The sequence below is a fragment of the Trichomycterus rosablanca genome, chromosome 21, assembly GCF_030014385.1.
Source record: "Trichomycterus rosablanca isolate fTriRos1 chromosome 21, fTriRos1.hap1, whole genome shotgun sequence".
NCBI classification, from domain to species: Eukaryota; Metazoa; Chordata; class Actinopteri; order Siluriformes; family Trichomycteridae; genus Trichomycterus; species Trichomycterus rosablanca.
Genome location: NC_086008.1, coordinates 4148813 through 4270708, shown reverse-complemented (window position 1 = coordinate 4270708; position 121896 = coordinate 4148813). Strand labels below are relative to the sequence as shown.

Genomic DNA, 121896 nt, shown 5'->3' with positions numbered 1-121896 from the left:
GATTCTTTAATTTTTTTAAAGTTTTTGATCATTTAAACATTGTAGATTCTATTTTGAGGATTTTCTTTCAATTAAGGAGGTAATTATGTAACTTATGATTAAGAATGTTCATTTCCTGATTACAAAGATTTTTCATGTTTATGAAATTTAAAGTCAAAATGTTAAAATGTGATTAAGTGTTGTAAGCAGCTCGGAACTACTTTGTTGAACTCCTGTACTCAGCCGAGTTTATTTCGCTGGCGGACCAAAGTTTGTTTTGCTTCTTCACAGCGGTAACAGCGGTGTCGTTAGCATAGCATAGCATAGCATAGCATAATGCTAAATGAATGAAATGGAGGTAAATGAAATAAAGAAATGAAAGCGAATCATCTGAAGGGAAAATGGAGGTGAAGGAGCTGTCGGCGTTTAGAAAACAGTGGAAGCAGGAATTAGAGAGACGGAGCGACAGAGAACAGAACAGCGGGGCGGCATCAGCGGCTCCCAGCGGCTCCACACGGACTGAAGATGAGACTGAACACAGAACCACAGACGGAGGATCTGATGAAGTTCAGGGTCAGAAGATCAGAGCCGGTCAGCCGCAGTATGTGTCCATAGCAGAGGGGCTGCTGGACGGCAGGAGTAGTCCACTGCTGGCTCGGATGGAGGAGGAGAGGAGGAGGAGGAAGAGGAGATATGGAGCAGATGATCAGCACAATCAGACTCGGTTCAGATCCAACCCCAAAGCCACTCTTATAGATCAGTTCATCCACGATCTGGTACGAATATGACAATTATATTAGATTTTCAGGATATAAAGTATATGGACACCCCTTCCAGTTAGTGCAAAGTGGAACAATAACAGTCTTGCAGCAACCAACAGGGTCCTGAACACTATAACAACCACCTAGATCACCATAGAAACCAAGATCAACCATATAGAATACTAGAGTGACCACTGAGCAACACCTTAAAACCACCTTAATACTATAGCAGAGGATCACCAGAAATCTCATATCAACCACCTAGCAATACTCTAACAACCACCAGAAATACCATAGCAAACAACCATTAACCACCTAGCAATACCCTAACAACCACCTAAAATACCATAGCGAACAACATAAAACAGCATAGCAACCACCTTGGGCACCATAGAACCCACGAGCAACCATATAGAATACTAGATTGACCACTGATCAACACCTTAAAACCACCTTAATACTAAAGCGGAGGATAAGCAACACTCTAGCAATCACCAGGACTTAATCATCTTACAATACCCCAGTAACCACCTGTAATACCATAGCAAACAACCATCAACCACCTAGCAATACCATAACAACCACATGAAATACCACAGCGAACAGCAAACACTAGCAACTACCTAGAACATCATAGCATTCACCTTGGGCACCATAGCAAACAGCAAACAACTATCAACCACCTAGCAATACCCTAACCACCTAAAATACCATAGCGAACAACATGAAACAGCATAGCAACCACATTGGGCACCATAGAAACCATGAGCAGCCATATAGAATACAATAGTGACCACTGAGCAACACCCAAAAAACTCCTTAATACTAAAGCGGAGGATAAGCAACACTCTAGCAATCACCAGGAATCTCGTATCAACCACCTCGCAATACCCTAACAACCACCTGAAATACCATAGCGAACAATATGAAACAGCATAGCAACCACCTTGGGCACCATAGAAACCACGAGCAACCATATAGAATACTAGAGTGACCACTGATCAACACCTTAAAACCACCTTAATACTATAGCGGAGGACAAACAACACTCTAGCAATCACCAGGAATCTCATATCAACCACCTCGCAATACCCTAACAACCACATGAAATACCATAGCAAACAACTATCAACCACCTAGCAATACCCTAACAACAAAATGAAAATGAGTGTTTTAAACTGATTTCTCTGATATTTCTTGTTCTTTTCTGGTTCAGAATGAGATTAACGACATTCCCTTCTTTGATGTGGAGTTGCCCTATGAACTGGCACTAAAGATTTTCCAGTTCTTAAGCAAAGTCGATCTGGGACGATGTGCTCAAGTAAGTTGGGATCAGCTGACATTGCCCATTTTTACATCTCATGGTACAAAGGATAAGGATTCATTGTTTAGATAAGTAAAAGATAATCACAAATACTGTATTTTATTTTATATTTTTTAATATCCTCACATCCACTCGAAAACACGACCATATCACCCCGGTTTTGGAGCAATTGCATTGGCTCCCTGTGCATAAACGCCTCCAATTTAAAATACTACTCCTTACTTTTAAAGCCCTTCATGGACTTGCCCCGGTCTACCTCTCCCATCTGCTGACACCTTACATACCCAGTCGCTCACTCAGGTCCTCCGATGCTGGCCTGCTGGCCACACCTAGATTTAGGCTGTCAACCTTGGGTGGCAGATCATTTAGTGTGGCTGCCCCCACTCTGTGGAACGCTCTCCCTTCTTCTCTTCGCTCTGTCTCTTCACTTCCACAATTTAAATCTCTGTTAAAAACCCATCTCTTCAATTAACTATGCTTTCTTTTTGTACCTCACTGAACTGTTTATTGTTTGATGTAAAGCGACCTTGGGTATCTTGAAAGGCGCTATATAAATTGAAAGTATTATTATTATTATTATAAAGAGAAATAATAAAAGGAAACTTTGTCAGAATTCGTCTTCAATTTCATTTTGTTTAAAAAACCAGGAAAAAATTGTATCGTGAACCCAGTATCGTGAATCGTACCACATCGTGGGTAGAGTGTATCGTTACATCCCTAATTGGGACACCGCTTCTGATTATTGAATTCATGTATTTCAGCCACAGAAATCGCTAACAGGTGTAATGAATCAGTTATATAAAGGAAATCATGTGCTTCCAACATTGCAGCAGTTTAGGGAAGGCCCTTTTCTGTTCCAGCATGACTGTGCTCCTGTGTACAAAGCAAGCTCTATAAAGAAATGAAGAGAATCTCAGTTTCAAGAAATTCCAGTGTCCAGCACAGAGACTGACCTTGACCTCAGCCCCACTCAACAGCTTTCGAATGAACTGGAACATCAGTTGAGGCTTATTTACCAAATTCAGTGCCCAGCCATTCAAATGTCATCCTTTAACTGAATTGGGCACAAATTCCCACAGTCATATTTCTAAAATGACTAAATTCCGACTCACATATGGAGACACTGCATGTCCCAGTCGTATGTACTACTCTCGAGAGGCACGGTGGCTCGGTGGGTAGCACTGTTGCCTCACAGCAAGAAGGTCCTGGGTTCGATCCCCAGGTGGAGCGGTCCGGGTCCTTTCTGTGTGGAGTTTGCATGTTCTCCCCGTGTTCGCGTGGGTTTCCTCTGGGAGCTCCGGTTTCCTCCCACAGTCCAAAGACGTGCAAGTGAGGTGAACTGGAGACACTAAATTGTCTAAGACTGTGTTCGATATATCCTTGTGAACTGATGAATGATTCTCTCTGTATGTGCTAGGTGAGTCAGGCGTGGAGAGTGTTAGCAGAGGACGAGGTGCTGTGGTACAGGTTGTGCTTGGAGGAGGGGTACTGCAGTGGGGCAAGTGTCTCTGACTCCCCCTGCTGGAAGAGCACGCTGAGAGACTGCTGTAACAATGAGAAAAATGTCAAGTACAACTGGAAGGTACGTAAAATATTGCTGTGAGGTACTGAACAAAACCTTTACAAAAGTGTTGGGACAGTATGTGAAATAATAATAGTAGCAGAATTATTTCTTCCAACCTTTATTAAATTACAGAACACAGATGGGATGTTTTTACTTTACGTAGGTTTAATTGCATACAGGGCAGCACAGCGGCTCGGTGGGTAACACTGTTACCTAACAGCAAGAAGGTCCTGGGTTTGATTCCCAGGTGGGGCGGTCCGGGTCCTTTCTGTGTGGAGTTTGCATGTTCTCCCCGTGTCTGTGTGGGTTTCCTCAGAGAGCTCCAGGACCTCCTTGCTGTGAGGCGACAGTGCTACCCACCGAGCCACCGTGCCGCCTGTGAACTGATGAATCTTGTATAATGAGTAACTATTTATAAATCTGGACCTTCGTGGCCGCTCAGGTGGCGCAGCGGTAAAGTACGCTTCTGCACCAGAGTTGGGGTCCTAAATGCATCGCATCGAATCTCGACTCTACCTTTCCGACTGGACTGGGCGGCAGCATGAACAACGATTGGCTGTTGTTCAGGGTTAGAGGGCAAGAAAGTCGGATCATAGGTCCTCATAACTGGTGCGACTGCGGCCCCTGCTGGCTGACTGATGGCGCCTGCACAGGGCTGAGGAATAACGCTGATGGGGGTGTGGCCCACCGTACACAGCGTCCATTAGTGTACGAACTCGACTCGTGCAGGTGAAAAATGCAGTCTGTACTGACTGTACGTACCGGAGGGGGGGGGCGCAAGTCCTCAATCAGCGGTGAAGGATCGAACCAGTATAGAAGACGCAATCAGGGTAATTGGACACGACTAAAATAGGGAAGAAATGTGGGGGGAAATAGATAATTAAAAAAAAAAAAAAAAAATCTGGACGTTCGTTTTGTGTCCTGCAGAATCGAGTTGGGTCTATCAGCAACTTGCAGTATGAAATAGGAAAAGTCTTATGTGATGCCAGCTCGTGTGATGGACTCGTCATTGCTGGGTAAGCGGTAAATGTACAATAAACACAGGGATGGACAAAATATTGGAAAAAAGTAATCATATATTACTTTGGAATCATTTTCTATCTGTTGTTTCTTTAAAAAGAAAATGTCCGTTTTTAAAGCCTCTTGACCGAGGCTTGTCTTGCATTTGCCCAAAAACACCTACATGACCCCCAAGTGCTTTTTGGATAATGTTCTGTCGGCTTTTAACAGTAAAACGTTTTGGAAAACATGGGTATTAATACATTGTCTCTTTGAAAGCAATTCAGTTTCTGTGAGTACCACATGTGCAGCAAAGAGAGAATGTGATAGTCTCAGCCCTACTCGACCAGCATGGAACAAAGGCACTAACAGCAAGGTTCCAGTGGGGGGGATTTGGCTTCTTCTTCTTGGATTCTAGATTGGGATAAAAGCAGTAGTTGATATAAATAAATGAAGTGCTTCCAAATTGTGGCAGAACTTTGGGGAACTTTGGGGCCCTTTCTTGTTTGAGCATGATTATGCCCAGTGCACATTGTTTAACATGTTTGGTGTGAAAACAGTCCAGTAATCTGGACAGATGCCTGACCTCAGTCCCACTGAACCCATTTGGTATAAACTGGGATGTAAAATTTTTACTGAATGATCACAAATCCCCACAGACACACTGCAAACCTTTGGTGAAAGCCTCCCCGAAGTGAAGTACGGCTCCATATGAATGCGGACGGTTTTAAAATAGGACGTGTGTTTGATCTCCACAGGTACACCTCAGGTGATGTGAGGCTCTGGAACACTCTGGACTGGGATTCTGGGGCTTTAAATCTGCAGCCACCTCACGGCGTCAGATCCGAGACGCCGCCACCTCACGTCGGCCTGGTCCGGGTCGCCGGCTCCGTGGCCTGTGCGGCGTATGAAAATGGTACGAGGTCTGAAATTTGAATGCTTTGATTGAAATGAAATGGAAAAAATCTCAGTTCTGTTCTTTCAATTTGCGCATCATCAGGGTGTGTGTCTGTCTGGAGCACCGAGTCCGTTCTTGAGCCCGTCCATCACTATCGGCACCTTCAGCAGGTGCGTTCCCTCGACCTGAGAGCCGATGGTCCAGTTCTGACCTCTGCGTCCGGATTAGAGGTGCGCATCGAGGCCCCTGATGACCGGGGCTACTGGAGGACAACGTGCCTTAAGAATCTGGCTAAACCTGTAAGTGTTTATGAAGTGTTTCGATCCCAATTGAAATAACACGAGAAGTCCGTTCTGGCCTCTTCATTCCTTCAAAGTGATCATGCTTAATTGCAGTCGCTGAAGAAGGTCCTGGGTTCGATTCCCAGGTGGAATGGTCCAGGTCCTGTCTGTGTGGAGTTTGCATGTTCTCCCCGTGTCTGTCTGGGTTTCCTCCCACAGTACAAAGACGAGCAGGGGAGGTGAATTGGAAACCGAACCGTCACCTTATGCAGAGCAGAAATTTGAATGGTGAATGAAGAGTGGTGTTCACAGTCAAGCAAGCTTTGTATTGTCACTGGAACAAGTAAGAAGCCGCCTGCTCCTGCTTTGTCCTGTGTCTGTGTAGTCATCAGCACACCTCAGAGAGCCTTGAAGCTCTTCAAGTCCTTTTTTCCACCTGACAGCCTCTATACACATGGTGATATAAAGCTTGCTTGACTGTAAACAATTTCTAATTCATGACACAATGGCTCTTAGTTGGACTTGGACTATTCCTAATCTGGAAATTTCTTCTTAGCACCAGAAGGCACTTTTTTCTTTTTTCATGAGACTACTGTTCCACAGTGGTCATTTTTAATGGGTTCGGTGAAACTAACCCTATTTATATGGGCAGAGAGAAGTCATTAGCTGTGTCAGTCGTTAACAGGGAATAAGGAGGCCATATGACAACATTGTTAAACTTTTTACACCCGGAACCCACACTAGACATAATTAATTGAGTTGCATGTTTGCCAGTGCTGAGATCTCAAGGTCTTGAGTTCGAATCTCAGCTGGCCGGGCGCCTACACAGACACATGATTGGCTGTGTGTCTGTAGGAGAAGGGACCATCGCTAAAACAGGGTTCTTTATTGTTGGAGCAATTTTGACCTCTGCTGGCCGGACGAGGTGCCTGCTTGGGGGCAGGGGGGTCACAAATAGCAGTGCATGGCTCTTCGTGAACAATACTGCACTCTGTAAGACCCCGCCGCTAACAGGTGAAAAGAAGTGGTATGGGGTGGGGGTGGCAATGATCGGGGAAAGATGAACTCCAACTGGGCATGACTAGATGCCAACTGGGCATGACTGGGCATGACTAGATCAATTATTTTGATGTGCTAGAAACTGGACACACTATGATGTTTGCGTTTCAGGTGGACGGTGTGTTAATAGTGCCAGGGAAGCGGGAGACCACGTTGGTCGCAGCGTGGGCGGCTGAGAGTGTTTATCTGTTGGATCCGACTAGGACAGAAGAGGAAGAAGAGCAGGAGGACCGAGGTGCCAGGTTACTTCACTCTGTATATGGTCACCCGGTCACCTGCATGGACGTGACAACGTGTCGGGCTGCTGTTGGGGTAAAGAGCTGCGGCTGGGGCATGAACGACGGGGGGAATAAGGTTGGCACACACACACACACACACACACACACACTCACACTCACTGAGTCCTTGTAGATTCTGTAGTATCTGGCCACAAGTATGTGGACACCACTGGTAAATATTTAATTCAGATTTAAATGCCGGTCTGTCTGTATAACTCACGTTGTTGGAACCCTGTTAGTTGCCCTGTTTTGCTTTTAAACCTCACATTTCCCAGAGCTAACTGTCAGATCTCCCTCTGCTAACTGCTAATTAATCTAATCGAACTCACCTGTGCAGCTGGTTCTTGTGTGTCCTCTTTTTTTTTTTTTTACTATATTCACTATATGGCCACTGGACACTTATCCCAGAACCACAGGCATTAATACAGAGTCCCTACATTTCCTTTCTGTTCTTTTTTTGCAGTTCTAACAACCTCCATTTCAGGCACAGGATTTTGAAGTGCATCTGTGGGAATTTGTACCCAGGCAGTTGGTGTACCCCTGGTGTTCGACAACATTCTGATTCATCCCAAAGGTGTTCAGTAGGGTTGAGTAGGTAGTCGGGGTGTACTTGCTTTGCACAAAACTTGCAGTCAATTCATCTGTGGTCTCATGGGTGAAGTCGTCAGTGTGTTATTGGGTACATTTTGGTTAGGTTTACTCCATTTGTGAATAATGGCTCTCACTGTGCTTTGCTGGAGTCCCAGAGCTTTAGCGATGGCTTCCTAACCTTCTTCAGCCTGAAATTTAGTGGCTTTATTTGCCATCTGTATTCGAATCACTTTAGAACGTGGCATCATGATCTTCTAGCCTGCTTCATCACCACACCGGTTCTATTTTAGTCGGCCTGGGTGTTGATTTAATTGTTAAGGGAGCAATTTACTTTTTTACACAGGGCCAGAAAGGGATGATTTCGGAAGTGGTTTGATGTTCTACTTGAGTCCCAGAGCTTTAGCAATGGCTTTGTTACCCTTTTCAGTCTGGTAGATTTTAGTGACTTTATTTGGCATCTGTATTCAAATCTCATGTGCTCATGTGCTGCTTTTTGAGACCTTCTAACCTGCCTCATCGCCAAACCGGTTCTATTTTAATGCCGTTTAGATTCAACACAGTTGCCTGGGTGTTGATTTAATTGTTATAGGGGACAATTTTACTTTTGTACACAGGGCCAGGAAGGGCTGAACAACATTTTTCCTTCCATAAATAAAATCAGCATTAAAAAAAAAAAAGAAAGCATGTTGGGTTTGCTTGGGTCTTTAATTTTGGAAGTGGTTTGATGTTCTACTTGAGTCCCAGAGCTTTAGCAATGGCTTTGTTACCCTTATCAGTCTGGTAGATTTCAGTAACTTTATTTGAATCTCATGTGCTTATGTGCTGCTTTTTGAGACCTTCTACTCTGCTTCATCACCAGATCGGTTCTATTTTAGTGGCGTTTAGATTCAACATGTCTACCTGGGTGTTGATTTAATTGCAGGGGGCAATTTTACTTTTTTACATAGGGGCAGGAACGGCAGAACATCATTTTCCTTCCATAAATGAAATAATTGTTTAAAAAATGTTTACCTGGATTTTTTACATTGTTTGATGATCTGGTCTACAAATCAAATATCCGCTCAGTTCTCCTATACGCCTCGGAAACCTGGAGAATCAACAAGAAGATAGAGAGCCGGCTCAGAGGCTTTGAAGGGCGATGCCTCCGTAGAATCCTTAGAATCCACTGGGAACAGCATATCACCAACAAGGAAATAAGCAGACGCACAGGCATCAACAACATTGTAGACGAGGTGAAGCAGAGACGTTGGAGATGGCTGGGCCACGTCCTACGGATGAGCAAGACCAGACATCCACATGCTGCACTTAGATGGGCACCACCAGGGAAGAGGAAGAGAGGCAGGCCATTGGGCACATGGTGGAGAACGGTGGAGAAGGAGATGGCAGCGGAAGGCAAGAACTGGGATGAGATACACTGGCTTGCCCATGACCACGACGGCTGGAGAAAATGTGTTGGCACCATGTGCCCCAGGATGCAGAATTAACTAACTAACTTAACTTGATGATCTAAAGTATAGAAAATATGCAAATAATAATAAAAGAAGGAAATTGGGAAGGGGGCAAAAACTTATTCACAGCCCTGCGTTTAAAATACCGTGATGTTTACCGTACTGTATTTAGATTGAGTTGAAAGTTTCTCAGTGATTTGGTTAAAAACCCGCTTCCAAACACACATGCAACATGCAATAATGCCCATTTGCAATTCCATGGTGCATGGCATCGTCTATTTCGCCAAATCATGTTTAACACTTTTCCTGCCTGCGTGTCTGCGCGCCTGCCGGAAGCAGCAGGAAGGAAGGAGGAGTGCCAGCACACGTACTGGTAATCTGAGGTGTTTCTGTGTTTCTTAATGAGCTGGCATGTGCCCGATTAAAACCTGTTAACAAAAGGAAGGAGGCATTCAGGGTTCACTGCCCCGGTGCCAACAGGAGTCGACGTTGGATGCAACGCTCCTCGGCATACAGCGTTTCTCAGTCTCAGTACTCATACAAAGCAGTAATACTAATACTAGCAAAATCTGTATTGCTTAATTGACCTGCAGCCTCTCAGTGTGATACACTATGGCCAAAAGTATGTGGACACGTCTATACAGTTATTCATGTCGTGTCCTCTAACATTGTCATTGTTCTTGTATTCGTATCCCCTGAATGCTCGACGATAATTGAATAATTGAGTCTGCCCGTAGCTCAACCATTTATCCAGCCAGTATTGTTCATCACCTTCCATCCACCAGTTGACCTATATAGTCGTCCATCCATTCACTCACTTTACCCTGAAAACCCATCCATCCACCTAGTGACCTGATACCTAATCCGTCAACCTAGATGTTCAATTCACTAGCTCACCCATCTATCCATCCATCAATCCATCCACCCATCTATCCATCCACCCATTCATCAAACCACCCATCTATCCATCCACCCATCTATCCATTCACCCATTCATCAAACCACCCATCTATCCATCCACCCATCTATCCATTCACCCATTACTCAAACCACCCATCTATCCATTCTTCAAACCACCCATCTATCCATCCACCCATTCATCAAACCACCCATCTATCCATCCACCCATCTATCCATCCACCCATCTATCCATTCACCCATTCATCAAACCACCCATCTATCCATCCACCCATTCATCAAACCACCCATCTATCCATCCACCCATTCATCAAACCACCCATCTATCCATCCACCCATTCATCAAACCACCCATCTATCCATCCACCCATTCATCAAACCACCCATCTATCCATCCACCCATCTATCCATTCACCCATTCATCAAACCACCCATCTATCCATCCACCCATCTATCCATCCACCCATCTATCCATCCACCCATCTATCCATCCACCCATCTATCCATTCACCCATTCATCAAACCACCCATCTATCCATCCACCCATCTATCCATCCACCCATCTATCCATTCACCCATTACTCAAACCACCCATCTATCCATTCTTCAAACCACCCATCTATCCATCCACCCATTCATCAAACCACCCATCTATCCATCCACCCATCTATCCATCCACCCATCTATCCATTCACCCATCTATCCATTCACCCATTCATCAAACCACCCATCTATCCATCCACCCATCTATCCATCCACCCATTACTCAAACCACCCATCTATCCATTCTTCAAACCACCCATCTATCCATCCACCCATTCATCAAACCACCCATCTATCCATCCACCCATCTATCCATCCACCCATCTATCCATTCACCCATCTATCCATCCACCCATCTATCCATCCACCCATCTATCCATTCACCCATTCATCAAACCACCCATCTATCCATCCACCCATTCATCAAACCACCCATCTATCCATCCACCCATCTATCCATTCACCCATTCATCAAACCACCCATCTATCCATCCACCCATCTATCCATCCACCCATCTATCCATCCACCCATTCATCCATCCACCCATTCATCAAACCACCCATCTATCCATCCACCCATCTATCCATCCACCCATCTATCCATTCACCCATTACTCAAACCACCCATCTATCCATCCACCCATTCATCAAACCCCCCATCTATCCAACTTCACAACTACAAATGGTGTCTACATACTTGTGGCCATACAGTGTACATATTCCGTCATAGCACGTCCATACAGTTATTCATGTCTTGTTCTCTAACATCGTCATTGTTCTTGTGTTCGTATCCCCTGAATGCTCGACGATAATTGAATAATTGAGTCTGCCCATAGCTCAACCATTTATCCAGACAAATTGCTTTTTCTGTTCTTCCAGCTCGTAAAAACACTTGTGCGGAACAAAGGAGGCGCGTTCTCTTTTCTTTTCTCAAATTTATTCGGCTGTAATTTTTTTATATAAAATCCTGTCTGCGCTTTTGGCTCGCTGGAGGGCAGCGCCCAATTAAGAGTGTCTGGCCGGTCCCGGAGCCACTGAACAGCTGGCACCTTCACAAAGCTTACATCATGCTGCCCGCTCCTCTTCCCTGGCTTTTGTTTTGTTTCTTTATCTGTTGGTTTAGGTTTTCGTGTCCAGTTTGGCTCTTCTGTTTCCTTTGTGACCTGTTTCGTTGGGAGACGCATCCAGTCATTTACTGATTATGAAGAAGCTTTGTCTGATTTAATTCCCTTGACTGAAAAAAACATTGGCTAATTATTTTTCAATTATGGTCAAAGTCAGTTCTCGTCAGGGTACCGTGCGACAGCGAATGTATGAAGCGATAGTATCCATCCATCCAATCGACTCGTCTGTTCAACAGTCAGTCCTCCTCTGTTTATCTGCCTATCGTCCATCCACCGTCCATCCACCAGCTCACCCTTACAGCATCAATCCAACCTGCTACCCACCCACCTATTTATCCTTTGTATTCATTGGACGAAGATGGTGACCACTGAGTAGTTTACAAGATAGCCAGAACTGATAAGGTGCTACTGAACCACATTAAGTCCAGCAAGTTATTATTACTTTGGGTGTGTGATATGGCTTCCACATAACAATATTAATGGCAGTGACTCAGAAGACCAATAATAGGCTGGATTGACATCATCACAACATGGATGGCTTCATCAGTGGCTATTCTGCTACGATATGAGATAGAGGGCATTGGAGAAAGCTGGCCCATCTGTGCAGCCAACCATCACAAAGCAATGCATCCATCCATCCATCCAATTCAAATCAATCCATTCTTTTCCTTCGGGATCAATAAAGTATCTATCTGTCTATCTATCTATCTATCTATCTATCTATCTATCTATCTATCTATCTATCTATCTATCTATCTATCTATCTATCTATCTATCTATCTATCTATCTATCTATCTATCTATCTATCTATCCAACGACTTTGTAACCCTCATTACCTATTCAAGCAACCGTCCGATTAACACATCCATCTACTAGTTTTTTTTTTTTTTCTTTATGCATTTTCTCCCCTTTCTCCCCCTCTTTTAGCGCATCCAATTGCCCGATTGCCTCATGCTTCCTCTCCACCAATGCCGATCCACGCTCTGATTAAGGAGAACGAAGCTATGCCCCCTCCGACATGTGGGCAGCATGCCGTATGCATCTTATCACCTACACCTTGACGAGTGCAGTGCAGCTCAGCGTTGTGTACGGAGAGTCACACTCCTGAGAGCACTCTTTTCTCATCTCTGTGCAGGCTCCATCAATCAGCCAGCAGAGGTCGTAATTGCACCAGCCATGAGAGAGAGACCCCATCCTGCTTAGTCCCGCCCATCTGAACAACAGGCCAATTGTTGTTCATGTGGCCGCTCAGCCTTAGGCGGCAGGCAGAGCTGAGATTCGATACGATGTATTCCAGATCCCAGCTCTGGTTCCAGCGTGTGTTTTTACCGCTGCGCCACCTGAGTGGCCTACCCGAATCGTGTCTTTAGCTGCTTTACACTTCGACATCTTGGACATTTTGACTAACCGATTGCTAACTGAATTGCCGAAGGAGTGCTAGGATGCCCCATAATGCAGATTAACCAGTAAACATGAGGCACTTGAACGCTGCACGAATGAAAAATGTTAAATCGCTAAACACAAACCTTAAAGTTTGAATTTCACAGCAAATGCTTATTACACGGGAAAAGGCTCGTTTTATGGTTTTCACGGCCATCAGAGCTTTTCTCTAATGACAAGTTTCTCTTATGTGCATCCTTCCGCTCAGGTTCGAGTGTACAGCCTGGAGACTGGCCAGTCTGAGCTGGTGTTGGGGAACTCTGCAGGAGACTTCACATGTATCAATCTGAGAGATTCCCCCCCACACCTGCTGGTGTGTGGGAACAAGGACAGACGGTAACACACACACACACACACACACACACACACACACACACACACACACACACACACACATAAACTGTAGCATCTTGTACTTGCTTTTTGTCATCTGTCTGGCAGTCTAAAATCCTTGGGCGCCTCGCCGGGGGCGAGTTTAATAACTCCGGACCTTTTCTCATTTACACCTGCAGCAGCTGTTAATTTTTTATTAAGATAATAAGCATATAACAGTATAACATGTTAGCTGTCAGTTTTTTTTTGTTTTTAACTGTCAAAAGACAATTTTTAAGGCGGCTGTTTGCAGAAGAAAACATCTAGAGGTGTGAAAATGTCACTTTCTTCTTTTCCGCTTGCCTTAGTTGTTGTGTACCTGTCACACTGAATAATTTCAGCTAGTTTAACAAAACAAATGATGTACAGGAAACTTTAGTAAGAACCACATGTTTTATAAAACGATTATATAATATAATATAAAAGTTATCCAACACCCATATCACCCCTATAAGAAAGTCTTTCTTTGTAGGGTTTAAATCAGAATGGCATAGTGGCTTGGTGGGTCGCCTCACAGAGAGAAGGTCCTGGGTTGATCCCCAGGTGGGGCGGTCCGGGTCCTTTCTGTGTGGAATTTGCATGTTCTCCCTGTGTCCACGTGGGTTTCCTCCCACAGTACAAAGACATGCAATTGTCCATGACTGTGTTCGATATAACCTTGTGAACTGATAAACCTTGTGTAATGAATAACTACCGTTTCTGTCATGAATGTAACCAACGAGTAAAACATGACGTTAAAAACCTAATAAACAAACAAACAAACTGTTTGTACAACAGGATCCCAAAAGGATGAAAACCTTGTTTTGCAAGTTAGACCAGCAATGATGTTTCTTTTGGTTTCAAGTGGTTTCAAAGTGGTGACTTGACTGGGTTTAATCTGGAGACCTTTAGCAAGGCCGGGCACTTCTGGGTACATTTAGCACTGTTCCATTTTCTCTGCATTTGAAGATAATGGCTTTTACTGAGATTTGGTGGAGTCGTAAATCCATAGAAATGGCTCTGCGACTCTATTTTAACAACCTTTTGAGCTCTTCGGAAAATTTATTGGATTATGTCATGAAGATTTATGGTAGCTGCTTGACTTTAATGGTAAGATTCAAGGTAACTTGGATTTATGATCTACAGGCCTGGCTGAAATGAAACCCGTCTTGCTAGTTACAGTTTGTTCACGTGGGTGGCTAAGTGGGTAGCACTGTCGCCTCACAGCGAGAAGGACCTGGGTTCGATCTCCAGGTGGGTGGTCCGGGTCCTTCTGTGTGGAGTTTGCATGTTCTCCCCATGTCTGTGTGGGTTTCCTCCGGGAGCTCCGGTTTCCTCCCACAGTCCAAAGACGTGCAATTGAGGTGAATTGGAGATACAAAATTGACCAGGACTGTGTTTGACGTTAAATTTGTGAACTGATAAATCTTGTGTAATGAGTAACTACTGGTCCTGTCATGAATGTAACCAAAGTGTAAAACATGACGTTAAAATCCTAATAAATTAATAAATATAGGGTTTAAATCAGGACACCAATGGTTTCATAGTTCTTTATTTTGCCGTGCGTACATAAACGTATATTATGTACACATATTTTGGATCATCATCCTGCTGCACTACTCAGTTACACCTCGCCTTCAGCCCATGGACAGAAAACCTTACCGTCCTCTACCATCTTTCTTCACAGACACTGTGTTTTTGCACAGATATAATAAGACCCTTGTGCTCATTTCATTTATATTACATAAACTGTGCAGCAGTAAAATGTGCTAGTCCACTAACTCTGATATCTGGGTTCGAATCTGAGCAGGTTTTGTCAGCTGGGTTGGTGACCAAAGCGCCGCAGTAGATTGGCACCCTGTTTTGGGTGTGTTCCTGCCGTGTGTTTAGTGTCAGGGAACCGGACCCTGACCTGGATAAAGCAGTGGTAAAAATGAAAATGTACCAACAGTTTGGGGAAGACGATGTCCTGCTCTAGCATGACTGAGCCCCTTTTGGAATTTAACAGGGTTGGTCTAGACTCTAGAGGAGCTCCAGTGTTCTGCACAACATATCTGGGCTGTAAAAGAAAAACATTTAAAAAGTATTTTTTCTGATTCTTCTATTGATGATAATGAAGCAGCGTACATCCTGTTTGTTCTTTATTTTTGGCCAGCCTTTGAAAAGCGTTCTATGAAAAGGATTTGAAAGCTTCAGCCACTTATCATTAAAGTGGTGGAGTGATAAAAAGAGAAAAAAAACTCTTCAGATGAAAGGATGCCGTTATTATCCGAGTCTCATCATCTGTGGGCTTAATTTGGTGGACAAAGGGACGTCTCTGGAGACGACAGGCAGTACGTCCGTCCTGCCTAAAAAATAACAAAAAAAACCTTTTAAACACATCTGGAAGCTTCCACACAGAGCAGGAGTTACTCTGCCAAATAAAGCTATTCAGTCGCATTCGAGCCTGGATGATGAGAATGCTTTGGCAAGTGCAGAAAAGCTTTGGCCTTTGTAGATCAAGTCCTGCTGTGTTTTCACTCCAGCCAAGGTTGAGGGGTTCACTTTTGCAGGGCCCAGCTGTGGCCCCCTTTTAATCACCCCGTCCTTGCAGAACTCTTGCTTTCCATCCATCTGCGATGGCGAGAGATAGAGGAAGAGGCCCTAGGTTTGAACCTACGAAGCAGCCAATCAAAACGCCCCGTCCGAGTGCCAGCTTGGCTGGGTCGGCCTGGCTCGGCTCAAACTCTCGGAGCGGAAATAACGGACCCGGGGTCTGGGTGGCCATTAGAGTGGACAAAATCCAGGCCCTAATGCATGCATTTATCCCCCTGTCTAATTAATTCCGGACCGAGAGGGGACTGTTGGCGGGTGCAGGACGAGGTTGTACCCCGCCGAAAATCTGACCGCGCTGATTTATCTGCTGCCAAATGTCTTGTTTGATTGTTCGATGTCCATGAGAAGATTTTCCACAATCGGTTCATTTTGCCTGTCACTTTTAAAGTCAGTCATGCCAACATATCTTTTTAATGCCAACATATCTTATTAAGCTGAAACTTTGGAAGTATATGACACCTCCCAGAAAAGCCTTTGGGCCATTCCACCGAACTGGTGCCATTTGCCTGTAGTAACATGATGAAATGAAAGTAAATTTTTTATCCTTGTTCAACACCGAATCTAGTAACACACATAACTACTCAGAATGTGTTTTGGTCAATCTCAAGGTTTCTAAGTGGAAGATGGTTGTATATGAGTAACAGGACTGAAAGTAACAGGACTGACTTTTTTAACCTAGAATTAGTAAATACATCAAATATAGCAGCATGGAGAACATGCTAAAAGCACGAGAACACCGGGCACAGTCTAGTGATCTATCACAAAATGTTATTTTTAAAATAAACAAATAACAACTAATAAAAATGAAGCTAACAGGAATGTATGTTGAGATGGGGGGGGGAGAGAACTTACTAAAGCTCTTCCTTCAGTAGATATAGATCATGAACATTTCTGTTCAAAATGTGACTTGATTGATAAAAATATTTCCACATTATTTAGAAGGATGAATATGTGACAGGACTGTAACAGGACTGAGTGAAAACCTGGGGACGTGACTAAAACGTGGATTTTGACCACATTACTATTAATTTATTATGGAAAATAAATATTAAAAACATAGATGGGATCTGGAGTCGCCAAATAATGCAGGAAGAAGGATTTCTGAAAGATTTTACTTGTTATATTTCATTGTAAAGTGTCGTGTTAGAGAGTTGGGACATGAAAAATACAATTATAGGAAGTTTTCATTAATGTTTTAAATTATATCAGTGCAATTAGATCAATGTGCAGGACACTTTGCTTAATTAAAAAATGTATTTTAAAGTTAATTTTCATCTACATTTATACATATAATGTCCTGGGGAAGGAAACTGCACAGATTTGGCGGAATGGCCCCTTTTATTTTCAACAGTTGTGTCACTCTGCATTAACACTGTTTGTAATGACTACATGTTATCTACACCGGTCATTAGCTACACTATATGGCCATATGCTTTCATCAACATGAGGAACTATGGTGAAAGGGCAGTACATTTAGTCATAGGCTAATTCCAGCAAAGAGCAAGACGGAGCGCTTCAGACCTTCTTTTGTGCCCACTGTCATCAGACTGCATAACAATAGCAGAATACACAGACTGTCCTTTCACTGACCAGCAGCCCAAACAATTCCCCCACAACATCTCAAACATCTTCCTACCCACCTTTTTATCTGCACTATTTACATATACATACTACACACATATACATATATGTACAGTGTATCACAAAAGTGAGTACACCCCTCACATTTCTGCAGATATTTAAGTATATCTTTTCATGGGACAACACTGACAAAATGACACTTTGACACAATGAAAAGTAGTCTGTGTGTAGCTTAAATAACAGTGTAAATTTATTCTTCCCTCAAAATAACTCAATATACAGCCATTAATGTCTAAACCACCGGCAACAAAAGTGAGTACACCCCTTAGTGAAAGTTCCTGAAGTGTCAATATTTTGTGTGGCCACCATTATTTCCCAGAACTGCCTTAACTCTCCTGGGCATGGAGTTTACCAGAGCTTCACAGGTTGCCACTGGAATGCTTTTCCACTCCTCCATGACGACATCACGGAGCTGGCGGATATTCGAGACTTTGCACTCCTCCACCTTCCGCTTGAGGATGCCCCAAAGATGTTCTATTGGGTTTAGGTCTGGAGACATGCTTGGCCAGTCCATCACCTTTACCCTCAGCCTCTTCAATAAAGCAGTGGTCGTCTTAGAGGTGTGTTTGGGGTCATTATCATGCTGGAACACTGCCCTGCGACCCAGTTTCCGGAGGGAGGGGATCATGCTCTGCTTCAGTATTTCACAGTACATATTGGAGTTCATGTGTCCCTCAATGAAATGTAACTCCCCAACACTTGCTGCACTCATGAAGCCCCAGACCATGGCATTCCCACCACCATGCTTGACTGTAGGCATGACACACTTATCTTTGTACTCCTCACCTGATTGCCGCCACACATGCTTGAGACCATCTGAACCAAACAAATTAATCTTGGTCTCATCAGACCATAGGACATGGTTCCAGTAATCCATGTCCTTTGTTGACATGTCTTCAGCAAACTGTTTGCGGGCTTTCTTGTGTAGAGACTTCAGAAGAGGCTTCCTTCTGGGGTGACAGCCATGCAGACCAATTTGATGTAGTGTGCGGCGTATGGTCTGAGCACTGACAGGCTGACCCCCCGCCTTTTCAATCTCTGCAGCAATGCTGACAGCACTCCTGCGCCTATCTTTCAAAGACAGCAGTTGGATGTGACGCTGAGCACGTGCACTCAGCTTCTTTGGACGACCAACGCGAGGTCTGTTCTGAGTGGACCCTGCTCTTTTAAAACGCTGGATGATCTTGGCCACTGTGCTGCAGCTCAGTTTCAGGGTGTTGGCAATCTTCTTGTAGCCTTGGCCATCTTCATGTAGCGCAACAATTCGTCTTTTAAGATCCTCAGAGAGTTCTTTGCCATGAGGTGCCATGTTGGAACTTTCAGTGACCAGTATGAGAGAGTGTGAGAGCTGTACTACTAAATTGAACACACCTGCTCCCTATGAACACCTGAGACCTAGTAACACTAACAAATCACATGACATTTTGGAGGGAAAATGACAAGCAGTGCTCAATTTGGACATTTAGGGGTGTAGTCTCTTAGGGGTGTACTCACTTTTGTTGCCGGTGGTTTAGACATTAATGGCTGTATATTGAGTTATTTTGAGGGAAGAATACATTTACACTGTTATATAAGCTGCACACAGACTACTTTTCATTGTGTCAAAGTGTCATTTTGTCAGTGTTGTCCCATGAAAAGATATACTTAAATATCTGCAGAAATGTGAGGGGTGTACTCACTTTTGGGATACACTGTATATACACCGATCAGCCATAACATTAAAACCACCTCCTTGTTTCTACACACATCCACTTACCATATAGAAGCACTTTGTAGTTCTACAATTACTGACTGTAGTCCATCTGTTTCTCTGCATGCTTTGTTACCCCCTTTCACCGTGTTCTTCAATGGTCAGGACCCCCACAGAGCAGGTATTATTTAGGTGGTGGATCATTCTCAGCACTGCAGTGACCCTGACATGGTGGTGGTGTGTTAGTGTGTGTTGTGCTGGTATGAGTGGATCAGACACAGCAGCGCTGCTGGAGTTTTTAAACACCTCACTGTCACTGCTGGACTGAGAATAGTCCACCGACTCAAACAGCAGCAATAGATGAGCGATCGTCTCTGACTTTACATCTACAAGGTGGACCAACTAGGTAGGGGTGTCTAATAGAGTGGACAGTGAGTGGACACGGTATTTAAAAACTCCAGCAGTGCTGCTGTGTCTGATCAACTCATACCAGCACAACACACACTAACACACCACCACCATGTCAGTGTCACTGCAGTGCTGAGAATGATCCACCACCTAAATAATACCTGCTCTGTGGTGGTCCTGTGGGGGTCCTGACCATTGAAGAACAGGGTGAAAGCAGGTTAAAAAGGTATGTAGAGAAACAGATGGACTACAGTCATCCTTGTAGTGCCTGTGTCATCACTTGTTCTCCAGTAATTAGAAAGTGTGTCCTTATACTTTGGGCCCTGCGCCAAGTTTGCCGGCGTACTTTTACTTTTTACTTTCAGCACTTACTTTGTTTCCGGCTTCCTGGCACAGGACCTGTTGGAAACCCGTATTTCTGATTGATCAAAAGGAGCGTGTTCCCAGACAGCCCACTGAAATCATCCTCCAGCACGTTCCAGCATGAGATTAATGATGGTTGAGAAATGCCAGGAATGGCATTCCACCCACTAACAAGACACGGAGCATCTTAACGGAATTAAACCCGACCACCGTTAGCCACGTCCGCGCGACGTCCTGCTCTAACGTGAGATCTGCTGCTGACTTGGAAAACATCCTCAGCCATTCATGAAAGAATCAGAACTCGAATTATGCATTTAGCCGTCTGGGCATGATTAGATTTGGGTGATTAGGACAGGGTCCACATGCAGTCATCTCTTGGCTGCTTTCGGTACCATTAAGCGACCGCGGCACAGATGGTTTGGAAATCCTTTGTGCTGCTTCCTGATCACTTATTATGTTTCAGAAATTACAGGCACACATTGATGCTTTGAAAATGACCAAAATTACAACATTCTTCTTCATGAGAGCTTAAAATTAATAAAGACTGGTACTCGGGCGGTGCAGCAATCTAACATCCCAACACTGAGAACCAAGTTTAAGTCACGAAAGGGCTACTGACCTGGCCAGGGATTTAACAGACAATAAATGTCTAATGGACGGATATGAAATAATTTTCCTGCTACTGCAGCAGCAACTTCTTGCGCTGGCATGAGTGGTAGAGGAATACAGAGAGAAAAGCATGATCCTCTGAATTTCAAAGCTCTGTCCAAATCCAGCGCTGGCTGGTGTAAAGAACGTGTGCTAGCCGACGACCCTCCTTACCAGCGAGTGTTATGCAACCACCATAGGTCACCAGAGCGGACAGGGGAATTAAATATATCTAAAATTGGACGATTCAAGCAGTGCAAAAGTAAATGAAGTGAGAAATGATTTAGTTGATCTTCATGACTTGTGTGTGTTTTTATGTTCATGCCAGGGTTCGAGTGTTTGACCTGCGCTCTGGCTCCTCTGTGGTCTCACTGTACGCCCATTACCTGGGGGTGACCACGGTGCAGGCGGACGAGTGGAAGATTGTGAGCGGTGGTGGTGAAGGATTAGTGTGTGTCTGGGAAATGAGAATGGGGACGAAACTCTGGGAGATGCACAACAGGTAGGAGGAGATGTTTTTCCTTAATGTTTCAAATCAGCTTGTGGTTACAGGAGAAGCACAATCATCTCCAGGTTCTTCAACTCCAGTGCTTTTGTTAGAACTCTGCTGTGTGTTTTGATCACTCTACAGGTCAATTTCTCCCATGATTCCTGTATATGAAGTGATTCGAGTGAGTTCAGGTGTTCCAGCCACAGTAATAAAATAAACTAAATGATGTGCTGTGTGTGTAGGCACCCTGTTCGTCATGTACGGTTTGACAGCAGCACCCTGGTGACGGCCAACATCCCTGATGAAAAGAACCCACGTGGAGCCTGCATCACTGATGATGATCTCACTGCTCACCGCAGGTAACCTGACACAGACACGGCACTATGCAGCACTGCATTATAAAGCCTTGCAGCATAAAGCACTGCATTATAAATCACTGCAATATACAGCACCGCACTATAAAGTACTGCACTATAAATCACTACATTATAGATCACTACACTCTAAAGCACCGCACTATAAATCACTGCATTACAAATCACTGCAATATACAGCACCACACTATAAAGTACTGCACTATAAAGTACTGCAATATAAATGACTACATTATAGATCAGTGCAGTATAACGCACTGCATTATAGATCACTGCATTATAGATCACTGCACTATAAAGCAATGCATTATAGATCACTGCATTATAGATCAGTGCATTTTAAGTCACTGCATTATAAAGCACTGCAACATAAAGAATGCACTATAAATCACTGCATTATAAAGCACTACATTATACTGTAGATCACTACATTATAGATCACTGCACTATAAAGCACTACATTATAGATCACTGCACTATAAAGCACTACATTATATATCACTGCACTATAAAGCACTACATTATAGATCACTGCACTATAAAGCACTGCATTATAGATCACTGCACTATAAAGCACTACATTATATATCACTGCACTATAAAGCACTACATTATAGATCACTGCACTATAAAGCACTACATTATATATCACTGCACTATAAAGCACTACATTATAGATCACTGCACTATAAAGCACTGCATTATAGATCACTGCACTATAAAGCACTACATTATAGATCACTGCACTATAAAGCACTACATTATAGATCACTGCACTATAAAGCACTACATTATAGATCACTGCACTATAAAGCACTACATTATAGATCACTGCACTATAAAGCACTACATTATAGATCACTGCACTATAAAGCAATGCATTATAGATCACTGCACTATAAAGCACTGCATTATAGATCACTGCACTATAAAGCACTACATTATAGATCACTGCACTATAAAGCACTACATTATAGATCACTGCACTATAAAGCACTACATTATAGATCACTGCACTATAAAGCACTACATTATAGATCACTGCACTATAAAGCAATGCATTATAGATCACTGCACTATAAAGCACTGCATTATAGATCACTGCACTATAAAGCACTACATTATAGATCACTGCACTATAAAGCACTACATTATAGATCACTGCACTATAAAGCACTACATTATAGATCACTGCACTATAAAGCAATGCATTATAGATCAGTGCATTATAGATCAGTGCATTTTAAATCACTGCAGTGTGATGCACTGCTCTATAGAGCACTGCACTATAACGCCTTGCACTATAAATCACTGCACTATAAATCACTGCAGTGTGATGCACTGCACTATAACGCACTGCACTATGAAGCACTGCACTATAAATCAGTGCACTATAAAGACGATATATCATGATAGATGTCCATATCATGATATCTAACTAGCTGATGTAGCTTTGTAAAGCTTGATATAAAAGCAGATGTGGTTCTTGCTGACCCTGACATGCTGTTTTCTGCACAGACACCGGGGGGCTATCTGCTACTACGATTTCTCCACGGGTTCCTCCACACAGGACCACGTGCTGCCCATCTGCAGGTCCGACTACACCGAGACCAGCGGCTATAACTACAACATCGGCCTGGCCATGCCTTACGACAAGCTCGCTGACCCTCAGAGCTCTGGCCTGTGAACCTAAATGCACCTGTAAATGGACACTGAGACCCGGTGGGGGTTTCTGATGTGTTTAGCAGCTACTTCTGTGTGAAGAGGACAAGTCATGCTTTACTATCATATAGTGTTAGAAAATAGTGCGTAAGGCCAGAGCTTTTAAAAATAAAAGAGACCTTATTTTCCATCAGACTGTTTGTACAAAACAACTGTAACCTGGACCAACAACATTACTGTTTGTATCAACACAGAGAAAAAGAGCCGGTTTGTTTAACCAGTAAATCCTGAACCTTTTTCTGTATGTTATGGACACGGTGATGTAATTGGTCCAGTTTTCTTTGGCTGATTCTGGCAAACAGATAAAAAAAAAAAAAAGAAAACATCGGAAGCCCCATTCACACCATATATAAATATCAGGTCAATATAGACACTTTTGAGATGAAAAACAATCAAACAATTTTTAAGGTTCTTTCGACTTCCTAACGCCGTTTTAGGTGAGAGAAATGGGCTTCCATAAAGAAGACATAAACCCTAAGCAGGATTTCAAACTGCTTTTAAGATTTATTTTATGCTAACTGGACTTTATAAGGTATTATAGACCTTTGTAGGATGAAAAGAACTGAATCTAACTACTGTATTATTTTATATATGTAATTATACTGTATATAGGTACAATCTTAAATTCTCAGTAGTTTGTTTATTACCTGCACTACATAAAATCTGTTATTTGGTAACAATGGTGATACCCAAAACACAGTTTTGTTGTACTTGTTGTCATTTTTTAGTTTTTAATGTGAATATACAGTATTTGGATCATTTAAACATAATTTTAATACAGTATTTTTGTACATCCTTGTTTCTGGTTTAGTCGCTTCTTTTAGATCTGTAGACAGTTTACACCGGCAGTCAGATGTGCACACAGCGCCCTTAACAAAAACAATTACTGAAGGTTTTAATATAGATGTTCTGTATTGTTCTGTTACTGTGACCCATGAACGTTCCCTTCAGTCCTGACCAGACTGGCAGTCCTTTGCCAGTCGCTGAAAATTATCATCATAAAATGATGCTACCACCAACATACTTTACTGTACACGGTCTCACCATGTGTGACCACACAAAGTCTTAAGTTTCAGATCAGGTCACAGTCGGCTGTGACTGAAGGAAGCTAGGTGGGCTGCTACTACTTTCTGGTTGAGATATTGACTTGGATGGTGGAGGAATACAAAGAGAGTAGCGTGGTCCTCCATATGTGCTGACGCTCTCTGTATGAATCTGCCGCTGGTTGGTGTATATATGCAGCCGGTGGCCAGTAAGGGGGTGCGCCGGAGATCAGGACAATCCAGAAATGTGGAACTGTGTCACTGGCTGAAATAGGGTTGAGAACCTCTCCCCTAATGTCTTAAATGCACTCACGAGTGATTTAAATGGTATCAGAAGGACAACAATGCAGCCGATTGTACTGAAGTCTGACAGCTTTGGACTGTTTGTAATAGCACTTCATGATTCATTACCTAGGGTGGGGAACGCAGCACAAACTCTGATAGCTTTGTTAGGAAACAATGCCACCTGACAGACTGGCAGTAATGCCACTAAACTTATTCTGTCCTTCAGAAGCGTACAGCTTTTTCCTATGTACTACTGATGTCTTACTAGGTTAGAAAGCATTCTTCAAAGACACCGTCCACAGTCAAGTCAAAAAAGAAGCAGCAAGAAAAGAAGCCACTCCAGCCTCTAAACCTGTGATAATGTAAAACTGGTTTGACTGTGGCCATTGTCAATAATGCATCGAATTCATGTTAGACCTGTTAGACCTGGTTTCTCGGGTTACATCTGATCACACAGACCATTTCCCCCTCAGCATAGGGCAGCTGTGTTTTCATCATGACCTGACATGGGCTTTTAACAGGTGCAGTCGGACAAGCCGGATTAACATGGGCACAGAGAAGTCACCAACTGTAGGTGATCATAATCACTAATGAGGAATTAAAACACTGTGCTGTGACCATCATATATCCATTATTCATCCAATTTACCGTTTGTTTTGACCCATTATGTTGATAGAACCCCCCACAAGGCACTTCTTTATCCCGGCATGGTGCCAGTGCTGGTGCCAGGATCCCGCCTGAACAGTCTGGTGGAAATGTTGGTACTGGTCTGGAACCAGAGACAGAAACCTTAGAAACTCTTGACAAAAAGAACATTCCAGAAGAAATACAGACATCATAAAAAGACCATGATATACATGTCACTTGGAGGTGTATGGAAACCACATTTGTGTGTGTGTGTGTGTGTGTGTGTGTATGTGTGTGTACGTGTGTGTACGCGTGTGTACGCGTGTGTACGTGTGTGTGTACGTGTACATACGTGTTCTTTTGGAAAAGGTGAGTCCTATTTCACCTCTATTTAAAGGCAACCAGAATAGTTCAAGTATTTGTTCTCTGTACACTTATTAACACCAGTGTAAACTGGTCTACACCTATCTGGTACGTCCATTCTTTTATTATTTTTAAGCTCCACGTATCATACAGATGAACTTTGTGGGTATACAATTACTGAATGTAGCCCATATATTTCTTTCTACATTTTCTCACTCCCCTAAGCCCTTACTGACCAGATCTTGGCATGCAGACACTACGATAAAATGATGATGTACTAGTAAGTAATGTGTTGTACTAGTATAAGTGTATCAGGTGCAGCAGTGTTGTTGGGGTTTTGAAATATGGGTTAAAACTACCAGCCTCTTTATTAGGAACACATGTACTGTACTGTTAGTGCTGGTTCTAGGTTAGAAACTAAAGCTGTTTTCTTTTCTCGTGTACGTGTGTTAATTTTTCTTTAGTCTTTTATCAGTGGACGCTTTATGATCACAGGCCTTTTATTTTTCATTCCCATCATTTCCACCCCAGCATGGACACAACTCTGCTGTACCTGCTACACTTGTCATTACTAAGATTTTTTGTCATTACTGAGATTTTTTGGACACTAGGGTTTTTTGAAATCCCAACAACACAGCTGTACCTGCTACACTTGTCATTACTGAGATTTTTTTGTTATTACTGAGATTTTTTGAAATCCCAACAACACTGCTGTACCTGCTACACTTGACATTACTGAGATTTTTTAAAATCCCAACAACACTGCTGTACCTGCTACACTTGTCATTACTAAGATGTTTTGGATACTGTGATTTTTTTGAAATCCCAATAACACTCCTGCACCTGCTACACTTGTCATTACTGAGATTTTTTTTTTTAAATCCCAACAACACTGCCGTACCTGCTACACTTGTCATTACTAAGATTTTTTGGACAGATTTTTTTTAAATCCCAACAACACTGCTGTACCTGCTACACTTGACATTACTGATATTTTTTTAAATCTCAACAACACTGCTGTACCTACTACACTTGTCATTACTGAGATTTATTGTCATTACTGAGATTTTGGAAATCCCAACAACACAGCTGTACCTGCTACACCTGTCATTACTGAGATTTTTTGGATACTGTGATTTTTTGAAATCCCAATAACACTCCAGCACCTGCTACACTTGTCATTACTGAGATTTTTTTTTTTAATCCCAACAACACTGCCGTACCTGCTACACTTGACATTACTGAGATTTTTTGAAATCCCAACAACACTGCTGTACCTGCTACACTTGACATTAATGAGATTTTTTGAAATCCCAACAACACTGCTGTACCTGCTACACTTGTCATTACTGAGATTTTTTTTTTTAATCCCAACAACACTGCTGTACCTGCTACACTTGTAGTTACTGAGGTTTCTTGTCATTACAAAGAGTTTTTTAAAATCCCAACAACACAGCTGTACCTGCTAGATTTGTCATTACTGAGATTTTTTAAAATCCTAACAACACTGCTGTACCTGCTACACTCGTCATTACCAGTTTAGTGTTGTTACAGTGCTGATAATGTTCCACCACCCAAACTTCACCTGGTTGGTGGGGGTCCTGTGGAGGTCCTTTTCCATTGATAAATAGAGCCCAGGGAGTGTCAAACTGTACAGAGCAACAGGTGAACTACAGTCAGTAATTGTCTACTCACGAAGTCCATCTGTGTGGTAGGTGTAGCTTATATAATAATCAATAATTGTACGTACTAGATAGGTGTACCTAATAATTGTTGTTATGGCACAGAGCGGTATATAGCCTAGGCATGTTACAGTACCGGTTCTGCTGCTTATCTGAGCTGCCAGCTCGTACAGCTGGCATCTAAAACAAGTTCAGATGTTTCGTTTATGTTGCAGCATGAACAGCAGCCTGAGGAGATCCTGGCAGAGCGAGAGGCCGGAGGTTCTAGGAGAGGAAGCGACGAGGCGTTTTGAGGAAGAGCCGAGACGGTGAGTGAAGTAAGCGGTTCCATCACGTGGTCGTACTTCACTTCGTACAGTTCATGGTCGCCGTGTCCACGTACAGAAAGCGAATGTGCATCTTCGACTCGATCTCCACACCCTTCAAAATCTGAGGAGGAGAGAAACCAGGAGTGCATGAACAACCGATCTACTGAGAACCTGAGTGTTTAAACACATGGGTTCGAATCTCAGCAGAGCCATGGGCCCGGACGGGTTCAGTGGCGTAACTACAGGGGGGGCAGGTGCACTGGGGCCCATGGCAGGGGGGGCCCCTCCACGACATGAACTCAACCACCCACCTCACTGCCCCTCCATTGGCTGCACGTATTATCTAGTATTATGGCAAGCCAAACAGGAAATATATAGCAAACACTGATATATATATATATTTGTTGAGGGGGGCCCCAAATTTTTTTTTTTTTTGCACTGGGTCCCATAAGCTCCTAGTTACGCCACTGGACGGGCGTCCACACAAGGATTAAATTGAGTCAAAATAGGGCCGCTCAGGTGGCGCAGCGGTAAAAAAACACATGCTGCAACCAGAGCTGGGATCTCGAATACATCGTATCGAATCTTAGCTCTGCCTGCCGGCTGAGGATGAGCAGCCACATGAACAACGATTGGGCGGTTGTTCAGATGGGTGGGACTAAGCCGGATGGGGTCTCTCTCTCTGTCAGACTGGTGCAATTACGACCTCTGCTGGCTGATTAGAGGTGCCTACACAGAGATGAGGAAAAAGTGCTCTCAGGGTGTGTCTCTCCGTACACAACGCTAGGTGGCACAACACTCATCGACGTGTGGGTGATAAGATGTATACGGCTTGTATACGACTCCGTGTCGGAGTGAGTGTGGGTTAGCTTCGATCTCCTCGGTCAGAGCAGGGATCGGCATAGGCGGAGAGGAAGCATGATGCAATTGGGTAATTGGACGCTCTAAAATGGGGGAGAAAAAGGGGAGAAAAAAATGCATAAAAAAAATTTAAAAATGAAATTTTAAGATACCTCACTAGTGAGGATATTAAGACATCTAGGATTTCGAACAGCCTCCTTCTCGGGAGTCTATGTAGAGAGCTCACTAGGTTTTCGAACACACCCAGGGTCTGTTCTTGCTGCCACTGTGATATGTGTTCTCTGGCATACTGGAATACTGGCAGGTGAAAAGAAGTGGCCAGCACGTGTCCTGATCAGATCAGAGATTGTGCAAGCGGCAGCGGATTCACAATCAGGAAGTGGATATGACTAGATAAAAAACTTTAAACACATTTTACGAACCTGCAGGAAGTGATCAAATGTGATTCCCGCGTAAATCTCATCAGGAGCCTAGAGAACATACAAAACATCCAAAAAAATTAATGTGCACACTTATCCTCCACCTCTACCTACACTGACATCCTTCCTAAATATTAACAGGTCACCTTTGTACCAACAGTTTGGTATTTATATCCTTATGCCTCTCTGTGCACAAAGCAAGTTCCATAATCACAAAGTCTGACCAGTTTACTGACCAGTTGAAGGATCACCAGTGGCCTGCACAGAGCCCTGACCTCAGCCCTACTGAGCATCACTGTAATGACCTGGAATGTCAATTGGGAGTCAGGCCAAATTCCCATAGACACACTTTTAGAAAATGGAGACTGTCATATGCACAAAGGGTGTGGCCACAGGCACAAAGGGTGTGGCCAACTCTGTATTAAAGCCTGTGATTTTAGATTGTGATGTATAATAAGCTAATGACCAGGTGTCCACATACTTTGTCACCTAGTGCACAAGGCTAATGATGTTACTTAAATCTGTTAAATCTTATATCTGTCCTACCAGAAATCTTTTTAACAATACATGTTCACAGACTCACCTCAAATCAAATCGAGTCCTGAACCCCTCTATATGCCTATCTACGCCCTTTTACTCGCCCCCTCTGACATGAGGACGGTCACAGAGAGGGTCTCACAGAGAGTAGTATCACGTACCGAGAGTCACACACTACCATCTGTGAATCAATCATCTCTCATGACACACATCTGTAGCAGGAACGAGGAACCGGTTTGACCATTCCTTCCTCAGATACAGCCAATTGTGCCTGTATGGGCACCCAGCTGGTCAATAGCACAGCTGTATGTATATTTTTGACCCAGCAGATGTTCAGTAAACCCACAACCAACGTTTTTAGATGTATTTTTAATCATTAAAATCCTATGACCCACACGTCCCTTACAAGTGTATGTAAACTATTGACCTCGACTATATAAAGAAGACGGTACTCTACCATTTCACCCATAGTCACGTTCGCCACTTCGAGCATGGCAGCGTCGGCAATGTCCTTCACAGTTTCCATCTCAATGCCAGGGGAGTTGGACAGCAACTCTTCAACCACCTGCAGAACATCGACACTGTGGTACACAAACAGCTGGAGTAATACAGTCAGGCCACTTTATTAGGAACACCTGTACACTAGCTCGTTCATCCACATAGCACATCAGCTCGTCATGTGGCAGCAGTGGAATGCAATAAATGACACAGACATGAGTGTTTTGACTGTGCCAAACACAAAATAGTGCAATAAATCAACCAGTGAGTGGCAATTCTGCAACCTGAATTGCATTGTTGTTGAGAGAAACAACAGACTGTGGGAAATAATCAGACTTTATAAGTGTGGTGAGCATAAAACCACCAGTATAAAAACAGTACGTGCAAAATGTTGAGGCAGATTAGCCAAACTACAGAAGACCACACTGGGCTCCACCCCGTCAGCCAAGAACAAAAACCTGAGACTTCAGTTGTACTGTTTGTGTATGAATGTCACAGCCTATCTGAGTACAGTTACTGACAATGTGCATCCCTTTATGGCCGCAAGCTTCTTCAAACTAGTTCAATAAACATAAAGTTCAGAAATGCATTGCCTCCCCAGTCTCCAGACCTGAATCCAATAGACCAGGGGTTTTCAACTTTTTTTCAAGCAACCCACATCTTGTCATTTTTACCACGGCCCAGGCAACAATGCAAAACAAACAATGCATCAAAACAAAACACAAAATGAAATAGAATTCATTAATAAAAATGCTGGCAATCTGGTCCCACTGTGGTTTACAAGATGTAACGTAAAGCCTCCAAAAGGGGATTATTATTTTTCTCTGTGATCCTTTTTTTGGCTTGTGACTCTTGGCCCAGGGTTTGAAAAACTCTGCAATAGAACACTTTTGTGATGTGGTAATTTAGAAAATTTGCAGCATGAATTAAGCGATGCAGTCATGTCAGCGTGGACCAACTTCTAAAAGGAATGTTTCCAACAGCTTGTTAAATTCATGCCGTGAAGAACTGAGCCGTGAAGAACTGAGCCGTGAAGATGTTCTGAAAGCAAATAGGTCCTGCTGAGTATTCCTCTGATGTCCCTAATAAAGTGGCCAGTGGGTGTTTGTTATACCCAGAAATGAGTCTACAGAATGGTCACGGTAATGCTTAAACTCTCCTTACCCGCTTGTATTCGTCCAGTGTGATGGTGCCATCGTTGTCTTTGTCATGCATGTTGAACAGAACTGAATGTGGGGAAGAAAAGGGTCAATGGGTCAAACGTGAAAAACTGCCCTGCATCTCAGGATATTTAATAAACTAATTAGTAAGGTAGGGAAATAATACATAACATGTGATCTCTATCTTTATGGATTTATGTAAAGAATGTAAAGAAATAGTTTGGGTCCAAAATGATGGACACTTGTTTAGTAGCTATTAAATGAAACTGTTCTCCCCTCAAACCAGACTAGAGACTCATTTTTCTTTATTGGGAGTCTTTATCATTTGTCCCTTGGCCATCCCCCCTTAGACACAGCCAATCATGTCTGTATGTAGTTGCCTGACTGGCTGACAGCACCACTGGAGATCCCTGCAAATCCTGGACCCCAGTGGTAATGGCTATCTGAACTTACCACTGCACCACCCAAGTGCCCTACACACTAATAAAAAATGGAATTAGAATTAACAGGCATTTTGCTTGTAGATACTCACATCGTAGTTTCTCCTTTCTGATCCTCTTTCGTTCCTCTTCGGGCAGGTTCTGTTTCAGTGGTCTGAAGTAGGACATCACGGTGAGGAACTCCTCGAAGTTGATCTCCTCCACAGTGCCCACTTCATTCCGACAAAAGTTCCTGCACCATAACAAGCAAAGATACGTAAACATACAGCATACGGCTACGTTCCTTCCTCACCGAATTAAAGGTGTAATCAGTCATCTCAGCAAACAGCAACTAGTTTTAAATTTCAGGGTAAACTATAACATACGCTAACACTGTTCAACCTGTTTTGTGTTCATTGTGTCTGAATTGTGTGTGTGTGTGTGTGGCTGCTCCCATATATAGGGCTGACCACAGTGGATCTGGACCTGACTCGGCACCATTTTACTCCAGATGCCCTTCCTGACGCAACCTTCTCACTTCTATTTGGGTTTTGGACCAGGACCAATAACACTGCTGAGATTCAAACCCTGGATTCCCAGATCTCTTTTTGGGGGTCTTTTTTGTTCTCCCTTTTTGGGGGTCTGGCTATCAAAAGTTCTTCTCAGCACAGAGTAACAGATGTAGTGACACAAATTTTCTATTTACAGACCTCTACTTACACTCAGTAATGTGCATGATGATCTTAGGCTTGTGTCTAAATTAAATTTTATGTACCTGTACGAATAGCTAGTAGTTCATAATAGTGTCAACATACATTTGGACACATAGCGTATTAGTCAATGTAGCTACCTTTTATCAAAGAAAGCACTGATAATCTGGCTTCGAATAGGGTTGGCTGCCAAATCACTGATGTTCTCCAGGTCTTCTTTCCTAAAATACAAATAAATGTGGTTACACCCTGTACAGTTTAAATTTCAACACTTCATAGAGAAGAGGTTGAGCGCAATACCAGCCAGATATTAGGCAAGTGTCGAGCTGGAGTGGAAACACATTGGGATTGAACCTTTATCAGTAGAAGCTGATTTATAGTAGATGTGATTAATAGTTTACAGTTTCTGTACCTTAAGGTGTCGTCATTGTGGGTCAGGATCTTAAATCGTTTGTGTATGTTTAGGATCTGCTCCTGTGAAACTGAAAGAGAAGAAAACGATAGTGAGAATTAAACACTACATTGTCAGTCAGTCACAAAACAGGAAAAAGCAACTTGCAATTGTGACAGAATACAAATTAAGTGTTCATTAGGGGCTCAACAGTGATAATATGGCAGTGGTGGGGTGTGAACTGTCAACCTTAACCGCTAAGCTACCACCACTTGCCCTAGAACTGCTTCTCAGGCGCTTGATGGATTCACGGATTCATAACCGAGCAGCTATGCTCAGTTGTAAGCTCACCATGCTCATGTCAGCAACTGTTCTGACAGTCTGACAGGTAAATCTGGGTTTGGTGGAAGCCAGGAGAATGGTGAGGAATAAGTTATGTTTTTGGATTAGGGGTTTTGTCATTCTGGATGTGACCGCTCCTGTCTGATAGGAAATGTTTCATCATTTTGATCAGTTAGAGGTACTTTGGATGAAAGGCTGGATGGGGAATCACAGTAACAGCTCCTGCTTAGTGGTTGAGGCTATAGCAAATAGTGTGGCCCCTAAATGTGTTAGGGCTCTTTGTGAGACCCCCTTAAGGATGTTGTGCATGTGGCAGGAGGGCAAGATAAACCCAAACTGGGATCTTGTGTAGTTCAGTTAAACTAAACTGGTTTGTTTGGAAGAAGTGCATCAGTAACGTCTTTCACTAATCCTTAGTCTAAATCCAGGCTTAAGCTGGGTTTGTAAATAAACCTCATCGAGACGTGAATCATGCTGTTCCGTGTTCAGGGAGCTCTGGTAATTGTTGCATTAGCCTCAGTGTTGCAACCTGAACTAACTGTTTTTCCTCCAAGTGTGTCATTTGTGAAACCACAGAGTTGATGTGGGTATATTTTAGCCACTGTGTTATGATCTGCTGTTTTTCGACTCTAGTCAGTGCTCACTCATGACGTAACAGCTTTCAGATATGGTAGTGTGTAAACATGGATCAAGTAGAGGCGTTAATTGCCAGGTAAACACCCAACATTTAGAGATAGTCAGAGTAAACACTACTACTGTGGTTTCCCAGCCAAGCAGTGAGTCTTTTCTTTTTGGAATTTGCATGTTCTCCCCGTTTCTGTATAGGTTTCCTCCAGGTGCTCCAGATTTCTCCCACAAGTCCAAAGACATGCAGTCAGATTTTAACGTCGTTTTACACTTTGGTTACATTCATGACAGGAATGGTAGCTACTCAATACACAAGGTTCATCAGTTCACAGGGTTATGGACAGAGTCATGGACAATTTAGTGTCTCCAATTCACCTCACTTGCGTGTCTTTGGATTGTGGGAGGAACCCAGAGTGCCCAGAGGAAACCCACGCAGACACGGGAGAACATGCGAACTCCACACAGAAAGGACCTGGACCGCCGATCGAATCCAGGACCTTCTTGCTGTGAGGCGACAGTGCTACCCACTTAGCCACCGTGCCGCCCTGTGTGTGTGTTTGACCTGTGATGGACTGGCAACCTGTATGTGATGTTTCCGCACTTTTGCACAAAGAATCAGACCCACTGTGACCATGACCAGGATAAAGCGGTGGTAAAACAGGCAACAAAGTAATGAATGAATGTTGGAATTTGAGTGGATTCAGACTAAAGTGATTTAAACATTTGTTATCATTTATTCATTCATTGTCTGTTTTACCACAGCTTTATCTTATTCAGGGTCGCGGTGGGTACAGTTCACCGGATGAAAAGTAGGAAACACCCACCAGTCCACTGCAGGCCATATTAGCAGGCTTTATTGGCCACGCATACACACACATTCATACCTGTAAACATGAGCATGTGCAATTCACATTATGGGTTAAAAGGTGCAGCGTTTTTTGTGCAATATAGAAACTATGGAACATGAAATACCAGTGGATTGTAATGTTGTGTGTCATCATATAAATTACATTATTATATTAAGTATAAATTATTATTATGTATAATTATATATTATATAATATATTATACTATGCATAATTATTATATGTAAAAATATTACTATTATTATTATTATTGTTAGTATGTGTTCTAATTATTCAGCCAAAGGGAAAAAATACATTTGCAGAGATAATCGAAATTCTAAGGAACTCGTGCATGTCCCAAAACTTTTTACTTTAACTGTAGATGTCACGTACCCACTTTTTGTGGTGAAAAGACACATTAAATACTTCCACTCAAGCACTACACAAAAACCCAAGGATGATTTTAAAGTTCACTAGGGTGGCACAGTGGCTGGCACTGTCACCTCACAGCAAGAAGGTCTTGGGTTCGATCCCCAGGTGGAGCGGTCCGGGTCCTTTCTGTGTGGAGTTTGCATGTTCTCCCCGTGTCAACGTGGGTTTCCTCCTGAAGCTCCAGTTTCCTCCCACAGTCCAAAGACGTGCAAGTGAGGTGAACTGGAGACACTAAATCGTCCATGACTGTGTTTGACACTAAACTTGAACTGATGAATCTTGTGTAATGAGTAACTACCTGATCTGTCATGAATGTAACCAAAGTGTGTAAAACATGACGTTAAAATCCTAATAAATAAATAAATAAATAAATAAATAAATAAAGTTCACTATAATTAAAGACGCACTGGTTAACAGGGTCACTGATGTTCTGTACGGACAGACTGAACTGGAACCAGCGCACAAACTCCACAACCCGAGGAGCTCAGAAAAAGAAAGAAAAAGAAAGAAAAGATAAACAGTGCAGGTTTACTTACAGCCTGTTTTATTTCCCAGATCTTCCACCTCCTGTTCCTTCAGTTCGGAGTGTGAGGAGCCCATGTTCACCCGCTGAGCAACAGCAGCACAGTGAGGAGAGCAGAGCAGGTACTACGGTAGACGCTCCTCTTCTAAAAACAAAGTGCGCTCATATGTAAGCTTTACGGTAAACGCGCTGACATGCGCACTGTACACAATGTGAACGCTCAGTGCATATTAGTAAACACTAAAGATTAACCTGTTAAAAGTACCTTAAACTGAAATTAACTTTACATTAATTCTCTCTTTTAACCTTTATAATCCTTAACATAATACTTAAGTTTATAAATATCTAATTATGTTTATAACAATAAACCTGACCATGACTTGTAGGTCATTTAATTTCAAAATCTTGACCGTTAACATAAATTTGTTCTTACTTTTGACTCTAGAACAGTCTCTAGTTTTTGTGGAAAGCTTTCCAAAAGGGTTTTAGAGCCTTTTCACGCTTTCATTTACATTTATGGTATTTACCAGACTTACCATGCAAGCAATTGAAGGTTAAGGGCTGCTCTCAGGGGCAGCACTTGGCCAACTTGGTGGTAGGGCTTGAACCAGCAACCTTGTGATCAGTTGTCAGGATTCAGGGTATAGTCAGTAGTCGTGATACAGCTCTGTGTTGGAATCCAACACTGGCAGGTGATAAAAAGTGGCCTCAGATTGGACAAGTCTCAAAGGCAGTGTGTGGTGTTTGTTTGTTTATTAGGATTTTAATGTCATGTTTTACACTTTGGTTACATTCATGACAGAAAGGGTAGTTACTTATTACACAAGATTCATCAGTTCACAAGGTTATATCGAACACAGTCATGGATAATTTAGTATCTTTAATTTACCTCACTTGCATGTCTTTGGACTGTGGGAGGAAACCGGAGCACCCGGAGTAAACCCATGCAGACACGGAGAGAACATGCAAACTCCACACAGAAAGGAGTGGTGTAGCCTAGTAGTTAAGGTACTGGTCTAGTAATCAAAAGGCTGCTGGTTCAAGCCACACCACTGCCAGGTTGCCACTGTTGGTGATCTAACTCTCCTTTATAAGATTGGTGGATTGTTCAAGCGACAGCGGATTCACAAACGGGAATTAAAAAAAGGGGAAATCCAGAAAATAAGAAATGATAATAATGTGCAGTTAATTAAGACACCAAACCAAGTGTTTCTCTTTTTATTGACATCCATATTGCAGTCTTGACACATCTTTTCATCCATATTATTTCTTCTTTCAAAAGCCCTTATTTATGAATCTTTAAATACTGTATATTAGAAAAAAAAAACATTTATCCTCTTGTTATAAGTGCTTGAACATTGGGAATTTGATGTGGTAATGTAGGCTGTCTAATATGTTAAGTGCAGACTATGAAGTGAGTGATAGGGCGCAGGTCGGCGGCAAGACTCAATCTCGGATCTCTGTGATGGTCTGCTGGCACTGTAGACTGCTGTGCCGCTTGAGCACGTCATCATTTTGTTCTATAGCTGATGCTATAAAGTTAACGTAGCTGATCAAAATACACTACATGGACTCGTCCCACTCCTCTGAAAGGCTTTCCACTAGATTTAGGTACTAACAATGGACAGTCAGGCTTGGTTTGTAGTTAGGATTCCAGTTCATCCCAAAGGTGGTGGATGGCTTTGAGGTCAGGACTTTGTTTTACAAATACGTTCTCTATAGTAGCACCATCATGGTGAAACAGGAAGTGATATTTCACAATCTGTTCCCATGAAGTTTTATAGAATGTCTTGTTATTGCTGTAACATTAGGATTTCTGTTCACTAGAACCAACAACAGACAACCCAAACCAACAACAGACAACCCAACCCAACCCATCACTGTCAGTCAGTTATAATGGACCAACCCCACACTAAAGTTCACTCATTCTACTGCCAGTGTTTGGACTCTATGGAGATCGCCGAGCTGTACGTTTCATTTTATGCACTGTTAGTAATGTGGTTAGCAATGGATTAATGGAAATAGTCAATTTTAGTATTTAGGATGTACTTGTTAGTCACAAAAGCTTGACTAGGCAAAACTAAACAGGCAAACAGACGAAGAAAATGTCCTGGCTGATCAACTACAACTGACTTAAGTGCTAAACTGTGTAATTCCTTTTATTGTTTTATTTTGTGTTGATATTGTATGTGAAAATATGTCAATTCATGATGAAGTTCAGTCTGGGAACACTGTTTGTACTCTGGTGATGCTTCATACACACATTTCCTCTCATTTCTGACATGAATCTGACATTAGAAACGGCACTGCGTCCAGGACCACGCGTGATATGAACTCACACCAGCATTTCTCGGTGTGAACTGTAGCTTATTTGAAGCATGTTAGGGTTAGTGGGATGGCCTTCATGGATTCGTGGAATTGAGTTCAGGCTTGGCGTTTGACCCTGCATCATCATTCCCTGAGTTGTCTGGGTTCGAGTGGTAAAGCTCCAGCACGATCCTCTCCGTCTCGGCCGCGTCCTCCAAGTATCGGGTCTGGAGATCTTCGTTGGCCAGGTAGTGCGTGTCGGTGAACTCGGTGAAGTAGCGACCCACCTCGGGGTGACCGATTTCTAACGGAGCAGGGTGAGGCTCCAGATTCTCTGCGGGGAGAAAAAAATATAATGATTATATTTATCAACTGCTTTATAATGGCAGGTCTGGGTCCACACTGGGCACCAGGCAGTAAAAACCCTGGACAATGCCAATTCATCCTGGGGCTTCGGCCCACCCAAGACATAGCCGATCATGTCTGTGTAGACGCCCGACCTGCTGATAGCACCACTGAGATTCAAGCCATTTTTATGATATTAAAATATTGAAAATGTATTGTCTGCTTAATTGTTCTTAAATGTTGGGGCACTGTACAATATGACTGACCCTGCACCCTGACCTCAGCTTTCAAACAAGCTGGGAAAAGATACAGTACTGTAGATGCACATTATTATTATTAGTATTTATGATTAACTACAGTTACAGTGACTTCTCTATGCCCATAAAACAGACTCTGACTGCTCTCATAACTTGCATGGCAGCCTTTAATCCCATACACAGTGTCAAGTGTCTTCCTAATTTATTTATTAGGATTTTAACGTCATGTTCTACACACTTTGGTTACAGACACAGGGAGAACATGCAAACTCCACACAGAAAGGACCCAGACCGGTCCACCTGGAATCGAACCCAGGACCTTCTTGCTGTGAGATGGCAGTTCTACCCGCTGAGCCACTGTGCCGCCTTTAAGTGTGTTCCTTAAGCTTCTAATTCATAGCAGACCTCTTTTTTGCTTTGAGCGTGACAGCTTGGGCCATCATTCTGTTCTTGGCAACAAACCACTGTTCCATGTAATTTGTGTGCAGGAACACAGTGAAGTGTTCCTTTTCCTGGAAAAAACTGTTCCAGTAAATGTAAACTTTGACTTGAGCTGGACGTTTATAAAAGCATTTGATGCCCTCATTGCCAAACCCAGAGCTGTTCTTACCCTGTGCAGCGTATCTGCAGGTGCCATCCTGAACCAGGACGTTGTAGAAGGGCTGATTGGCACCGTTGGTGAGCTGATGGACTCTCATGGTGTTGATCCACTCCTGGCTCATGGTGCACTGGGGGTCCCATCCGTAAATAACACAGTTATACCCTGACCTGCAGAGGGGGAGAGGAAATCCGGGAGGTAATGAACCTTACACAGATCAACATCTAATGAACTGCAACATGAAATTCATGTGGAGAATTCTGAAACGAAAAATGTGACAACAACCCCGTACTGTTGCACATCTTAAGACGTGTTTGCAGTAAGAACAGGACAAAGTAAAAGCTAAAACACTAAATCACTTGGTCTCCTCGGTGCCAAAACGTCTCTTAAGTGTGGTGAAAAGGAATAGCAACATTACAAAGTGGTAAATGCTTTAGTGTCCCAACTTTTTTGGGATGTGTTGCAGGCCTGAAATGCAGGAATGGATGTTTATTAATAAATGAAATGAAGTTGACCAGATAAAACATGAAATATCTCAGGTTCATCCTGTCTGCAATCAAATAAAAGTGACATTAGTGATCCAGCTGTAGTGATCCAGCTGTAGTGATAAATCACTATCTTCATCTCAGACACACAAATATAAACAGACCTCTTGTGTTTCATGACGAGTCCCACACTGAACTGCACTCGGCTGTGTTCCGGAGCGCTTCGTTTCTTCACTTCGGGTTCGACGGGGTGTCTCTTGTGTTGGATGTGTTCCAGAGTGTGCTGTACCAGGTACCCCACAGCACCGTGCTGAGATGGATCCAGCGCCTGGATGTGCTGCAAAATATCCAGCACCTGACGAAAGCAAAGTGTGTTCACATACAAATCAAATTTCGGGTAAAAAAGAAGAGTGTATGAGTTCATTGTCTTAAATCTTTATTTAACTGACAAACAGTAAAAAAATGACAATGTTTTCACTGACCAATTACAGTATGTATTGAGTGCAGTATACAGTATATACTAAGTGCAGTATACAGCATATACTGAGTGTAGTATGCTGTATACAGTATATACTGAGTGTAGTATGCTGTATACAGTATATACTAAGTGCAGTATACAGTATATACTGAGTGTAGTATGCTGTATACAGTATATACTGAGTGTAGTATGCTGTATACAGTATATTCTAAGTGCAGTATACAGTATATACTGAGTGCAGTATACAGTATATACTGAGTGTAGTATGCTGTATACAGTATATACTGAGTGTAGTATGCTGTATACAGTATATACTGAGTGCAGTATACAGTATATACTAAGTGCAGTATACAGTATATACTAAGTGCAGTATACAGTATATACTAAGTGCAGTATACAGTATATACTGAGTGTAGTATGCTGTATACAGTATATACTGAGTGTAGTATGCTGTATACAGTATATACTGAGTGCAGTATACAGTATATACTAAGTGCAGTATACAGTATATACTGAGTGCAGTATGCACTACATACTAAGTGCAGTATGAAGTATATACTGAGTGCAGTATGCAGTATATACTAGTGTAATATACAGCATATACTGAGTGCAGTATACAGTATGTAATGAGTGCAGTACAAAGTATGTACTGAGTGCAGTATGCTGTATAAAGTATATACTGACTGTAGTATACAGCATATACTGAGTGCAGTATACAGTATGTAATGAATGTAGTATGCAGTATGCAGTACATACTGAGTGCAGTATACATAATATACTAAGTGTGGTATTCAGTTTATACTGAGTGCAATATGCTGTATACAGTATATACTGAGTGCCGTATACAGTGCATACTGAGTGCAGTACACAGTACATACTGAATGTAGTATGCAGTACATACTGAGTGCAGTATGCAGTATATACTAAGTGTGGTATTCAGTTTATACTGAGTGTAGTATGCTGTATACAGTATATACTGAGTGTAGTATGCTGTATACAGTATATACTAAGTGTAGTATGCTGTATACAGTATATACTGAGTGCAGTATACAGTATATACTAAGTGCAGTATACAGTATATACTGAGTGTAGTATGCTGTATACAGTATATACTAAGTGTAGTATGCTGTATACAGTATATACTAAGTGCAGTATACAGTATATACTGAGTGTAGTATGCTGTATACAGTATATACTGAGTGCAGTATACAGTATATACTAAGTGCAGTATACAGTATATACTGAGTGTAGTATGCTGTATACAGTATATACTGAGTGCAGTATACAGTATATACTAAGTGCAGTATACAGTATATACTGAGTGTAGTATGCTGTATACAGTATATACTGAGTGTAGTATGCTGTATACAGTATATACTGAGTGCAGTATACAGTATATACTAAGTGCAGTATACAGTATATAATGAGTGCAGTATGCACTACATACTAAGTGCAGTATGAAGTATATACTGAGTGCAGTATGCAGTATATACTAGTGTAATATACAGCATATACTGAGTGCAGTATACAGTATGTAATGAGTGCAGTACAAAGTATGTACTGAGTGCAGTATGCTGTATAAAGTATATACTGTCTGTAGTATACAGCATATACTGAGTGCAGTATACAGTATGTAATGAATGTAGTATGCAGTATGCAGTACATACTGAGTGCAGTATACATAATATACTAAGTGCAATATGCTGTATACAGTATATACTGAGTGCCGTATACAGTGCATACTGAGTGCAGTACACAGTACATACTGAATGTAGTATGCAGTACATACTGAGTGCAGTATGCAGTATATACTAAGTGTGGTATTCAGTTTATACTGAGTGCAGTATGAAGTATACAGTATACCCTAAAAGCAGTATTCAATATATACTGAGTGCAGTATGTAGTATACACTAAGTGCAGTATTCAGTTTATTCTGAGTGCAGTATACAGTAAATACTGAGTGCAGTATGCAGTATACACTGAGTGCAGTATGAAGTAAATACCGAGTGCAGTATGCAGTACATACTGAGAGCAGTGTACAGTATATACTGAGAGCAGTATGCAGTATACAGTGCTGTTTGAGATGAAATGTGTCCCCCTGCTGGATATCTGCTGTATGTACAGGTACACGTTCTTTATCTTGTCTATGTTGTGACAGGCAGTGAGTGTGTACAGTGCTGACCTTCTCGGGCCAGATGCCCAGGTGGAAGTAGAGTCGGGCCTGCAGGAGCAGATACTGGACGTTATCAGGGTCGAGGACGAGGTAGAGATCCAGCGAGTCTCTCAGCAGCTGGTATGATTTCTCGTTGCCTTCTCTGTACAGGATTAAACACAGAATCACATCACATCAAGGTTTGCTCCAACCTTCCACCCATGTTTATATCAATCAAACTTTTTTCCACACACATAATTTAATTAAGAGAAAGGCACAAGTCTGGACACCCCTGGCCAAAATAAGTGAAAATATTCTGTACAGGAAACAAACTATTTTGGGAATTGTAGTGCACAATTCCCTTTTTTTCTTTTGCTTTCGGCTGCCCCTGTATTAATAGGTCACTTCAGTAGATCACTCTGGTCTGCATATGTAATTAGGTACAATTATTACACTATATTTTTATCCGGGCTTGGGACCTGCACTGGGAGCGCACTGACAAGTGCACCTCTTAATAGATAGGCTGTTCAGCTAGTGTAATAAACTAGAGCGCTAAGAAACGACATGTTAATCAGTATTATTATTAATAAGGTTAATATGTTGGGTCATGGTGGGTGCGGTTCTACCAGAAAACATTGGCCGCAAGCTATGAGTACCCTGGACAGGGCACCAGTCCATCACAGGGTGACTCTCCGTGAGACCCCTACGCATATGTGTGGGTGGGGCTCTGCAGCAATGGAGGAAGTTATAACTAGGGAACTAGATATGACTAAATTGGGAGGAAAAAGGTAAGATAATGTGCCTTCTATACTTCCTCTGAAGTCTGTGAGCAAATAACCATATAGCCATATTTTGCATCATTACACATTGACCTTTGTGTTCTGTGGCATAATAAATACACACCTGCTGACCAATTAGAAACAAGTATTTTAGTGGTGGCTGTATGAGAGAAAACAAGCATGTATCTAGATCCTAATCCATGGAAAGTGCTTTGTTGTGCTGGTTTACCCTCTCTTGCCGATGTTGAGCAGGTTTCCCACCATGCGCAGCAGCAGTTCAGTGGTGCTGATGGAGCTGTAGTAATCTGCCGTCACCTGCTGTCGGATCAGGTACTCGCACTCTTTAGCTGTCAGCTGTTTTCCTTTCCCAAACGCGTCAATGTACACGTAGTCGTAGATATCGTCACTCCTTCATGGGGCACATGAGAGAATAGACTGCAGCGTTACTTACTTGTACACAAATAAACTATAATATAATGAGGTTATTGGTAAATCATGCCAGCCCACTATCACTGTGATCTAGGGTTCGAATCTTGGGCGTCTACACACACACACACACGGTTGGCTACGTCTGAGGGCGGAGGGGCTGGCCGAATCACATAGGCATCTTATCCGATTCCGCTACTGTAATCTTGCCACTAGTACCACCACCTCTGTGTGTGGCAAGGAGGTCTGAGACTATCACGTGCCCCCTCCTACATGCGCGTGATGAATTCACACAGAGAGCTGCATCGCGTACTGACAGGCACGGTCGACAACACCGTCAACTACAGAGCTTGAGATCTCAGCAGTGGTGAGTTAGCGTGTTCCACCTCTGTGATGCGTGTATAATTCTGACCCAGCAGAGAGCTAACAATAAATAAATGGACGTGGGGACTGGATGCCCACCTTGTCTGACGTTGGCACCAGCGTAATAGAAAGTGGTTTGGGAAGTTGACTGGCTCCAGTATGACACCCAGCCTCCTGGCGAGCGTCATATAGAGAACAGAAAGGCTGATGGGAATGCCTGTCCTCCGCAGGAGCACCTACACAAACGACGAGACAAGGACAGAATAAAAGATCAATGCAGTCCTAATAAATAAATACACAAAAATGAAGAACATGCAAACTCCACACAGAAAGGACAGGGGCCGCTCCAACTGGGAATCGAACCCAGGACCTTCTTGCTGTGAGGTGACAGTGCTACCCACCGAGCCACCGAAGTCAGTGATTAAGAGGGTGTCAACATACTTTTGGACATATAGTGCAGTCAGTATGTTGAGGCATGAAGGCAAGCTTTTATTCACACCATCAATGTGCATAACTGGAACATGTTGAGCCAATCATTAATTCAAATAAGCTGTAGTGTGAGTGTGGCTGTGTATGAAGTGAGAGCTTCAGTAGCCGTGTACCTGGTGAATGTACGAGTTCATGGGGTTATAGTAGTCACCCTCGTTGCCCTTGAACTGGAGCTGCTCGTACAGAACTGCATTGAGAGCACAGATGACCTGTCGCTGAAGCTCGAAGTCCTGAACCACTAAACATCCACCTGCCGACAGAGGGCTCATGTAAATACGGGTTCTGTTCTCTGCACTGCATTTTATTCGGTTCTCGGCCCTACCTTGCCCTGATCTCAAGCTCGGATGAGTGGCGTTTTTCACTCGTAGATATTTCTTCACCTTCTCGATCACGTCGTCCAGCTGAGCAGATAAACCCTCCATGGTGATGTCAGTCAGCGGGTTACAATACCGATCCACCAGCACAGCACCTGCACGAGAGCAGTGTGTTTATGAACAGTGTGGAGAAGAAATGGCATGTGAACACCAATATACACTCAATCAGGGATCCACAGCAGCGGAAGACAAATTGACTACGCTAAATCGGGAGAAAAAGAAAAGAATGCATAAATAAATAGAAAAAAAAACATAAAGCAGAAAGTGGCCGGGGTGTTTGGGTGGTAGCCCAACACTGCTGATCCCGGGTTCAAATCTCAGCCTTGCTATCAACTGCAAAGTTGGAAGCACATTATTTCCTTTATTTAATTGATTTGTTACACCTTTTAGCAATTGTTGTGACTGAAACACATCTCTATTGTGGATCATTATAGGAATCAGTGAATTGTGCAGTGATTGTACCTTCCAGGGCTGACTGCTCCTCAGCAGTGCGCACCAGAAAACCCTTCAGACTCCTCAAAATCTTCTGCTGACGAAGGAAGTATAGGATTTTCTTTGCATAGTACTTTAATGTCAGGTTCTTCCTATAAAATATGACAAACAGGTGAATACTGTAAATAATATATTACAAAGAATCAAAATGGGTCCTGGTGAACAGAGCCTGTAGGTACCTTTTGTCTGAACCGAGAATGGAAAGTAACTCGTCTTCACAGAAATGTTCAGGAGCACCGAGAGACTCGATCTCTGTAAAACTGTCGCCCAAAACCTGACCAATGCAAGGCTGGAGAAAGGAAAACAAAAAATAGCTACAATAATTCACAATTAAAGAATTCTGCACCCCTGCCACCAGATGCACCCACAGAAAAGAAAGCCTCTATTTTTATTGCATTGTTATTGTTGACATAACCAGTCGGGTGGCGAAGTGGTAAATGACACAAGCCTACTGCTGTAATAATGAACATGAGTTACTGGTTAAAAGATTTCTTCTACATCTCCACTTACAACTTCAGCGTAGAATCTCTGGGAGATGGACTCAACAGTTCTCTGGATCTGTAGACGGACTCTAAGCCTCGTCCTGTATTCCTGCCTCCAATCATAGGACTCATTCTGCCGATACAGTTTCTGTAGCCTGGGCCACCTGTAAACAAACACCGACATTCAGTGAATGGAAAATATACCAGAAACCAGACCTAAATATTAATAATAAGAATAATAAAAAGTCTACTACAAAATTCAACTACAGTTTGCCTCCTGGATTGCATCTGACCATCTGAAAAATGTACTCTCACGGTTACAGTGGGAAAGTCAGAGAAACTGTGTACAGATCTTACAGTAAGGTAAGAGATGTTACTTGGAGCTATTTCTAAGCTTTAGGTCCTGAGATCATTTGGAGAAACAATGATTTATAAGTACTTAAGTACATGGAACAGTAGTCAGAAAGAAAATCCAAACTCTCTGATGCATTTGGCTGAACATCTGAGTCTCTCACTGTTTTCAAAAGACGATTAAAAACGTACTTCTGTACTAAGAGCTTAAGCTGACGTGTACTTTCTAATGCTCTTCTTGCATAAAAACTAGAAATAGAAAGCTAAAACCAAGCACACCAGAGTTGGGGTTTCGAATACATCGTATCGAATCTCAGCTCTGCCTTCCGACTGGGCTGGGCGGCTGCATGAACAACGATTGGCTGTTGTTCATAGGGTTGGGGTAAAAAGTCGGATCATAGGTCCTCATAACTGGTGCAACTGCGGCCTCTGCTGGCTGACTGATGGCGCCTGCACAGAGATGAGGAATAATGCTGATGGGGGTGTGGCCCTCCGTACACAGTGCCCGTCAAGTGTATGAACTCGACTCGTGCAGGTGAAAAATGCAGTCTGTACTGACTGTACGTGCCGGCGTATGTCAGTTGGGAGGCGTCCTCAGTCAGCGGTGAAGGGTCGAGTCAGTATAGAGGACGCAGTCAGGGTAATTGGACACGACTGGATTAGGGGAGAAAAATTGGGGAAAAATTCTTTAAAAAATACAAATTTAAATTAAAATAGAAACATAACTGATCATCTAAGGTGTGTTTCAGAAAACACTCAATAAACTCAACCAGTCACAGACAGATAACATTTGCAGAAATCAGTGAAATCCTTGAACCACCATAAAATAAAATACATTTCTGTAGGTTTTACTTGTATATAATAAGATACAGTAGGTTTCACTGTGCAGATGCCAGTCTAAATGCCAGGGTATACAAATCTGGTGATTAATCAATTTGACTGGCAGTTTGACAGTGCCAGTGTAGTTCAAATAAACAGTGCCAGCTTGCATCTTGACTACTCGAGCCCTGAAGCAGAATTACATTTAGAAACAGAACATTTAGAGATCTGAAAGTGTTGCTGTATATAATAAGATACAGTAGGTTATACTGTGCAGATGCCAGTGTAAATGCCAGGGTGTACAAATCTGACAGTGCCAGTTCGAATAATCAGTGCCAGCTTGCATCTTGACTACTCGAACCCTCACACAGAATTACATTTAGTAACAGAACATTTAGAACAGATATGTGAAAGTGTTGCTGTATATAATAAGATACAGTAGGTTATACTGTGCAGGTGCCAGTCTAAATGCCAGGGTGTGCAAATCTGGTGATTAATCAATCTGACTGGCAGTTTGACAGTGCCAGTGTAGTTCAAATAAACAGTGCCAGCTTGCATCTTGACTACTCGAACCCTCACACAGAGATACATTTAGAAACAGAACATTTAGAACAGAGATCTGAAGGTGTCACTGGTTCACCTGAGCTGGTACTGGTGTGCCCACACTTTCCCTCGGCTGGCACACACTTGGTGCAGGCGCTTGCAGCAGCAGGACACGTTAGAAATGTCGATGTGGTTGAGGACGGGGAAGCAGAGGATGAACTCTAGCAGCTCGGTGGGTAAATCGATCAGGGTTTTACTGTACGGATCTGATGTGATCGGGTTTGTGTCCTGTGGCGGATCTGATGTCGCCATCTTTTCTGTTTACTCCGATGACATCATCCACCAGGCCACGCCCCATTTTGACGCACCGCTGAAACCGCGCCCACTTTCTGCTGCAGGGGGCGGGGCTTAAAACAACACAGGACACTGGCGGTGAGTTACAAAATCGTAATAATAATAATAATAATAATAACAATAATAATAATAATATTATAAATAATAATATTATAAATAATAATAGTAAAAATGATAATAATAATAATATCAGTATTAATAATAATAATAATAATATTATACATAATAATAATAATAATAATAAAAAAATAATAGCAGTAATAATAATAATAATAATATTATAAATAATAATAATAAAAAAAATAATAATAATAGCAGTAATAATAATAATGATAATAATTATAGTAATAATAAAAATAAAATGATAATAATAATAATAATAATAATATTATAATAACAATAATAACAATAATAGCGATAATAATAATAATAATAATAATAATAATAATAATAATGATAATAAATTAATACATACATATATACATACATATAAATATATAATATAATAATATAATAATAATAAGAAGAAATATTGTTTTATTAAATTGTTTTACAATATATATATACACAGTATATACATATATAAAACAATTATTCTTATTTTTATAATTAATAATAGTAGAATAATAGTATAATTATTAATAGAAAAATACAAATATAAATAATAATAGTACTAATACTACATATTATCATAAAAAATATTAAAATATAATTTGTTTACTTTATATTTTACGTTATATTTTACATTATAATATATTATAATAAAAATATATTATTATAAAAATAATAATCAGCACTAACAATAGAAAATCTAATAACAAACATACATTTTTATTGTATAATAATTATTTTAGTACCATGAATGTTTATTATATAATTTTTTATGATAATAAAATATAAATAAAATTTTAATATAAATACAATTTTGACTGTAAATTAAACACAGATAGCAGTGATTTGTAAATCCCATTTGATCTATTTAAAAACAGTGCAAAGACAAGATATTTAATATTTCAGATGATTAATTTTATTGTTTTGTGTAAAGATGTAGTGTAGATTGCAGCATATGCTGCTACCCTTCTTTACCCCCTAACTTTAATTTTAGGTGCAGAGGTAAAGTGTGTTAACTGAAAATATTGAAACAATACTGATTTATTCATTCAGGCCATCACTCGTTCATTTTTAATAAGTGCTTCGTCCTGACGTCCAGAGTTGCGGTAGATTTGATGAGCAAATCATAACTATTTACAGGACACCACTCAAACTGGTGTACCTGCAAGAAATAAATATTAATACACACAAACCAAACTACTTTAAAACAGTGAACAGAAGTGAGTGTCAAACCCAAGACCACAGAATTTATGTAATAATTAGTAAAAAAAAAAAAAAAGTAAGTAAGTAAAAAGAAGTAAAAATATGTATCTGCAGGTTTAGGGTGCATGAATGGTAAGTGGTTTCAATATGGACTGCAGACAGCATTTCCCCCACATTCATGGTATATAAAAATGTGACCTATTAACCCTTTGATGCACAAGCTAAGCAAACCCCTTCTAATGCACAACATCCATTCAAGAATATTTTCATATGCACATTTGTCAGTTATTCATGTATTTTCTGTCTTAGCTAATAAAAGCTATCTATACTAGAATATGTAAACAGCTAGCAAGCAAATAATATTGGACATATTCAAGATTCAAGAGCCTAATCTTTGGTTGTCTTTCAAAAGATCAGTAAATATGTTTTTGACTACAAACACTTAGAAATGTCAGTAGTTTCTGTCAAATTCCATAGTAAATACATAAGGGTCATTTTTGACCCATGTTGTGCATTAGAAGGGTAGTGATACAAAAATGATTTTTATTAAAAAAAGTAAAAAATATAAAACTGAAATAAGGATTTGTGATGATCAAAAACAAGTTAATTGAGGAATTCATGGAAGCTTGAATGACGAAATTAATTTATTGCAAAGAAAATAGAAAATAAAAACTCAGTTGTGTCACTTTTGACCCAGGTTGTGCATCAAAGGGTTAAGCAAAGAGCCTGCCATGTTTTCCTTTGTAAGCGATAAAGACTGTAGTAAAGTAAATGGCTCAATGGCTCCATACCCTGTACAGAGAGTCATTATATGCCTTATGTGTACCTCAGATACGAATGATAGTGCCTTAACCAGACAGATGGTGCTGCTATTGTGCAAGCATTGAGGAGAAACCCTGTCTGACCTTCTTCCCCTCAGACACGGCCAGTTTAATGTTAGTGGTGGGTTACTGGGTTAGAATAGTTCAGTGTCAGTGTGACTAGCATGAGGAATGTAAACAAACCAGTCCGGGTCTGAGCTCTTAAAATGCTGTTTTGTCAGTCTTTCGACACACTTGTTTGGGTCAAATAGCTTTAATATTTCTTTTACATGTTTAAATACTTTGTAAATACAAATAAAAAGTAGTTTTACATTTACAATAGAAACGACCATTCCTTGTGGAGTAAACTGCGCTCTGACTGCGCAACAGCGCGGAATGTTGATGCGCATGAACGCCCTCACACCAGCGCCCTGCTCGTGTTCGTGAGGAAGGGAGAATATAAACAAAGTGAAAAGAAAATTAAAACATAATTCACTCTTTTATTTATCTGAGGAGAAGGAAAACACCTCCGGATAATTTATTCATGGATTATTTGAAACGAAAAGTATAAATGAGGTATGTACTGTTTAACTGTTAGCGCTAACTGTTCAACTAGCAACAAGTGTTTACATCCTTACAGCACTTAGCTTAGCATAGCTTAGCATAGTTCAGTTAGCCGCAGGGTGTTTGGATTTCAAAGGGAATAAAAAGTAAATTAAAACTCATGTTTTAAGGACACAATAATCGAATGGCTAAAAAGGAGAATTAGTAGTAGTTTAATCTGTGTTGTGTAGCTAAAACTGCAGAAGTTTGCTAGTTTTGATAAAGTTTGGCTCACTTAGAAACCAGAATTAAATAATAGGATTAAACTAATCGGGATATAAATAATATAAACAGGATGTAAATAATATAATCAGGGAAACTAAACAGGACAAAACTGTAAGTATGAAATGATCAGGATTGAATGACTAGTGCAGAATGATAATGGCAACATAGTCAGCATTAAATGTTATATAAATACAATTAAATAATATTGCATATGTGTCCAGATTTTAAATCATTTAACAAAACAAGGTAACCTGTGTGGAAAAAAAACCCATTTCATATCACAGGATGTAGTTCAAAGTTCTCCAACTCCTATATAACTCATCTAAATAACTGATTACACCTCCACAATTAAAAATGAAAGTTATATGTGTATTTGTATGTGTGTATATATGTGATAATGACTTCCAAATGAAACATTCTAGCTGTTATTTACTGTAAACCAACATTCTGTGTTTTACTTCTCAGCTCTGTTATTCTAAAACATGATAATGACAACATAGTCAGTGTTAAATGAATATAATGAAATAATATTGCTCATGTGCTCAGATTTTAAATCATTTAACAAACCAAGGTAACTTTTTACTGTGTTAAAAACATATTTCATATTGCAATATTTAGTTTAAAGTTCTTCAACTCCTATATAACCTTATCTAAATAACTGATTACACCTCCACAATTAAAAATTAAAGTAATATGTGTATTATTTAATTCTTTACATAAAAATAATTTACTTGTCTTTGTAAATGTTTAACAGTTGTAATAATGATAATGACTTCCAAATGAAACATTCTCGCTGTTATTTACTGTAAACCAACATTCTGTGTTTTACTTCTCAGGTCTGTTATTATAAAACGTGATAATGACAACATAGTCAGTGTTAAATGAATATAATGAAATAATATTGCTCATGTGCTCAGATTTTAAATCATTTAACAAACCAAGGTAACTTTTTAACTGAGTGTTAAAAACATATTTCATATATCAGGACTCGCCGCTGCATCTTTGTTGGGTTCAAGTCGTCAGGACTTTGACTGGTAACTTTAATTCTTAAGACAAACAGTCATAAACATGCTTTCATATTATGGACCAATGTTCCGTGCTTTACTGTGCTCCCAAATGAAGCATTTTAGCTGTTATTCTCTGTAAATTAACCTTCTGGGATTTACTTCAGGTCGCTTCTAAAACAATCCGCTCTGGTGCGACAGGTGCCTTGACTAGCTAAGCTGGATAGACGACCAGTTTGGGTTTCCAGTGGAGAACTACCATTCCCTCCAAAATGGCGAGTGTACTTGCATCAAAGATAGGCCTCATTTCCCTGCGGAGGAAACAACCCAGGACCTTTAATGTGAGAATTGTGATGATGGATGCTGATCTGGAGTTCAGCTGTGAGGTGAGTGAACCATCATCTGCTTTCACACCTCACCCATTAAACACTCATCAAACATTCAGTATGATCAGGTGATCTGAGGATGTTCTATATAACCAGATATCTAGTGAAAGCCTGGTGTTGTAAAGGACATAGCAGGGTGTGTTGGCTCGAAATAGGATTGTCCTTGCAAGTCATCATTTTATTTACATCATAACATGTGCATGAATGATGAGGCACTTTTGGAATGTCGGGTATTTACATATAAGCCAGCAGGTATTGTTTTGATGTGCAATATTTACGTTTGCATGGGTGAGAAAACGTGATCGTCCTTTATGTCTGCCGATCTGACAGTATTTGGTAAAGTATTTGGTAAAGGAACAAATATTAATCATCTGTATCAACTCTGGGAAGATACAATTCCTCTTTAATTTCTGATTGCACCTTTAGAAGCAATGAGTCCAACTATCGTTCATTATTAGTTTTCATTATGACTCAGTGCATCTTTAAATCAGACACAGGCTCGGGTGGGATCGCTGGGATCCAGGGTTCGAATCCCCAGCTCTGCAAATGGCCGGTTTATTGTGTCGTGACTATGTCTGTTGGGGGGAGTGTCCAAGGCCCGACGATGAATTGGCGTTGTTGTTCACGATGGATTGTTACTGCATTGCACCCAGTGATTCCGGTGAAACATGAGCAGCAGTAAACATGAAAATAAACTTTAATTTCATCTCTAGTACTTGTTTATTTAATCTCATTTTAATTTATCCAAATGATCCTATGGGAAAAAATGAGTTGCAAAGAAAAATAATAAAAATTAAATAAACTTGTACATGAATGCCCTTTTGTGGGGACTTTAAGTTACATATTGTAAATCACAGTGGGACCAGATTGTAGATAGCTAGGGGGAGAGAGATGCATTGTTTGTGTTGCCTGGGAAAAATGGATAAAAAGCTTTATATCAGGGTTTTTTAAACTTCTTCGTCCATGTGACCTACATTTTGTCCATGGTTTTTTTACCGCGACCCAGACAACACAAACAATGCATCAAAACAAAACACAAACCCAGATATACTTAATTAAATGGAGGCAATCTGGTCCCACTGTGGTTTACAAGATGTAACGTAAAGCCTCCACAAGAGGGCGTACTTGTACAAGTTTATCACGTGTTTTTGTCTGTTAAAATTTGTTGACTTCATTATTATTATTTTTCTCTACAACCCATTTTTTTGGCTCCAGACTCAACAGGACCCACCCACCCATGGGTGTCCCAGAATTTAGTTTGGTTCCTTTAAAGGTTTCCTCCTCGTAATATTGCCCTTGGCTGCTTATTAGGGAGTTTTTGGTCATAGAATTATAAAAAAGTTGGGCATCTACACAGACATGATTGACCTGAAAGCCCTGAGCGAAGGGTGGCCAAAGCCCTGTGATGGATTGGCGTGTTTCTTGGTGGAACCGGACCCACAGTGACCATGACCAGGTTGATAAAAATGACAAGTTTTCTATAAATTGTGGCTGATTTCTAGTAAACCTCTTGGTGGCAGCATATCTTCAGAATGAAGGTACTTCCAGTTTCACTCCTGCTGCACCATAACAGGGCTCTAGAGTGCGACCAATTTGGTCGCACATGCGACCTAATTTCTCAATGGTGCGACTAAAAAAAATCTCAGGTCGCACCGGTGCGACCAGGCGTCCGAGGGAAAAAAACAACAGACACACATTAGGCCAATATCATGGTCTAAACCAATCAGAGATAGTGAAGGGCGGGACAATATTGTAGCGGTGATATGTGAGCGACATTCAGCTCAGCCAATCAGAATTCAGCACCAGGTTTATACACGTGCGTTCGGACGTTCTGCCGTAAGTTTAGTTTTGTTCGGGTTCTGGAGCTCGGCGGTGTAAAGTGTTGTAACGCTCACTTAAGTCCTGACTAAACAGTTAAAGTGACTCTACCCTGTCGTGTGCCTTTATTCCCACACCTCCACCACCGCACAGCAAAAGACCCGCAGCATCCCCACCGGACAGCGGCTAGGTGAGCCGACCCTCTACAGTAGCAAGGGGCTAATGCTAGCGGTAAAGTGCCGCGATAGTGAAAGTAAAAACACGACAATATTTTCGTTAAGTAAAATATAAAAATAACTAAAAGACCAAAATATATTACAATACATGTAGTCAAAATACACAGTGAGTGCACAGCAAGCGATTTTGGGAATCTGTGTAAAAGATTCAGTAAAGCCGATAATATAATGCACTGCATTTAAGATTACACTCTAACACACACACAAACATATACATATAATTTTAAATATACACACACATATAAATAGATATACACACATACATACACATTTACTCTATTATTTTTATAATTTTTATAAGTGTGCTATAATTAGTCTGTAATACTATAATTAACTGTAAAGAAGACAGTGGCCGGCAATAGTATATTTGTGACTGGTTCTAATACATTTTGAATTGAAAGGCTGAAAAAGCACAATGCATCTATAAAACACATTACATGCCTCGATAAATGCACTGCCCAAGTGTCCCCTCTCCCCACTGCCTTTCAGCGGCAGGCAGCAGCAAACAGATCATCAGACGAGGCCATGTTGACCAGATTGTTAGTTATTTACAAGTCAATATTGCCTGTATGGACAGTGATTAAAAAAAAAAAAAAAAAAAAAAAAAAAAAAGTGAACCTGTAAAACTGCGGTGTTAAATGCGATGCGGTCGAAAATTTGGGTGCACCTAACTTTTGTGCTGGTGCACCTAAGAAAAAAAGTTAGGTGCACCAGTGCAACCAGTGCAAAACGTTAGTCTAGAGCCCTGCATAAGGGTTTGGTGTTTAGCCTCCGGTTCTGACACCTGTGAGACTATAACGTCAGTCATTAAATTTGCTTTCCTTCATCCATAATCCTCACCTCTCACTGTTTTCCAGCCCGGAGCAAAGCTGAAGTTTATATTTTCTGGGATGATGAAAACATTTCCTGAGCTCTGCTGCTGTAGGGTCGTGATTAAAACGATCACATGGAGCGTGGAACTCTGCCCTGAAACCTCAGGAAAACAAACAATGGGATTGTGGGTAGTGGGTGTGCTCGCTGATTTCCCCAAAGTAAAGGTGGTGCTTTGTGGGAAGTGTAGCGATGCACGGTCGAACCTGAGTTGAGTGACGGTGCTGGTGAGTGTGTGTGGAGCATCGTGTTGCTGTCTGGGAAAGATGAATTATTTTTTGACTCGCTTTTTTCGTGCATGAGTGCATGTCCTGGGTTCGATCCACAGGCGGGGCGGTCCGGGTCGTTTCTGTGTGGAGTTTGCATGTTCTCTCCGTGTCTGCATGGGTTTCCTCCGGGTGCTCCGGTTTCCTCCCACAGTCCAAAAACATGCAGTCAGGTTAATTGGAGACACTGAATTGCCCTATAGGTGAATGGCTATGTGTATGTGTGTGTGTCCACCCAGCGATGGACTGGTGCCCTGTCCAGGGTTTTACTGTGTGCCTTGCGCCCATTGAAAAGCTGGGATAGGCTCCAGCAGTGTGTGTCAGCAGTCTCACCCTTTCTACAGATTCTAAACAAACAGGCCTCAGGTCGAATGTTATCTTAAACTCCTCCGTTTGATCAATTTCTCATTTTGTAGAAGCACAAATACAAACGAGGTTTGATGGCGTAAAGCTTGTTGTTACTTAGCAACGCATCACCGGTTACTTGGCAACACGTCAGTGGAGTGATGCAGGTCTGGTGTTAAAAGCCGCGATGGTGTGATAAATATCAGCACGGTTAGAACCTTTCTCCACCAATTAGATTGTAAGGTGGGAAGTAAATGTTGTGGATGTGTTTTTATATATGTATATAGGTGGCCTGGTCTGATGAATCACGTTTTCTTTTACATCACGTGGATGGCCGGGTGCGTGTGCGTCGCTTACCTGGGGAACACACGGCACCAGGATGCATTATGGGAAGAAGGCAAGCCGGTGGAGGCAGCTAGTGTTCTACTGGAAAACCTTGGGTCCTGCCATCCATGTGGATGTTACTTTGACACGTAGCACCTACCTAAGCATTGTTGCAGACCATGTTCACCCTCTCATGGAAACATTACTCCCTGATGGCTGTGGCCTCTTTCAGCAGGATGATGCGCCCTGACACAGAGCTAAAATGCTTCAGGAACGGTTTGAGGAGCACAACAAGCACTTTGAGGTGTTGACTTGGCCTCAGAATTCCCCAAATCTCAGTCCAGTAGAGCATCTGTGGGACGTACTGGACAAACAAGTCCGATCCATGGAGGCCCCACGTCACAACTTACAGGAGTGAAAGGATCAGCTGCTGACATCTTGGTGCCAGATATCACAGCACACCTTCAGGGGTCTAGTGGAGTCCATGCCTCGACGGGTCAGGGCTGTTTTGGCAGCAAAAGGGGGACCAACACAATATTAGAATTAGAAAGGTGATCATAATGTTATGCCTGATCTGATATGTATATACATACACCTGACCATGAGCTTGTTAGACGTAGTGATATCTGTGATCTTTTCTGTTAAGTTAACTGTTATCGAAACTTTGAAGCATGTCTGTGGGAATTTGTGCCCATGGACAAAAGTGCCTTTGTTTGGCTGGGCTCCGAGTTCATTCCAGAGCTGTTCATTGGGACTGAACAAACAGTCAGGACTGTTCCTTCAAACCAAGCTTTTGTTCATGCTGGAACAGGAAAGGGTCTTGCCAAAAAATGACCTTTTATTTATTGGTTTATTGATTTATTACAGCTGTTAACGTTTGTAGTGGCTGAAACATGTCTATTATAATAAAGCAGTCTTTTTTAAATGAAACGTTCTCATACACAGACGTTCATGTTGAGGTTGTGGCTCAGATTTTATTTTTGAGACTCGATTCACTTAAAGGCGACGGTTTGAAATAACTAGAGTTAGAAAAACAACCCGGTCGTCTGCAGTCTGTGATTGATTGATATTAAACCTCAGGTGTGTGAACAGGTTTATACCACACAGTGTGTCTCAGTGCACCATCCCATTATTTCTGTATCTTTATTAATCAGATCTGATCTGAGGGGTGTGAAAACTTAATGTTTGTCTGTTTGTCTGAAAAACCTCGTCACCGGCTCGTCCTCGACGGTGAATAATTGCCGCCCGGAGGAGAATCATCAGCGTGCTTGATTGGTCGGATTCTAAATGGCAGGTTGTCATGTGTGAACATTAGAGCAGATGAAAACACACCTCGAGGAGTTCCTGTCTCTGCATTTATGGAGCTTTAATGATGTTTACAACACCGAGCTGTCCAAGTCCCAGTCCTGTCCACATGCTTTATCCAAATGGCTGAAAGAATGTGGACGCCCCTTCTAGTTATCGAGTCTGGGTGATTGAAGCAACATTTATTGCTAACAGGTGGAACGAATAAACAACTATAAAAATGAAGTGCTTTTTGTGGCAACAGTTTGCAGAAGGCTCTTTTCTGTTCCTCCATGACCGTGGCTCTGCACAGACTTTCAACCTTAAAGAAATTGTTTTAGAAGGTGAAGAGAACTCCAGTGGCTTTAACGGAGTTTGGGACACAGCCACTGTGCACGTGCGCTTTACAGTTCAGCCACAGGTCTTTTTGTCCAACCTCAGGGCCTGACCTCACGAATGTTTTTGATTAGATAGATAATGTAACTATAGCTATATATACATAGTAATATATTCATAATAATGATGATAATAATAAAAATAGTAATAATAAGCATAGGAATGGGAATATTAGGTGTGTATAATAATAAGAATAAGAATAATGTAATATAATAAACAATTATTAGCAAAGGAATGGGATTACTAGGTGTGTATAATAATAATCATAATAATAATAATAATAAATGTAGGCTTAGGAATGGGAATACTAGGTATGTATAATAATAATAATCATAATAATAATAATAATAAAAAATGTAGGCTTAGGAATGGGAATACTAGGTATGTATAATAATAATAATCATAATAATAATAATAATAATAATAAAAAATGTAGGCTTAGGAATGGGAATACTAGGTATGTATAATAATAATAATAATAATAATCATAATAATAATAATCATAATAATAATAATAATACATGTAGGCTTAGGAATGGGAATACTAGGTATGTATAATAATAATAATAATAATAATAATAATAATAATAAATGTAGGCTTAGGAATGGGAATACTAGGTATGTATAATAATAATACTACTACTACTACTACTGATAATAATAATAATAAATATAAGCACATAAATGGGAATACTCGGTATGTATAGTAATAATAATAATAATAATAATTATAATAAACATAGTAATGGAATTTTAGGTATGTATAATAATAATAATAATAATAATTATAATAAACATAGTAACGGAATACTAGGTATGTATAATAATAATAATAATAATAATAATAATAATAATAAGTCTTTTTATTATTATAAGCATAGAAATGGGAGAACTAGGTACTATTTAATTGTTATTTTTATTTTTTACTAAATAACATGTAAATTTTAGTAACTATAAATAGAGTGTTAATGCGTATATAATTATGCAGATATGTGTGAGGTAGAAAGTTGTATATAAAGTGCAGGTGCAAAATGATAACCAATGATAATAAATAACAAATAATAGGTCCAGTAAGTAACTCGTGAAAAGCTTTCTGGAATAAATAGTGGCTGTTATAGCTGAAAAAGTGGACTAGGATGCCCAACAAGCTCATGTGCACGTTATTTTGGCCACATATTGTATTACTAATAGAGCTGAACAGTGAAGTTCTAGTTTATTTAATTCATCTCATTCATGATAAGCATAGTTGATTTGATTATGGGTAATAACATATTAAGTTCTCATTATTCAGACAACTTACCTCTAAGCAGGTACCTCGTAATGTATAAAGTGTAATAAAATAAATGACGAGTGGAATCGTTTAGCTTTCTTTAGGGCAGAGGAGCATTCCCTTAAGAAGTGCCGTCCAGACTCGCCGTTATTCAGCCGAGAACCTCCAGATTGCTTTAGTTATATTCTGCGCTGGAACTGGGTTATGATCTGTATCAATTTCATGCCTCACAGAATGTTTTCTCAGCTTAACTGTTTGAAATGCTCCTCCTGGCACTCTGAAGAATTCGTTCGAACCCCGGTCAGCTGTATTTGAGCTTAAAGTAATAATCTGACCTGAGATGAAACTGACACAATTTATTCATTACCACAGATGTAGCCGGTCATCCAAGATGTCTGAGCTTCCAAGGGCTTTTTTCTTTCTTTTCTTTCTTTTAGTATTTTACTGAAGTGCATCATTTTACCCTGAGGAAACATTTCCTTACTGTAGTAGATGTGGACGGCGGCCTCAGAACACAAATCGACTGTTTAAAAATGTTCGTTCCACCACATGATGGAAGCCTTGATGCTCGCCCTGAGGGCTGAATTAAGAAGAGCCAGACCTGTGGCTGAAATGCTGTGAGGTTCAGAAGGTTGTTTGATCATTGCTTCAGGCTTGATCAGGTCTGGTTCTTTATGCATTTTCTCCCTTTTTCTCTTTTTTAGCGCGTCCAATTGCCCGATTGCGTCATGCTTCCTCTCCACCAATGCCGATCCCTGCTCTGATTGAGGAGAACGAAGCTAACCCACGCCCCCTCCGACACGTTGGCAGCATGCCGTATGCATCTTGTCACCTACACTTTGATCAGCACTGTGTACAGAGACACACACCCTGATCCACACACTCTTCCCGTCTCTGTGCAGGCGCCATCAATCAGCCAGCAGAGGTTGTAATTGCATTAGTTATGAGAGAGTCCCTATTCGTCTTTTAATATCCCAACCCTATCTGAACAACAGGCCTATTGTTGTTTACGTGGCTGCTCAGCCCAGGCAGGCAGAGCTGAGACTCGATACTCAACACTCGATGTATTCGAGATCCCAGCTCTGGTTCTAGCATGTATTTTTACCAGCGTGGTTTTGACTTGATTGCAGCCAGCTACAGGTAGGCAGTAATGAGGGCACAGCAGTGGGGTCATGTGGCAGCGCATGGGTAGAAAACTATGCGTGCGGCTGTTTTTTAAATCTGTCGCAACAGGTCCGACAGTGAATGTGAGGGACCCGCCAATCTGAATGGCTTCCATAGGAAGGAACTATCTGCAGAAATATGGAATATTAAGGATTTTATATAGCTATTGTTTCAAAACGTACGATCTATATGGCTAATAGTATTAGGACACCTGACCATGAGCTTGTTGGAGGTCCTATTTCAAAAACAAATGGTATTAAAACAGAGCGACTTGTGTGTGGACGTTTCAGCTATAAGAACAGCCACTCTCTATTCACCAATCAGTCAAAAAAGGCTTTGTATGGCTGGTCACTGGTGTTGGTCAGGAAAACCTCAGTTAATGTTCCAGTTAATTCCAGAGCTGTTCAGTGGAGCTGAGGTTGGGACTCAGTGGAGTTTATTTAAACCGAGATTTTCTTCATGTCTTTATAGAGCCACAGTCATGCTGGACCAGGAAAGGACCTTCCCTAAACTTATTGTGACGTTGATTGATTTATTGTTGTGGCTGAAACGCATAAATTCAATCATTAGAATTGCTGTCCCAATACTTTTGTCCATATAGTGTACATGTCTGTTATTCACAGTTTGGTATGATCAGCATTATATATTATCTATTATTTCTAGAACGGTTTAACAACTGTTTCTTTCGGCTGCTCCTGTTCGGGGTCTCCACAGCGGACCATTCGTCTCCATCCCGCTTGTCCTGAACATCCTCCTCCGTCATACCAACCACCTGCACGTCCTCCCTCACCTCATCCATCCTCCTCTCCTCCTCAGCACCTTCTCCCCATATAACTCTCATCACTCTTCTGCACGCGCTCAGACCGTCTCAATCTGACCTCCCTATCTCTGTCTCCATCCAAAACATTCCGTCCCTCGAATGAACTCGTTCTTAATCTTGCCCATCCTCGTCAGTTCCAGCAGGAATCTCAGGATCTTTATCTCCACCTCCAGGTCCATCTCCCTGTCCTGTCTGTTTGTTCGTGTGTAGCATCATTTTCAAAACTAAACATTTGCATTGCACGGTTAATGTGTCTTGCATTTTCAGCACGCAGAAGATTGTGTAAAAACTATGACTGAGGAGGAAAAACCATCTGGGGTTTGTTGTTGAATAATGCTGAAGATGTTTTGTTGCCAATTGCTGATCCCCAGTTTAGCTCTTCTAAAGCTTTATGAATACTTAATGCAGATGTACGTTGCACTGAGGAGTGAGCAGCTCATATGCATCTCCAGCCCTGAGGCCCTTTTGTGTCTTGTTTACATGAACATACACCTTGTTTGCAAATGCAGGTGGGTCATTTTGGTTCCTGAATGATCACGTTGAAACCAGAAAGCTGTGCTGTTGGATTAATCTAATCACAATTAAAAAGAGTGCTGAACGGGCAGAGTTTCTGCAAACACTGTGATGAACTTGAGGAATAATACAAAGCTTTAGAGCCTCTACCTCAACCCACAGGGCGGCACGGTGGCTCGGTGGGTAGCACTGCCACCTCACAGCAAGAAGGTCCTGGGTTTCATTCCCAGGTGGAGCGGTCCGGGTCCTTTCTGTGTGGAGTTTGCATGTTCTCTCCGTGTCTGTGGGTTTCCTCCGGGAGCTCCGGTTTCCTCCAACAGTCCAAAAACATGTGAGGTGAATTGGAGGCACAGAACATGACGTTAAAATCCTAATAAAATAAAACAAATAACCTCAACCCACAGAACACGCTCAGGATGAACTGGAATCTCTCAAATGTGGAGGCTTTTATAGCCGTGAAGGGGGGGGGGGGGGGGGGGTACTATTGTTAATGCTTGTGGTTTAAGAATATAATGCTCAACAATAATTTGGGCTGCTCATGATGTCTTTTATTTGTATTCATTTTTTCTGTGCAGGTGAAGTGGAAAGGGAAGGACCTGTTCGAGCTGGTGTGCAGGACGCTGGGACTCAGGGAGACCTGGTTCTTCGGCCTTCAGTACGACGTGAAAGACGCTGTTGCCTGGGTCAAAATGGATAAGAGGGTAAAGTCAGGCATCAGACTGAAAACAGACACGTAAATATCTCCTGATGGCTGGCGGCGACCCGCAGCAGGACGTAGGACATTCCTGTTCACACCTCATTGGAAAGATCAATCAGATTAAAATTGTATCTGATTAAAAGAGGTGTGGAATCCCTTCAATAATCCCTTTAAAACTCCCTTCCCGAAGGCATTTCTTCTCCTCTCGGGTTTATTAGGGACATGAGGAGAAATCTCGCTTTGAGTAAGATGATCTAGACCAAAAACACCTCCTGTGAGATAATGAAACTGCTCAGCGAGCATGCAGAACGTGCATTAACTACTCATTTCTATAGATCTTTTGTATATAGACATCTGACGGTAAGCTACATAGAATAGAATAGAATGCTGGTGTTCATCATGTATACAGATACAGCGGTACCTGAGAGGTTCTGAGAGTGGCGGCAAGTTTAAAAGACGTTGAGTTTCAAGGTATTTATTCCCACAGGGATGTTTGGGAACCTGTTAATGCGTTCCATGATCTCGTGGAACTGCATATATTTGAGGCTAATGTAAACTAGTGGGGTTGTTTGACAGTAATACACTGAAAATAACAGAAATATGATATAAAAAACACCAAAAATCAATAAAAAATACAATAAAGCCTCACACAAAGCTAAGCAGCACCGCCACACTCTATTGGAAACAATGGCTGTTTGTATCGCACGCCATCGAGTTTAAGGGAAACATCAAATTTAAGGGCACAAACTTCTCGACGAAGGGCGTCTGGTTTCAAAGATTTTAGGGAAGTTTAGGGGACGTGGAGTTACAAGGTACGAGTGAAATGATTGTCCGCGTATCTCAGCTTGTTTGGAGGCTGGAGCCAGATGACCCATGAGGGTTAAGAGCTTTGCTCAGGGCCTTCTGCTCAACATAGCTAGGATTCAAACCCACAACCTTTCAATTGATAGCACAGAGGTCTTCCCACTGAGCTCCCACTGTACAAGGACATCTCGTTCGAAAACTTTGGACAGAAATATTGTGTTGACCAGTCGCCATCGTAACAGCATCCAGTTCTCTGAGAATCTGGTGCTTCTCTAAAAATCTTAGCACTTCAGACCGCCACGCCACCCAAGCGCCCCATTTCAGTGCTCACTAAACGTTTAATAAAGATAATGACTTGTTTGTTTCCATGCATTTATTATGATGGTGTGATTTAAAGGTTTGTTTATGTGCATGTTTGTTTGTAGGTTTTGGACCATGACATGCCCAAACAGGAGCCCATAGTTCTGAACTTTCTGGCAAAGTTTTACCCTGAGAACGCAGAAGAGCTGGTGCAGGACATCACCCAGCATCTGTTTTTCCTGCAGGTGAGGGGCAGCATGCATCAGTACAACCACTAACTGAAAAGAAATGATTCCACTATGCAGTTTTTCTTATTTTGTTAAAAGCCAACAGAACAGATAGAATAGAATGCTTTTATTTGTCATATAAACATATATAGGTGCACAGCTTGTTTGGAGGCTGGGGTCAGAGCGCAGGGTCAGCCATTGTACGGCGCCCCTGGAGCCGAAAGGGTTAAGGGCCTTTCTCAAGGGCCCAACAGAGTTTGAATTCTCAACCTTCAAATTGATAGCCTAAAGCTCTACACACTAGGCTACCACTGTCCCTAAATAAACATCAAGCCCCATCTGAGACCCTTGATTTGGCACCGGTGGGATTCAAACCCATGCCTTCGAAGAGACTGGAGAAACACAAAAAGAAATCCAAAGTGGGGAAGAAACAAAAGGGTTATAAACTCGCACTTAGAACTCCAGGGTGATCACTAATGATAAATCTAATAATTAGGTAAAAGTGAAGCGAGCAGCCACTTGAATAGTGTTGTAGGATGACCCGAAAGCAGCAGGACCGACAGTTACACTGTGAATTATAAGCAATGACCTGCAGTCGTTTAGAAGTTTAGAAGACAGAAAAAAGGAACACTTCAGTGAAATTTAAGTTTGTCATGATTGGAGGTTGTGTGTTTGACTCTTACTGCCGGGTTTTTCGTCCATGATTTTTACAGCGACCCAGGAAACACAAACGAGGCATCAAAACAAAACACAAAACGAAAAAAGAATTAATTAATAAAAATGGTGGCAATCTGCTCCCACTATGGTTTACAAGATGTAACATAAAGTGTTCGTTGATTTAATTATTATTATTATAATGAAATTATTAAACCCTGTCCTAGAGCACCACATCTGCAGCAATGTATGGATGTGTGAGCATCATGATATGGAGCTGCTTTTCTGCATAGTTGTGCTACGCCAAATAAATCAAACACAGAAGTTTCAACAAGACAAAAAACCCAAACTGAATGTAAAATGACCCAAGACTGGACCTAAATTAAGGTAAACGTGCTGGTGTGGCCTGGCTGATGTCCAGACTGGCTAGGTTAAGAGTTTGCTAAAAGCAATAGGACAAAATTAACTACAAAAAAGTCTCGTCATAGACGTTTCCATTTACAGCATTTATCCAAGGCGTCTTACAGTACTGTGAGAGTATATTATCTAAGCAATTGAGGGTTAAGGGCCTTGCTCAAGGGCCCAACAGTGTCAACCTGGCAGTGGTGGGGCTTGAACCAGCAACCTTTTGATTACAATTCCAGTACCCTAAACGCTAGACTACAACAGTCTTTGAGACTGCTAAAGGAAACTTGTATCGATGTGTTTTTGTTTTGTGGAATTAGAAGACAGAATATCAGTTTTATTTATACCAGTTTCATCTTTGGTTGCACTTTGTTTGCTATAATGGATCTGAAACGTATTCTCTGTAGTCTTGCTGTTGAAACACACAGCCGACTGTATCTCTGTGAACTCTTTTATTTGTGTCCTCACATCCTGTTTGGTTGAGAGAACACGATCACTCAGATCCTCTTTCCTGGCCTTAATGGATGTTGTCGGTCGCCGTTCGGTAAGGGTCACTCGTCTGCACCTCTGCTTAGATCTAAACGTCATGCCACCTTCTGAACAGCTTCACACAGTTCTTGTGTATGTGGAGGCCTAGCTGAGTCATTCCTGCGTGTGGGTGTTTCAGCCGCACACACACACACTGCTAACAGGTGTGTATCGGATCATAAACACACACCTTTGGATTAAATTGGAACACCTGACCTCACTGAAGGTCTGTTGACTAAATGGCTTCAAATTAGCACAATACACACACAATACAAAATGTAGTTTCCCAGAAGAGTGAAGACTGTTGTGCTCATAAAGGTGAGCAACTGAATATTAATGCCCGTGATTTTACCTGTTAAAAATAATGACTTTTTCTGGCCTGTTAGTAATATTAAAATACGTTGTTGGTAATTGGTTTATCATGAACATTCTCAGTATGGATGGTAGCACGTCTACACTGGTATGTAAACACCACCTGTCTGAGAAATCACATTACTCACTGATTTATATAAACGGCAGGTTCTCTTAATGAAATACATCAACATCATTTGCTTCTGACAAGCAGCACAGACTTTTCTATTTAGATTACAGTGCGCTGTATGTACGAGGGATCTTCAAAAAGTTTCTGCACTTTTATGTTGTGGTTATAAGCGGTGAGGATGGAAGGAGTAATCGGTCGTGTCTGAGATACCGAGAGACGCTTATAGTCTGGATTTAGCTCCTTGTGATTTCCACCTTTTTGGATGCTCAGAGAAGCTTTAAGGGGAAGAAGATTTTCAAGAGCTATGAGCTCAACCAAAAACAGTTTCTGCTGATGGTATCACAAAGTTGATATGATGCTGGGAAAAAATACATCAGAAGGTGACGATGTACAAAAGTGATGTAGTTTGTTTTTGAAATTCTTAATAAATAGAGTTTAAAAAGTGCAGAAACTTTTTGAAGAACCCTCGTATATACAGTATGTATACCCTCGTGTATATATACACACAATTTTCTCTAATGGTTCCAGACTGTTTATTTGAATCTGTTTTTTTAATAATCTCAGGATTATTATTGTTATTTATTCATTTTTTATTTATTTATTAGGACTTTAACATCATGTTTTACACACTCTGGTCGTTTTCATGACAGAAACGGTAGTTACAAGGTTCATCAGTTCACAAGTTTAACATCAAACGCAGTCATGGACAATTTTGTATCTCCAATTCACCTCACGTGCACGTCTTTGGACTGTAGGAGGTAACCGGAGCTCCCGGAGGAAACCCACACAAACACGGGGAGATCGTGCAGACTCCGCACAGAAAGAACCTGGACCGCTTTACCTGGGAATCAAACCCAGGATCTCCTTGCCGTGAGGCGACATTGCTACGCACCCAGCCGCCGTGCCGCCCTCTTGCATTATTAAAATGTAAATACAAAAGGAAGCCGGGTGAACATGAGGAATTGATCTTATTCATATTAAAGCCTTTCATTCTTTTTTCCCCAGACAAGAAGGATATGCTAATCCTGGGTCGGCTCATCGATCAGACACTGTTAGTCAATTATCAATTACCTTTCTGTGCTTGGACTGCATTTAAGCCCCAGTGCTTTCTGTATAAGACTCAATACTGAGATGAGTTCACTTAGATAATCTGTACAGGCGTGTGGGAAAATAGCAGCACCAGAGAAGCTCTTGTTTTATTTATTTGTGTTTATTTGATTGTCATTGTGAATAACCTTCAGATGACCTCAACACTGAGGATGAAAAATGAAACGATGATTTTGAGGTAAAAGATTTGAGGTGAGGAAATGTAGATAGAATTGAGTGCCTTTATTGGTCATACATACATATACATGTGTGCGGTACAACGAATCTCTTTTCTTTGCATATCCCAGCTTGTTTGGAGGCTGGGATCAGAGATTGTACGGCGCCCCTGGAGCAGAGAGGGTTAAGGGCCTTGCTCAAGGGCCCAGCAGTGGCTGCGTGGCAGAGCTGGGATTCGAACTCTCAACCTTTCAGTTGATAGGTCTACCCACTAGACTACAACTGTCCCTGTCTGTATATATAATACAATATACAATATAATAATATATATAAATCACACCTGCTGGCGGGATCTTAAAATTTAAGAAATATTAAACTAGTTAGTACTTTAAAAATGTTGTTTTAATAGTTTAAACACATCAGTATTTATTAGATGATAACTAGTTAGCGTTAAGGAACTCAGATAGCATAGCAGGGATCTGGTGGTTTGAATCTCAGCGGTGCTATTGGCCGGTCTGGCGTCTGCACAGACATGATTGGCTCATGATTGTCTGAGGATGGTGACCAAACAGCCTTGCCACTGGTTAGTGCACCCGTCGGTGTGCGCTCAGTGCCGGTCCCAAGCCTATAAAAGAGTTAATAAAAGGGTTGCATTAGGAAGAGCACCCGGCGTAAAATTTTACCAAGTTTGGTATGTGGACCAGATCTGCTGTGGTGACCCCTGAATATCTGAGCAGCCAGAAAAAAGTGAAGTGGCTCATCAGCAGATTTAGGTTCAAGCTCGTGTCTTGACCTGTCAGGTTCAGGAAGGTAATGATCTCTGAGGTGATGCTAATGATTTCTGCTGAGGTTTTTCTCCTTCTACCCCTCGCTTCTGTTAGCAGACAGAAACTCACTCAGCCATTTGTGAATAAAAGTCGGAATGCCATTTAACAGCTGCTAAGCTACTACATTAAAATATCTCATACTTAAATTATTAATGCTCGGGACTTTTAAGTCGGTCGTCGGTTTTGCGGTTCACATCGGGATTCATTTATTAATGCGTAATTATGCTGCGTTTGCTGGCACCGACATTCGGTTGCTCATTGTTCATGTGAAGCAGTTACTGCTCGGGACCGTGAGCCGCAGCTCCCAGGTGACAGCGTTTGGCGCCGGAGTCGGTTCATTTGGCAGAGCCGCGTGTGGTATTTTACAGACGTCTGGCAGACACTTGTGGCTGCGAGTTTGATTTGTGCAGCTCACGAGTGTGAGAGCAGAACTGCAGGTTCATTTATTTGATGGACTGTAGTGAGCTGCTGTGGTCTCTCCACAGGTGGCTTTTAGAAATACTCCAGCTGCAGGGGAATTATTTCCTGGACATGGACATTTCTGGAGCTTTTTTTCATAACCAGACAAAAGTATCTGGTGTCATCTGTGTCCGCTTTATGCCCAGCGCCTGTCCCGAGAGACATATCGTCCGGAATTTTATTTGTACTTTAATCGGAATTCTGTTTGTCCCTCAGTGGGCAGATGTATGAAGTGGTCACTAGCGTTTGTGTTATTTTACTCATCTAAATATTTTTGTCAAATGTATACAGTGGTACCTTGTAACTCAACGTCCCCTAAACTCAAAATCTTTGAAACTCGATGTCCTTCGTCGAGAAATTTGTACCCTTATACTCGTTTCCCTTAAACTCGATGTGTTCAGTTTGTTTTAAAAAAAATATGTATTTAATTTCAAATGAACAATGAACGGCTGCTATGTTCGGCGCGCGGCTTGAGCGATGCGGTAATACGTCATCAAAGTGCGAATATGAGACGAATCTGCATTTGTGTGGATTCACTCTGAAAGCTCCACGTGTATCTGTGTTTATCTGGATTTTCCTCACTGTTTCACTTTTAAACTTGTGTTACAGCTCGAGGTTCTGAGAAAGTGTTTGTATATTATATTTGTGTTATTGTCAAAAACAACCCCATGATTTTACATGAGCCTAAAATATCTGCAGTTCCACGGGACCATGGATGCATTAACAGATTTCCCAAACATCCTTATGGGAAAAAATACCTTGAAACTCAACGTCTTTTAAACTCAACGCCAGTCCCAGAACCGATTGACGTCGAGTTTCAAGGTACTACTGTACATGTGACATTTTTTTCCCATGGTCCGAGTGCAGGGTCAAAAATCGTATGGCGCCCATAGAACCCAGAGGGTTAATGGCCTCGCTCGAGGGCCTAACAGTGGCTGCATGGCATAGCCGGGATTCAAACTCAAAACCTTTCGATTGATAGGCCAGATCTCTGCCCACTAGGCTTCCCCCCTTTTAAAAAGCTGTGCACTGCCCATTATCTTTTCCTCAAGGGCTCACAATGACAGGTCTGTATATCAGTAACATCAACAAGTGTGCACTTAGTAGGGGGCAATGCAGTAATTATTGGGATTTTGTGATAAAAACCATCATTTGAATATAGGTGTCCTTACACTATATGGCCAAAAGTATTTGGACACCTGACCACGATCCGTTTCAGCTATAACAACAGCCACCTTTCTGAACAGGCTTCTTACAAGACTTTGGAGGATATCTGTGGGAATTTGTGCCCATTCAGTCAAAAGAGCATTTGTTTGACTGGACAATGATGTTAGTCAAGAAAGCCTCAGTTGATGTTCCAGTTGATTCCAGAGCTGTTCAGTGGGGCTGAGGTCAGGACTCATTCATGTCTTCATGGAGCTGCAACTGGACAGGGCCTTCCCTAAACTGTTGCTTCAAAGTTAGAAGCATGTAATTTCCTTTATTATATTCCAGGTGTTTTCTAGAATGGGACTACTACTGTATACTAACTTGCTCATCCCATTTGCTTCGACCGGCCAGCAGAGGGCATCCCCTGCTTGACCACTATTTCTTTCCTCTCCTACCGACGCCCAGCCAATCATGTCTGTTTAGCTGCCTGGCCAGACGATAGCACAACATTCTGGATCAGTTTGATCTAACATTGCTGCGTGTTTTGAATCATTTTCTTTTTTCCTGCAGGTAAAGCAGAAGATTCTGGACGAGGAGGTGTACTGCCCCCCTGAAGCTTCGGTGCTGCTCGCCTCGTACGCCGTCCAGGCTAAGGTCAGTCCTCGTAGGGTCCATTATAGATCTCTGTCCGTGACAGATGTCAGCTCTGCCTCAGCCTTCTCCTGACGTCGGTCCACGGTTCCATCAGTCATCCCAGCGTCCGCTCCGGTCAGGAACGAGTCTCCTACAGCCGGCGGCTCTGTGATTGGCATCTGAAGAGCTTTTCAAGCCATTTATCTGTAAACCTCAGCTAACTGCAGGGACCACAACCTACATTCAATTTACTTCTCTCTCACTTTCTCTCTCTCTCTCTCTCTCTCTCTCTCTCTCTCTCTCGCTCTCGCTCTCGCTCTCTCGCTCTCACTCCCTTCAATCAGATCACCAAAGTGACTCTACAGTTCTGTTTTTATGGTTCTCTCTCAAGTGCTTTTCCTCCTCTTCTCCCCATTTCTCATTTCTTGTACTTTTGCTTTTATGTTCTCATGTTTTTTTTCATTCTCATGTTCTGTCCTTTTTTCTACTAAACAAACAATATTTCAACCCTTTTTCTTAACTTTATTGAAGCCCCATTGGCAGCTATTTTAGCCGCAGCAGTTCCAGTCTTCTTCAGTTTGTCTCCACAAGCTCCACACACTTAGATTTAGGCAGTTTATCCCATTCGTAGGCACGGTGGCTCGGTGGGTAGCACTGTCGCCTCACAGCTTTGTCTGTGTGGGTTTCCTTCGGGAGCTCCGGTTTCCTCCCACAATCTAAAGACGTGCGAGTGATGTGAATTGGAGATACAAAATTGTCCATGACTCTGTTTGACATTAAAAATTTGAACTGATGAACCTTGTGTAACAAGTAATTACCGTTTCTGTCATGAATGTAACCACAGTGTGTAAAACATGACGTTACAATCCTAACAAATAAATAAGAACACTTTGTTGAAGCCCCTTTGGCATTCTTCATAGCTAATCCTCTCAAGCTCTGTCAGATTGGAAACCAGCGTCTGTGAACTGCCATCTGGTCATTTTACAAATGTTCCATGCAGTTTAAGTCTAGGCTACTCTAGGACAGCCCCAGTCTGAGTTTGCATGCACTTTGGTGCACCCCCATAGCGTGATACTGCCACCATCATGTTTCTGTGCTAGTGATGCCACCATGCTTGCTGTTCTTCTGCCCAGAGAGTCCAGTTTTTGTCTCATCAGACCAGAGAATCTTTTTCCTCAAGCAGAAACGGATTCACAGTTGCTGGTTCAAGCCCCACTAATGCCAGGTTGCTACTATTTGGCCCTTGAGCAAGGCCCTTGATTCTCAATTGTTTGAATTGTATTTGGTCATAATTGTAAGTCTCAAGGGCGCCCAGGTGGCGCAATTGGAAATGACTAGATTGGGAGATAAGGAGGGGACGATCCCGAAAAAATCCACAACTTTTTAATTTATGACAATTTCCTGATACCTTTTTCTCCCGATTTAGCGTAGCCAATTAGTCTTACCGATTGCATCCGAGGAGGGTATATTCACCTGCCCCATGCCCCCTCTGACATGTGTGCAGTCCCTCGACCCCTTCTTTTCTGCCACGCCACGGTGGATTCGCAAATGACGCTGGATATCACGCACAGAGAGAGACACGCACCGATCTCCATGCTCCTCCACTTCTGCACTGCCACCTTGGGTTACTAATCAGAGACCTTACACAGCGTAGATGACCCCACCCGCTTATTAGTCCGGTCGTTTCCCACCCAACAGACTAGTGGCCAGTTTTGTCTGCTGCAGGCACTGACAATTGGGCTCGCTAGATGGCACCCAGCCGACCGGTAGCAGAGCTGAGATTCGAACCGGTGGAGTTGGCGAGTATCCGGTGGCGCTGGTGTGCTAGCTGAATATCACACTACACACATAGGCGACTTGTAATTATGCCCAAATACAATCCAAACAATTAAGAATTAAGGGCCTTGCTCATTGACAAATAGTAGCAACCTGGGATTGGTGGGGCTTGAAACCCACTTGACCACTAAGCTACAACTGCTCCACAACACATGAAATGGGTTTCTATAATTTTTTTTTTCAACTGTGTTTACAAACACTTTTCACTAGAGTGTTTTATCTGCGCACTTATTTTCAGATTCTTTCTTAACCTGTTTTTATTTTCTCACTTACCGTCCTGGATTCCTCGCTTATGCTCTCTTAAATTCATTTAAATGCTCTTTTATAACCACGCTAACCTGTTTATCTTAAATTCAATCCTCACTTATTCTCTCTTCTTTAAATTAGACTTGTTCTAAGAAATCACAAGAGACAATTTCATTTGATCCCCCCCTTACCCCGTCAGCATCTTCTTCCCTTTTGTGATTTTACATTTCCCTCTCGTCCTTTTATTCAGAATTTCTCTTTTTCTATTTTCTCATCCTGTATTTCAGTCTCTGTTTGCTCGTATTGCTTAACGGTCGGTTCCCGCACTGTTGTTTCGAAGAAAAGCAATTTGTGGGCGCGTCGCAGGAGGGCCGTTGTTAGAGAGGCTGAGGACTGGAGTGGATTGTGATGAGACGTGATGAGTAACCTGAGCCTGACCATCAATCTATAATCAGATTAGCTTAGCAGCAGAACGAATCTGTGCTTCTGATTTATAAATATGTGTTATCAAAACAACAACAACTAAAAGCTGATTGGGTTTGATAGACAGAAGCCACTTCTGTCCACTTACCTGTTTAGAGAGGAGTAAACAGCGTGGATGCTGCTGTTCGTTGAGTTGTAGCGGAGCGGTAAGGGGCAGAGAAGATTGAAATGGGAGGTGGGGAATGAAAGGTGGTGAGGTGGAGGCCAGACAGCAGATAGCAGCTGAGAAATAACCAGCGGCAGGTAAAGTCAATAAGAAGAAGTCTGTCGGTGTAAGAAGACGAGTAAAAAACGTCTCTGTTATACAAGAAAAGAACTTTAAAACTTAATAGCAAAATAAAAAAATAAAACAATGTGAACCTGAATTATTTATAGAGATAATTGTTTATGTTTCGTGTCTGTATGGTTATGTTGTGTTTTATTTAATGTTGCTTTATCTTGTATGTGCAGTACGGTGATTATGACCCAAATGTTCACAAACCTGGATTCCTCTCACAAGAGGAACTTTTACCAAAGAGAGTAAGTCGTTCATTCACTGAAAAATGTACTTTACTTTTATATAAACGTCAATTTCAGTATTTCATGTTTTATATACAGTATTCATAATTGATTTAAACGGGGGTGGCAAGAAAAGAAACAGGATTGAACGTTAAAATTGGGTTAAAATTGTTTATTTTTAATGAGAACATTGGTGTCCTTACACTGTAAAGCTGTAGGCACACAGACTAGCAACCCTGTCTGCTGAACTATACACAGTAAAACATCTTTGTGGCATTTCTTAGGTCGGGTATTAATGGCTGTGTGGCCTCTTACAGTAAGACCATCTTAAGCATCTAATATGAATAATACTGATTTGTAGAGGTGATGTAAAGCACACTATTATTGGACTCATCATTGGAGCATTTGACTGTATTCTGCAGTGATAAGTCCTGCATTACTATCTGGCTTATGCTGATGCAAGGAAACCTGTACAGAGATGCAGAGGCAGCTGTAAAGTTCGGTGAAGGAAAAATTGTTCTTTATGGATGTGAAAGCAGGACAGGAAAAACACAAATGCTCTCAAACTTTGCTGCTGTCAAAGGGTCTGTCAGAAGCGTCCAACGCTTCTTCAGCGCTATTCTCAATGATTTAATTTGTATAAAGGTGCACAAGTGTCATTTATTTAAGCAATAGAACACGAGAGGGAGTGAATAACATCACGGCTGTGATTCGGTCGCAGATCATCACAGCCATGATGTTATTCGCGATAACACACGACCTCAAGTGTTCTATTGCTTTTATGCAACAGTTTTTTACAAAATAAAGAAAGAAAATAAATCAAAGAAGCCCTGAATTTCATATTAAATATGCTTTAATATTGACAATACCTTCCACCAAAAAGTAGTTCCACAACGAATATAAAGTTTAACACTACAAAGCAGACATCCCAAGTTGCAGAAACTCATTTCCGGGAGGTAAGAACAACAAGAAGAAAAAGGCAAGAACCTCAGAAGGGAAAAAAGAAATAAAAAACCTCTCACACACACCAAAGGATTATGGGTGATAACAGAACTTTTAGAAGCTGTTAACTGGTCTATTAAGCTAACTGCTCACGTTACAAACACATTAATGTTCCCTACATAGTGCACTAGATTGTGTATCAGATCGTGGATTTATGTTCCCTACATAGTGCACTAGATAGTGAATTACACAATTGGTTATGTTCCCTACGCAGTGCACTAGATTGTATATCAGATAACACATTCATGTTCACTACATGGTGCACGACAATATATTAGACAATTGATTTATGTTCCCTACACAGTGCGCTAGATTGTATATCAGATAACTGATTTAAAACGCGATCGGGAATAAAGGCTGTGTCGCCTGCGTGCGCGTTTGTGTGCATGAAGCTCGTCGTTACTGGCAACGCGTCAGCGGAGTAATACAGTCGTGGTGTGAAAAGGCCGTGCTGTTATCACGAATATCTGCACGGTTAGAACGCTTCTCAACCAATCAGATTGTAAGGTCGGAACTAACTGTTGTATAATTGTAAATGTATTTGTTAATTGTAAAAGTCAGGGACAGTTTAACCGTTTTTGGTACACAGAGGGAGTGTATTGTGCCACCTCAGCCTGTTGGTTTGAATGGCCTGAGGCTAATTGTGTTAGCTTAGTAAGTTAAAACTGCGCTGCCGTAATCGCCGTCTAAGTAATCGCATTAGAATCGTCTCTACTGAGGCAGCTGTCTATATGAACACCTTGAATCAAATGGTTGATAGAGAAACAGCCTGATTGAGCACAAATACCACAGACACACTCCAAATTCCTTTGGAAAGCCTCCACAGGTTTATATAGTTGCAAACGTTAATCCACCTTAAAATTAAAGCTACTGAGCTTGTAATGGAATGTTTAACAAGCTAATGGTCAGGTGTCCATATACTTTTGGTCTCATGCTGTTCCAAAGTACTGTTAATGTGATACTGTTATTTTAGACTCCTCAGGGCTTCAGTGTGGTAGTTTTTATAATGTGATCGTAGGTCTTTTAAAGCTCTCTCACTGAGGTCTGGGCTTTGTGGTGCACAGGTTATTAATCTGTACCAGATGACCGCTGAAATGTGGGAGGAGAGAATCACCGTGTGCTACGCTGAGCACCGAAGCAAGACCAGGTAACACACACACACACACACACTCTCTCTCTCTCTCTCTCTCGGAACAGCTAGTATTCTGCATAACGCACGTTTTCTGACTGAAATTCTGTGTATTCTGAATTTATATTTCTCATTCAGAACAAGTTGATGCACTGCAGCTCATATATTTAAATTCTACCACCACACACACAAACACACACACACACACACAAACACACCGCATGGGTTGGCATCATATCAAAAGAAATCATGCAGGAGGCAAGCGAACAACATTTTCAATCACATTCATCTTACACAAATTCTTTTTAGTTATTTTAGTCTTTCATTTGTTTATGCTTGTCCACCATGGGGTCGGGGGGGGAATCTCAGCAGTGCTATCAGCCTGTCAGTTGTCTGCTCAGACATGCAAGGTGCACTTGTCGGTGCGCTCTCAGTGCTGGTCCCAAGCCCAGATAAAATAAAGAGGGTTGCATTAGGAAGGGCATCCAGCTAAATCTCAGCTCTGCTATCAGCCGGCCGAGCTCCTACACAGACACACGATTGGCTGTGTGTCTGTAGGGGGAGGGACAACGACTGAAACTGGGTTTCTTGTCGCTTTGGTTAGTACAACCTCTGCTGACTGGTCAAGGTGACTCTCCACACGTGATTCTGCTGTCTGCTAAACCCCGCCCCTAGTGGGTTAAAAGAACCGATCAGTGGCTGTGACTGTAGAATTTTACTTGAGAGACAGTGTTTACACAGCACATGCAAATAATGTCCTAATGCCATCCTAAACCACATCATACAGTAAATGCTTCATATTGTGTAACTATACCATTCTTAATGCACCGGTTAGCTAGACATCCTGTTTACTGCAGTATGATGTGGTTCTTTCTCTGTTAAGGTTCTGTTTTTTACTCCTGCCAAGGGTAAATCTATCTGCAGAAGCACTTTTACCAAATCTATTTTTACCATTTGTTGGTTTTACTCTCCAAACAAGAACAGTTTGACATATTGGCTGAAAATCTCACTTCTTGAGCTCAGCATGTAGCCTTATAACAAATTATATAATTTCCTCCATCTTTCATGTTTTTGTTTGTTCCAGAGACGAGGCGGAGATGGAATATTTAAAAATAGCCCAGGATCTGGAGATGTACGGGGTCAATTACTTTTTGATAAAGGTAAGAACCACTCTTACTGTACAATGATTTCTGTGTGGAGTTACTCACAATCTCAACACTGCAGTTATCACTCTCACTCTGGGACGAGCGCCTGTTGCCCTGATCTCTTTTGCTTTCACTTCGTTGCTCCTCCATGTCCGGCTGAGGTCAAAAGTTTACTTGGAGTGGTGTGTATACCGTGGGATGCTTGGGACTTTGTGTCTTAACAACTAGACTGCATTATTCTTTGTCCATAAAGCAACCTGTAGCTGAAACCAAACATGCCACACAGACAATCACCAGCGAATCTGGTCAGATCAGACGTCAGTTTTTGATCTTGTTAATAAAATCCCCCCCCCCCCCCCCCCCCCCCCAAACAGAAATTAAGAATTTGCAGCTCCAAACTTTTCTGCAGAGCTCGAGTTTGCTTTAAATGAAATATTAATCTGTTGAATCATGCTGCAAAAGAACAAACAAGGAGAATGATGGGATATTTTAGAGTGGCATGATCAGGCTTCTGACTTTCTGACTTCAGTTTGATCGTTGAACTAGTGTTTGTTTATGATAGTATTTTACATTACTGCCACTTTCACAACATTACACTTTTTGTTTTATAAAATAAAGTATACAAATTGTTAATTTGATACTGAGTTTTCTATTGTAACATCATTCTATAAGCTCGTCCAATAAACCATCTTTGTCTGAATGATGGGCTATACTGCTTTACAGGATCAATAAGCTAATTAAAAAGTTTCTTTAGTAAAGCGCCTTTTTACCTAATAAGGATCCGAGATGCAGCATTCGGAGCTAAATCTGAGCGATCAGGGTCACCTGACATTCCAAGTCTAGAATTATAAAGCTACAGGTAGAGAAATCTAACCTATGAAATGTTAACAAGGTCATTTCATTAGTTTAGGTGACTTCTCCACTATGATTTAGCTCCCATTCTGTGGTATGTGCATGTACAGTATTTACAGTTCTGCATGTATGGATAGAATTGGTCTTGTTTTATTTTTATTTTTTTCTCAAATAATGATAGTATCCAACTTTGGAAATGCTACTTATCTGGAAATCAAGGGATTAATTAACATCAGGTGTCACACCAAGGGCTTTGAGTGAAGCGAATCATTTAGCGATGCTCTTGTTTTATGTCTGTTGTGTAACGTGAATCTGGCTGATCTGTCAGTAGAACTGTCCATGGTGTAGCTTTGTTTTTTAGGATCCAGCTGATGTTTATATTGTGTTGCAGAACAAAAAAGGAACCGATTTGCTCCTGGGTGTTGACGCCTTGGGTCTGCACATTTACGATCCCGACAACAAACTGACGCCCAAAGTGTCTTTTCCCTGGAACGAGATCCGCAACATTTCCTACAGTGATAAAGAGGTACACATACTCATACTCATCCGTTATATTTCACTCACCGGGTTTTAGGATGCAAAATTCTGAGCGCAGTGTAAAATTTCAAAGCCTCAATAAAAGCAGTCAGCCAAAAACCCTACATGGAGAGTCCTGATTGGTTCAAATTTGACTTGTGACTTTCTAGGGCAGATGGAACACCTTTATTTGTGATATATACATACACTCAGCCATAACATTAAAACCACCTCCTTGTTTCTACACTCACTGTCCATTTCAATGGTCAGGACCACTACAGAGCAGGTATTATTTAGGTGGTGGATCATTCTCAGCACTGCAGTGACACTGACATGGTGGTGGTGTGTTAGTGTGTGTTGTGCTGGTATGAGTGGATCAGACACAGCAGCGCTGCTGGAGTTTTTAAATACCGTGTCCACTCACTGTCCACTCCTACCTAGTTGGTCCATCTTGTAGATGTAAAGTCAGAGACGATCGCTCATCTGTTGCTGCTGTTTGAGTCGGTCATCTTCTAGACCTTCATCAGTGGTCACAGGACGCTGCCCACGGCGCGCTGTTGGCTGGATATTTTTGGTTGGTGGACTATTCTCAGTCCAGCAGTGACAGTGAGGTGTTTAAAAACTCCAGCAGCACTGCTCATACCAGCACAACACACACTAACACACCACCACCATGTCAGTGTCACTGCAGTGCTGAGAATGATCCACCACCTAAATAATACCTGCTCTGTGGTGGTCCTGTGGGGGGTCCTGACCATTGAAGAACAGGGTGAAAGAGGGCTAACAAAGCATGCGGAGAAACAGATGGACTACAGTCAGTAATTGTAGAACTACAAAGTGCTTCTATATGGGAAGTAGAGCTGATAAAATGGACAGTGAGTGTAGAAACAAGGAGGTGGTTTTAATGTTATGGCTGATCGGTGTATACATACAGTGTTCAGTACTTCTTTGGAAGCTTGGTCAGATCGCAAGGTCACCGAACCTGGAATTGAGAGGGTTAAGGGCCTCGCTCAAGGGTCCCAAGCCTTTAAGTTGGTAACCCACAGCTCTACCCATTAAGCCACTACTGATCCTAGTAATTCAGCCAGCCAGGAGTCGAACCTGTTAAACTGTAGACGGTGTAAGATGTTGATGATGTTGTTGGTGGACAGTCAAATGTCAGATATATTAAATATGGATCAACAGCAAATGATCCTGCAGTCAGGAAATACAACACAGAACAAGAAAAGATCTCTCCAAACAAAGATCAGAAGTGTCCAGACTCTGTATGGATGTGAAAGCAAGACAAGCAACGTCGATGCCCTTATATTTTTAGTGCTGATGAAAGCTTTAGACAGTAGCTTGAACGGCAAAGAAGACAAACAAATGTATCCTTGAACCTAATCAAACCAAACCGCTCACTTATAACCCAAATAAGCATTTTATTTTGGACACTTTATAAGAAGAACTGATTCTTTGGAAAAGACTTAGAGGTAAAAGAGGAAGAGGACGGCAAGCAACAAAATGGATTGATTGCACAATGACACATTCATTACAATGAACCAGCCAATTAGAAGCTTGAGGACCCAAGCCGTAGACATAATGTTCTGGGCATCGACTGGGAGATTAATTAATTAGTTTTACTTTTTACAATGTGGACTCTGCTCATCCAGCCCCAATCCAGCCCCTTCTTAATCCATTCTGTTAGAAGTGTTAAGCGCATGATCCTGTTCTAATTACTCGAGATGAGAATCCCTTCATTAGTACATTTGGGATGATAGCTGTTGTTCTCTGAAAGGTTCACGAGAGCCTCCTCATGTTGTTTGTGTCTCATTTTATCTGCAGTTTGCTATTAAGCCGCTGGATAAGAAAGCTGACGTCTTCAAATTCAACTCCTCAAAGCTGCGAGTGAACAAGCTGGTGAGTCCATCATGGACCTTATTTTTTACGTTGATCTACACTGTATTGTTGATACTGGCAAATATAATATATGGTCAAAGTATGTGGACACTAGGACTGGGTTGTATGACCAAAAATTTGTATCACAGTATTTTTACCAAGGTTTTTTTTATTATAAATTTTTGTTGTATGACTGGGACTTTATACTGTATAAGTCTGTGGCTCGTTCTATTGACAAGAGCACATAGAATATAAACCATTTTAATTTCATCATGTATATAATGAAGGTTTTGAGCACTATAAGTTTGAATGATTTAAAAGGTTTAAACTTTGGGGAAGGCCCTTTCCTTTTTGAAAGACATTTAAGTGTTAAGTTGCGGTCATTGCTGCTAAAGGTGGTGCAACCAAGTTTTAAGTCAGGAACATTTGGTTGCATGTACAGGTAACATGATGCTATTCCTCAACCCTTGGAAAATATTCCTTCCAGATTGGTAATACACCTTCCTAATATTGTGTTGGTCCCCCTTTTGCTTCCCCATACACAACAAACTGTGATGCTCTGTGTATTCTGACACCTTTCTATCAGAACCAGCATGAACTTCTTCAGCAGTTTGAGCTACAGTAGCTCGTCTGTTGGATCGGACCACACGGGCCAGCCTTCGCTCCCCACGTGCATCAATGAGCCTTGGGTGCCCATGACTGTGTCGCTGGTTTACCACTGTTCTTTTCTTGGATCACTTTTGGTAGATACTGACCACTGCAGACCGGGAACACTCCATAAAAGCTGCAGTTTTGGAGATGCTCTGACTCAGTCGTCTAGTCATCACATTTTGGCCCTCGTCAAACTGGCTCAAATCCTCACGCTCGCCCATTTTTCCTGCTTCTAACACAGGTTTGAGGATAAAATGTTCACTTGCTGCGTAATATATCCCCCCCACTAACAGGTGCCGTGATGAAGAGATAATCTGTGTTATTCACTTCACCTGTCAGTGCTCATAATGTTAGGCCTGGTTGGTGTATATAGAGTATATGATCAATAACTGAGCATGACCGTTCCACTGTGTACAAAACGGGGTCCCAAAAGTTTGTTGTGTAGAACAATGAGAACCCTTATTTTAATCTCATTGAACAACATTAAGGATAAATTGGAATGCTGGCTGTGAGCTAGGCCTTTTCATCCACAATCCCTACCTGACCTCACAAGTGCTTTTTGAACATATTGTACACATTTCACTCAAATACACTTTAACTTTTGTGTAAAGCCTTGAAGCCCATGTTCATGCTTACGGTTCTGAAAATGAGATATCCAGAGTGCTCATGGGCAAGTGTCCACATATATTTGGCCATATTTTGGATTTGTCTTGTATAGAATAGTCTTTGTTTGTTTTGGATGTCAGATTCTGCAGCTGTGCATTGGCAACCACGACTTGTTCATGAGGAGGCGGCGGGTGGACTCGCTGGAGGTGCAGCAGATGAAGGCTCAGGCTAGAGAGGAGAAAGCTCGCAAACAGGTGAGAGGGACGGACAGGTAGATGGAGATCATGTGATCAGCCTGAATATTAGAATTTTAAAAAACTTGTGATGAGCGTAAATCGCCTCTCGTGTCTGCACCCTTAAAAACTGAACTGGCATCGTAGGGTACGTAGGGCTTGAGGTGCTCGGGTGGAACAGGGGCTTCCCTGCCCACCTTGGGTTCAGGTCAGGAATAGATGAGTTGTCGTTGAGCCCTTGAATAAACTTCAGCAGGCTGGTCACTCCTGCAGGGATTCAGCACTGGTCCAAGTTCACTCCACTTAAAGCTCATGGTTCTTAGTGTGGTTCAGTGGAGTCCTAGAGCTTAAGACATGGCTGTGTAGTCTTTTTCAACTTTCTTCCATTAAATTCTTGAAATATTCATGGATCATGGCATGGTGTTCCTGTAGAAACTTTGAGGTGAAGGATTTAGTTTGATGGTAAGATTTGAAGATAAGCAAGACTGACTGAAATGAGCTGAACTGGCTTTCTAGTTACATTTTGAACAGGTTGATTAAGTAACCAATGGTGCAGTGAGGGGGGTATCTGTGATGGAAAGCTTTGTCCTCTTAATTGGTGTCTTGTTTTGTTTTTGTTCCAATTCCCTTTTGTGTATTGTGTTTTGTATGATGATCTAAAATTGTACAGTGTGACACAAAGATGCAGCAGCAGCCATACTGTGGAATTAGAATTAAGGGGGCAATTACTTTTTCACACTTTATTGAATGAGACCAGTGTTGTGAAGCTGAAGGAGCGTCTCCTGTTAAAGACGCCGCCTGATATTGACTTTTTATTCACAAACTCACACACTGGTTACAGACTGCTTCTATATTCAGTCACACTGAAGATTCCTGACCTTCTATAAACATGTATAGATTCCTCTCTCTCTCTCTCTCTCTCTCTCTCTCTCTCTCTCTCTCTCTCTCTCTCTCTCTGTTTATATCACTCTCTCTCTTTCTCTATCTCTGTGTATATATATCTTTTTCTGTATATATACTATATATATACCTCTATACCCTCTCTGTCTCTCTCTTCCTTTCTCTTTCTCTTTTCCTGTCTCTCTCTTCCTCTCTCTCTTCCTCTACCTCTCTCATTCCCTCTCTTTCTTTCTTTCTTTCTTCTCTCAATCTCTCTATTCCTGCCTTTCTTTCTCTCTTCCTCTATCTCTTCCTTTTTTCTCTCTTTTTTCTTGCTTTCTCACTTTTTTCCTCTTTATCTCTCTCTTCCTCTCTCTTCCTTTCTTTCTTCCTCTCTTTCTTTTCTTCCCTCTCTTTTTTGCTTTTTCTCTCTTCCTCTGTCTCTCACTCTTTCCCTCTTTCCACTTTCTCTTTTCCTCTATCTCTTTCTTTTCCTCTTTCCACTCTTTCTCTTTCTTTCTCTTGCTCTTCCCCTCTCTTCCTCTTTTTTTCCTCTCTCGTCCTCTCTTTCTTTTCCTTTATCTCTTGCTATCTTTCTCTTTTTCTTTCTTTCTTTCTCTCTCTCTGTTTTCCTCTTTCCACTTTCTCTCTTTTCCTCTTACTCTCCCCTTACTTGTCCTATTGCTCTCTGTCACTTTCTTTCTCACCCTCTCTCTTCCTTTCTCTTCTTCTCTCAGTTCAGTTCAAAAGTAGCTTCATTGGCATGACAAATACGTACGTTCATATTGCTAAAGCTCTCTCGTTTTTCCCCTCTTTCTCTCTGTAGATGGAAAGACAGAGGCTGGAGAGAGAGAAGCACTTGCGGGAGGAAGCTGAGAGAGCCCGTGATGAGCTGAAGAGACGATTCATTCAGCTGCAGGATGAAGCTCTTATGGCTAATGAAGCCCTGGTGAGCACGAACCAATCGACTATGGACAGAAGCTCAGTCCTAATACTAATGCAGCTCCGAGATGAATGAGAAATCTGGGCCATATTCACAAAATCAAAAAAGTAGCTTTCAGTAGGATATTGGAAAAAGCTGAACATGTACCTACTGCTCCAGATTTTGACTTTTAGTCCTTCAGCAACTTCTGACAGGTTCCTGACTGATGGAAACTTTAGATTACTGTCAATTTCATTAGTTTATTCCCCCAATTACTTTGTGTTCTGTGTGACTGTTCGTTGGCTTCTATGGTGCATTCACATGAGTAGTGGCGGTAAAATGCAATCAAAGTGACCAAGACACGAATCTGCATTTGTGTGGAATAACCATCAGATCCAGTCTGAAAGCTCCACATGTATCTGTGTTTATCTGGGTTTTCCTCACTGTTTCACTTTTAAACTTGTGTTACAGCTCGAGGTTCTGAGAAATGGTGAGAATCAGCTTCTCAGAGAGTCTAAAATGCTTATTGTTAAAATAAAAAAGCTTTATGTGGATTAATGTATTAAAAGAACGACACAGGAGCACTAAACTTCTCTTAATTATTATTGCTCATAAGTCCACTAATGAAATTCCTCACTCGTTGTTTTGGTACAATGTCATGTTAAGCTTTTCACATTAAGCGTTGTTCATACTGCCCGAGTCGCTCAAACAGTTCGTCTCATTGGAGGAACTCTGAGCGCCACTGCAAGCGCTAGAATTGCCAGCCCAACGTGGCCACACTCCATAGGAAACAACACATCCAGTGCAAAAGTGAATCTACCCTAAGTCTTTGTGTCTCCCCCTCTTGTTCAGATGCGTTCAGAAGAGACGGCGGATCTTTTAGCAGAGAAGGCCCAGATTGCTGAGGAGGAAGCCAAACTGCTGGCTCAGAAAGCTGCTGAAGCAGAGCAGGAGATCCAGCGGATCAAGGCACGTTTAAGCACTTTATTAAAAATAATCATTAACATCATATAACGATCAGTAACATCATGGGTTTGTGATTAGGCCTGCAACGTTATTCTTGATATCACACATCCTCAGGTTTCATTGCTGTTATATAACAGTTTTTACAAAATAAATGAAAGAAGCCCTGAATGTCATACTAATTATTATTTGAAGCTGACTGGGAATGACAGTATGCACCACCAAACAGGAGGAGCCAGGTCGGGTGCCGAGCTAAGATTCAGATCTAGGCCTGAGTGGTGGGTTGTTGTCTTATTGAAGCATCCAGATTTAGTTTCTTAGTTTCTGTTTATTTATTTACATCACATTCACCTCATATGTCTTTCTTTTGCTTATGTGTAAGGCCCAACTATATTCACGGCCGTGAAAATCGCACCACGGACCGTAAAACGAGCCTTTCCCTTGTAGTACTCAATTTGCTGTGAAATTAAACATTAAAAGTTTGTGTGTAGCGATTTAACATGTTTTATTTGTGTAGTGTTCAAGTGCATCATGTTTACTGGTTAACCTGCAATATGAGGCGGTCCTAGCAATCCTACGGCAATTCAGTTAGCAATTGTAAGTGTACAGCAGCTAAAACACGACTCGGGTAACTGAGTTTGGAAAACTCCCAACCAATTCTCTGGACGCAAGGGCGTGTGTGTGAAAACATGGATGAGAATTTTGGTATTTGAGACAGAACATGAAGCCTTGCACTGTCGCTGGATGTTGCTGATTTACATTTAACTACGAAGGCAGCTGTGCTGTGTGTTGTAGCTTCCATTCATTCTATCATTAGATTTATGAGTGTAATTAATGACTGACATGAAATGTGGCTCTTTTCTTTGGTAAAACCTGTGGCCCATGAAATTAAGCACATTTTTCTGTGAATGTAGGAGGGCACTAGTTCTGTGTAACACCAGAGCAGTTGTAATTCTTGTTCTTTTGGATACTGATACGACACAGCAGTCACACAGTTGAAGTGGATGGTAAATATTCATGGGACTAAACATGGCTTTTTTCAGATTCATGGATTTGCACTGTAGTTACATATTCTTCTCGTTCTATTCGCGGATATATTTACTTTAGCTGGAAGCTGTGCAATACTATACTGTGTTTACATTAATGTGGATGTTAAAGGTGACGGCGATCCGCAGTGAGGAGGAGAAACGGCTCATCGAGCAGAAGATGATGGAGACTGAGATGCTCGCCCTCAAAATGGCTGAGGAATCTCAAAGAAGGTGAGTCTTACACGCCTGATAAATCTCCCTCTGTCAGGTTGACAGCACGGCCTGGGATTTGAACTTAAGAGCTCCAGATCTCAGCAGTGGCATGAGATGACGTGAAGGAATGAAACGAGCCTGTAGTCTGGTCGTGTCCTATCTATTCATTTGCTGTTTGTGTAATGTGTGTCTATATACGTATATATATATGTAGAGATCCACATTTTAAGGCAATCGGGTGGCACAATGGCCTATTACACTAGCCCACCACCGTTTATATCTGGTTTTGAACGTCTGGGGGGTAGAGACGAAGCCCTCTGATGGATTGGTGTCCTGTCCAGGGTGTTACTGCTTTGTGCCTAGTGTTTTCTGGTGACCCATCGACACTCTCACCAGGATAAATTGGTTACTTAAAATAGAATTTAAAAATGATACCCTGTTTTTAGGTTGTGGTTGGCTTCCATATTTGTTAGCTCATATCAGAGACGGTAATTAGATGAATTAGAAGAGCAGAAGACTTAACCAAGATACAAACGATATGAAAATCCTTTGGCTGCTCCCGTATTTAGGGATTTTTTTTTAATGCACTTTCTCCCTTTTTCTTCCGATTGTTGCGCGTCCAATTTTTACCCAATTGCGTCATTCTTCCTCTCTTCTGGTGCTGACCCCCGCCTCGATTGAGGGGAGTGAGACTGTCACACGCCCCCCCGACATGTGGGCAGCAGCCGTATGCATCTCATCACCTACACTTTGACAAGTGCAATGCGGATCAGCCCTGTGTACGGAGAGACACACCCTGACAGCATTTTTTCCCCGTTTCTGTGCAGGCGCCATCAATCAGCCAGCAGAGGTCGTAATTGCATCAGTTATGAGAAACCCTGGTCCGGCTTTATCCTACCCTATGAACAACAGCCTTTGTTTATACAGTCGCCCGGCCCAGCCGGACAGCAGAGCTGAGATTCGATACGATGTATTTGAAATCCCAGCTCTGGTGTGCTAGCGTGTTTTACCGCTGTACCGCTAAATGTTTTTAGGGATTTTTGGGGGGATTTTTATACACAACCCTACTTATTTCTATATGCTTGGGACCTGCACTAAGCGCGCACTGACGAGTGCACCTACACACGGCTGGGCTGTTTGGACTCTCTAGAGAAAAACTAGAGAAATAAACAAACAAACTGTGGAAAATCAACTAGAAATACAAAACAAAGTAAATACTGACCAAAAGGAGAATCAAGTGACCAAATTAATACATTATGAGAGGCTCAAACAGGTGTAATAGAGTGCTGAAGAGCATGCACTGTATCGGCCATGCTAGCTCATTTGATGTGTAACAAATGTTGACCACTTGAGCTGTACCACCAGGCTCTACACAACATGATCAAGAAATTTAAAGAGCTAAGGGACTGAACATTTGGCTGTAACTAAACCATCTACTTTATCAATGACAGTAATAATAACACGGTTAGCTTTTGGTGGTTGGGCGTGGCTGAAGATGAATGAATGAAAACATCCTGAAGGCTTCCTGTGTGTTCTGTATTCACTCCTTAACTCTGCTTTTCCCACAGAGCCAAAGAAGCCGAGCAGCTGAAGCAGGACTTGCATGAAGCCCGAGAATCAGAGCGCCGAGCCAAAAACAAGCTGCTGGAGATCACCAGCAAATCCACCTACTCGGTACCTCACAGACTCTTAATCTCTCTGATCTGTTAGCTGCAGTGCTAATATCTACTATTCCAATCTGTCAGGCGTCCAGACACCAGTTAGTCTGGTACAGGGATTAAACACCTGCTTCTTTTTTTCAGTATATGGCCACAGGTACGTGGACAGCCTATTATTTTGATGTCTGTCAGCCACGCTAACGCTTGTTTAAAGCTTACAGCATTGTGGCAACAGTTTGGGAAAGACTCTCACCAGCATGGCTAACCCTAATCCTGTCCTTTGGTGTGAAGGAACTCAGCTGGCCTGCACTGAACCCTGACCGCTACCTCATTAAAAATATTTGGGATGAATTGGAATGATAATTGAGAGTCAGGCGTTATTATCCATTAATGTAAGTCTAAGGTCATTTAAAAGTAATCTACAATTGAGGCTTGAGCGCCTTGTTCAGGGGTCCACAAGTGGCACCCTGGCAGTGGTGGAGCTTGAACCAGCAACTTTCTGTTAACTAATACGGTACCTTAACCACTGAGTAACCTCGTTAAAAACCTTTGGAATGAATCGGAATGATGATTGAGAGCCAGGCCTTCTTATCCATTAATGTAAATGTAATGTCATTTGAAAGCAATTTACAATTGAGTCTTGAGGGCCTTGCTCAGGGGTCCAAAGGTGGCACCCTGGCAGTGGTGGAGGCTTAGCCAGCAACCTTCTGATTACTCATTTAGTACCTTAACCACTTTTGATTGAACCATGCTCCAAAATCGTGCAAAAAGCATTTCCAGAAGAACTTGCACCCCTGTTAAAGGTGGTTCAGTTTTGTCAATGTGAGCTGCCACCGCTTCTTTTCACCCGCTAAAGGCGGGGTTTTATAGCTCAATATCGAGTACAGAGAACCGAGTACGATCCACTTAACGACATACGGAAAGTGAAGGGCCTGATGGTAGTAGATACCACAGGACTGCTTCAGATGGTATGTGGAGTCCCACTGTGTCCTGGCAGCTCCTGGCAACTGGAGGGGTGTGTCTGACAATTCGCTACCACACCAGGGCTGGGATTCTGATCTCCCCGGGTCGACTGTGCGCCCCCTAGCGGGCATAATTGACAGTGTCCGCAACAGACAGAAGTGGCCATTAAGTCTGCCGGGTGGGGAAAAAGTAGGTGGTTAATATCCCAAGGTGCCTGTACAGGAAGTGGAGGAGCTCGGAAGTAAGGGTGTGGCACTCCCCGCGGATCCAGACCTCATGCAGGAATTCACGAAGGTGTGGGCGAATAAGAAGGGGTTGTGGTCTGCGCAAGACTAAAGCTAAATTGGGGGGAAAATGCATAAATAGAATCTATGGTCGTGTCCCATAGATACACATCATACTTCCAGTTAAATATGCAGTGTGGTTTGAGACACAATCCTGTCAGTCATGTGGAGAAAAAATGACTTTCAGAAGTGTCCAGAAACCCCCGCATCACAAATCAATGAACGTCAGGAAGGTCCATGTGAACGCAGCCTTAAACTTACAGTGACTGAGAATCTGATTCAGCATCGATTTAAGAATGAAGTGGAATTACTGTGAAGTATCAGCGGTTTCATCAGCAGTCTCAGCCAATTCTCAGTCCTTTTGTTTTGTATTTATTTATTTATTTCTGTCCTTTTGTCTCGGGATCCTTTTTCGACTCCTCAGTGCTTGAACGATTCATTTCCACGAATGCTTCAACAGTTTTATCAGGCTCTACTCAGCCAGATAAGAGAAAATAGCTACCGCACATCCAGCCGATAGTCGCCCGAAGGTCTGCTCCGCTCAGATCACAAATGACTGCTTTTTGGAACTGGCTCATAGCCCGCGTGGTCGTGTTCGACTATTTTGAATGTTTTTCTGCATCAGCCGGCTGCTCTGAATACGAAATCCCGCGGGCTGAAACTGGCCATGCGTACACCTTACTCATTCAAAACTAGCACACAGAACCGTGACCTCCGAGCTCGTCTATCATAATAATTGAACTGTGGAGAACGTGCTCATGAGCTCGTTGGACCTCCGGTTCCAAACTCCCTTAGATGTTAATATGAATTAACCATGTATGCAGGCTTTCCACAAAATTTTGGAGTGTGTCTGTTGGAACTTTTTAGTTTGTAAAGAAATCACTGACGAAAACCTAGTGAGCTGCCTTGCTGCCTACTACCTACCTGATCAGCTGCCTAAGTAGAGAGGATTCTAATAAGACATGGAACTCATAAGGCAGATTATTTAGACGCACTACAATACAGCGATTACGTCGCCACAGTTTTAGCTTACTAAGCTAACACAGTTAGTCTCAGGTTATTCAAACCAATGCGCTGAGGCAGCACAACCCGCTAGCACGCCAGCTAACGTCTCCCTCCGTGTACCGAAAACGATTAAACTGTCCCCGACGAGTGTGTTATTACACCTTTATACACATTAAACATCAATGAGAATTTATTTACATTTGATAAGATCCGCATTATATTCGTCCGGCATGTTTGATCGTTTTTGTGAGAAAAGTCATGCCGCACTGAATGCTGGGATTGCCTTCAGTGCTGAGAAAGCGTCGGATGCTCCCTCGTTATTCAGTCAGATTATCACTCAGAATTAAAGCGCCTCAGTAGGAGCATTTTAAGGGATCTAAGAATTTAGACACGCCCTCTTCTGAGGAGCGTAGGATGACGTAAAATACGTCTATGTAGAGAGATCACCAGCTCACTTGTGCATGAGACGGCTTATATTTTGCCCTTTTGTCGAAATGCTGTATAGATTTATCTACGTGTGTTTTTCTCATTTAGGCTGCATCTCTGTCTCCTAACTCTCACCCACCCGATCTGAGCTTCAGCACAGAGAACCTGAGCTTTGACTTCAAGGACACCGACATGAAACGCCTGTCCATGGAGATCGAGAAGGAGAAGTAAGTAGATAAAGTCCTCTTTGTTCTTCTGTTGGATTTTTAGGTTTGTTCTAAACTCCAGTGCAGAAAATCCCAGTCGGGAGGCGCGTCGGATCGATCAGGCTTTTAAACAGGTCCCAGTCGAGGCGTGGGCTCCATAAGATTTCTGAAGGTGTCCTGTGGTATCTGGCACTGATTAACAAAAGTATTGGGACAATTGTTGTAATTATTGAATTTGCTTGTTTCAGCCACAACAATTGCTAATATGTAATAAATCAGCCATAACATTAAAACCACCTCCTTGTTTGTACACTCACTGTCCATTTTATCAGCTCCACTTACCATATAGAAGCACTTTGTAGTTCTACAATTACTGACTGTAGTCCATCTGTTATTCTGCATGCTTTGTTAGCCCCCTTTCATGCTGTTCTTCAATGGTCAGGACCCCCACAGGACCACCACAGAGCAGGTCCTGTGGTCCTGACTATTGAAGAACAGGGTGAAAGCAGGCTAAAAAAGTATGTAGAGAAACAGATGGACTACAGTCAGTAATTGTAATTGTTATGACTGATCAGTGTATACTTTCAACTTTGCAGCAACAGTTTAAGGAAGGCCCTTTGAAGCTGTGTTGTGGTATCTGGCACCGATGAACAGTGTTTTTGCAAGGTGGGGCGTCCGTTATTCAGACTTGTGTGTCCAACACATTTTACAGATTTAGGGACAGTGGTAGCCTAGTGGGTAGAGCTTTGGGCTATCAACTGAAAGGTTGAGAGTTCAAATCCCAGCTCTGCCATGTAGCTACTGTTGGGCCCTTGAGCAAGGCCCTTAACCCTCTCTGCTCCAGGGAGATGGGTTAATGCGAAGAAAGAATTTCATTGTACTGTACACCTGTATATGTATAAATGACAAATAAAGACGAAATTGAACGACAAGTCAACACCTTGAGCTCTTTGTCATGTTCCTCAAATCATTCCTGAAGGAATTTTTCAGTATAGCAGGGCGAATAATCCTGCTCAAAATGGCCACTGCCACAAAGGGGTGGACCTGGTACCTAACAATGTTTAGGTAGGTGGTATATGAGTCAACGTAATGCCAGGAACCAAGATTTCCCAACAGAAAGGTGATGCCCCAACCGACCCTTCGTTGTGTTTTTAGACCTGGCACCCTGAGCACTCCTTATTAGATTTTTATGAGGACAGATAGGTGGTTCAGCGGTCTATTATACAAGCTCACCACCCCTGAGACCCGGGTTTGAATCTCGGAATGATATCTGCCATCCAGGCATCTACACAGACATGATTGGGTATGTCTGGAGGGGGGTGGCTGACCCCCTGCTATGGATTGGTGGCCTGTCCAGGGTGTTCCTGGTTTGCATTCGCAGCACTGGCCAGGATAAAACAGCTGATAAAAATGAGACAAAATTATTTTTTATGTACAGTGGTACCTTGAAACTCGATGTCAGTTGGTTCTGGGAGTGGCATCAGGTTTAAAAGAGGTTGAGTTTCAAGGAATTTTTTCCCATAAGGATGTTTGGGAAACTTGTTAATGCGTTCCATGGTCCCGTTATTATTCCTGATATTTTAGGCTAATGTAAAATAATGTGGTTGTTTTTGCACCTTAAGCCAAGCGCTGAGCAAAGCAGCGGTCACACAGAGGTCGAGTTTAAGGGAAACGGCGAGTTTAAGGGTACACATTTCTCGACAAACGGCGTCCAGTTTCAAAGATTTCGAGTTTAGGGGACCTTGAGTTACAAGGTACCTCTCTCTCTGTGTGTGTGTGTGTGTGTGTGTGGACAGGGTGGAGTACATGGAGAAGAGCAAGCACCTGCAGGAGCAGCTGAACGAGCTGAAGACCGAGATCGAGTCTCTGAAGCTGAAGGAGAGAGAGACGCCGCTGGACATCCTCCACAACGAGAACACCGAACGTGGGACCAGCAAACAGAGCAACTTCAAAAAGGTAAGCGGCCCTCAGAGAGCGTGCTCACCGTGACCTTTATATGCTAGTGATGGATAGTCGTGAAAAAATGACCTATTCATGCTTTCATCTGAGCTCTGTTTGTGTCTGAGCTACAAAGTGAGTCATGCAGTGGTCAGGAGGTAACAGAGGATAGTGAAAAGAGCCGGACTGTATAATGAGCTCGAGTTATTTACAGTTGTGGGTCACATGACCTACCTCTCTAAATTTTTATAGCGTATTACACTGTTCTCAGACACTATATTGACAAACGTATCGGAACAGTGCCTCTAGTTACTGAATTTACACGTTTCAGCAACAACAGTCGCTAACAGGTGTAATAAATCGATTAAATAAAGGAAACTATATACCTCCAACTTTGCAGCAACAGTTTAGGGAAGGCCCTGTGCACAATGCAAGCTCTATACAGACATGCACTCACTCACTTTCTTAACCGCTTATCCAATCTGGGTCGCGGTGGGTGCTGGAGCCTATTCCAGCTTTTCAGTGGGCGCAAGGCACACAGTAACACCCTGGACGGGGCGCCAGTCCGTTGCAGGGCAGACACACACACACACACACACACACACATTCACCTATAGGGCAATTCAGTGTCTCCACCGGAGCACCCGGAGGAAACCCACGCAGACACGGGGAGAACATGCAAACTCCACACAGAAAGGACCCTGACCACCCCACCAGGGGATCGAACCCATTGCTACCCACTTAGCCACCTTGCCACCTACAGACATACAGAGAGTCCTAACCCTCTGTACAAGATACTGATCCCTGTGTGAACACGCCTCGTGCTGGTGACAAGAAGCAGCTGGCAACTGCACACATGTTGGAGGGGGCGTGTGTTAGGTACGCTCCAGCCCTTCTCGGTCAGAATCGGGGTCTGCAACAATAGAGGAGATTCACCCGGGTATTGGATAAGACTATGGGTATTGACAAGCCATAGCCTAGTAGTTAAGATACTGGACTAGTAACCAGAATGTTGCTGGTTCAAGCCCTACCACTGCCAGGTTGCTGCTAGGGCTGGGCGATTTTCACGATTAATTCGGTTAATTCGCATGAACATTTTCACCCGATGTTAGAATGTGACAATCGCGATTGTTTACATACTTTATATTTTTACTAAAATACCAACATGTCACGAAGCAGAAACTGACCAGACGCCCACGGAATATAAATCAGGGAAAGTTTAATATAAAAAGGGCGAAAACAGTGTACAAAATCAGGTAGAGTCCAAAACCAGCGAAACCCAAAACAGTAAACGGATGACAACAAGGATTATACACGGTAACGGTTAGATTCAGTAATAAGGAGCGCAAACACGATCGGCAAAACGAGACACAAACAGAAGAGTTTAATTAAGATTCACTGAATCGAACACCGCTGAACTGAATCAAAATACGGAGCCGATGAGCGCGATCAGGATTGGCTGGAAAGTAACGAATTACATTTACTCGCGTTACTGTAATTGAGTCGTTTTTTTTGTGTACTTGTACTTTTTAAAGTAGATTTTACAGCCTGTAATTTTACTTTTACTTAAGTTTTGTACTAAGAATTGTAATTCGCTACATTTTAAAATCACATCCGTTACTGAGTAAAAAAATCGCGTCTGGGAAACTGCTGCAGTGAATTCTGCGATAGGGAGTCGGATCTTTTGTCTCAGTTCCTTTTAAAGAGCCGTTTGTATGTAACGACTCCCAAATGCGCGAATCGGTTCCTTTATTTTGGCTTAAAGGGCCGTTCAATAGAATCGAATCATTCTATGACACATAATAGTGGTTAATACAGTTTGAAGGTTTTATGGGTCTAAAATGACACATTACACATCCTTAAATGTTTAAAATGTTGTATCCACCCACCAAATCACAAGAGGACAAAGCTGAGCTGAGTGATCACTTGATGCCCCCCCCCCAGTGTAGATACTGATACAGACTCACTCAGTGGTGGAAACAGCACAGTACAGGCTCGTGTTCCTTTTAACGTGAACTTTTTGTAGTTTTTTTCCTAATGTAAGGAGGTTCTGCTGAACATTATTTAAAATAAAAGTTGTTTGTGAGCTATTCTTAGATATAGATAGATAAGGATATAGATAATTTAGAACTATTTTGTTTTAATTATTGTTAATTATTGTGATATCGTTATTGTTATAAAGTTTGAGTCCCTTAAAAGGATAATTATAGGTGGTGCTGTTACTATTTTTGCACTTCTGCAGCCTTTAATTACAATGCAAAAAAAAAAATTTGAGTCTTATTTTAATTGCATTATACAAGAACAAAAAAAATCGAAATCGTAATCGACAATCGGGTATAATTTTTAAATAATCAAGATTTTTTTTTTTTTGCAAAATCGCCCAGCCCTAGTTGCTGCTGTTGGGCCCTTGAGCAAGGCCCTAAACCCTCAATTGCTCAGACTGTATACTGTAACTGTAATGTAAGACGCTTTGGATAAAGGCGTCTGCTAAATGCCGTAAATGTAAATGACTAAATTGGAAGAAAAAGGGAAAATAGAATCTTTGGTGTTTGACAGGGACAGGTTGATGCTATCGGAAGTCTGTGGACATTGCTGTTATCTTTTATTATCTTTTTAAATTCAATTAGCTTTACAAAATAGGATCAAGAAAAATTCAAATGCAATTAAATCAGCCTTTATCATGCCGTAGATTCAAACCCGTGTGCTTTTCTTCAATTCAGTGGACTTCATTAGCGCTGCGCTAATTGATTGCGGCCTTTTGTTGATCTGTTCTGTTTAAGAGTCTCGTGTGTGCAGAGCCGCCGTCGACTTTGCTGTGATTAGATAATTGGACTTGGAGGAAGGGAAACTGTGCAGCTAGTCCTGCTGGATGCTCAGAGTTCACCTTTATTCCTACTTTTTAATTTGGTTTATTCCTTCGTAAATGAATGTACCAGTAATCAGAATGTTGGTTTGCTTTTTCATCATATGCGTTCAGGCAAATAAAACGATGAAGTCTAAACGAAAAACTATTCTTTGCTACATCAGTTGGTTATTGCGTCATGTCACATAATAAAAATAATAGTAAACATGATTTAAAACAAATATTTATAGAATAAAAGAATAGAACTCCTTTATTTGTCAAATATACATATACATGTGTACAGGACTAAGAAATTCTTTCTTTGCATATCCCAGCATCCCAGCTTGTTTGGAAGCTGGGGTCAGAGCGAAGGGTCAGCCATTGTACAGTGTCCCTGGAGCAGAAAGGGTTAAGGGCCTCGCTCAAGAGACTGAAGAGGACAGAAGAGGAGGGCTGTACATGTGTAATGAAGGTGTGGGTAGCGGCGTGCTCTCCTTGGATGCAAATCTGGAGTCTGTCAGCAGCGGAAGACAAATTGGATAATGGCAATGGCAGGGCAATGGCAGCGCCGGCTCGGTGTACAGCCCCTCTCAGACATAGCCAATCATGTCTGTATGTACACACCTGATAGCACGGCTGTGTATTTAAACCCTGGATCCCAGCAGTAGTGGGTTACCGCCATTTACCGATGTGCCACCTGAGCGCCCAATGTGGAAATGATTGGTAAAAAGGAACTCTGAACATAGATAATCTGCTATAAACCAAATGGGCAGGGATAAACTAATGTAGGTAGGCTGAATGACCATCATTAAATTGGTGCAGGGCTAAGATGCTGTACACTAAATATAAAGGGTTAAACTGCAGTAGGCTGAATAGTTGGAATTAAATCGATGTGGGCTGAATGGGCAGAGCTGTTTCGGACTGAATTGACAGCTGACCTAAAGAAGGATTTGGAGAAACTGCTATAGGCTGAAAAGACAGAGATAAAGTGCTGTAGGAGACATATGTGGAGCGAAATGGATGGGACTCCAACACTAAAACGTGCATCGTTTTGTGCTGTCTTCTAGTACTATCCAACCCCAAGCAGAACCTCCTATTGTTCTGATGAACTAAGAACACCCAGGCCTTACAGACACACTTCTGCTGATGAACTAGACTTTCTCATCTTGGTGCTTTGGTGGTGTTTAGAAAGTCCAGGTGGATTCATGTTGTCCCGGAGGCAGTAGGACAGAGACGGCTGGTTTTCCAGGTTGTCCTGTTAGGATGATTAATAATCCCTAATTCTTCCTGCTGGCGACTGTAGCCCGGGGCGCATTACTGTACAGAAGTCTGGCTGCAGTTGGTGCAAGGTGTTCAGCTGCTACGCTCGGATTAGACCTGCTTTTGGTTGGTGTCACGATGCCTTTTGAAACAGCCCCAGCCCTTGAGCGATGCGGTGCATTAGTGTGGAACAGCACCAGCTTAGAGAGCTTCTGCTTCCTGTGAATCTTAAGATTAAGGCCAAGAATAGTGCAGGCATATTTGGTTTGCTTCTATGGGCGCTCCATCACCTCCTTTTGTTTACCATTATCAATTGCTGTAATGGAAACACAACCTTCTAAAAGAACCAGGGGCATGCTTAACACGCATATGGTTAGGAAAAAATATGCAAAAAATAATAATAAATTTGAGTGAGTAATTCCGAATATCATTCTCCTCATCACAATTCCAGGTGAAGTGACACTGATGGTGTGAAGTTCATTACAATACATCATGGCTTAAATACTTGTACATATTTAGGATGCATTTTACTGTTTCACTCTGAATTTAAAACTTATAAAAGGAAAATTAAACCCTCATCTTCCTAAAATGTTTGCTCCCGAGTTCAACCCCCACTGGCATGAACTTCATCCGAGTTGTATGAAAAAGGGAAGGTTGGATAAGGTTTCTTTTTTATCTATTTTTTCCCCCAATCGAGTCATATCCAATTACCCTGTTGTAACTTTTTTACTGCCGTACTGCTGCAGACCCCGACCCTGACCGAGAAATGTACACATTAAATATCCAACCGCTTCTTTTCACCTGCACCAGGCGGGTTCACACAGGGATCAGTATCACGTTATGGAGAGTCACGCACTGCTATCCATTATTCCCGGTCTCTGTGCAGTGCCATGAACCAGCCAGGAGAGGCCGTAATTGGAGCAGTAGTCTCCCAGCTAGCCAATAGGAGAGATGAGATTCAAACTCAAGAGCACAGGGTTTTTTAAACCTTGGGTCGTGACCTTTGGGTGGGTAGTGAGCCAAAAAAACAGTCGCAGAGAAAAATAATAATAATTAAATCAACAAATTTTAACAGGCACAGACATGAAATGAACTTGTACATGAACGCCCCCTTGTGGAGTTGCTGGAAAAAATGTCAACCCTGGGCTAGTGTGTTTTATTCCTGTGCCACCCGAGTGCCCTGATATGGCTTTCTTTCATCACCAGCATGAGTAGTGAAGAAACACTTAAGACAAAGCATGAATCTGTGAGAATCCACCGCTGGCTGGTGTAAAAGAATCAGTCTGCGCCTTCGCATGTCAGGGGACAGGTGTTAGTTTGCGACTCTCCTCGACGAGAGTCAGGTTTGTGCAAGCAGCAGAGAATCGTACGAGAACTAGAAATGACTTCATTTTAAAAAGGATCGGGCTTGATCAGGGTGGGTGAGGTTCTAGACTGACTGACTGGCTAATCAATAATGAAATTTGTCACCAGCTAAATGTTCTGTGGAAAGTGTTTATTGACCCAAGAACTCGCCTGCGATGTCAGTTAGGAGATCTACGCTAATGTGAATGTGTAGAAATGTCTGGAAACTCACTATAAGAATGTAAATTTACGATTGATCTCTGTCATTCTCTCTCTCCACAGCTTACACTACAGAGCGCCAAGTCAAGAGTGGCCTACTTCGAGGAACTGTAGCTGACCAAACTGTGTGGATGTGGGTGTGTGTGAGGGTGTGTGTGAAAAACTTTGGTGTTTTTGAAGTGTAGCGCTGAGTTCTTGGACGTTCTGAGGACTCGAATCAGCAGTTTTATTCTGCTGTGATGTGAAGTGACTTACTGACTGACTGACTGACATTCCTGACCTGCAGGGGCATTTGCACCAGACCGCGTATGTAGTTTTACCTCCTCACCAGGTGTCTTGAATGTGTGTGTGTGTGTGTGTGTGTGTGTGTGTGTGTGGATGAATTTTTCAATGTTGCTACGGAAAGCTATAAGGAAATACGGGCTGAAGTTATACCCGCCGCGTGTGTACACGTGTGCACAGTGGGTTCATGGGTAGTATCGTATCGTTCATGTGCATGAAGTGCACAGCTGAGGCATCCCAGCAAGATACTACGATCTGGCTGTGTCCCAAACCACTACTGTGTGACAAGCAGGGTCTGCACAATCCTGGAAGGTCTGAACATAGTCAGGGAAATTGACATTCTAAAAGGTCTGTTTGGACTGATTTAATTGCAAGTCCTGGACTTCAACCTTTTGATTAGCTAAGCCACTCTGAGCCAGTGGTCAAAAGCGAGTGTCATGGGCTGCACGTGGGCCCTATAAAGTAGAAGCATAGACCCTTCCTAATCTAGTCCTATCCATGGGCGGCACACAGGTTTCTGTGTGGAGTTTGCATGTTCTCCCTGTGGCTGTGTGGGTTTCCTCCGGGAGCTCCGGTTTCCTCCCACAGTCCGAAGGCGTGCAAGTGAGGTGAATTGGAGATACAAAAATGTAACCAAAAATCCTAATAAATTTACACTGCATTTACATTTTCGGCATTTAGCAGACGCTTGTATCCAAAGTGACTTACAGTACTGTGACAGTACACTGTCCAAGCAATTGAGGGTTAAGGGCCTTGCTCAAGGGCCCAACAGTGACAACCTGGCAGTGGTGGGGCTTGAACCGGTGACCTTTCAATTACTAGTCCAGTTCCTTAACCACAAGGCTACTACTGCCCAATAAATAATAATAAAAAATAAAATAATAAATAATAATAATAATAAATAAATAGTCCTTTCCAATTCCCCGGGCGCCACTGTCTTGCTGCCCTGACCGAGGAGAGCCACGGGTCATTACGTGTGCCTTCGGCAGGCAGCGGTTCGTCCTCCATCCCTGCACTAAGGACGTCCAGGATGTACCAAGTCACCTCTTTGCGTGTGTGCACATAAAAGCGAGTATAATTTCAGCCTTGAGTAGAAGTCTGGCGGGCACACAGTCGTTCAGTCTTCTAACGGACCATTCATCCTGACGGTTCTTTGAACCCCGACCAGTATGCAGGAATCACAGATGCTGCTCTAAAACTCTGAAGACTTTCGTCCTTTTAGTTTTTTACTTTCTACTGCGGGGAAAACTTACCCCCTTTCAACAGACGTGCGCTGAATTGTATTTAGGTTTTGTGCTTTTGGGATCGTGTTAAACCAGGATTTATGCCCTGGGTTTCATTACTGCTGAGATGCTGGTGAAGCATCAGTATTTATACTTTTATCTTAAATGGGTTTTATAAGGAGAAGCTTTTATTTGAAGGGAAAGCACCACTACTAAAGCCTCAATCAGGATGTTTCTGAGATGTTTTTCTCTTCTAGTGTTTTTTAAATTCTGTTTATGCATTTTTTTAAACCTTTTTCACCCAAGCTAGTCAAACCCAAGTACCTTTTTATATCTCTTTTTTTTACTGCTGCAGGGGTGGCACAGTGGCTTAGTGGGTAGCACTGTCACCTCACAGCAAGAAGGTCCTAGGTTCAATCCTCAGGTGGTGCTGTCCGGGTCCTTTCTGTGTGGAGTTTGCATGTTCTCCCTGTCTCCGCTTGGGTTTCCTCCGACCTGTACAACAAGCTCATGGTCAGTACACCACATACTTTTCATCATATAGCGTCCACATTTATTTTCTAGGTCTTATCAGACACTGGTGTTCAGTATTTTTGTTCGTTTTTATTTTACAAACAGCCTGATTGAGGCCTTAAGTTAAAAATTAGAATTATAAAGGTGTTTACATGGCTGTTTTTGAACTGGAAAGTTTGTATGTGTAATAATTTTAGAGAAAACTGTTCGTGCTGGGCGATAAATAAACCGAAAGCCTGTTAAATCCTCTCCATGTTGTTGTTTGTCTAATAAATCGCTAATACGGTGTAAATCTGCGTCAGAGCCGCTAGCGATGGATTTAAAAATAGAACACGGGTGCTCGGTTTTGTCTGTGGCACCGAATACAGACCATAATCCTCCAGCGTAAGAGAGCGGCAAGCCGACCTAGCTGAACTAATAAGGTACGTCTGCAAAGAACATTAAAATCACATTTACAGCTCCTTCATTTGTAATGAGATTAATATTGGTCATTTTTCCTCTAAACCTGAGCAGCAGTTAAAGTTCTGATGTATGACACCTGTAATTACACAGTAGTTCTACACAGTAGTGTGGACAAGAAGTTCTTCACTTCTAAGCTCTCCTGAGTATCACATCCCAATCTGTCGGTGTTAATATGGATTCAGTTCAACTTCACTGGTGCAGCAGCTTCCACTTTTAAAAGAAAAAAAGTTTTCAGACTAAAACTGGCCTCATAAACTGGGCATTGCGGAATATCGGGAAATGAAAAAGCTGACCAGTTGGCACAAAGAAGAACTGCACAGAAAATCGACCTTTGACTCACACAGACAGACATTAAACTGAAATAAAAGGCAACCTAAATGGAACACACAAACAAACAATAAACTGCACAAAATAAAAACTATCTTCAGATTAGCTCAAGAACAGAGCGTGTAGAGCTTCATGGAATGGGTTTCCATGGCCGAGCAGCTGCCTTCAAGCCTTGCATCACTGAGCGCAATGCAAAGCGTCGGATGCAGTGGTGTAAAGCACGCCGCCACTGCTGGAGTGATGAATCGCGCTTCTCCATCTGGCGATCCGATGGACGAGTCTGGGTGTGGCGGTTGCCAGGAGAACGGTACTCGTCTGACTGCCTTGTGCCAAGTGTAAAGTGTGGTGGAGGGGGGGATTATGGTGTGGGGGTGTTTTTCAGGAGTCGGGCTCGGCCCCTTAGTTCCAGTGAACGGAACTCTTAATGCTTCAGCATACCAAGAGATTTTGGACAATTTCATGCTCCCAACATTGTGGGAACAGTTTGGGGATGGCCCCTTCCTGTTCCAACATGACTGCGCACCAGTGCCCAAACAAGGTCCATATAGACGTGGATGAGCGAGTTTGACTGGCCTGCACAGAGTCCTGACCTCAACCCGATAGAACACCTTTGGGATGAATTAGAGAGGAGACTGCGAGCCAGGCCTTCTCGTCCAACATCAGTGTCTGACCTCACACCTCACACACACACACTCCTAAACCTTGTGGAAAACCTTCCCAGAAGAGTTGAAGCTGTTATAGCTGCAAAGGGTGGGCCGACATCATATTAAACCCTATGGATTAAGAATGGGACATCACTCAAGTTCATATGCGTGTTAAGGCAGACGAGCGAATACTTTTGGCAATATAGTGTATCTCAGTATCTTTAAACTCCAGACAATAAGTTTAATAATTGTTCATAAATTAGTCCAACTAAATGGATCATAACTTGTACCAGTAGGTGGATTTGCTACTCTGATATTCCCAACCTGATTAATTATGGGTTGAATCCTATGATATTGGTACAGGAATCGTTTTTGAGGTGCTACGTCTAGGAATTTACAGGCAGACGAAGTTAGGAAGTTAAACTCGTGCGGTGTCTCACAGTCCATGCAGACAGATTCGTCCTTACTGTCTGTCCACAGTCCTCCTCCCGTCTCCTCTCCCATCTAATAGCCTGCATGTCAGTCTTAGCGTTAGTGGGAGTGACAGCTCATCAGAGGCGTATTGACAGGCCGTCACCAGTCTAGATGCGGGGAGACGGGTGTGTCGTCTCATATACCATCATGCCAGCTTCCTCTCGTGGACCCCAGGAAAGATGTGACGCCCTGTCTGAGATTGTGAGGTGACATGGGTGCAGTTTAATCTCCGGAGAACGGAAAGAGGAAAAGTTGCATTATGGAAATTCACCTGAGCACTAATATATAGAATGAGGTGATGGGCTAGTGCTGAGGTCAAGAGTTTCTAAAAGCAGTCAGTGATTTCTGCAACCTTCTTTTTGACTTTGATGTAGGACATTTTAATTTCTGGTTTGGGATTAAGATATAGCTGCTGACTTCTCTGTGCCCATATAAATAGGTTTAGTTTAACTGCACCCATTAAGGCATCAGTACTGCAGTCGAAAAGTCTTGGAGCCAATTCTAAAGAACTTTAGGTCACTTTGCCAAGGCTGGGAAGAACAACCCAAACTGCTTCATGTGGTCAGATGCAACCCCAGAACCTCCAAAACCAAGAATTTGAAGCTGCTGGAACACAGGTATCACTGTCCACAGTCAAGTAAGCTATATATTGCCATGGCAGCCATGTAAAGGCTGTTGTGCAGAAAAGTACCACCAGCTTCTAGAGATCTGTGGTCAGATGAATGACCAGAATTATGTTTGGTAGAGGAAACGCAACATTCAAACCCAGAGACGTTTGAACGCAACAACAGTGTCCGACTGTGAAATATGATGGTGGTAGCACGACTTTAAACCATCAACCTTTTAAGTATTAACCGTCCATCACAACAAGGGTCCAAAACAAACATCACAGCTGGATTTGGATTTGCTAAATCAGGTTAAAATGAACCGATTTTGACAAGCAGAGTGTTCAAAGATCCAACCACAGCTGTTCCAGAAGAATGTCTGCACCAAACTTTTCACCTCCAGTTGCCCAAACAGTTGCTGGAATATGTAATGAGCTTGTACTGTCTCCACCCCATTTGTGTGGACCTTGGTGTATATTTAAGGGGGGAAGAAGTGCATTCCTGTATTGCTCAGAACATGATGCTATTTGTGATTCCCCTGTTCTCTGAGCTCCCTGCCGCTTACAAGACTCCCTCAGTGGCCGATGGTGGCCCTCAAACACCCCATTCAACACCTGTGAAGCCGTCAGCCTCTTCTTTTACACCAGCCAGCAGGGAATTCTTACAGAGAGCCGTAATGTAATCCTTGACCAGACAGCAGGAGATGCTCTTGCAGCAGGAAGGCAGCAATTTCACTACTGAAATACCTCCCTCGGACATGGTATGTGTGTGTATGTGTGTCTGTTCAATGCCCAGCAGTGCTGATAAACTCCATTTTTAAACATATGCATCCTAATTGGGCCTTAAACCAAGTTTCAAAGGCATGATATGATTTTAAAGTGGACGCTCATATGCCGGTCAGTTTCTTCTCTTCTTCCAATACGTTACTAGATATATAGAATATAACTATGCTCCAGAAATCCATGGCTGGCAGTCCAAGAGAGCTAACTAAAAGCCCTAGTGGACCAAGATGGAATTCAGGCTGGAATTTGTATGGACCCGACCTTACTAATTCACCATCAAACCTACAATCTTTAGTTAAACTTTAAATAATGTCATCATTGTTTAGCCAGGAGTCCAAGAGAGCATCCAGATTACTTCTCTACTTCTTTGACGTCTAATAGATTTTGGGTGACCTAAGACCTGTATACCTCTCTGTAATAATCAGAATTATACGTCCTCACGTCAGTGAAATCTTGATTGTACAGCGACTGTGTCATTGGAGCCCAGCAAGGAGGGGCAGTTCTCTTATTTGGACCGACTGTGACTTCCATCATGATCAGTGCGGCATTAGGATTCCACGCACGCCGTCTTATAGGCCTCATAAACGTATGCAAATCAGATTTATGAGACACACAAAGGATGTTTAAATACGGCAGCATGTTCCAGCTCTGCTGAAATGTCAGAGGTGTATAATCAGTTTAGATGTATCTTAGTCTGTCTCTGTGTATTGGATTTTCCTGTTTGTTTACCCACCTCCCCCCAGATAATAAAACAGTAAACGAATCAGCCATGTGGGTTTCTAATAGACTCACTCAAGAGGGCTCCTGGGAGGACGCATGAAAGTGGATCGAAAGTCTCATGAGCTGCTGTTTGTTCTGTTTCGGATTTCAGGATTGAGTTCAGGCTGGAATTGGTGTGTCAGCTTCCTTTGTAAATTTGTATGGACCTCGCCGTACTAATTCACCATTAAACAGCCAGGAGTCCAGGAGAGCGTAACAGAAAGCAGTGATGTGGCCAAGATTAGATTTAGGTTAGAATTGGATTGGTGTTTCAACACCCGGGCAAATAAACAAGGACTTCAAAACACCAATCCACTCAGCTTTAAAAACGTTTGTTCCATAATCAGACATCCAACTGAATGTATAATTATGCCCCAGAAATCCATGTCCGACAGTCCAAGAGAGCTAAATAAAAGCCCTAGTGGAATTTGTATGAACCCCACCATACGAATTCATACTAATCAAACCTACAATTTTGAGTTAAACTTCAAATAATGTCATATAAATATTCAGCCAGGAGTCCAGGAGAGCATAGGACTCCTGGCTAAACATGTATGTGACATTATCTAAAGTTTAACCCAATTAATTTTGTTTAAAAGTGAATTAGTACGGTGGGATCCATAATATTTTACAAGCATGTTGACACATCAATTCCAGCCTAAATTCAATCCAGGAATCAGAATTTGAACTGAGCTGGAATTGCTGTCAAACTTCTTGGAAATCCATAAAGAATTTAATAATTAGAAGAGGTGTCCCAGTACTTTTGTCCATATAGTGTAATTCAGACTAGAGGGCGGCACGGTGGCTAAATGGCTGTCGCCTCACAGCAAGAAGGTCCTGGGTTCGATCCCCAGGTGGGGCGGCCCGGCCCGGGTCCTTTCTGTGTGGAGTTTGCATGTTCTCCCTGTGTCTGCGTAGGTTTCCTTCTGCTTCAAGCCTCCCCACTAGCAGGTATACACTGTTGAGCCACTGAGCAAGACCCTTAACCCTCACTGGTTTGGATTGTATATGGTCATAAGTTGTTGCGGTCATAGAGGAGGATCCATAGAGCGAACACAACGATCAAGGTCCCACAGAGGCTCAATTGGGTTTAAGTCTGGGGAATTAGGGGGTCAGGGTAGTACTTGGAAGTCTTGGTCATGCTCTTCCAACCAGTGTCGGACATTTCTAGCCGTGTGACAGGTTGCATTGTCTTGCTGGAAGATCCCAGCCGCCCCTGGAAAGACAATTTTACCCATGGTGCTTTTACCCATTACAGCAACCTGGGATATGTAAGCAGACAGCCTATCTCACACCATATATACCCACCAAACCAGCCGTCGATAGTAGGAAGTGGTCATAATAATGTGACCCGACAGTATGGGTGGCACGGTGGCTAAGTGGGTAGCACTGTCGCCTCACAGCAAGAAGGTCCTGGGTTCGATTCCCAGGTGGGGTGGTCCGGGTCCTTTCTGTGTGGAGTTTGCATGTTCTCCCCGTGGGTTTCCTCCAGGTGCGCCGGTTTCCTCCCACAGTCCAAAAACATGCAGTCAGGCTAATTGGAGACACTGAATTGTCTTATAGGTACCTGACCACTAGGATGCATAAACCAGTGCATTGTAGTGCCGGTCCCAAGCCCGGATAAATAGGGAGGGTCGTGTCAGGAAGGGCATCCAGCACTCTTAACGGGAGCAGCCGAGGAGGTACAGTACCTGTATAGTGTAATTCAGACTAGAAATGGTGTCTGAGCCTGCTGGGAAATTAACAGGCACGTCATGGAAGACTAGGGACAAAAGAGCCGACCAAGGCGGACCGAAGATCCTTCAGGACGACACCATCGTTTGTTCACACTGACCGTTTGGTTTATTTACTTTCACTCCGTGGCCGTGTACGGACGGCAGGTGGTCAGGGAGGAGATCACTGCGGTGGAGGTTGGAGGGGAGGGAATGATTGGAAGAGGGGATGTTAATCACGGCTAATTCTCAGCTTCCCCGACATTATTCCAGGACATCAATCCCAGCACAGCCATTACACTTCAAATGATCTCTGTCTCACTTTTTATTCAAAGCAATCGATGCCAATGAGCCAGGACGAGGAATCGATGGCGGTTTTGTGTCGTCGGTCAGATTCGTGCTCTAGATGTGGATATATTAGCACGGTTCAGGCAGTGATGATGATGATGATGTAAATGATATTTTATTCCTGTCTTCTTTCCTATCTGTGTCTATATGTCTCTCTGTCGGTCTTCTTTCCTGTCTGTCTTCCCTCCTATCTGTCTGTCTGTCTCTTCCTTCTTGTCTGTCTGTCTGTCTTCCTTCTGTCTTTCTTCATTCAGGTCTGTCTGTCTTTCTTCATTTCTCTCTGTCTGTCTTCATTCCTGTCTGTCTGTCTGTCTGTCTTTTTTCATTCCTGTCTGTCTTCCTGTCTGTCTGTCTGTCTGTCTGTCTGTCTTTCTTTCTTCTTTCCTTCCTTTAACACTAGGTTTATCTTCTCTTTTACCTTTTTCATTCTTTTCTTAATCCCTGTATTTATTCATATTTTCTTCATGTTTTATTTTGATTTGCCTCTTTATCTATTGTTTCCACTTTGCCCCACTGCCCTTCCTGTCCTCCCGTCCTTTCTTTCATCCTTTTTTTTGACCATCTTACCTTCACTCTCTTATTCTAAGATGAAAGGAAAACATTCACCACCGTCCACATTAATATGCGAGTGTTTTCTTCAGATGTAGCAGGAGAAGCAGAAAGCTCATTAAAGGGAGGCGGGTCGGGGCTCCATCCGTATGCTGCAGGTTCCGCCGTGTGCAACCTTGTGGAACAATGGAGAGAAATACAGGGAGAAGAAAATGACCAGAGGTTCACTTTTAATTACTGTGTTTTTCAATCAGTTAGACAGCTTTTATTTTAGAAGCTTACATTTTTCAGTTCCTGAGAGAACATGTAAAAGTGTAAACTAATTATTTCCTCATTTAGTTCTATGCAACAGTACTTACTATGAGCTTTTTGTGTTTCAGTCACAATTACCAACAGGTGTAACAAATCAATTATATCACCTTTCCTTTTTCTGTCTTTCCACAAAATGTGTTGCGTAGTTACTCCCAGACTCCCAGCTGTCTGTCTTTCTTCATTGCTGTCTGTTTGTAATTTTTCATTCCTGTCTGTCTGTCTGTCTTCTTTCCTGTCTGTCTTTCTTCATGTCTGTCTGTCTTCCTTCCTGTCTGGCTGTATTTCTGTCTGTCTTTATTACTGTCTGTTTTTTTCATTCCTGTCTTTCTTAATTTTGGTCTGTCTTCCTGTCTGTCTGTCTTTGTTCATGTCTGCCTCTGTCTCTTTTTTCCTTTCTGTATGTCTGTCGTTTTTCATTTCTGTCTGTCTTTCTTCATACCTGTTTCTGTCTGTCTGTCTTTTCATTCCTGTCTGTCTTCCTTTCTGTCTTTCTTCATGTCTTTGTCTGTTTCTGTCTTTGTTCCTGTCTATCTGTCTTCCTTCATGTCTGTCTGTCTTCATTTTTGTCTGTTTTTTCATTCCTGTCTGTCTGTCTGTCTTCCAGTCTGTCTGTCTCTTCATTTTTGTCTTTCTGTCTGTCTTTCATTAAAGCTCATTAAAGGGAGGTGGGTCGGGGCTCCATTCATTCACCTGGATGGTGAGAGTTTGAATCCCAGCTCTGCCATGCAGCCACTGTTGGGCCCTTGAGCAAGGCCCTTAACCCTGTCTGCTCCAGGTGTGCCGTACGATGGCTGATCCTGCACTCTGACCCCAGCATCCAAACAAGCTGGGATACACGAATAAAGAACTTCATTTTACTGCACACCTGTATGTGTATATATGACAGACAAAGGTCTTTTATTCTCCCTCCAGACATGTTTATAAATTCTTTTTTCTTTCCTCCTGTGTTTTGCTTCCTTCAGGATTTTCCTTTCTTTACGTCAGTGCATCATTTTCTTTTTCTCTCTTCTTCTTCAGTTTATTTTCTTTTCCTGTTCTCCTTACGAATAATTCTTGGCTTTCTTTTCTTCTTCCTTTCCGTGCCTGATTTCTGTTTTTCTCCTTTAAAGATTCATTTCTCTTTCTTTCGTGCGATGCCTCTGCTATTTTTCTCTAAAGTCTATTTTAGCATATTTTCCTTCTCTTCCTTCCATGGCGTTGTGGTGGTTGGTGTTGGTTCATTCATTAGTTTCCGCTCCACTCCGCTCCGGCTCCGTCTGCTCGTCCTCTGCGTGAGGATGTTATATAAGGTTGTGTAAGACGGTGCTTACTCATCCTCAGTAATGGAGAGAAGCTGAAGTCTGCTCCACTTTTACTGTGACAGTCCCAAAACTCTGCAGCTCTGACCTAAATACTGAAAAAAATACGTCTCAAACACGTTCTCCTCCTCTGTTTTTCACTTTCTGCTTATGGAACAGATTGAATTTCATGTACATCTTCTTATGAAATCTTGTGTGTCCATAAAAACATTACATTACACAGTGTTTTCACTATTTATTCTCATTATAATGACTAGTTTTCCTACGCACACAAGTGACTGGTGGTATTTCATCTCTGCCTTATTTATTTATTTATTGGTTTTTATCTTATATCAGACTAAGTACTAGTTGCATAATTGACTATATTTATCTCCTGTTTGTATTTGTACACAAAGAAATTTATTTCCTGTAAGAAGCAGAGGAAAATCCATTTGAAACCTGGTTCCTCAGCAGAACAGAAGCTAGTCGTAATTGCTGTTTGACTCCTGGAAGTATCGATGCTAATGATGGTCAACGGTGCACACTCGTTCACCCATTCATCCTGTCCAGTGCTGATACTGGTGTCAGAAATGGAGCAGGAAAACAACAAACCTTTTTATGAGGCAGCCTGTTTTTATCCAGTCAAGATCCAGTCAAGCAAAATGAGACAAAATATACACCGATCAGCCATAACATTAAAACCACCTCCTTGTTTCTACACTCACTGTCCATTTTATCAGCTCCACTTACCATATAGAAGCACTTTGTAGTTCTGCAATTACTGACTGTAGTCCATCTGTTTTTCTGCATGCTGTTCTTCAATGGTCAGGACCCCCACAGGACCACCACAGAGCAGGTATTATTTAGGTGGTGGATCATTCTCAGCACTGCAGTAACACTGACATGGTGGTGGTGTGTTAGTGTGTGTTGTGCTGGTATGAGTGGATCAGACAGCAGCACTGCTGGAGTTTTTAAACACCTTACTGTCACTGCTGGACTGAGAATAGTCCACCAACCAAAAACATCCAGCCAATAGCACCCTGTGGGCAGCGTCCTGTGACCACTGATGAAGGTATCAAAGATGACCAACTCAAACAGCAGCAATAGATGAACGATCGTCGCTGACTTTACATCTACAAGGTGGACCAACTAGGTAGGAGTGTCTAATAGAGTGGACAGTGAGTGGACACAGTATTTAAAAACTCCAGCAGCGCTGCTGTGTCTGATCCACTCATCCCAGCACAACACACACTAACACACCACCACCATGTCCGTGTCACTGCAGTGCTGAGAATGATCCACCACCTAAATAATACCTGCTCTGTGGTGGTCCTGTGGGGGTCCTGACCACTGAAGAACAGCATGAAAGGGGGCTAACAAAGTATGTAGAGAAACAGATGGACTACAGTCAGTGATTGTATAACTACAAAGTGCTTCTATATGGTAAGTGGAGCTAATAAAATGGACAGTGAGTGTAGAAACAAGGAGGTGGTTTTAATGTTATGGCTGATCGGTGTATATATTGGTGTGAATACTCACTCATTTCAAATGTCATGCCTGGCAACACATTCTATAAAAGTTGGGACAGGAGCATTTTGACCTTTAGCTTTTAAAACACTACATAATATTTTGAAAACTGAGCACTGAAGTAACTTTCAGTTTTCTGCTATCTGCTATTTGCTTCTGCTATCAAGAGATTTGTGAATGTTCCCTGATTTAGCTTGATTTTTTCGTTTAAACGAGTGTTCACCACTCTGATAGCTGTAGGTGTATCATCCTGCACAATTTATTTCTTGCAATAATCCAACAGAACTGCAGCAGAAAATCAAACAGACTGAGTATTTGAGGACGGTGTGTTAAATTAGGGCTGGATGTGAATTCCGTAGGAAGGTACACACATCTGATCCAGCTCATCAACTGCACTGATTGTGTGGAGGAGGTTTGTTAGATTAGAGCTGAAATTGAATCCTGGAGAAAGCAGCAGGGTTGGTGGTGGTGGTGCTGCGGTGTGGGTGGTGCTGTGGGTTGAGGACCTGGGCTTGGGTGTCAGGACTGGTTGGGTCTGGATTTTCACTGGATACTTTCTGTTCTTATTACATCCCCCAAACATGCAGAAGTTGGATTGGCTGCTATGTCGTGTGTGAGCCGGGTTTGTTCCCTTCAACCAGAGATGTTCACAAGTCACAAAATACGAGTCCGAGTCGAGTCACGAGTCTTTAGGCTAGAGTCCGAGTCGAGTCACGAGATTTTAGGCTAGAGTCCGAGTCGAGTCACGAGTCTTTAGGCTAGAGTCCGAGTCAAGTCATGAGTCAATATAATAAACACAAAACATATATTGGTAATGTAATGTAGAAATAAACAAATAATCTGTAAGTTCAGATAAAAAACAACAGATTTAGCCGTTTTACTTCGTGCCTTTACTTTCCTAAGTACCAGTTAAAAGCTTAAACTGACAGAGCCGCTAAGGTGGCGCAGCGGTAAAAACACACGCTGGAACCAGAGCTGGGATCTCGAATACATTGTTGTCAGGGTGTGTCTCTCCGTACACAATGCTAAGCTGCACTGCACTCATCAAAGTCTAGGTGATAAGATGCATACGGCTGCTGCCGAGGAAGTGTGGGTTAGCTCAATCAGAGCAGGGATCGGCATTGGTGGAGAGAAAGCATGACGCAATCGGGCAATTGGACGCTCTAAAAAGGGAGAAAAACGGGAGAAAATGCATAAACAAAATAAATATATACAGTGCCTAGCAAAAGTATTCGGCCCCCTTGAACTTTTCAACCTTTTGCCACATTTCAGGCTTCAAACATAAAGATATGAAATTGTAATTTTTTGTGAAGAATCAACAACAAGTGCGACACAATCGTGAAGTGGAACGAAATTTATTGGATATTTTAAACTTTTTTTAGAAATAAAAAAACTGAAAAGTGGGGCGTGCAATATTATTCAGCCCCTTTACTTTCAGTGCAGCAAACTCATTTCAGAAGTTCAGTGAGGATCTCTGAATGATCCAATGTTGACCTAAATGACTGATGGTGATAAATAGAATCCACCTGTGTGTAATCAAGTCTCCGTATAAATGCACCTGCTCTGTGACAGTCTCAGAGTTCTGTTTAAAGCGCAGAGAGCATCATGAAGACCAAGAAACACACCAGGCAGGTCCGAGATACTGTTGTGGAGAAGTTTAAAGCCGGATTTGGATACAAAAAGATTTCCCAAGCTTTAAACATCTCAAGGAGCACTGTGCAAGCGATCATATTGAAATGGAAGGAGTATCAGACCACTGCAAATCTACCAAGACCCGGCCGTCCCTCTAAACTTTCAGCTCAAACAAGGAGAAGACTGATCAGAGATGCAGCCAAGAGGCCCATGATCACTCTGAATGAACTGCAGAGATCTACAGCTGAGGTGGGAGAATCTGTCCATAGGACAACAATCAGTCGTACACTGCACAAATCTGGCCTTTATGGAAGAGTGGCAAGAAGAAAGCCATTTCTCAAAGATATCCATAAAAAGTCTTGTTTAAAGTTTGCCACAAGCCACCTGGGAGACGCACCAAACATGTGGAAGAAGGTGCTCTGGTCAGATGAAACCAAAATCGAACTTTTTGGCCACAATGCAAAACGTTATGTTTGGCGTAAAAGCAACACAGCTCATCACCCTGAACACACCATCCCCACTGTCAAACATGGTGGTGGCAGCATCATGGTTTGGGCCTGCTTTTCTTCAGCAGGGACAGGGAAGATGGTTAAAATTGATGGGAAGATGGATGGAGCCAAATACAGGACCATTCTGGAAGAAAACCTGTTGGAGTCTGCAAAAGACCTGAGACTGGGACGGAGATTTATCTTCCAACAAGACAATGATCCAAAACATAAAGCAAAATCTACAATGGAATGGTTCACAAATAAACGTATCCAGGTGTTAGAATGGCCAAGTCAAAGTCCAGACCTGAATCCCATCGAGAATCTGTGGAAAGAGCTGAAAACTGCTGTTCACAAACGCTCTCCATCCAACCTCACTGAGCTCTGAAATTTTTGCCCATTCTTCCTTGCAAAACAGTTAGTCTCTCGATGTGCAAAACTGATAGAGACATACCCCAAGCGACTTGCAGCTGTAATCGCAGCAAAAGGTGGCGCTACAAAGTATTAACGCAAGGGGGCCGAATAATATTGCACGCCCCACTTTTCAGTTTTTTATTTCTAAAAAAAGTTTAAAATATCCAATAAATTTCGTTCCACTTCACGATTGTGTCCCACTTGATTCTTCACAAAAAATTACAATTTCATATCGTTATGTTTGAAGCCTGAAATGTGGCAAAAGGTTGAAAAGTTCAAGGGGGCCGAATACTTTTGCTAGGCACTGTATATATAAAAGCTTAAACTGATGTTCAAATCCAAAACACAGCAAAAAATCCATAACCGCTGCTTACCTTAGCCTATGTTGTTCCAGATGCTATTAAATTTATAAGCGTGTGTCCCATTAGGAACATAATCCGTTATTTTGTAAATGTGCTTATAATTAAAAACCTCCAAACTTTACCCAGTTGTGAAGTAAAACACAAACTCGTTAGAAAGCCGATCAAGCTTTTCATTACCACGTCATCTGTGTGATGCTGCAAATTGAATAAATGCAAATAACAGCATTTCTTACTAACAATTGAAATCAGAAGGTCTGATTGTTTCAGAAAGCGTTTTTCAACCATTAGTGCCAAGATTGCAATCCAAAGGTAATGAAAATGTTTAAATGAAGTGAACTTCAAACTGTGCAGGGAGTAGGGAGCGATGCTTCATCACTACGCCGGAAGCTGGCTCAGAATGATGTCGGATCATATATACAGTATATGTCACACGTAACTGATGTTGCTGACTTTTGTTGTATACAAGTCATTTTTTGCGAGTCACGAGTCGAGTCTGAGTCGAGTCGCTGTGTGTGCGACTTACGTGCGACTCAGACCCGAGTCCCCATCTCTGCCTTCAACTGTCTGTTGTTTTCTGAAGCTGCTCGACCTACTGGGACCCTGATCAGTAGAAAAAGCCTTTAATATGATATTTAATGAAATGGATTGTTGGAGGTATTTTTTATTCTTTGAACTCTGTTTTTGGTCATTATTTGTAGCAGCATGATTGGTGATGATCTGGGCTCGATGAGAGCTCTTCTCTCATTAATTGGAATATATTAGCTTTCATGTTTGTGGTGGATCTAAGGCTCGAGTCTCTCTCGCTATTTCTACAGTCAGGAAATGAGAAAACCCACTTTTCCTTTTCAGACCGTTTCGTTTCTGGACCACCGTGGGTCACAAGCTGATTCCTTTCATTTGTTATTTTGTGAAAACGAGCTGCTTTTCAGACTATTAAATTGCATTTAGATTTTAATTAAAAGTCAGAATCATCAAATCTCGCTTCTGAGATTAGAACATGATCGAGCGCTGCTTGAGCTGAAAATGAAGGGTGGTTCACTGTGAGACTCTTGTGCTTGTGTATCTATTACACACTTGAGCGGTCAGAATCTGAACTCATTATACATGAACACAGCGTTTATGAATTGTACCTCGGATTCAGCCTCACTTTTGCGGTGTATCACTTCTGCTGAGATAAAGAAGCGCTTCAGATATTATAGAGTGAAGCCGAGGGCTCGGCAACACGACATTTCATTCCATCTGGCAGCAGGAATACACAATGGGTCTGTCTGAAAACCTAGTGAGCTCTTTACATAGACGCATTTTACATCATCCTACACTCCTGAGAAGAGGGCGTGTCTAAATTCTTAGGTTCCTTTAAATGCTCCTACTAAGGCGCCTTAATTCCGAGTGATAATCTGACTGAATACTGAGGGAGCGTCCGACGGCACGACTTTTCTAACATAAAATTACATATATGTCGGACGAATGCGGAGCAACCAATGGAGTTCTTTTCAAATGTAAATAAATGCTCATTGATTATTAATTTGTATAAAGGTGCACAAGTGTCGTTTATGTGCAAATTCAGGCTCGTCAGGGACAGTTTAACCGTTTTTGGTAAACAGAGGGAGACGTTAGCTGGTGTGCTAGCGAGTTGTGCCGCCTCAGCCCGTTGGTTTGAATGGCCTGAGAGTAACTGTGTTCGCTTAATAAGCTAAAACTGCGGGGGCGTAATCGCTGTCTAAGTAGTGCGTCTAAATAATCTGCCTTATGAGTTCGAGGTGTTATTAGAATCCTCTCTCCCGAGGCAGTTCACCTCACTTGCACGTCTTTGAACTGTGGGAGGAAACCGGAGCTCCCGGAGGAAACCCACACAGACTTGGGGAGAACATGCAAACTCCACAAAGAAAGGACTCGGACCGCCCCGCCTAGGAATCGAAACCAGGACCTTCTTGCTGTGAGGCGACAGTGCTACCCACCAAGCCATTGTGCTTCCCTTTGTCATCAGCTCAGATGCTTCGATGCTGCAGTGTGTCCTCTAACACTGGCGTTTACTCCCACAAATCCAAAGACATGCAGTCAGGCTAATTGGCGATATAAAAATTGCCCTGGGTGTAAGTGTGTGTGCCCTGTGATGGACTGGCGACCTGTCCGGAGTGTTCCTTATCGGACCCACTGTGACCCTGAATAGAATAAAGCAGCGGTAAACCAGACAGTGAATGAATGTTTAGTATGTTCTTTTGACAGTCTGTACACGTCTGAGTGTCCTGCTCGGGTCAGTGTGTCGTCCTCGCTGATGCACGGGGCTTTTATTCAGAAGTGCATTCCACACAGAAAATGTGAGGTGAGATGTAATCTCTGTGTTTTTCTCTCTGCTGCATTTAGAACGTATAAACATTCACCGCCATAAAGGTCAGGACTAGAAAGATATGCAGCTTCATTGCATAGAAACAAAACACGAGAGAAACTAACACAACGGTGGAGAAAACTCACACGTCCGTCAGTTTTCCTCTTCTTCGCTCTATCTAGCTGCTGTAATTGCATTTCATGTGTTTCGCTCTTCTGATGCTCCGAGGCAAAAACTGATACTCTGACAACACGAAAATATATCAAGTACCTTTCATATGATACATCACTGCGGGGCAGGTGATGCCTCTGAGAGGGTCTCGCTTCACTAAATGTGTTTTGTTTTGTTGTAGAGCTTTACAACGTTCACATTCCCGTCCTGCTTTATGTTTCATTTAGATTAAACCTTGATGCCAGAGCTGGTAGAGGGGGTGCCCTAGTGCACTGTGGGTCTTAAAAAGGCAGAAAGTTGATGGACTGATCTAAACTGCCCTTTGTTGTAATGGATTGGCGTCCTGTCCAGAGTTTATTCTCAGGTGGCACTGGAAGCATCACAGCCCGACACATGAAGTGGTTAAATCAATTAATGAATAAATGATCAGATTTAGTCTTAATGATTGTTGATGTTTCCCCTGGTTGGCAGTGGTTTCCTCCAATGAAAATTAGATGACCTACATTACATACGTTTTTCGTTTAGCTCCTTTAGGAGTCATCACAGCGTATCTGGTCGGCCTACCAGACGTGACACAGTTTTAACACCAGATTTCCTTACTGGCTCAACCTTCCTATTTCTATCTGGGTTTGGGACCAGCACTGAGAGCGCACTAACAAGTACGGCTTCCAATATCTAGGCTGTTTTGGCCCTAGTTGAGACATCTTTAATTTGCAAATCATTCAGCACTGAATAGAAAACAAATTAAAGACAAAATATTGTGTTTGTTAACCAAATAAAAAAAACAACAACAGGTCGCTGGTTCAAGCCCCAAGTTGCCAAGTTGCCACTGTTAGGCCCCTGGGGCCAGTGATAGCTCAGTGGTTAAGGTACTGGACTAGTAAACAGAAGGTTGCCGGTTCAAGCCCCGCCACCACCAAGTTGCCACTGTTGGGTCCCTGAGCAAGGCCCTTAACCCTCAATTGCTCATCGTGTTCTGCTCATTGTGTAAGTCGCTTTGGATAAAAGCGTCTGCTAAATGCTGAAAATGTAAATGTAAATGAGCAAGGCCCTCAACCCTCACTTGCTTAGACAATATATTATACTGTCACAGTACTGTAAGTTACTTTAGATAAAAGTGTCCCCTAAATGTCAAAAATGTAAATTTACTCCTGTTTATTGCTACCAATTTAACCTCCAGCAATTTATCTTTTGTTTGTTAAGTCAACGGATTTCCCTCCTGGTGCAACCTTCCTATTTCTATCTGGGCTTGGGACCAGCACTAAGAGCGAACTAACAAGTACGGCTTCCAATAACTAGGCTGTTTTGGCCCTAGTTGAGACATCTTTAATTTGCAAATCATTTAGCACTGAATAGAAAACAAATTAAAGACAAAATATTGTGTTTGTTAACCAAATATTTTGGCATTTTTTGTATATATATACTGTGTGTAGTCATATTAAATTTGAATATGTGGATGGTCATTTATTTAATGCATTTTACGGAACAGTCTGGTTGCTCTGGTGCAGAAGACAAAGCTGGAGTTCGAGTAAGTATAAGACATGGATCACCGGAGCCAATCCGCCTTTCCTGTTTAAATTCCTGAAGCCATTTTCTCAGGCCACTCTATAGGAGGCATTTCGATCAAAAAAAGTTATCCTTGGGCAAACTCGCCTCAGAAGGTGGAGGTGAAGGTGCCGCGGGCATCGACTGTAAAAAAAAAAAGAGGAATAAGAGCTACACAGAGAAGGAGGACGATGGAGGATGAAATGTAGAGGAGGACAGAAGCAGCCAGTGTGACCGGCTGAGAGGAGAGTGAGGGGAGAGAGAGAAGAGGACGAGAGATGGAGAAATTCCCCTGCAGCAGACGGTGAAGGCTTTGTGAACATGTGGTGGGGAATGTTAATGGAACCGTAGCGCAGTGGCACAGATCTACAATACTGTCCCTCCGAGCGCCGACACACACACACACACACAGTCTAAATAAATATAACAGCGGGGATACACAGACGCTCATACAATGGAAGTTCAAAAGCCCTGCAAGATTATACACACACACACTCATGAAAACACAAACACCCAAATCTAATATTTATACTGATAACGGAAACAGATAAACGTTTAAACCACAAGCAAATGATGATTAAAATCTAGCAAGAGCAGTCTGTCTGACTGGATTCATTTGTTACCTAAAGCATTAGCACCCTTGAGCAAGGTCCTTAACCATCTCTGCTCCAGGGGCACCATACAGTGGCTGACCATGCGCTCTGACCCCAGCTTCCTAACAAGCTGGGATATGCGAACAAAGAATTTTGTTGTACTGTATATGTACAGTACAACAAGCATTATGACCACCTTCCTAATATTGTGTTGGTCCCCCTTTTTGCTGACCCGTCAAGGCATGGACTCCACCAGACAAGGTGTGCTGTGGTATCTGGCACCAAGATGTCAGCAGCAGACCCTTTAACTCCTGTAAGTTGTGAGGTGGGACCTCCATGGATCGGACTTGTTTGTCCAGCACATCCCACAGATGCTCGATTGGATTGAGATTTAAGGAATTTGGAGGCCAAGTCAACACCTCAAACTCATAACTCATTGTTGTGCTCCTCAAACCGTTCCTGAAGCATTTTAGCTCTGTGGCAGGGCGCATCATCCTGCTGAAAGAGGCCACAACCATCAGGGAGTAATGTTTCCATGAAAGGGTGAACATGGTCTGCAACAATGCTTAGGTAGGTGATACGTGTCAAAGTAACATCCACATGGATGGCAGGACCCAAGGTTTCCCAGCAGAACATTACCCAAAGCATCAGACTGCCTTTACCCATAGTGCATCCCATATATCCCACCCACTAACAGGTAAAATAATCAGTGTTATTCACTTCACCTGTCAGTGGTCATAATGTTATGCCTCGTCGGTGTATGACAAATCAAGGCATTCTATTCTATACATTATATGTCCTATACTAACACCTGACCACAAGTTTGTTGAACATCTGAGTTCAAACCCATGGGCACTTATACAGAGTCGCCTTAAAGTTAAAGGTCACTTAGCATGGTGTAGTAAATGTGTTGATGATATTAAGCCGCATGCTGATATGATGCTTTGATTTTTTTCCTAAGCTTGGCAAGAGACAACTGTTCCATGACCTGTAAGACGTTTTTGATTGAATATAATTCATGGTGTGTAATGTAATCAGTGGACATGTGAAAGTTCTTCTGAATAGCACAACGGCCTTTGGCTAGAAGTTTAATAAGTACGCTGTCCATTTATTTAGTCCCAAGACATGAAATATATGTCCTTTATAAATGTATGCAAACGTTTAAGTCTAATCGAATGTGGAATAACGCAGTTAATAAGGTCACAGTTTGGGTTTTTCTTTCTGACCTTGGTAGGAGACTGGTGTTTAATCAACACTGCAATTTAATGTACACCTATTACCCTATTGATTTCACCACCCAAAACTCAAGCTTAATCATTCAGGAGAAATTAAAAGGTCATGACGGGGACTTTCAATCGATGCCCATGACTTTGAAATGGGATATCCCACAAGCTTATTATCAGGTGTCCACCTAAGTTGTTTAACTCCTGATGTTTTATAGGATGTTACACAGTAGGATGTTACACAGTTTGGACCTTCAGTGATCTGTTTATGAGTAAATGCATGTAGATGCATCCCCCATTTAACGTACAGCAATTTAACATTTCTCATCTGTACACAGCAGTTCAGCCCTATTAATTCAATTTAAGGTACTGGACTAGTAAACAAAAGGTCGCTGATTCAAGCCCCACCACTGCCATGCAGCCACTGTTGGGCCCTTAAGCAAGGCTCTTAACCCTGTCTGCTCCAGGGGCGATGTACAAAGGCTGACCCTGCGCTCTGACCCCAACTTCCAAACAAGCTGGGATACGTGGAGAAACAATTTTGATGTACTGTACACGTGTATATGTATATATGAGAAATAAAGGCATTCTTCTTCTTCTCAAAGTTACTATCTGACCACCCAATCGACATTTTTTCCAATGACGTCCATGCATTTTTTAACAAGACAATGCAACGGTGTGGCTGCGGAAGAAGAGGGTACGGGTACTGGACTGGTCCGCCTGCAGTCCTGTACTGTGCAGTTGTGTTTACAGGAAGAATGGGACAAAATAATGTCATCATTTGGTCTCCTCCGGTGCCAAAACGTCTTTTGAGTGTTGTGAGAAGTAGTGGCAATATTACAAAGTGGTAAGCGCTTTACAGTCCCTACTTTTTTTGGAATGTGTTGCAGGCCTGAAATTAAGGAATTTGTTTGTTTATTAACAAATGAAATGAAGCTGACCAGACAAAACATGAAATATATTGTGTTCTGCAGTTTCTTCAGTGAAATAAAAGTCAAATTAAATTTTAAAAAACACAGTGTTTTATTTATGTATGTATTTATTTGCATTTTCCATACTATCCCAACTTGTCCTGTATCTGGGTTGTACGTTTGTAGTTTTGAATTAATCATTGCCTGTGATACCTGTTTCCTTTAGCAGCCTGTAATTTCCTTAACTTGTTGTTTTTATATTTTTAAAAGTAAAACACGTCTAGAATAAAGTCTTAAATCCGTTATCACACAGTCACGTGTTTCCAAATGCATTAATATGTATCAGATTCATAATTAATGTGTCTACTAATGTTTTCTGTGTCCCGTCGTTCACTCAGCCGCTGCTGTTCTAAATCACATTTAAAGATTGTTAGGTTTGTAAATGTATTTTACATTCCCACCGATGTTAAGTGTAATGTTTTAATTACCCAGCTCCACTAAGTGATGAATAAATCATGCTGCACCGTTTCTCCACCAATTACTTCTGACAGGAATGATGGCCAGAAATTTAATGAGTATTGATAACCTCGCCCTGCTTAATATTAAAAAACTCCAATCCGAGGCTAATGGAGGTCTTTCTTATGTTTTTCTAATTGTGCTCAGATTGACAGAGTGTCCTTGAGAGGTTGAGGAGAGGATTGAACGAAGTTGTCGCCTCCATAATGTCTAATACAGGACAGTTATCAGAAGGGCTACTTCTGGTGTGAAATGTAGAAACGTAGTTAGATGGTTGGTTACATTTCTTACTACTGGACTACATCATTCAATCATTTATTCATTCATCGTCTGTTTTACCACCGCTTTAGGGTCTCCTTCAGGGTCTAGTGCGTCCAATTTACTGGGCGAAATGCAGGAAACACCCTGGACAGGTTGCCAGTTAACCTGACTGCATGTCTTTGGACTCCACTTGGGAATTGAACCCAGGACCTTCTTTCTGTGAGGCGACAGTGCTGCCCACCGAGCCACTGTGCCACCCTGGGCTACAGTTAATTAATTAAAATATTAGTATTTATTTAACAGTTTCATTTCATTTATAGGTGAGTCATGTTAGAGTTGTGTCTTTCTGCGTTGCCATTGTTGGCCAGCCGAGGGTGCACAGAGGCACAGATGATTACTGTGTCGGTTTCTCATTAAGTATTAATTAGCTCCAGGTGGGAGCGTTTCTATGTATCAGGGTTTCTCCCTCTCAGACCTGTCAGCTCCTCCTTGGTTGAACTGTGATGCCAGACTGATGACACGGCTAATGTTCGAACCCGGATCTCAGCGAGTGGTGGTGGGCTAATGTAAAAGGCTCTGCACCACCCAAATACCTCAGAGATACGTACTGTTTTACCTTATTAACTATACTGATTGAAAATACAGTATACTGTAATTGTTCATTTGATTCCTGCAGCATGTTTAAAAAAAATTGGGACAGGGGCAATAAAAGACTTTGTTAAAAATAGGATAGTCTTCCTGTCAGCTTAAATCTGTTTGACTCTTCTCATCAAGGTGTCTAAATCCCTCGTAATAATCTGATTTCTAGTCGTATTACCATCGAAAACATCAACATCTCAAAAACAATTTCTTTTAAAGATTATTCACCTAATGCATTTCCACAATGTTTACTTGTTTACTTGTAGACTAAACCTTTAAATGCATGAGAGATATTTAATGTCTTTTCATTTCAGTCTCACCAGAAAATGGAATTCATCTCCTCTAATCTCCACTTTATTTTTTCCTATTTACATCCAGATTACGCCTGAAAATCACCTGTGTACCAGCATCATAAATCTGCTAATGAGCATTCAGAGCAGCTGTTGGGTCGGTGCCCGAGCCTGTCAGCCTCCGCTGTCATCAGCCACGACGGATCGGCCAACCACAAGACATGTCTCATTAGTTCCAGGTTCGAATTCCATCTGTCATGTGACCTCGTTCTAATTCTGCAGCCTGTTTGGATGGCCTGCTGGCACCGCTGCACCATCTTTTTACTCACCTCTGCCACTGGCATACTGAAACTGGGGCCACCACAGGCAAATGATAGATTGGGGTGGACATGTCTGGACCATATAGCCTGCTGGGATTAAAAAAAAGCTTCTACTAAGAAAGGGTCCAAAATGGTTCACTTATTTGGGAAAACAGCTGGTTTTAATAAATATAAAAACCCTCTTCCAAAAGTGGGAGGTTTATTTATGACAGAATAAGTTTCTTACTGAAACCCCTCACAACACACCCCACACAACCCACTCTGCACTCTACCATGTGTAATTAATATCTTGCACAATAACTGTACATCTCGAACTTATTATTCCAATTTTATTTTATATATTTATATTCATTCACTTTCATAATTTTGTACATCTGCACATAAAGAGTCCTGTATATATTGAACAAATGGTGCTAGTTTTTATGTAAGCTAATGTGTATATTTTTGTAATTAATGTGTATCGCAGCTGTGAGGGACTGAGCACCTAAGCATTTCACTCACCTTTCACACCTGTGTTAATGTGACGTGACAATAAATTGATTTGATTTGATTTACTGACTGTCACCTGTGTCTCACTGAGCGTTAATTCGCTCCAGGTGGAAGTGTCTCTATTTATCACGGTTTCTTCCACACAAATTTGCCAGAGCCTCTACTGGGAACCTGCTTAGCTCTGAAATCTATTTATTTTCTCCTATTTTCTCCCAGTTTAGTGTAGTCAATTTGTCTTCCGCTGCTGGGGGATCCCTGATTGCAGTCGAGGTGGGTATATTGCTGCTCAAGCCTCCTCCGACCCACGTGCAGCCCTTAGCGGAACTCTGTTTCACCTATGCACTCAGTACAGTCGCCTCTCTATCTGCCAATCAGGGTCCTTACACAGCGTTTGAAGACCCCACCCACATAGTACGGTCGTCCCGCCCTAGCAGAACCTTGTCTGCTGCAGGCTCTGCCAATTATACCCGCTAGATGCCCAGATAGATAGGGAGGGTTGTTTCAGGAAGGGCATTTGACGTAAAAACTGTGCCAAATCAATAATGCGGATCACGATCCGCCGGCGACCCCTAACGAGTGCATCCGAGGAAATAGACTTTTTTGCAGATCTCTACCCTTTTAGCCTTCATGAGTGAGCCGCCCTGTCCAGAGTCCATTCTTTGTATGGATCCACACTGAGTGCTTGTTCATTGACGCCCTGCCTTGTTCTGTTTTTTCTTTTTAGCTCTTGTTACAGAGAACTTGGTTGTCACCGGCACTCTGAGCAACTTGTCATATTGTGACAACCAGTTTTCATTTTGTTAAAAATAGGTTGGAAAATAGGTGCCATGGGGAAAAGACGTCCTTTGTAAACAAACCTCAAGGCTTTTTGTGACACAGCTACTGTAGGTTCTTTGTGCTACAACCAACAATTGCAGAAGAAGCTTTGAAGAAGCATTAATTAAAATTAGAGATGGGACGATCGATCGGCTATGAAT

The 121896-nt window shown here is 42.1% G+C and overlaps 4 protein-coding genes across 5 annotated transcripts; 2 read left to right on the top strand and 2 right to left on the bottom strand.

Moving 5' to 3' along the window:
* Window positions 1-289: 289 nt before the first annotated feature.
* On the top strand, window positions 290-24189 carry fbxw8 (F-box and WD repeat domain containing 8). The gene is made up of 11 exons (XM_063018089.1): window positions 290-755; window positions 1957-2061; window positions 3482-3646; window positions 4556-4644; window positions 5386-5543; window positions 5628-5824; window positions 6977-7219; window positions 13417-13544; window positions 21233-21406; window positions 21637-21753; window positions 23287-24189. The coding sequence occupies exons 1-11, from the start codon at window positions 381-383 to the stop codon at window positions 23453-23455; spliced, it is 1920 nt and encodes a 639-aa protein (XP_062874159.1). The 5' UTR covers window positions 290-380; the 3' UTR covers window positions 23456-24189.
* A 3646-nt stretch (window positions 24190-27835) lies between these two features.
* Window positions 27836-35650, bottom strand: tesca (tescalcin a). The gene is made up of 8 exons (XM_063018125.1): window positions 35576-35650; window positions 32815-32884; window positions 32543-32623; window positions 31806-31945; window positions 31278-31339; window positions 30073-30180; window positions 29082-29129; window positions 27836-27919 (listed from the first exon to the last, which is right to left on the bottom strand). The coding sequence occupies exons 1-8, from the start codon at window positions 35637-35639 to the stop codon at window positions 27836-27838; spliced, it is 657 nt and encodes a 218-aa protein (XP_062874195.1). The 5' UTR covers window positions 35640-35650.
* Window positions 35651-36764: 1114 nt separating this feature from the next.
* On the bottom strand, window positions 36765-47615 carry fbxo21 (F-box protein 21). 2 transcript variants are annotated; one of them, XM_063018099.1, is made up of 12 exons: window positions 47400-47615; window positions 45618-45753; window positions 45287-45396; window positions 45078-45199; window positions 44564-44710; window positions 44355-44491; window positions 43852-43988; window positions 43193-43372; window positions 42215-42347; window positions 39719-39909; window positions 39082-39239; window positions 36765-38203 (listed from the first exon to the last, which is right to left on the bottom strand). In XM_063018099.1, the coding sequence occupies exons 1-12, from the start codon at window positions 47612-47614 to the stop codon at window positions 37965-37967; spliced, it is 1905 nt and encodes a 634-aa protein (XP_062874169.1). In that variant the 5' UTR covers window position 47615; the 3' UTR covers window positions 36765-37964. The 2 variants fall into 2 exon arrangements, with proteins under 2 accessions (XP_062874169.1, XP_062874167.1); XM_063018097.1 differs by having other exon boundaries at window positions 44355-44710.
* Window positions 47616-50218: 2603 nt separating this feature from the next.
* nf2a (NF2, moesin-ezrin-radixin like (MERLIN) tumor suppressor a) lies at window positions 50219-99208 on the top strand. Its single transcript, XM_063017629.1, has 18 exons — window positions 50219-50346; window positions 51770-51988; window positions 61870-61995; window positions 63221-63340; window positions 69659-69742; window positions 72737-72805; window positions 74851-74933; window positions 76000-76075; window positions 77304-77438; window positions 79253-79327; window positions 80704-80817; window positions 82502-82624; window positions 83450-83566; window positions 84719-84819; window positions 86370-86475; window positions 89246-89364; window positions 91140-91299; window positions 97010-99208. Exons 2-18 carry the CDS (start codon window positions 51875-51877, stop codon window positions 97058-97060), a joined length of 1773 nt encoding a protein of 590 aa, XP_062873699.1. The 5' UTR covers window positions 50219-50346; window positions 51770-51874; the 3' UTR covers window positions 97061-99208.
* The last annotated feature ends 22688 nt before the right edge of the window (window positions 99209-121896 follow it).

Bases quoted from the DNA above. Each gene is read 5' to 3' on its own strand.
- fbxo21 (XM_063018097.1), bottom strand. From the start codon at position 47,614: ATGGCGACATCAGATCCGCCACAGGACACAAACCCGATCACATCAGAT. The intron at 44,711-45,077 runs GTACAATCACTG...GCTCTCGTGCAG, and splicing joins GGAGCAGTCAGCCCTGGAAG to GTGCTGTGCTGGTGGATCGG. The intron at 43,989-44,354 runs GTACACGGCTAC...TCGTTTGTGTAG, and splicing joins TGAACTCGTACATTCACCAG to GTGCTCCTGCGGAGGACAGG.
- fbxw8 (XM_063018089.1), top strand. From the start codon at position 381: ATGGAGGTGAAGGAGCTGTCGGCGTTTAGAAAACAGTGGAAGCAGGAA. The intron at 756-1,956 runs GTACGAATATGA...TTTCTGGTTCAG, and splicing joins ATCAGTTCATCCACGATCTG to AATGAGATTAACGACATTCC. The intron at 4,645-5,385 runs GTAAGCGGTAAA...TGATCTCCACAG, and splicing joins GATGGACTCGTCATTGCTGG to GTACACCTCAGGTGATGTGA.
- tesca (XM_063018125.1), bottom strand. From the start codon at position 35,639: ATGGGCTCCTCACACTCCGAACTGAAGGAACAGGAGGTGGAAGATCTG. The intron at 32,885-35,575 runs GTAAGTAAACCT...CTTCTCTTTCAG, and splicing joins TCTGGGAAATAAAACAGGCT to TTTCACAGGAGCAGATCCTA. The intron at 27,920-29,081 runs GTTCGTAAAATG...TCTCCTCCTCAG, and splicing joins CATTTGATCACTTCCTGCAG to ATTTTGAAGGGTGTGGAGAT.
- nf2a (XM_063017629.1), top strand. From the start codon at position 51,875: ATGGCGAGTGTACTTGCATCAAAGATAGGCCTCATTTCCCTGCGGAGG. The intron at 63,341-69,658 runs GTGAGGGGCAGC...TTTTTCCTGCAG, and splicing joins AGCATCTGTTTTTCCTGCAG to GTAAAGCAGAAGATTCTGGA. The intron at 82,625-83,449 runs GTGAGCACGAAC...CCTCTTGTTCAG, and splicing joins TTATGGCTAATGAAGCCCTG to ATGCGTTCAGAAGAGACGGC.